At 41.6% G+C, this 136,968-nt stretch overlaps 3 protein-coding genes across 4 annotated transcripts; 2 read left to right on the forward strand and 1 right to left on the reverse strand.

The window, feature by feature from the left end:
- Window positions 1–20,472: 20,472 nt before the first annotated feature.
- On the forward strand, window positions 20,473–84,541 carry MORC4 (MORC family CW-type zinc finger 4). Of its 2 annotated transcripts, none has more exons than XM_039464143.2 (17): window positions 20,473–20,849; window positions 20,968–21,040; window positions 27,618–27,750; window positions 34,493–34,710; window positions 35,456–35,603; window positions 38,901–39,033; window positions 39,357–39,485; window positions 42,354–42,473; window positions 43,831–43,931; window positions 52,513–52,611; window positions 55,998–56,126; window positions 57,452–57,520; window positions 57,974–58,028; window positions 59,392–59,567; window positions 70,980–71,667; window positions 71,959–72,242; window positions 72,549–84,541. In XM_039464143.2, exons 1-17 carry the CDS (start codon window positions 20,748–20,750, stop codon window positions 72,700–72,702), a joined length of 2,811 nt encoding a protein of 936 aa, XP_039320077.1. In that variant the 5' UTR covers window positions 20,473–20,747; the 3' UTR covers window positions 72,703–84,541. The 2 variants fall into 2 exon arrangements, with proteins under 2 accessions (XP_039320077.1, XP_039320078.1); XM_039464144.2 differs by having other exon boundaries at window positions 71,959–72,204.
- Window positions 83,077–93,743, reverse strand: CLDN2 (claudin 2). Its single transcript, XM_003935885.4, has 2 exons — window positions 93,644–93,743; window positions 83,077–85,942 (listed from the first exon to the last, which is right to left on the reverse strand). Exon 2 carries the CDS (start codon window positions 85,763–85,765, stop codon window positions 85,070–85,072), a length of 696 nt encoding a protein of 231 aa, XP_003935934.1. The 5' UTR covers window positions 85,766–85,942; window positions 93,644–93,743; the 3' UTR covers window positions 83,077–85,069.
- Window positions 93,744–110,827: 17,084 nt separating this feature from the next.
- RIPPLY1 (ripply transcriptional repressor 1) lies at window positions 110,828–115,232 on the forward strand. The gene is made up of 5 exons (XM_074392137.1): window positions 110,828–111,430; window positions 111,531–112,243; window positions 113,165–113,240; window positions 113,843–113,907; window positions 114,477–115,232. The coding sequence occupies exons 2-5, from the start codon at window positions 112,089–112,091 to the stop codon at window positions 114,625–114,627; spliced, it is 447 nt and encodes a 148-aa protein (XP_074248238.1). The 5' UTR covers window positions 110,828–111,430; window positions 111,531–112,088; the 3' UTR covers window positions 114,628–115,232.
- Window positions 115,233–136,968: the final 21,736 nt, after the last annotated feature.

Genomic DNA, 136,968 nt, shown 5'->3' on the forward strand with positions numbered 1-136,968 from the left:
CTCCAAATCTGGCCCACTCTGGCGGGAGCAGCTGTGGTTCAGATGGCCCCAGTGGCCTCAAATACTTTTCCTACCACTATGGAGGGCACAAGCCATAAGCCTTGGTGATGTCAATATGGAGTTAATTCTGCAGGTCCACAGAATGAAAGAGCTATGGAGGTGTGACTCCCTCACCAAGATTTTAGAGAATGTATTGGAAAGCCTGGGTGCCCAGGCAGAAACCTGACCCAGGAGTGGAGCTACCACCAAGAGTCTCCCATTGAGTCAATGTCTAGTGGAGCTGCAGGGGTGGGGCTTCTGTCTGGACTCTAGAATGGTAAAACGGCCGGGCGCGGTGGCTCATGCCTGTAATCCCAGCACTTTGGGAGGCCAAGGCGGGTGGATCACGAGGTCAAGAGATCGAGACCATCCTGGTCAACATGGTGAAACCCCGTCTCTACTAAAAATACAAAAAATCAGCTGGGCATGGTGGCGCGTGCCTGTAATCCCAGCTACTCAGGAGGCTGAGGCAGGAGAATTGCCTGAACCCAGGAGGCGGAGGTTGCGGTGAGCCGAGATTGCGCCATTGCACTCCAGCCTGGGTAACAAGAGCGAAATTCCGTCTCAAAAAAAAAAAAAAAAAAATGGTAAAACAACTGGCAACATACCATCTCGGCTTGGAAAAGTTGCTGGCATTATATCTCAACCCTGAAAGAGTGGCCATATGGGCTGTGTCCAGCAAAGCCATGGGAGGCGGGCATCCTGAGGCCTTGGAAGTCTACCCCTCAGGATGTGGAACACGGAGTCAAAGGAGATTATTTGGAGTTTTAAGGTTTAATGTCTGCCTTGCTGGATTTTGGACTGGTGTGGGTCCTGTTACCCCTTTCCTGTGGCCAATTTCTCCCCGTGGGAAATTGGCATGTTTACCTAGTGCCCTTACAACCATGGAATCTTGGAAGTAAATAACTTTTTTAAAATTTTGCAGGCTCGCAGCTGGAAGGAACTTAATTTGAGTCTCAGATAAGACTGAACTTTTGAGTCAATGCTAAAACTAGTTAAGACTTTTGGGATTCTTGGGATAAAGTGATTGTATGTTGCTTGTGAGAAGAACTTGAGTTTTGTGGGGCCAGGGGAAGAATGCTAGGTTTCAGATGTTTGTCCTCTCTAAACCTCTTGTTGAAATCTGATCCCTAATGTGGCAATGTTGAGAGGTAGAGTGTGTTAGTCCATTCTCACACTGCTGTAAAGAAATACTCAATAGTGGGTAATTTATAAAGAAAGCGGTTTAATTGGCTCATGGTTTTGCAGGTTGTACAGGAAGCATGACGGCTTCTTGGTAGGCCTCAGGAAGCTTTCAATCATGGTGGAAGGTGAAGGAGAAGCAGTCATGTGGTATACAGCCACAGCAGTTGGAAGAGAGAGAGGGGGAAGTGCTACATGTTTTTAAACAACCAGATCTCCTGAGAATTCACTCATTATTATGAGAACAGCACTAGGGGGATGATGTTACACCATTAGAAACTGCTTCCATGATCCAATCACCTTCCCCAGGCCCCACCTCCAACACTGAGAGTTACAACTGAAAGTGAGATTTGAGGGGGACACAGACCCAAACCACATCATAGGGCCTTGTAGGAGTTGTTTAGGTCATGGGAATGATCCCTCATGAATAGATTAGTGCCTTGGGATGGGGCTAGTGACCAAGTTCTGGCTCTATTCCTTCCCTCAAGAGCTGCTTGTTAAAAAGAGCCTGGCACCTGGGCGTGATGGTGGGTGCCTGTAATCCCAGCTACTGGGGAGACTGAGATGAGAGAATCCCTTGAACCCAGGAGGTGGAGATTGCGGTAAGCAGAAATCGTGCCATTGCACGACAATCTGGGTGACAGAGTGAGACTCCATTTCAAAAAAATAAAGCCTGGCACTTGCCCGCCATCTTGCTTCCTCTCTTACCATATGATCTCTCTGCATAAACCAACTTCCCCTTCTTTCCCTCATGAGTTGAAGCAGCCTGAGGCTCTCACCAGATGCACATAAACTTCTTTGCTTTACGAACTACCCAGTCTCAGGTATTCTGTTACAGTGAAACTGAACAGACTAAGAGAAAACCTAATCACAAAGGTGATGGTATTAAGTCGTGGGGCCTTTGGGAGGTGATTAGGTCATAAGGGTAGAGCTGTCATGAATGAGATTGGTACCCTTATAAAGAGGCCTGCGGGAGGTTGTAAGTCCCTTTGCCTTTCCACCATGTGAGGACACATAGAAGGTACCATCTATGAGGAGCAGGTTGGCACCAGATGCTCAATTTACTAGTGCCCTGATCTTAGACTACCCAGCCTATAGAACTGTGAGAAATAAATTCCTTTTGTTTATAAATTACCCACTCTAAAGTATTTTTGTTAATGCAGCCCAAACAAACTAAGACACACATGTATACAGAGACAAACACAGAGATATGTGCACTACAGTTGGGGACATACTCAGGCCCAGTACAATACCTTCATATAAACACACACAAATATACATAGATACATGCAGACCCACACACACACACACACATACACATATATACACATGTATATACATATAAACGCATACACACATATATGCTCATATACATACACATACATGGAGGGGCCACTCTCAGGCCCAGTGAGGACACCAGCCAGTCATAAAGAGACTGTATGAGTTTGATGCTATTTAGACAAGGATTCCAAATCATTCACCATGACATCATGGAGGTCAAGTGATCATTTTAAAGGACATCTGGTCCATATTGCTGGCTCCTATATAATCCCATCACCTCAAAAGCGAATTGAACTCTTTCACATACAAGAGAATAATCAGGTCTGCTACCGTTTCTGGAAAGGTTACTTTGTTCCAGGTAATTTTCCAAGTATTTTACATTTATCACCTCATTTTATTCTCACCACAACCCAGTGAGAGGGGCCATAAACACCACACTATGCTGCCTTTCTCCTTAACACAACACACGTGGCCTTCCCTCCGTTTGGTTTCCAAAATACTTTCATATACACTACTTCAAGTTGATTTTGAGTCCTGAAATAACACTGTGAACTAGGAAGGTCTGGCATGTAATTCCCCCTTCACAGCTGAGAGTCACATAGGTTAAGAAACTTTCTTAAGACTGTAACAACTAAGAAATATAAGCCAGATCTTAACCTTCCTTTTGCATACTCCAGTTCCAGTACTTTGTACATTTATTCTTTTGTTCATTTATCATACATGTATGTTCCTTAGCACTTTCCAGAGACTGTACAAACTACTATGAAAACAAAGCTAAAATAAGACACAGCCTTGACATTGAAATAATTGGCATTGCAGAGGGGAAGAAAGACCAGTAAAGATATGTATCATAATATCATTTGCAGGAAGCTGGAGAGAGACTTGGATAAACTGGGTAGAATAATTGGTTCTTCGGAGGGAGACAGCATCAATGGAGACCATTCACCGCAGGTCACTGAAAGGCCATGCTTTGTCCATGCTGAGGAATATTTACCTTTCTGTGTGCAGTAGATGGTAGTGAGATGGTTTCTCAAAAACTGTGAAGTCAGTCACGTTCGATGTTGGAAATAGCTGCTCCGTGATGTAAAGAAAAATTAGCACTGAGACAAAGGATCTTTCAGCAACACAATTTTTACTTAAAGAAAGGAGCGAGAGACCCCTCCAAAAGGGTGGGGTGGGGGACGATAGTTAAGTCCTGCCTTAGAAAAAGAAAGGCAAAAGGTGGCCAAGACTGCTCCGGAGGAGCCCCAGTAAAGGCCCCCTCAGGCGGCTGCAGCAGTGCCTGTGGCTGGGTCAGCCGCCCGTTGGGGTGGGGCCCAGGGAGGCGGCGGTCACAGGCGCACAGGGGCGAGGCTGCTCTGAGCGGCAGTGCGCGGGACGGTGCCAGGGCCGGGAGTAAGCAGTAGCGCAAGTGTCACTAGAAGTGGCGAGTGACCTGATGGTGGCAGCGGCGGGAGAGACCAGAAAGCAGCAGCAGCAGTAGCAAGGTGGTCCAAGACCGGGCCCCGCAACCTTGTGGGGCAAACAGGTGTGGGACCTGCGCCAGCAGAGAAGAAAACCAGCAGCACCAGCAGTGCAGCCCAAGGCAAGTCCTGCTCCACCCAGCAAAATATTAAAAAGTAAGAAAGAAAAAGTGTATGAAAAGATGGTAAGACAAAGTGTATGTAAAAGAGAGAGAGAGACAGGAGGTAAAACTGAAGAGATATGAAGTAGTGTAAACAGAAAAGAAAGAGAAGCTTTTAAAAAAATTTAGGCAGAACAACTAAGCAAAAACATGTTTAAAAAGTTTAAAAAGGAATATTAAAAAGTAAAAGAGGAGGGAATTGTGGGAAGTAGAAAAGTTCGTTTTTAAACTTTCCTTTCTTGTTAAAGAATGAGTGTGCTAATAACTTTGTTATTAGGCCTTTGTTAAGCCCTATCCTCTGTAGCTGTTAAACACGCCATGCTTACAGGCACGTAGTACATTCCATGTCCTTGTACTTTAACCAAGATATCTGTGCTGGACGTGCTCACAGGCATGTCCCAGCTCTCCATTGCTTTAACCTATTTGGAAAAATTTTAAGTTGATAGCCAATCGGGTTTTAGTTTAGATTGTGAGGTCTGGTTCCAGCCAACAGAAATCAGACACAGCAGTAAAGACGACCCCAAATGCGTAAGGAATAAATTTATCTGTTTTCCTTTGTTCATTGTAATCTCGTGGCACGATGGCTAGCAAGGGTACCCTTCCTGCAGTGCAGGAAGTAAAAATTGTGTTGCTAAAAAATCCTTTGTCTCAGTGCTATTTTTTTTTTTTTTTTTTTTTTTTTCTGCACGGAGCATCTGTTTCCAACATTCATCTGCCTTTTCCTTAGGCGAGCTGTGAAAGGCAGTAGTCATTAATTGAAGTACAATTTCTAAGCCAATGCAATATCAGTTCATCAATTATTTAGGGACTGATAGGATTTTTGTTACAGATAGCTAAATTATGATAAGCAAGAAACGACATAACCAAACGTGTCCCTTAAAACTTGTTATGTGGTTTCCTAGTTATTTTAGAAAGTAAGTTGCAAGTAAGAAAATTCTAGCTCTAACAAAGTCAAATGTTACCATTCATATGGGGTCTTATGCTGATTTTATTTTTCCTTTAAATTCTTAGATGTCTTATACATTTTTGTTTCTTTTTATTATGGAAATTTTCAGCATGCCCAAGGGTACAGAGAATAGTATAATCCATATCCATCACCTAGTTTCAAAAATTACAACATTTTACTAATCTTGTCTCACCATCTTCTTCATACAGCCACACCTTTTTCTCTTGAGTATTTTAAAGCAACTGTGGTCTTATTTTAGAGAAAGGTGTGAAGCGGTGTAAAGTTAGAATGAGAAAGTACATGTACTTCTAAACCTCACGAGTCTTTAGCCCTAATTAAATTGCCACTGTGATTTTCAAAAACATCATTTCAGTTTTAGTGAAATCTTTTCTGATGGCAACACACAGCTCAGCTAGAGAAGGTGTCTTCTGGCCCTTCTCCCTTTAAGAGAGTTCTGCCAGAACAAACAAAGTGGACAAGTTTTTTGACTGAACACTTCAGATAAGCACAAAGCACAACAAAGAAATAGGTAAATAAAGGTTTTGGCTAAACATAATGGATACCATTGTTGTCATTGTTCTGGAAGTTTGGTATATTTGGGTTTTAGGATTACATGACTGTCCTCCCTGTCATTGGAGCTATGATTTCACTTGTCTTCTTGTTCTCTGTTTTCAGGAGAGCTACCTCTTAGTTGGTGGGCTTAAGATGTCCTGGAATTCACTATAATGATTACAAGGTGAAAATTTGTGAGTACCTTTTTGGAATACAGTTGTTAGGCAACACTATCACCAGCATTAGAAGTGGGATATGCTTTCCAATTTAGAGGCTTTTATTCCCAAAGATATAAGCTTCACCGTTTCTTTTACCATAGAAACAACTTGAATATGAATTAAAGGGGAATAATAAAGTAAATCGGAGTGCATCTATATAAAGTGGAATGTTATAAAAGCATGGTTTATAAAAATTACTTATTACATTGCATGATAAAAGCAATATAGGAAATTATATGTCTAGGATGAGCTCAACTATGTAAAAAGTGCATGGGAAGAAAACTGGAAGGTAGTATGTCAAAAGCTTAGCAGTGGTTGCTTCTGAGTGGTAGGGTTATGAGTAATTCTTCTTCTGTTTCTTTTTATACTTTTCTTTCTTTTCACAATTTTCTACAGCAAGCTTGTAATTTCTTGTATAATCAGAAAAACATTTTTTCTAAATGAAAGGTACAAGCAAGTCTTATAATCCCAGTGCCTAGAAGATCAGCAATCTGTTTTGAATGTTTCCAAGGCAGTGAACCAGGCAAGAGTAAGAAGGATGATTTCAGAGTCCCCAGGGGAGACTTGTGTAGTTATTTCCTAGGAAACCAGAAGTTTTAGCCACTCAAAACACATGTAAGTGTTTTTGGTGTGAATCAAAACCTTCCATTAGACATAATTGCAACAGCAGCTGTTACACAACCTGTTTAAACTATTTTTGGTGTGAACCAAAATTTTAACAACGTAGAAACTCTTGTTAACTATTTCATGATTACATGGGTGTAAAACTCATCAACTGCTGTCCAGGTATAGCTCCCTTAATACAGAGAGAATTCCTGATGCTGTGGTGGACCTGGCAGAGAAGGCTTAGCCAAGAATCAAGACAGGTCTCCTGAAATCTTCTTTTCCTTTTATATTTTTTTCTTGTAAAAGAAAAAAAGACAATTTCAAACGGCTTTTAAAATTTGCTGGATTTTATAAAAAGTTACAGTAATTCATGTCCATTGTAATAAAAATAACAAAAGGATAAAAATAAAGTCATAATCTTTTAATTTCTTCTGGTTCCACTCACTTAAGGAAAGCAATGTGAATTTGATATGTATTCTAACACAGTTTTCTCTGTACTATGTGCAAATACACACACACACACACACACACACAAATAGAGAATTCCTTTTCCCCTTTTTTAAATTACAAAAATGGAGTGATATTTTGTGATCAAACTTATCCGATCATAGAATTGCCTTGAGTAGTTGTTAAAATACAGATTCCTGGCTGGGCATGGTGGCTCATGCCTGTAATCCCAGCACTTAGGGAGGCTGAAGCGGGTGGATCACCTGAGATCAGGAGTTTGCAACCAGTCTGGCCAACATGGTGAAATGCTGTCTCCACTAAAAATATAAAAATTAGCCAGGCATGGCGGTGGGCTCCTGTAATCCCAGCTACTCAGGAGGCCGAGGCAGGAGAATCGCTTGAACCCAGGAGGCAGAGATTGCAGTGAGATGAGGTTGCACCACTGCACTCCAGCCTGGGCAACAAGAGAAAAACTCCATCTCAAAAACAAAACAAAACAACAAAAAAACAAAATCTTGATTTCTTGGCCCCACCATATGCTTACTGAATCTATTTTCAAAGGAGAAATTGAGCGAGTCCTATAACCAGAAGAGTTTGATAAGTGCTCCTAAATATATTATTCTGTAGTTTTCTTCTAACAATATACCATGGTTCCTTTCAGGTTAATGCCTATACATCAAAGTCATTATCTTTTTTTTTTTTTTTCTGTAGAGACGGAGCTCTCATCATTTTGCCTAGGCTGGTCTTGAACTTCTGAGGTCAAGTGTTCCACCAGCCTCAGCCTCCCAAAGTGCTGGGACTACAGTCATGTGCTACCATGTTCAGCCAAAGTCATTATCTTTTGGTAGATAATAGGGAAAGGTTAACAGATTCACTTACAAAAAAAATGAATTGTTTTGCAAATGAAACTGAACAAAGAGTCAAAAGGCTAATAGAAAATATCCCTGCCACATACAATAACATTCCTAATATACAAAGAGATTTTATAAGTTGAGAAGTAAAAGAAAAACTGGTACTGTTGCAGTAGGAAGCACTCTGAGATGGTGTTAACGAACGTAATGATTCATTAAAAAGAAAACTTTGGTTCAACACCTACTGACGAGAGAGAAAGGAAGCAGGAGTAGATGGAAGGAGAAGTCGATCTGTGATGCAAGCCCAAAGGACAGTCTCACCAGGTGCTGCGGCTCATGCCTGTAATCCCAGCACTTTGGGAGGCCACGGCGGGCAGATTGCCTGAGATCAGGAGTTCAAGACCAGCCTGCCCAACATGGAGAAACTCCGTCTCTAGTAAAAATACAAAATTAGTTGGGCGTGGTGGTGCATGCCTGCAATCCCAGCTACTTAGGAGTCTGAGGCAGGAGATTCGCTTGAACCCAGGAGGTGGATGTTGCAGCGAGCTACAATCGCACTCATTGCACTCTAGCCTGGGCAACAAGAGCGAAATTCTGTCTCAAAAAAAAAAAAAAAAAAAAAAAGAAAAGAAAAAAAGACAGTCTCAGCTAGAGTGGCCTTTATCTGTCTCACCTTGTTTCAAGGTCATCATGAGTGAGACTGTAATGTGGCTACCATTCATTTTTGGCTTGCAGCCATGCACCATGGAAATCCATCCATGAACCAACTGCAGGCATTTTCTCCTTTGTCAGCTGGTCATGAGGGATGCCCCCATATATCATAAGTGTGACCTTAGGAAGAGATACTGGTGAAATCGTGGTGGATGACATGGGAGACTAGGCCACCTGCTTATTTGGCTGCTTGCATCCTTTGGTCCTGCTTGTGCCGGATTTATCACTTCCTTATAATAGCTTATTGCTAGGTCCATTTCACTTTAGGATTTGGTGCATTTGATGAAACTCAGCTCATGATGAGCAGTTGTGGCCACATGTTTACATAATGTCCCATCATCAGGTTGCCACATTTATACCAGGACCCAAAAGCATATCAGAGGATTTTTTTTTCCAAGACATGTAATTGTCCTCTGAAGATGGCATGGCCTTGTAGATTGCATTGTGATTATCCCATGTGGTTTACAATAAATTCCACATAGCATCTTCTCCCACCACTACTACCTTTAATACCACAAGGTATTCTGGTCATAAGGCCCAAGAAGCACAGCTGCTTACACTGAAGTATAGATCTGCTGCAGAGCACTTCTTTGAGTCCCAGTGTATGGGTCAGAGCAGTATCAGCAAGTGAGAAATATACTGCTTCCAGAACTCAATGAGGCCTTCCAGGTGTTGCACTTTTCTTCCTGTTGTGAGTGATGCAAGGTGCAATAATTTGTTTTTTATCACGGATGGGATTGCTCCATATGCCCCTAAACAACAGCAACTTCAAAAAAATATGTTTATGTGCCTGGCGCTTCAATCTTCATAGGGTTTATCTCCCATGTTGTGAGTGAGTGTGCATTGTGAAGGCCACCAGTGTGCAAGCTACTTCTTGCTCATCTGATCTGTTTAGCATGATCCCTATGATATGGTGAATCCAGGTGACGTTCTGTGGGATTTTGAGATATTCAGATCTCTTCTGTATTATGGCAGAGGGCCAGAGCCATGTAGCAAAATGACTAATAAATATTCTTGTCTGTTCCATTTGAAGGAGAACTTTTCTGACCTTTTTTCTCAAATAGTATGAAAAAGAACACATTTGCCTAATTAATGGCTGCATACCTTACACCAGAGGCTATGTCAATCTGCTTAGGAAAATATTCCACATTTAGCACAGTGGCAGAAATTAGGACCACTATTTAGTTGAGTTTACAGTACTCTGTAATTTTCCAAGTTTTTTTTTTTCTAGGGGTCAGATTAGTAAATTAAGAGTAGCTATAATAAGATCTAACAGCTCTGCATACTTAGATCTTTAAGAATGATGCTAATTTCCATACCTAACTGACAAATACAATATTATTTTGCCAATATTTTATTATGGAAAATTTTCAAACTTACAAAAAATTGAAATAACTATACACGGAACATCTATATAGACATCAACTAGATGCGAAAATTTCTAGTTTATATTTGCTTTATCACAAATTTTTCCATTCTTCTATCCATCCAACAGTCCATCTAATTTTCTGATGCATTTCAAAGTTGCACACATGAGGAAACTTACCTTGAAACACTTTAGTCTGCATATTATTGGAGATCATTGTTTACATTTCTTAGGTAAAAATATTCACACAATGAATCATGCAAATTTTGAGTGTACCATTTGATGACTTTGGCAAATGCGTATAATCTATGTATCATGCCATTTAAATGTTCCTTACCCCCACCAACACACACACACACACACACACACACACACACACGCACATGGGATAAGCCCACCCTGGATGAGCTAACAAGCTACACATCTAATCCCTTGTGCATAGCCTTCTTCCTTTTGAACACTGCACACCCAGAGAACATATCTCCTTGACTCACTGCAGAAGCCTGTGAGTGGCCAGCTGGCACCAAGAGGTAGGGCTCCAAGGGACAGCAGCTTGTAGTGAGCTAACAGAACCCCTGCCTGGTCCGCAGCTCCCTTCTCCCTACCATAGATCTCCCTGCCTGTCTTGTGATCCCTCATGGTAGCTGGGACTTCCCTTTCCATCCCCCTGAGATGCTCTGAGATCCTTGTCAGGTAAGAACCAAGAGGCAGGCAGCCCAGATTTGTCAAGATGAAGAAACAGAAACCACTGAGCCCACATGCTCTGTGCCGAGCCAAGACCTATGTCCCGGGGCAGGTCCACTCGAGCCCCTGAGGAGATTCCAGGAAGAGAAAGAAAGGGAGAGTTCCTTTTAAATAAACAAAACTCAAGCAGGAGAGTAGCTTTCTTTAGGAAGGCCTTATGCTTAGCGTTGAGCTGGACAGTGGTGTGGAGCCCCAGGGGCTCACCTTGGCCTTTGTGATAGTTTCCTGCCAACTGGGAAAAGGGAAGGGGCACAAGCAGACCTGGTTGGGGTGCAAGGGCGCTGAGAGGGAGGTGAAGGAGACTCTAGCACTTTGCTCTTGGCATCTGCCTCAGACTGGCAGATACACAGGGTGAGCTCTGACCTCTCCCCCAGCAAGCCTTTAACCTCTGTTTTCAGGGCATATCTCTTTGCCCACTTGGCTCTCATGCAGCCATCACTCTGGCAGGGGAGGGAAGTCCTTTACCAGGCCCCACTTTCAGACCTTAGGCCTGAGCCCCTGGCCCTGCTCTGCCCTCCCAGGCTTCACCCACAGAGCTCTCTGAAGGCCCCAGTGTCTCCTATCCATGCCCGCAGCTGCCCTGCCATGTCCCACTCCTCTCCTTCCTCAGCGAGAGCTCCTTACCTGAATCATGCCCAAGCCCCATCCCCTGTCTCCTTCTCTGTAAAAAGACCTGAGTGATTGAACTCACTGGATCCGTTTAGATCTCTAACTTATTTGCCAGCTGGGGAGTAGATCTCCCCACTTCTGTCTCTTATCTTCTTTATTTTCTGAAATTCCTGAGTCTTCACAGCTGGAACTGAAATCAGAGCTGTAAAACACACCATGCCAGTGGCTGTCATGAAACTGGTTTAAATCTCTGTTCAAAATGCTTGTTTATATTATAGTTTAAGTGTTCTGTTTTGTGTGCCAAGGCTTTTACCAGTAGCAACAAGCCATTGGAGAAATAAGTATCAAGTACAAACCAAGTTGGACCAGCCAGAGGTCCCATTCAAAACGAATGGTTGGAACAGACAAATCTAAAGAGAAGAGTGGAAAGGGAGTTTCTGCTAATTGGGAAGCATGACTTTCTAGATCCTCTCATCAGCATGTCTTTGTCTTACTTTTTATCTCCTGTGTAGTAAAGAGGAAGTAGCCAGAGAATGGGAAGGTTTTAAAGGCCTTTTTTAAGAGACAGAGTCTCACTCTGTTGCCCAGGGTGGAGTGCAGTGGTGATCACGGCTCACTGCAGCCTCGAACTCCTGGGCTCAAGTGATCCTCCCACCACAGCCTCTGGAGTAGCTGGGACAACAGGTGCACACCACCACACTCAGAAATTTTTCTTTTTATTACAAACAAGGATGTCTCACTATGCTGCTCAGGCTACTCTCAAACTCCTGGCATCAAATGATCCAACTGCCTTGGCCTTCTACACAGCATCTGGCCGAAAAAGCAAATTAAGTTAAATTCATTTGTAAAGTCTAGGCCAGTAGTTCTCAAACTTGAGCCTTATCAGAATCACCTGTAGTAAGTCTGGGGTGGGGCCTGAGAATTTGTGTTTCTAACATCTTCCCAGGTGGTGCTGATGCTGTAGGTCTGGGCCCCCCCACTTTGAGAGCCACTGCTTTAGGGGCTATGCAGAGTAGACCTGAAGGTCAGGGGTCTCTGGTCTTGCCAGGCCTTGTGCAGAGGTGGGGACTATACCATGTGACCTGGAGAAGATTTTAGTTCTAGGAGGTGGGGCTATGGTCCTGAGGCTCCTACAGTTGTCAAAGAGCATGGGCCACCCCAAGGCCTCCTGGCAAAAGCTCAAGCTCTTCTGGAGTTCTCCAGCTTCTGCTGTCATGCCTCCCTCTTCCTGGGTGGGGAGAGGGTGGTGGAGGGAACCCCAGAACACGTGGCCCAAGATGAGCCCCAAACCCTAGAGCAGTGGTCGTTTTCAAACCCCAGCGAGCATCACAATCACCCGCGGTAACACGCAGATTACCAGGCCCATTCCCAGAGTTTCTGATCACAGGTCTGGGGTGATGGTGGCTGAGAATGTACATTTTTAACAAGTTCCCAGGTGATGTTGGCTGATGTTTCTTGGCAAAGGAAATTAAAAGGTATCTATGTTCTCATGTTCTTATAACTAGAGCCGAGAGGCCTTGGACACTGACAGTCGCAGACCAGGGAGCAGTCTGAACATAGACTGGGAATTCATCTGGTGCCAGACTAAGAATTCAGAATGACTTGATTTTTCTTGAGTGAAGGATTGGCAAGAAAGGTGCCAAGTTACATACAGCATTTATTCTTCTAAAATATTTTTGAAACTAATCATTGGGTCATGATTTTTGGGTTCAGCCATTTCAATAAAGGGAAGAGGGAAGAGAACTCACATTTATTGAGCTCTACTAAGCTTTGTGTTAGGCACTTCACCTACATTATCTCATTGGGCTCTCAAATCGACCATACAAAGAGGAGGAAATAGGCTCAGAGAGCTTCAGTGACCTGCCTAATGACACACAGCTTAGGAGAGCTGGAGTTGGATTCCAACTGAGGTCTGGCTCCAAACACTTTCCACTATACCCTGTTCATGAATGGATAAAAGACACATCTTTATTGAAAGAGCAGAGAAAAGGAGAGGAGAGCATGATGGAAACAGTGTTCATGGTGCAGAATAACTAACGAGGAAGGAGGCTGTAGGCATGCATTGGGCTAGATTGTAGAGGGCCTTGCAAGTCACTTCAGGAATTTGGACTGTGTCATAGTCAATGAGGAGCCACTGCAAACTTTAGGATGGGGTGTGATGTCAAACTGGGGATAGCTTAATAGGAAGGGGGTGTTGGTGGAGCAGCGGGGATGGCTGGTGGATTCATAGAGCCCTGGAACTGGAAGGGATACTAGAGTTCATCCGTGTCACTTAACTTACAGGTGACAAACTGGGACCAAGAGAGGGGAAGCAATTCGCTGAACTGAATGCCATGGGGCACTCCCCACCTCCATCCCTCCCCTTTAGCACTGAAGCATCATTTCCCAGCTGTAAGGTGCACCAGTGGCTGATAGCGCACAGCTGTGTGCCTCTCTGGGAATGGCCCTTGACTAAAGAAAGCCGCCATGTCTAAGGTCGTGTATCCTTCCAAGGTGGTGGCCTGCATGCCATGATTGCTTGATGGAGGAGTATAAATGCCTAGCCTGTTGTCATAATTCAGGAGAACTCTGAGCTTTTCCTGGGATCGGCTGAGGCCTTTGTTGTGGCTGCATCCCTGTCCCACTTCCTCCTCTGTCCAGTTCTGCTTTTTGCACTCCCCACAGGTGTTGATCCTAACAGTGCTCCCCAATAAACCTCCTACCCATGAAACTCTGTCTCAGAACCTACTTTCCTGACAACATGGCCTGTGACACTTCCCCAAGGTCACAGGCCATTCCAGTGGAGGAATCTGGACAGGAACCCCTATCTTGTGACTCAATTTTTCTACCACACCTGTCTGATCTTCCACCCTGGTAAGTCCTAGGCTCTTTCTCCATCACACCCATCCAGGAACTTGGGACAAGTGACCTTGGACAACAGGTCAAAAAGTGTTAGGAGAAACACCCCCCCCCCTTCCACATGCTGGAATGCTCTGCATGGTAACGCTTACATACATGTATCAAACAATTGGAGCTACTTGTTACAAGGCGAACCCACCAGGAGTAAATTCCACGTGCCTGTGCAGTTCCTCCAGGGATCCTCCACAAGTGATGGGAGTCTAGCTAAGGGAACTCAGCCTGGCATAGGAGAAGGGACAGCTTGAAATAAAAACAGTAATACAGACAGCTCAGTGCTTCAGACCCAAGTCACTGGATCGGGGGAGTAGAGGCTGACCTTGAGGTCCAAAGCTCTGCCCCAAGGTAGAGGCATGCTATGGATTCTCAGAGGGCTCTGCCACAACCCGCTGAAGCATTTCCCTGCTCTTCATTTTGCAGAAAACCCAGGCTTTCAAAACGAGCCCCCATGCTGAGCCAACTGACAACTGACGGTGTTCTGTTCATTGGGATCCTCCCTTACAGATGTGCCAGCTGCTGCTGGAACCTTGTTTGGTGGTGAAGCATGAGGAACTTTGCATTATGGCCTTTTCAGGGCTCCATGGAGCCACAGCGATAGGATTTGTATGCTGCTTCTGTTTATTGCTCTGCAGCGGCAGCAGTGCCTTGAGGAGGCCAAGCCCTGGAGTTTCAGCAGCCGCCTTGGTGCCTCAGAATTGCCTCTGTCATGGGGAGCCGGAGAGGAGCTGAGAGTGGGGCTCTGACCTCACTTGCCAATCAGGAGGGTAAAAAGCTTTTTTTAAAAAACACCAAATCACACAAATATAATAGTAAACACACTGATACATCATGCCCAACAGCAAGCAAGACAGATAGGCCATGCAAGGACATCTTTTAGAAGGCAGTAAGTGGGCATTTCTAGAGGTACAGAGTCTTGAGTCAAACAAGACTGAGGGCTGAGGAAAGGTTTCAACATGTTGTGCTATGCTTAGGGAGGCAGAAATGGCAGTGGGCCACTCCTCAAAGAAGGCTATGAATGCTCAATCCAAACATAAGGGTTCTGGTTTAAACTTCTCCAGAATAGACACCTGTTATACCTGCCCAACTATTTTCCCCTAGGGAGGCCCTGTTCTATTTACCATTTCCATAACTGTACTTCAGTCTCCTCTGGCTGCTCCTCCAGTCTTGCCACTCATTATGATCATGCTCCTACCTGACTTTAGATGGTGAAATCAGGCATAGGGTCTCTATCATTTCAGAGCCCTGCTACAATGAGGGTAGTTATAAGGGTCTCTCTACCATCAAGCCTAACCTACAGAGGAGAGCCACCGGTGAATTTCTCAGTGGTGCTGGTGCTCCTCTTGCTAGCACATTCCTTATTGCCTTGATAAATGGTGGATCCTGGGTTTTTCTGTTTGACTTTTCCAGGCTTCTTTGGTGTATCCACTACAGTAGGCTCACTTCTGAATCTTTACATCCTTTCTTCTACTATTGTCTCAGCAATGCTGGCATTTCATCCGCACTTAGTGTGGGTCATCACTTTTTCTGTACTTGAAGGAGTCATCTAATTGTGAGATCGTACTATCTCATGTGGTCCTTGCCAGAGTGTTAAATCCTATATTGCAGAGTAGTGCTCCAAAATTGATAAACTGCTTGTTATCCCACCTTGTAGTATAGCTCTCTTGATCAAGCAGTCTCAGAATTCAATTCCATGTGAACCCTTCCAGTTCCTGCCGATCCATGCTGGGTGTCTTACAGCTTCTTGAGGTACAATCACTCTTCTCCCTGATCAGGCCTCACATGTCCATGCTGTGCCTTAGCCCTTGTTATAGGTCTAGTGGCCAGGAGGGGAGGGGAGAGCATATGTTGTCTTGTTGAGGAGAGCTTTGCATGTCTGCAAGCAAAGGAATGGGTTGGGCATGGGGACTACCAAGAGGGAAATTGTACCAATTCTATGGGCTCAGCTAGTTCAGGGAAATTTAAGGATTCAATATTTTGGTAGCATCAATCTAGATACCCCCAAACCATGTGTCAGGGTCTGATTCTGTCCCTGGCAGCATCCTGATTTTGACATAGCAAATGTGTCTCTATTTCTCCATTGGGAGTTTAATCATTTTTAGAGCTCAATAATCACTAAATTCCATTGGTTCTTTTTGTTGTTGTCTTGTTTTGTTTCAGAGTCAGGGGCTTGCCGTGTTGCACAGGTTGGGGTACAGTGGCATGATCATAGCCCACTGCAGCCTTGAACTCCTGGGCTCAAACAATCCTCCCACCTTGGCCTTTCACTGATCTTATAGCTACTACTTCCTCCATATTTCTCAAACATGAAACATCACAGCAGATTATATGTTCCCTTTTACGGGTATACCATCCCAATTCATCACCTGGTGGAAGTTTTAACAATAACAGGACTGCTGCCTTATGGGAGGGGGAAATCTGTGCTCCATCCACTTGGTGTTATGGTCCTCACTGCCAACTGATTAGTAAGTGATCTAGCTCCCAAGTATCATCCTAATGCTCTGGTCTCTCTTCTTATCGTATAAATCTTTCATCTTTTACCAAATATCATCTTAGTCCCAACTTTCTTGGATCACTCCTAATTTGAAGTGTTGCAGTTTGAGTTTCCCAGGAGGCAGATTCCAAGAAAGAGCTTTGTATGCAGGATGCTTATTAAGAGGTATTCTTAGATTAGGATCTGTGTAATGAAGTAGATGTGGGCAGAGGGGAACACTGAGCTATAATGCAGGCTCAACGGCAGAGAGCCAATCCCACAGAAAGATCTGGAGATAGAACGACCCTTCCCAATTGTCCCAAATTGGGGTGAGACAGTCAGGTTTTTATACCCCCTCTTTAGTCAGTTACTGTAAGCTGCCACAGAAAAGTTTGTGTCCTTGGGTAAGGCAGAGATTACCTGAAGCAATCCCTGAAGGGCTAACAGCTGAAGGCAGTCTGTCAACATTTCTCCCAGCAGCTCAGTCAACAAGTCTTTTATTGAAATGGAAAGTGGGCTGACACATCACAGCATTCATCACATGCACTGCCTCTTTACATTAAAAATTGTCAATTAAAAGTAAAGCGCTAAGAATTTATCATGCCCTTCCTATACAAATTGTATTTCAGATTAACCAAATAGTCATGGTTGATGAGGGTAAATTCTATACAGAAGGATCCAGTTAATAAATTAGAAGAAATTATGAGATTAGACTATCATAATTTTGCAATCCTAATAAAATATTTTTTCAGGTAATGAAACCATAAAGTAAAAGGTTGGTGGGGAAAATTTGTAGTGGAAGCTTCAGGCTGCCTCCATCTGAAGTCACTGATGAATCTGAACATCTCTAAGTGTTGCACAGTATGTATTCTCTCATGTGATGCAATGGGAACTATACAGGACCATCTATGAGCATTCCTACTTATAGAAAACATTGTACTAGACTCTAAGTCTCTAGAGACAATTTATGGTTTATAGCTAAGTAACACTTTTTCCTATACGAAGAGGAGCAAGTGAAGTAACATGAAGAAGCAAACAGAAAAATGAAAATGTAGGGCATTCAACAGTCCAACTGTCTTTGTTTCTTCAACAGCTCAAGGGGTTGGACATGATGGCTCAGAAGGGGTTGGGCACAAGTGTACCACTTTGGGAGGCCGAGGTGGGAGAATCACTTGAGTCCAGGAGTTTGAGAGCAGCCTGGGCAACATGGGGAGATCCCATCTCTAAAAAAAGGAAAAAAAAAAATCAATAGCATGAATCAAAAAAGAAGAGGGGAGACTTTTAGATTAAAATGGATTTAGGACACATAACCACGTGCAATGCATGCACTTGGAGTCTAGATTTAAATAAACCAACTGTAAGCAGACATTTTTGAGACAATTGGGGGAAATCAGAATATGGACTGGGCCAAGCAAAGTGGCTCTCACCTGTAATCCCAGCACTTTGTGAGGCCAAATTGGGTGGATTGCATGAGCCCAGGGACTTGAGACCAGCCGAGGCAAAGTCGCAAAACCCTGTCTTTACAAAATACAAAAAGTAAAAAAATTACCTCAATGTGATGGTGAATGCCTGTAGTCCCAGCTACTCAGGAGGCTGAGTTGGGAGGATTGCTTGAGCCCAGGAGGTCAAGGCTGCAGTGAGCCAAGATGGTACCACTGTACTACAGTCTGGGTGACAGAGCGAGACCCTATTTCAAAAAAAAAAAAAAAAAAAAAAAGCTGGGTATTATTATATGATAAAGAATTATTAGACATTTTGTTTGGTATAAAAGTAGCATGGTGGTTTTGTTTGTTAGAAAATATCCATGTTTTTAAAGAATCCTGAAGTATATAGAATAAAATGGCATGATGTTTGAGATTTGCTCTAAAATGTTTACAAAAATGAAACAAAAAGAAAAAAAAAAAAAAGATGAAAAGGACGTAGAAAACAAGTCCCTTAGTCAGATCTGGCTGCTGTTAACAAAGTACCATAGACTAGATGGCGTATTAAAAGCAGATGGCCAGGTTCTTGTAGGGTCTCTCTTAGTTGCAGAATTCCGATTTTTTCTTATGTCCTTGTGGAAGAAAGAGGGTGAGAGAGCTCTCTGGGGTCCTTTTTATGAGGCGCTAATCCCATCATGAAGGTTCCGCCCTCATGACCTAATTACTTGGCGAAGGCCCCAGTTCCTAATCTTAATACCTAATACCATCGCATTGGGGGTTAGGATTTCAACATATGAATTTGGGGGGCAACAAATGTGCAGTCCATTGCAGCAGATGTGGCAGTCTTGATAATTATGGCATCTGAGTAATAAGTACATGGAATTCATTATATTGTTTCCTGTATTTTTGTGTATTTTAAAAAATTGAAGATAACTAAAAAACAGACAAATGTAAAGCACCCAATGCGGGTAAAAAATGATGCCCAAAGGACATAAAAAGACATTTATAGAAGAGGAGAGGCAAATGCATACTAAACATTTGAAAGGATATTCACCCTCACTGGTAGTCAGGAAAATGCACATTAAGACAATAAGGAGATACTAGTTTTTATTCAAAAGACTGCCACAAAGTTAAAAGATTGGGACCATCTAGTGCTATGAACATGGAAAAATACCTGATTGGTGCTGAGAAGGCAAGTATCTTACAGTATGTAGTGGCTCACGCCTGTAATCCCAGCACTTTGGGAGGCCGAGGCGGGTGGATCACGAGGTCAGGAGATCGAGACCATCCTGGTCAACATGGTGAAACCCCGTCTCTACTAAAAATACAAAAAATTAGCTGGGCATGGTGGCGCGTGCCTGTAATCCCAGCTACTCGGGAGGCTGAGGCAGGAGAATTGTCTGAACCCAGGAGGGGGAGATTGCGGTGAGCCGAGATCACGCCATTGCACTCCAGCCTGGGTAACAAGAGCAAAATTCCGTCTAAAAAAAAAAAAAATAAAAAGTGTACATGCTATTACATCCAGCAATCTCATCTTTTGGAATTCATTTTCATTCTATAGAGATAACAGTACCAGAAATTAATGATCTGTACATGAGTGTGTGAAGGAGCATTTTTTGTATTGTCAAAATTTAAAAAGGAGGACAACCTAAATTACCATACAGGAATGGTCAAATAAATTATGGCTTATTCATGCCAGAGAATGTTACATATATTTTTTAAAGAATATATTTTTTCTATAATCAATGTATATTTATAGCATATTAGAAAATACAGATATGAAAAAAGGGAAAATTGTCTAGTTCCAAACCCAGAAATATCATCTTGGTATATATTGAGTGGTTTTCAGTGTGTGTGTTTGTGTGCAGATGTATATGTACATACGCCCACATATATACTTGTTTTTCCAATAAAAAAGGTATCATGCGTTCCACAATGTTGCAACTTCTTGTTTTTTAAAATTCCTTCACGGATGTTTTTCTACATCAACACCTACTCATCTACAAACATGGTCTTTAGGAACTGCATGGTATGTCATTTTATGCATACTTCATAATTTGACCAATGCCCTACTTGGCAGTATTTAAGTGAATCCAATTTCTCCTTTTAGAAACACCGTCCCTGCATGCTAGCAAGACTTTGGAGACAGTTTGCAAATTGCCTTACAGAAAGTTCTGGGTGCTTCTGGAGGCATTTGAGGCAGAGTAGACAGAATGTTTTCCCATCAGGCGAGCTTGCTATCTTCCCAGATAGCAGCATTGTAGTCTTTAGAACTTGAAAGACTTGTCTTATCTTGCCTGTTAGTCATGCAGCCTAAGCGGGACTAGGTTCCAGAAATCCCATACATGCTCTCCCTCCTCTTGCTTCATTCCCGCTCCTCCCCACGCGCCCCCCCCCCAACCCCGTAACCGCCCACCCCCCGAGCTTTCCCGCTCGGCTGCCTGGCCTATGGCAAACGCCAAGAATTCATTAGGGGCGGGGATCAAGGAGCGGCTGTCAGGAGGTCGCCATATTTCTGTACGGTCCTGAGGCAGCCTGGGCAGTCGCCGGGTCGGGAGAGGTGCTGACAGGGCGGAGCCGCCGCCTGGCTCAGCCGGCCTCACCCCTCCCGCCCGGGACAGGTGGCTGGAGCGCGCCCCGCCTTTCGCCAGCTGCGAGTGGGAGCGAGGGAGGGCCGGTCCGGGACGGTCGCCTCCAGCTGCGAGTGCGAGTGAGCGAGGGCTAGTCCTGGACCACCGGGCCAGGGGTCCGGCGGCAGCAGACAAGTACCGTGGCGGCCAAAAAAATGTTCCTGTGCCGAGGGGCCCCCGCCGGCCCTGGCGCACCGGGCTGCGGAGTGGCCCGGCCCGGCGGCGGCCCGCAGGCCTTCGGGATACGCCTGAGCACGGTAGGTCGGGGGCCCGAGGGGGCGGACGCGCGCGCGGGTCCCTGGGCTGCGGGAGGCGCGCGGGGAGGGCACGTCGGGCCGAGGCCTCACACGGGATGGGACCTTCTCTCGCCCCCAGATGAGCCCCCGCTACCTCCAGAGCAACTCCAGCAGCCACACGCGACCCTTCAGTGCCATCGCGGAGCTGCTAGGTGAGTGGCGAGTGCGGGCCTGGCCATGTTCGCCCGAGGCAGTGGTGCCAGCGTGGTGCCGCGGACGCGAGGGGAATGCGCAGAGCCGCGCGGGGCGGGCGGGGACTGGGGTGGGGGGCCTCGGACCCGGCCCGGGCTCCACGGGCGGAGGAGGGGGATGGCTCTCTCGCCAAGGAGGAGGTTCCGCTCATAAAACGGAGGAAATGAGGTGTGTCCGAAGCGTTAGAAAAGCGTGGTTTTTCTCTCTGGCTCGTGATGTATTGGGCACTTTAGGATAGCTTAGTTATTAATCAAAAGGAGATGCATAAAAATCTCGGGCCCCGAGGCCACTGGGCTCTGCAGGGGCTGGCGACGGGCGGAGGATGTCCAGCTAGCGAAGGGCCGTTCTGGAGGACCGAGGCGGGTCCTGGGGAAAGGTCTGGAAAGCGGAATTCCTTAACTTTTGAGACAAGAAACTTAGGAATGATGGGACATCTCTTAAGAGATGACACGAGTGCATTTGGCTCCCAGCTACTGCGGAGGGCTGGGTCCGTGGTCCACGAGCGCCCTCACACCGCTGGAATGAATATTCAGGACTTAACCTCTCGCTCCACCGGTGTTTGCTTTTAAAGCGTTTTCAGTTGATCCCGTCAAGCCGAGTACACCAATTTTTGCAGTAGTGTGCTACTGTGTGGAAAGCAAAGAAGAAAGGCACAAAACTCAGCAGCATACAGAGCGAATTATACATGCTTTGAAAATCGAAAAAGGAAGAAGTATTTATGGGCGAGGTCGCACGGAACACTCTTGACAGTGTTTTCAAAGCTCCCCAAACGAACCCCAGCCTCTACTTAAGCAATTGCTGTGGCCAAGCCATGAGAGTTATCTTGGGTAAGAAGTCAGTGGGTAGCAGGAAATAGAAGACTTATTTAGAAGGGTGATAAGAATAACTTCGATGATTAGTTTAACCAGCACACGGAATGCTTTACAGTATGTATAATTTAATTAGAAGGTTTTGAAAGGCAAAAAGTGGAATTGATACGTTTGGAACCCTAGAGCAGAGGGACTCTATCTTTGAGGTTTGGTACTGTGCCTTGGGGCTGTGCACTGAACCTCTGCAGAATGGAATACAATCTAAGTTAAGTATGTAATTTACAAGAAAGACTTAAAAAGGAGCAAAAAGTAAGGATTTACATCGTGGGGTATGGGAAACGGAAATGTCTTGTTCTGTCGTGGTTGGCACGGTGCAGAACGTGACACACCTGTGCTGTGCTGTTTACTCTACCTTCCAGGTGATTTAATAAGCTTTCAATTTGTAATTTGGAATATGTGTGATTTTGGCCATAAGCATTACCTTAAGGAACCTAGTTGGGATCTAAGACATCCAGTTTGAGTTCAAGTATGTGTATGTATTATGCATACGCATATACAAACACAGATTTTAAGACCAAATCACTACTATTTGTAAAAATAATAGGGCAAAGAGAGAGCAAAATGTTAACTGGCAATCCAAAGATGTCATTTTAGGTTTTTCTTTAATCATTTTCCTCCACTTAGACATTAATTTTCTAGTGAATAATTCATTTGGTAAATATTTATTGAGCACCCACTGTGCGCAAAGCCACTGTGGTAGGCACAAAAATGAATACAACACAAATTCACTCTTCTAGTAGGGGAGATAAAACATGTACAGAAGGTTTATGCTTTGTATAACAACAAAATAGAAAGTGATACATAAGCAGAGATAAAAACAAGTGCCGTGGGAGTTCAGAGGAAGGAGGAAAGGCTTCCAGTTTATCAGGAAGAGGAAGATTAGGAAAGGCTTTGTGGGGGAGGTGACATTTGAGCTGAGATTTGAAGGATTGGGACATGTGGATATGGTGGGGCGGGGGGGCGGGGGGGGGAACGCGGGGAGGCATTCCAGGCAAAAGGAACAACTGCTTGAACAAAGACATGAAGAATATTGAGTGGAGTTTAGAGAATGGGGTTCACAAATAGTAAAAAACTATAGGTACTTAAAAAGTTTACAAACAGCTTTCACAAATAACTTTTTAACATTACCCTTTGAAGTAAACATTATTATTTATTTTCATCCTGCAGGTAAAGTAAAAGAGGTTCAGAAAATTTAATTGACTTTTTCAAGGTTGCATGTATACTAAGTAGCAGATCCAGGACTCAAACACAGGTCTTTTTACTCCAGATACCAAGTAGTGATGGAAAAGGTCATCTGGGATCAGAATGTGACTGGGAGGCTCCAGTATTTGGCTTTTTAGCCTGAAGTTTTCTGAGCAGGGGAATGTGATGATCAGAGCTGTGCTTCAGGAAAGTGATTCTTGCAGAAGTGTATAAAATTGAAAGAGAGATACGGATTTGAAAAAGAGATAGATATTTATATTACTACTTAGGAGGTTATTTCAATAATCCAGATGAGAGTAAATAAATTTGGTAAGAGACTGACAATGGAAATAGAGTAATTAGGCTATGTGAGAGTCTAGTGATATATAGGGTAAAGGAGAGGGAGGGATAAGAAAATGACTGAAATTTCAAATTTGTGGTCTCTTCAGTGTTTACCTTGTGTGTGTGTTTATAACAAAGGAAGGATAGGCTTCTGACAAAAGGTGATGAGCTTACTTTAGGCAAGAATACTTTTAGATAGGCCAGGATTTCTGTAGGACACTAGCTCTACCCTTGGCAGTCTTGCAGGTAACCACCTGAAGGCCATCCTCCTGGAACAGGGGAGATGGGAGCCCTGTGATGCTATGAAACAGAAAAGGATAAGAGGCTTGAGAAGCACTACCTCAAAGCTGTCTACCACTTGCCATCCTGTCTCTCCTGAGAGGCTGTCATGGAATTCATGGAATAGTTTCTCATTGCCTCCCTGATTCTGATGAAATATGAGAGGAAGGGGAAGATAGAGATGGGGTCCTCCCACAAAGGGATAGCATGAGCCAGGTTAGGAGAGAGAAATGTCCTTGTGATCTGGTAGCACATGGGATTGTGTGGCCAGGTTAGGGAACGAAGACACTCCAGGATCTGATAGTACATTTCTCACCTAAGTGGTGGGCAGGGGGAGAGGAGTAAGGGTTCTCTCATTGTGCTACCTGTTTATAGGCTGGATGGGCCCGGTTAGGGGAGAAGATAGGTTTTCTGGGATCCAATAGCATATGCCATATATTGGTAAATTTTTGGAGGTTTAAGCAGCAACAAGTAGTATTGAAACCAGCCTCCAGATCGGTGCCTTGTTATCATATGTTCATTTATTGAGGCTAGTCTTGTTATTACTGTAATTTCATTTGCTGAGACCGAGTGAAAGGCCATGTAAAACTGAAAGTAAGTACAAAACTGTGCTTGCTGGTGCCGCTGTACTGATCTCTTTCCCTACTGCTCCAGCTGACACTAGCCTCTTCCATGTCCCCTCCCCCTTGTATTCCACGAGCTTCCAGCCAAGGAGATAAAATGTCGGGCTGCTCCTGGCAGCTACCTTGTAACGTCTGAAGTGCCTGTGTTAAAACTATTTGGTGTGTTCCTGTTAAAAAAAAAAAAAAAAAAAAAAAAAAAAAAAGGACCTAGTAAGGTTTGGGCAAAACTTGCAGTAAAGAGGAAAAGAATTTGGGTGATTTTGTGAGAGGTCTTCAAGCTGATTTGCTGAATGCACCATTGGATAAACATGGAATTGCAATTGGTACATGCTGTATGTTTGAATGGTGAATGTTCACAAAGTGTTAGAAAAAAAAATTCCTCTATGTCCAAAGTTTTCAGTGTATAAATGATGTCCAGTTGATTGACAAGTTGTATCATCATTTGCAGTGCCTTTGGTTGTCTGCCAGCAGGAGTGTCTGATTCATATCAACACAATTCATGGCCTGCTTGCCAAGTAAAGGTTCCTGAAACAGCGTAGGCAGCTATATAATGCTGAATCCGTTAGTTAAAATTACTGCTGCCTTTTACAAAGGAAAGAACTCCATTTCTGATAAAGCTGGCATTACACGACAGACTTGTAAATCCTGCCAAAAGTTAGCCCACTTGTTTTACCACATTATATGGACCCTAGGTCCTACCTGGCTCTTAAAGATTGACTGCATCATCCATCAGCAGAAGAATGGATAAAGAAAATGTGGCATATAGACACAGTAGAATACTATTCAGTCATAAAAAGAAGGAACATGGATAAACTTGAAGGACATTGTGTTAAATATGCCAGGCACAGAAGGCAAACTATGTGGAATGTTCTCACTTCTATATAGAAACTAAAAAAGTACTAAGTAGCAGATCCAGGACTTAAACACAGGTCTTTTTACTGGAAATACCAACTAGGGATGAGGTTAAAAAGGTTGGGCCGGGCGCGGTGGCTCACGCCTGTAATCCCAGCACTTTGGGAGGCCGAGGCGGGTGGATCACGAGGTCAAGAGATCGAGACCATCCTGGTCAACATGGTGAAACCCCGTCTCTACTAAAAATACAAAACATTAGCTGGACATGGTGGCGCGTGCCTGTAATCCCAGCTACTCAGGAGGCTGAGGCAGGAGAATTGCCTGAACCCAGGAGGCGGAGGTTGCGGTGAGCCGAGATTGTGCCATTGCACTCCAGCCTGGGTAACAAGAGCGAAACTCCGTCTGAAAAAAAAAAAAAAAAAAAAAAAATGTTATCTGGGATCAGTGTGTGACTGGGAAGCTCCAGTATTTGGCTTTTTAGCCAGAAGTTTTCTGAGCAGAGGAATGTCATGATTAGAGCTGTGCTTCAGGAAAGTTAATCTTGCAGAAGTGTATACAATTGAAAGAGATATATATGGATTTATAAGACTAGAAGAATGGAATAGTAGTTACTAAAAGCTGGGAAAGGGGGGAGGAGGATAGCTAGAGGTTGGTTAATGGATGCAAAATTACAACTAAGGAGAAATAAGTTCTAGTGTTTTATAGCACTGTAGGACGGCTATAATTAATAACAATTAACCGTATATTTTCAAATAGCTAGAATAGATTTTGAATGTTCCCAAAAAAGAAATGATAAGTGTTTGAGGTCATGAATATGCTAATTATCCTGATTTGGTCATTACACATTATATAAGTGTATCAAAACATTCCATTGTATTCTATAAATATGTACAACTATTATATGAATAAAAATAATAACAAAGTGGCTGCTACTTATATAAAATAAACTTTCCCTTGGGGCCTTAAGATTGACTATACCAGACCTCTTAACCCCCTTCCGTGCTATTGGTGATGCTGTACTGCTCTTAAGACTTTTTTGGTTACAGTCAGTGACAATTTTATCAATGACTGGTAATACCATTATGGTCCTTGAAATTTATCTGTGTTTTGTTTTATTTGATGGACAGTCCACATTATCCAAGTGGCTATAACTGATATTGTTAATTGTATTATAAAAATGGGTGTTTTGCATATGTGTAATACTTCTCTTGATTGTAAGGGGTGTTATCTGGTGAAGAAATGACATGATTTTATCAGTAGTAATGATATGATTTGATCAGTAGTAATGGAATGAGTATGTGGTCAGGACCTAACCTGGATGTTTCAGCTTAGCTATGTGGTATCACTAAATCAGTATGGGATTCGAGGGAAAGGGAAGAGGGTGGAAGGGAAGGACTCTGTCTTGCTCAAAGAGCTTAGTAGACATAGGAACGATTAAGAAATCTATTCAACAGATTGTACAAACTGCCCCTCAATTGCAGCCTGCGAGCCACATTTGTCAGTGATTGACAATTATGTAAACTGGTACCTGTGGCAAAAAGACATGGCAACTAGACAGTGGCACTCATTGGGGTTATGGACATGACACAATTGTTCGGCTATGGAAATATTTGATGTCTTTGGAGACTTAACCCATTGTGAAGACATAATTCAGGAGGAATTGTGAACCTGTGTATTTTTTCTACTTTAATTCCATGTTCTCCATTTCCTAAGGGTGGACAGCCTTACCTTTAAAATTATTACAAAATACCTAAGCAAAAATCACTCCTTCTCTCTAAGTATGCTTGCTACTATCACTAAGATCTAGGCAGGCAATTAAGGCTTTTGATTTTAAACTCTTAACTCTTTCAGTGCCTCTTAGGCTATAAACAGGAATGGCAGTACTGTCTGTGTTCTTTAATAGAGGAGGTGATGTAAGAACGAAGAAAATAAAATGATCACCAATAAACTGTAATGTGTGTAACATGCATCATCGTTTACCAAAATTGCTCCTTCAGCTTTTCTCCATAGTCACTGTTTACTGTATGTGTACATAAACAGTAAAGGGACTAAAAGGCAAGAAATAATCAGACAAAAATGGAGCAAAATGCTTTGTATATGGGAGTGTTATTAATACTTTTTCCAAAGACTCTGAAGTTTGAAGGTGGAAAGGCAGATTGCAGATTAGTCATGTGAAATCTGGAAATCAGCTTTAGAACTAAATCTGCCATTATCTCTGTTGTTCTCTGTAATTTAGTAAGTACACTACCATTAATGCTCCCTGATACCTTTTGGGACATCCAAAAGAGGGAAACAAAGGGTATTTTCTATGTCTTGGAGTCACTGAACTAGAGATTTTAATAGAATATTGGAAAAGGGGATCTAATATCACAGATTTCTACCTTTTGCAGATAATGCTGTAGATCCAGATGTATCCGCCAGGACGGTCTTTATAGATGTTGAGGAGGTCAAGAATAAATCTTGTTTGACATTTACCGATGATGGATGTGGGATGACCCCTCATAAACTACACCGAATGCTCAGGTAAAAATGTCTTCATTGTCTTTTTCTTGTGTTAAGTTCATGAACCCTATTTAAGGCTTCATAATTTTCATTAATATTTTGCTTTCCTTTTGTTAATTCAACAAATATTTATTAAGCATCTCTTATGTGCCAGGGCTCTGATTGTGAAACAAATACTGTTCCTGTCCTCACAGAGCTTTCAGCCTAGCTGGCAATTCAGACAATTAAATGCGTAATCAATAAAAAGCTGTAAGCATAATGGTAAGAAGGTACAGAATGCTTGAGACAAATCATCGGAGGAACCCAATCTGATCCTAGAGGTTAGGAAAAGTCTCCTGGAAGAAATGATATTTAAGCTGAGATCCAAGGGTGAATACAGTTTAACCGAGTAAAGGGACAGGGAGCAAGGGATGACAGTTTAAGCAAAGAGAACAGCAATGTAAAGACCCAGAGGTCTTCACTTGTTTGAGACCATCTCCAATTTATATTAACCTAAACTCACTCTTAAACCAGAAATATTGGAGTTGGGATGATTTATGGATTAGAACCATGAAGGTGGCTGGTTATAATCAAACTCTGTGCAAGATAAATGGAAGGCATTCAGGCACATACTCTTTAAAGGTTTTGCAATAGAATCACAAACTTAGGAAATTCTCTTTTCTAACTGTTGAAGCTGGTGCTAGATTTCTGTTGCCACTCCCAGTTTACTTAATCACTTTAAAAATTTGTAGTTGAGAACATAAGTTTGTACTATATCATCTTCACATACCACTCAGTGGAAGATGAGTGTTTCTTCAACTCCTCCCTTCTCTCTTCCTTTTTAGCAAATCAGGTTGATTATTCTCCCTGTGGCTTCCTGAACTAGAGTGTGCAAAGCACTAGTAACAATAGAGGAGCGCTGTGGAGGAAGGAAGGAGCTCTGAACTATAAAAATGGAAAACAAATTCATGTGATTGTAGTTACTCTTGTCGGTATTCTAAATCAATTACTCTGTTTGTAGGGAAATCCCTTTGATCCATCAAAGAAACAAAAATGAAATTTGGGCGAAGTACATGGTTGCGCTTTACCACTCAACAGTCTGTATACCTTGTGTCTCAGATCCTCCTAATTAGAAGACTATTTGAGGAAAACCTCTAAAAGTGAAACAAGAATTGTGACCAGTATGTTAGTGAAAGTAGAGAGTTGGCCCAATCCTTCAGCTTATGACATCAGTTTTATATTCTGAAGTTAATATTATATATTAAGAAAAATACAATTTTAGATGGGACAAAACCAAAGCATTTATATATTCAATTCTATGTATACTAGTTGGTTGTTTTTCCTCTAAAAATTACTTATCTTCTTTTTTTTTGAGACAGCCTCACTCCATCACCCAGGCTGCAGTACAGTGGTATGATCTTGGCTCACTGTACCTTTGGCCTCCTGTGTTCAAATGATCCTCATGCCTCAGCTTCTTGAGTCGCTGGGGTTACAGGCATGTACCACCACACCTGGCTAATTTTATTTTTTGTCTTTTTAGTAGAGATGGGGTTTTGCCACATTGTCCAGGCTAGTCTCTAACTCCTGACATCAAGTGATCCACCCACCTCAGCCTCCTAGAGCGCTGGGATCATAGACATGAACAACCGCACCCATCCAAAATTGCTCATTTTCTTAGTTACTCCTTCCCATCATACCTCATCCCATTGACATGGTTGTTGAATAGTGGGCCCAGCAAATCTGATCTTCCATTTTATTTTTGGAGCTACATCTGTGAAAGTTGGTTATAGTTATAAGGTGGGAGGAGGAGAATGGTTTCAAAATAATTGCACAATTTTTGTTGCAGATTCATTCATTTATTCATTCAACAAGTTCTTATCGAGCACCTGTGAGCAAGGCACTGGAGATAAAGTGGTGAATCAGATAGACATGATTCTTGGCTGACAGCTTAGTGAGAAAGAACAAAATTGACTAGTAATATAACTGAATAGGCTGTTCCACCCAGTGGTAGGTAAGTGCTATGAAGGAAGAGCACAGTTTCTTTGAGAGCAGATAACATAACAGGGCTTTTTTTTTTTTTTTTTTTTTTTTTTTTTTTTTTTGACAGAGTCTGGCTCTTTTGCCCAGGCTGGAGTGCAGTGGTGCAATCGTGGCTCACTGCAACCTCCGCCTCCTGGGTTCCAGCAATTCTCCTGCCTCAGTCTCCTGAATAGCTGGGATTATAGGCAGGAACCATCATGTCTGGCTAATTTTTGTATTTTTAGTAGAGACGGCGTTTCACCACGTTGGCCAGGCTGGTCTTGATCTCCTGACTTGAAGTGATCCACCTGTCTTGGCCTCCATCACACCTGGCAAGGATACTGTTTATTTAAAAGAGATCATTTAAGGCCAAGCATGGTGGCTCATGCCTGTAATTCTAGCACTTCCAAAGGTCAAGACAGGCACGGATCGCTGGAGTCCAGGAGTTCGAGACCTGCCTTGGCAACATAGGACAGCTGCCCCCTTGCAAAAAATACAAAAATTAGGTGAACATTTTGGCATACACCTGTAGTCCCTGCTACTCGGGAGGCTGAGGTGAGAGGATCCCTTGAATCCAGGAGGCAGAGGTTGCAGTGAGCTGAGATGGTGCCATTGCACTCCAGCCTGGGCAAAAGATGGAGACCTTGTCTCAAAAATAAATAAATAAGTAAAAATAAAAGAGATCCTTTAGTCCAATTCTAACTTCTAGTGAAGGGTTTTACTTATTATAATTTCTTTTTTTTTTTTTTTTTTTTTTTTTGAGACGGAGTTTCACTCTTGTTACCCAGGCTGGAATGCAATGGCGCCATCTCGGCTCACCACAACCTCCACCTCCTGTGTTCAGGCAATTCTCCCACCTCAGCCTCCTGAGTAGCTGGGATTACAGGCACGTGCCACCATGCCCAGCTAATTTTTTGTATTTTTAGTAGAGACGGGGTTTCACCGTGTTGACCAGGATGGTCTCGATCTCTTGACCTTGTGATCCACCCGCCTCGGCCTCCCAAAGTGCTGGGATTACAGGTGTGAGCCACCGTGCCCGGCCAGTAATTTCTTTTTAAATAATCAAATTTTAGAAGTAGCTTTGAAAATTATTAGGTATATGATATTTTCTGTTTTTTATTTGAAGGCATATTACTTTTGTATTTGGAAAAAAAAAGAAGCAATTATGCAAAATTATTAAGCCTACTGAAGCTCTGTTTGGCCTCTAACGTTTGTTGTTACCCTGTCCGCACTTTCCAACTCTTTTTGCAATTCTATTTTCAGACTGATAAAATAGTTGTGTAACTGTAGCAACAGTTTCTTCCATAAACACAGAATTGCATGAAAATAAAATTAAAAAGGAAAAACCTATTATGAAATTCCTTTGGGCTGGATGTGGTGGCTCACACCTGTAATACCAGCACTTTGGGAGGCCAAAGTGGGTGGATCATGAGGTCAGGAGGTCGAGACCATCCTGGCTAACATGATGAAACCCGGTCTCTAATAAAAATACAGAAAATTTGCCGGGCATGGTGGCATGCCCCTGTAGTCCCAGCTACTCAGGAGGCTAAGCCAGGAGAATCACTTGAACCTGGGAGGTGGAGTCTGCAGTCAGCCGAGATCGTACCACTGTACTCCATCCTAGGCAACAGCCAGACTCCGTCTCAAAAAAAAAAAAAAAAAAAAAAAATTCCTTTAAGTACCGTAACTGATTATCTTTAGCTTCTGGGGATAGTGTGTGGGTCAGTTAGTCTGTATATTCAGCTACCTTTTCTCAGCAAGGTGGAAAACCTCTTTCAGAGTTCAAAGGCTATAAACAGCCACAGAACTACAGAAGATATTTGCTACCTGTGCTCAGTAGTGTGCTTCCTAGCAGGTGTATTCTTCTAAAACAGTAGCTGGAAAATAACAGTCTGCTTAGCAGTCTCTGATTCTTTTATATTGCATATTAAATCACCAATATAACTAGGAAATAGCAGTGCCTGCCCTTATGTACCCATGGATTTTGCTAAGGTTTGTTTCATTGGTCATAGTACCTATTTATTTATTTATTACTTTTCTTAACTTTTATGTTAGGTTTGGAGATATAGGTGAAGGTTTGTTATATAGGTAAACACATATCATGGCAGAGTTCCAATTTGAATTCACCTGTCTGGATTCTGGATTCTTGACATTTTAAGATACTGCAGAGCAAACTGCTGTACTTTTGGATTCCACTAAAAGTGGAATTGGTATTCAAGCCACCTTGATGTGTAAACAGTGTTGTCTCTTACATGAGAGGATAGAGCAGGACTGACTTAGCAAATAGAAACCACCTAAGCCAAGTTAGTCAGCTCTGTGGAAAATTATTACTGAACTATAGCAAACTATCAAATTTCTTCCTACAATTCTATTATTAAGTGTGGTGAGGGCTTTTATATTAGGTAGTTATTTGATTGGTACCTGGCATTCATTCTGCCAATTTGCATTTAAATAGAATGCCTAACATGGGAACTTAGGTGGAATAAAAGAGCATACAGGAGGAGTTAAGTGAAACATAGTAACAACAAAAATCCAGAGTTTACAGCTCCTCTCTTCTCATTATTCTTATCCTTTTCCATTCTGGTTCTAGCCTTGCACTACTATTTATCTTCTCAATCTTGTATCAACATTTGGTCTCCCCAAATTAACACAGAGAGGGTTCATACTTACAAAGGGAAAAAGAGGTAATAAATTCTAGAAGAGGCTAAAAAAGTTAAGGGAGTCATAAACTCCCTATTTTCACCACTTTCCCTTGATCACCTAAGTGAAGATTTTGTGGTATAAGAGAAAGTCCAGTTAACCAAGCAAATTGATTTGAAGTGGTGGGTGACATTACTATTTATGAAGAGCCCTGAGTTTTAGGTGTGACCTTAGGTCTGAATTAGGAGTAGGGGATAGAACGTGACAACTATCAGAATGACTTTTAGCATTAGTTTAAAATTAGTGTATGAATACTGCTTTGTATGTAATGTATTTTGGATACAGTGTATAATTTAATCCCCATGACAAACCTATTTTTTAAAAAAGCCAATTCTTCCACAAGAAGAATGGGAATGGCTGAATCTTACTATTATAAGTTTGTATCTTGGAATACTAAGGCCTACAGGCAATAGAAACTGAATGTTCTTTTTTTTTTTTTTCCCCCCCCAGAGGACTACTGCCATGAAAATTACCTTTTTCTGTCACTAGATTTATTTGTGGGATAAACATAGCTCCTATAAAGTATCTACTCTAGAATGACTTTAGGATGACATATGATATTATTGTATAATGCTTTGAAATAGAAAATTAAAAGGTGGTCCCCTTTCTTAGTGAGTAAACATAAAACCACACCCTTCAGGAAGCCGAAATCAGATATCTTAGCTCTCCATGCTCAAAAGAATAAAATTGTTAAAAATCAGGCTGCTTAGTCGTGGTCTGCTCAGAGTATCTATTTTATTGGTGTTGAGAAGTACCTAATCTGTATTAGACTGTAAACTCTGAAGGCAAGAATCATGTCTCTTTTATTAGAAATTATGTCTTTAGTGGTTAGCTCAATGCATGGCACATAGTAGGTACTTAGTTTAAGTATTTATTGAATGAGTGGTACACAACATTGTAAAATTAGTCAATCTGGAGAGAAACAATCCTTTTTAGTGTGATTTTTTCTTTTACTGATATCTAATATTTTATATATTTATGGGGTACATGTGAATACTTTATACATGCATAGAATGTATAATGATCTAGTGAGGGCGTTTGGGGTTTCCATCACTTTCAGAATGTATCTATATGTTGGTAACATTGGAAGTCCTCTTTTCTAGCTACTTTGAAATATATGATGTATATTTGAAATATATGATGTATATTAACTGTAAGTTAGAAGAAATTCTCTTCATTTCTCCTTCTCATCCTGAGAAATAATCCTTAAAATTAGTTTTATTGATGGTGAGGGAAGATATTAAAGGAAGATAATCATTTAATTTTTAATTTTTAAGGTTCTATTATTTTGGTGTGTACCTGAAAGGAAAACACAAGAAAGGGAAAGGTTCTGCTTTTAAATTAAGCTGATCAAAAGGGGCTACAGAGATTGTTGAGGTGCCTAAGTGAAAGGTCCTTAACAGAGCAAGAGAGACTATACTGCAGCTGTTTGCTGATATTCAGAGGCAGAACTACCTATTTTTATCCCTTGGCTACATTCCAGTGAACTGTCCCAGCAGATGGAACAGAGGGTAAGAATTGGAAGGGTTATCCTTTGAGTGGAGAGTTGATATTGTCAAGATACATGATCCCTGACTTTCAGATTTCTAGAGGATGATATAAACAGGTTAGGAGATACATAATCTAGTACCTCTGACCAATGACACTATGTGTAACTTTTGTTACCTTCTCTAGGTAACTACCCTTTTCACCTTACCCTAACTTTACTTCTATAGCAGTCAGAGCTGTTTTATGTAGACAAGAAAGGCAGCTGCCCAAGGCCTTCTCCAGCTATGTTAGCTGGTGAAAAGGGGCCCTGTTTTACATTTATAAAGTGTGACTCTAAAGTAATGGAGCGATGTATGTACACACAAACCACACAGGAAAATTAGCCCATTACCCCATAGAAATTTCCTGTGTATTTAACTTAATAATTTTGCCAATAAACACCAAAAGGAATTAAAAAGGAGGGACCGTTTACCAGTGTTCTTTATTTGTAGGCCATTCTGCCTGTCACCTGTCTTAGGATGCTTTTTATCTTTCTGATTTATTTTTTCTGATGTGTTCTTTTCTTGTGTAATTGCAGCTTTGGCTTTACAGATAAAGTAATAAAGAAGAGCCAGTGTCCCATTGGGGTCTTTGGTAATGGTTTCAAGTCAGGCTCCATGCGGCTAGGAAAAGACGCCCTTGTCTTCACCAAGAATGGGGGTACTCTCACTGTTGGACTTCTATCACAGACCTATCTGGAATGTGTCCAGGCCCAGGCAGTTATTGTACCAATTGTTCCTTTCAACCAGCAAAACAATATCCTTTGTGGAAATGGAGAATGATGGTTAAAAATTAGTCTAATCTGAGTGTTTTGACAGGAACCTCTTCAGGTCAAATCTAACTATCAGAAGTTTTTAAAGAGGTATTCAAATGTCTTAAATTTAACAGGGATTTTTCTCTATTAAATATTTTAAAAATATGTGGACCATTGACAGAAACTTAGAAATGTTTTTGCTATATTGAAATTGTCATTGTTATGCAGTTTGATCTATATAGTATGTCTCTGCTCTGCCACCACCCCATGGTAAAGTTTCCCAGACCTTCCTTTTTTTTTTTTTTTTCGTAAGGATAGCTACATTTGCACTGATACTCCTAGAAACATACTATTTATCACCTTATATAATAGCAGAATAGTTCATTTCCCTGTATCTGTACTGCTGTTCCTTCTGTTAGACACCTGGTTGTCTTGACTGGAACAGTATAGCGATAAGGTTTTAACATATTGCTTCCAAAGAAGTTTAAAAAAGTCAGCCTTTGATCTTTTCTTTTAAATTTAAGACTTTGTTTACATTATATCTTTGAAGCTATATTCTGCGGGGGCAACTGATCTTGGAGTTATGTCTCTGCAGCCTTTCTCCATTTTTCACCTTTCCTCTTTATATAGCAGTAATATGCATGCTTTATGTCTATAGTTTTGTCTAAACATGCAACCCAAAGGGCAGATTTCCTTCTCAGTAGCATCCTAAGATATTAAGTTTTCTTTGACTCTATTTGGTTTTACAAAAAATGGTGATTACTGAAGATTCATTGCCCAGCCTAGAAGCCATCTTGAACTATTCCATTTTCAACAGTGAAAATGACCTGCTGGCCCAGTTTGATGCCATCCCAGGCAAAAAAGGCACTCGTGTTCTCATTTGGAACATCCGCAGGTACAGTATTCCAAGGGTGATATATTCTAATAAACAAAGGTAGTATGATGAAACACATTTTTATTTAATTTTAACTTGTTAAATTTATATAAAAAGACAGGAGATCATTATGTTACCCAGGCTGGTCTCAAACACCTGGCTTCAAGCGATATTCCCTCCTCAGCCTCCCGAATTATTGGGATTACAGATGTGAGCCACGGTGCCTGGCCTAGCACATTTTAACAACTCTTTTTAGAGAAGCAAAGTAGATAAATTTGGTATACATTTCTATCCCATTGCATACTTGTATGCAATTTTGTCTTAGAAAAACAGAGTTCTGTTTGAGATAGTGGTTCTTGTTGGTAAAATGTGGCATGTTTAAGGTGGAAATACACATATCCTGAAGCTATTGCCACAGATAATTAAGACAGTTTAACATATTCTGAGTTCCTCAGAATCCTTTATAAATATCTATTTCATATTCATGGACCTTTTTTTTGAGACAGAGTCTCTGTTGCTCAGGCTGGAGTGCAGTGGCACAAACTCGGCTCACTGTAACCTTCACTTCCAGGGTTCAGGTGATTCTTGTGTCTTGGCTCAAGCGATTCTCATGCCTCAGCCTCTCGAGTAGCTGGGATTACAGATGTGCACCATGTCTGGCAAAGTTTTATATTTTTTGTCGAGATGGGGTTTTGCCATGTTGGCCAGGCTGGTCTTGTCTTCCTGAACTCAAGTGATCCACTCACCTCGGCCTCCCAAAGTGCTAGGATTACTGGTGTGAGTCACCATGCTTGGCCAATAGGCACTGTCGTAAGTTTGGCAGTTGATAGTTATTTTGCCTAATAGACAATGACAATGAAGTATGAGAAAGAATAAGATCTTTAAAAAATAAGGACTTCTGTATTAGTGCTTTCAGTGGATTAGAAGTAGAAAAATCTGGCCAGGCATGGTGGCTCACACCTGTAATTCCAGTACTTTGGGAGGCCAAGGCAGAAGGATCACTTGAGGCCAGGAGTTTGAGACCAGCCTGGGCAACAAGGTGAGACCCTGTCTCCTTAAAAAAAAAAAAAAAAAAAAGTAGTAGAAAAATCTTTGAAGCAGAGAATATGAACTATAATCAGACTAGGTTAAGATCATGTCTTCAAAATTAATAAAACAATCTAGAAATACTCTATGGTATTTCATTTGTTTAATCTTAGCATGCCTAATGGAATACATTTAATAGTGGATTAACACCTAAACACTAAAAACAAAACAAAACAAAACAAAAAAAACTCCTAAAAACCTCTAATATAAAATAGAGGTATGACTGATACGTTTAATAGAAAAAATTATCATATATGTTTATTCATCCTTTTCTCCTTAGGTGAAGTATTTTTTCTCATTTTTTACCTGGGTATAACAAATAAAACTATGCTGGTTTATATAGAGAGTACTGTACTTAACAATTAAAAAGAAAATAAGTGTGACTGTCAAATTGGTAATTGTGTCCTACTGAGAAAGCCTCAAGTAATATAATTTGTATTACAAAGAATTTTTGAGGTATTTCCAGTGATTTACATATCTTAAACAGAACTTTTTCTTTGTACATCATTTCCCAATTATGTATATGGTACTAGGTGTTATACAGGTTGACTTTCCCTAATCCAAAAATCTAAAATCTAAAATTCTACAAAATCTAAAACACTTTGAGCACAGACATGACAACTCAAAGGAAATGATCATTGGAGCATTTCGGATTTTGTATTTTTAGATTGGAATGCTCAACCACTAAGTATAATGCAAATATTTCAAAATCCAAAAGGATCCAAAACACTTCTGGTCCCAAGCATTTCAGTTAAGGGATACTCAAAATGTATAAATAAAGGATTACATGGTCAAATAAACTTGGGAAAAGCTGGCTAAATGTTTACCATGCTGCTCTACTGTAGGACTTCTCAGAGTCCTAGAGTTCTTTCATATGCTAATGTGCATTGAAAATATGTAAAAGAGCAATATAGTATGCAGTATTTCCCAATCAATTTTTACAAAGTATTTCTTCAGGTTGGGTGGTGGCTCACACCTCTAATCCCAGCCCTTGGGAGGCTGAGATGGGAGAATTGCTTGAGCCTAGAAGTTGGAGGCCACAGTGAGCTATGATCATGCCACTGCACTCCAGCCTGGGCAATACAGCAAGACCCTGTCTCTCAAAAAATGTTTCTACAGACCTTTTTTCCTTAGATGGGGAAGGTAAGGGACGAGGAGGACAGAGAATCTCCTCAGGGCATATGCATTGGGGTTGGGTGGGGTAGTGAGAAGCAGGATTATTCTGGAAAATCCATAATATGTTACTGTACATTGACATGGGCATGATACAGACAAAAGATCATTATGACTCTGGTGCAGCCCTGTAAAAGGAGCTACATTTTCAACACAGCAACTCTGAGCTTACAGAGCCTGAGGTATGAAGCAGAGTTATCACTAGAGCTCGCGATGACTCTGAAGGCTAAGAATTGTTTTTCTATTTTATTTGGCCATACAACTTTTATGTATTTATTTCTTCTTAGGAGTATCTTGAGAGACTACTGTTCCACCGAACAAACTTTGGGAACTATTGTTTTGATATAAATGTTTTCTCTAAAACCTGTCATTTGAGTTTTTTTCCAGGAATAAAAATGGGTCTTAACCTTTTTTCCCTGGCAGTGGTTAGTGATACAGCTCAGGGTCTTGGAATGGATCACAACTAAGTGGCCCCAAAAGATTATGGGAAGAAGGAAGGTCTTTATGAAAGGAAGTACCATTATGTTTAAATGATAATTATATAAATGGTATCCTAGAGGACTAGTAAATATATGCTGTTTTTATAACAGTCTTTTTTTCCTTTTAAGAAATAGGATTTGATCTGGAGAGATCTTAATCTCTTATTAGTCTGAAGTTAGTAGAACTAGGTTTTGATTCATTCAGTTGGGGAAAATGATGTTGAGTGACTTACTAACAATACCCAGAAAGCTTCTGTCTATTTTAAGATCCCACTTTTGAGGATAGCTGGCATCCATTTGATTTATCAGATCATAGACATTCCATATTCTTTTTATTTCCTTATGAATGTGGCATCATCACCTCTATGAAAGAGTAGATTTGTTTAGAATAGGAATACCCTTAAGTATTGTGTGATCCTCTACCAAGTAGTTTGTAGTTCCTTTGTACTGGTAGTCAGGGAAAGAAACAGATACTTGAATTTTGGCTCGTATTATTTCTTTTCTCTTGGGTTTCTAGTGCATTTTTTTTTGTCCTTTGGAGCCAGTTTTTGTTAGATTGGTACTTGTCTCTTTCCCCCAGAAATAAAGATGGAAAGTCTGAGTTGGACTTTGATACAGATCAATATGACATCCTGGTATCAGACTTTCACACAGAAGAAAAAGTGACTGGCGATGTTACCTCTGAGCTGCCAGAAACAGAATATTCTTTAAGGGTAAGTCAGATGGTTTTTCAGCAATGAGAGGTAAGATTTCCAATAACCTGAAAATATTGTAGAACAAGATACTCTTTTAGTTATACAATGATGACAACCTTCCAGCCTGTTCTAGTATACCTTTTTCTTGTCTCCATTGAGACAGTTTAGATAATATAGTCAGCAGTACTTTAGTGTGATAGTTTACATAGTGTAATAAGGTGTAGAAACTGAGCCAAAGCTTTGCCCAGCATAGATATCAGTTGGTAGCAGTATTTTATGGAGATGTCAGCAGAATTCGCAATATCACATAATAACTTTCCCTTCACTGTTCTGTTCCATAGGCGTTTTGTGGTATTCTGTACATGAAGCCACGGATGAAAATTTTTCTGCGTCAAAAGAAGGTGACTACCCAGATGATTGCCAAGAGCCTGGCCAATGTAGAATATGATACATATAAACCTGCCTTCACAGTATCCTTACAACTACACAACTACCTGAAGTTGACCTTTTAATGTCAGGATTAAGTTTTCAGATTGACACAGAAAAACAAAAACTTTCCCTTTCCAATTCAAAAATATTTGCCATAGTACACATTCTATTACAGTGTACTCTGAGGAAATCTTTCTTAAATGCCAATCTGTGTACCACTTTTATCAGAAATCACCTGGAAACTTCTGAAAATAGAATCAGGACTTTGGAGATTCTGTTTCAGTAGAGTCTGAAACTTTTTTTTTTTTAATAAGAAATATTTATTTATTTAAAAATCCTCAGCTGATTCTGATGAGCAGCCAGGTTTGAGTATCTCTGCTGTAGGGAATAATCCACATCATTTGGTTTCTACTCGGATTTTGATATATATTAAATTGACTGAAATAAGCACAATACTGACTAGAACTTTTTAATCTTTTAGATATACTGCAATTTTTTGTTGTAAGAGGTCCAGACTTACATTGATTGAAGTTAGGAAGGTGGAAATTAAAGGTTGGTTTTCTAGAGTGAAATAAGTCTTCTTAGGTTTGACATAAATTCCTCGTTCTTCTCATAATAGTAGCCACTCAGAGGAGCCATTACTTGTTTTCACTTCTACCTCTCCTCCACACTGCACTGAGAATGGATTTCAGAGACTAGAAAACATCTTAAGATGAACTGTGGATATTAGGTACAACTTTGTTGATGGCTTTTGGGGCAAAAAGGCTAAGAACTTGCAAGGTTATGAAAAATTGTTCTTTTAATCTATTTTCTACTAACTAAGCACCACTCTTGGCCCAAGAAACATGTTCACCCTCTGCTTTGTCAAAGGCATTATCTAGCATGCCTTGTCTTTCCTTGACCCAAAATGAAAAGTCATTGTTCTCTCTTTTCTCATTTTTGGGAACACATATCTTGGCTACTAGGAAGGTTTTCTTAAAGTGCTAAACAAATCCAATTTAATAAAGCCAGAACTAGCATTGTTTGCTTCTATAGGTGAATTAGTTATAATCTCACCAGATGTAGACTAGAATGTTAGTGCTATAGGTTTAACAGAACCAGCCTAAAGAAGTGCTTTCCAACTACTGTTTTAGGATATAACACATACTTGTCTCCAGCTTCTTTCTTTTGTGGATTTCTATCACGGAAACTTCTATGCATGTGTTCCATATATTACCTCAACTCTTTTCAGCCTCCCTTGCCATAAATCAGATTACCTTCCAATATTATAGTTTGGACTAAACAGGTTTACTGTAGGCATGAGTAAAATGAAAGACCTAATCTAATTTACTCCAAGGTCACTGAGGAGCAAGATCATTGATACTAACTTAGTTACTTCTCAATTATCAAAGGCAATTTCTTTCATCTTTGTTCTCTCTCCTTACACTAATTTGCTGAGTTTCCTACCCCAGTATATTCTCACTCTATAATTTGGAATTTTAAAAGTACACAACAGAAAGAAAAATTGGACAGTTTTTATCTTTACAAAGTTAATTTTGTGGCATGGGATTTCGGTTTGCTTGCTTGCAGGAGTTTTGTCTTCTTTTGTTTTTATATTAGGATAGATCTTACTTGAGGTTTTATTTGAACTGCTAGAGCAATAACATTATATATTCTGAGCCAAACATTACTGTGTTATGCACCCACTTGTGTCATGTCTTTGTGTCAAACATGACCTATTTGTTACAGGGTTTTGACACAAGTAGCTTTTCATTTAAGAGGGGGCATGGAGATCATTTTTTGAATAAGTAACAAAAATAAATTTTCATTCACCTCATTTGGACATAAAGGTTTTTTAGTATTTGTTTTAATGAAAATCTCAGTTTCTCTGTCTCTCCTTTATCTTTCTCACTTACCTTGGTTTTTAAATTAAGTAGGACTTGTTAAAAACTCATCATTATTTACCTTCTACTTATAATAATTAGTTGTCTTAGTTTCATCTATCCAAGCTTGTTAACTTCTTCCCATGAAATATATCACTACAGGACTATTCATTGTTCTTTAAAATGAATCTTTCTCACTTACTTACCTTGGTTTTTAAATTAAGTAGGGCTTGTTAAAAACTTATCATTATTCACGTTTTACTTATAATAATTAGGTAGGACTTGTTAAAAACTCATTATTCATGTTTTACTTATAATAATTAGTTGTCTTCATATCTTCTAACCAAGCTTGTTAACTTCCTCCCATGAAATGTATCACTACAAGACTATTCATTGTTCTTTAAAAATTTTGTTCTTGTTGCTTTGTTTTCATTGTGTTTGGTATTGTAAGAAGGATTTACCTTATTGGATGTAATCGTACAGATTTGTATTGGAGCATTTACAGCTCTTATCATAACCTATGAGCCCTAGCAGAAAATTGAGCAACTAGCAAAGGCTAAGAAATTTTTTGTGATTGTCAATTTTTAAATCACTGATGGTATTTTTGTATCTTTTCTTATAGTCTCTCTGTGTGTGTGTGTGTTTGTGTGATGGTTTTATAATCTGAGAATTTCCTAATCTCAAATATTTCAAGGACATAATTTTAAAAGAGCTGCATGAAGCTATATCAATGTTTATTTAATCATTTGTTGAGCATTTAAATTATTTATGTTTTTCTGCTTTTATAACAAATTGAAAAATCTCTGTAATTCCTAAAACCTGTGGGCCTCCCTGAATGTTTCTGTGGGATAAATTCTTTAAAAGAGAATTACTTGGTCAAATATTAAGAATATTCTTAAAGCTATTGCAACAGAGTTTTTAAATGCCCTCTCGAAAGGGTGTACCAATTTATGGCCCTTGGTGTTTGATGGTTTTTGCTATAATATGGTGCAAAAGTTTGTTGTGAAGCCCCTGGTATGTTTGTCTCCTTAACAATGTTCTTCTCAGAATAAGCAGGTCAGAATCACTTTTGGGTTCTCTTGCAAGAATAGTAACCAGTTTGGAATAATGATGTATCATAACAACCGACTCATAAAATCCTTTGAGAAGGTGGGGTGCCAGGTGAAGGTGAGTGGTTAATATTTGTGTCATAGGAGGCTGAAAAGAGTAGGAAGATAATTTAAAATTTGCAAAGGGGATAGGCTCATTAATGGCTTTTACTCCATCTTATGATGCTTATTGAATTCTGATCCTGGAATTATGTTACCATTGAGCTGTCTTGTGTTGAAAAACTCTTTCTACCTCTCATTCTTCAGATGTTAATCAACCCAACAACTTTACTGAACGCATTTTCTAAGTAGCTGTTAATAATAAGAGTCAGAATTAGAATACCAGCACGTTTACCGTGGCGTCAGCTTATTTGTGTTTTAGGTAACTCTTTCCATTTTCTTGGGGAGACAATAAGGCATAGTGGAAGGCACATAAAATATGGTGGTTGAAGACCAGGATTTGGGTCCTGAATTTTCCATTTACCTTGGATAAATTGTTTAACTTATCTGAGGCTCAATTTCCTGACCTGTAAAATGGAAATAACAATAATAAGCATACCTGCTTTGCCTGCCTCTCAGCTTACAGGGTTGAGAGACTTAAATGGGTAAAATTATGTGAAAATATTTTTTAAACCACCCTATACAAATTTTACCATCATCTTTAATGTCTACAAGTATCCCTTTTATTCCTATTTTACAGATAAGTTTGCTAAAGCACAAAGAATGATGAACTGCTTCATCATAGTGAGACAGTTATATAAAGCCCAGGATAGCTCATTTTCAGCCTATTTTGTTTTTCCTTGTTATAGCATCTTTAGACAACTCACGTTTGTGTGCCAATCTAATTATGCCTTGACTCAGTTTCTTCCATTAAAGGATTAGAAAATGATGTAAACCTAAAAACCCTTGTGTCAACTTGTAATTAATAATTGCTGTAAGTGTGATTCTCTTTAGTAGTTGTTAGGTGGCCTATGTATGTGGAAAAAATGTTTGTTTTAATATAGGATCACATAGCACCCTTAAAATTGTTTTCAGATGAATATTTATTTCAGTTCCTTAGAACAGTAGTATATAAACTTGGTTTTTTAGCACGGTAATTCTTTATTCAAATGCAGTCTTATGGCAGTCCTGGAATATAAAGCAGATACAAGTGGAGGGAGTGTGGTGAAGTAGAGATGGCTGCTAATTCTAGAAGACTGCTAGGGAATCTATGGATCATATTTTGAAAATCTCTGCCCTAGAAATGTTCAGAATTTCCAGTTCAGTTTAATGCTAGCAGTCTGTTGGTATATATTCAAAGTGTTTCTCTAGATCTTGATGGTCTTTTCTTGCCCATGAATGTTATGTAACCTTTCTATTATTGTTTGGAATCAAAAGGAAATGCCTCTAGGCAGCCAACAGTAATGTAAGTGTTGAAATTAATATTTTCTTCTAAGCCAACTCGTGGAGAAGGTGTAGGAGTAATTGGAGTCATTGAGTGCAATTTCCTAAAACCTGCCTACAACAAACAAGACTTTGAGTATACCAAGGAGTACCGGTGAGTCAATCCTAACCTGAGGTGCTTCCATTAGTTTGTTCAGATATGATTCTACTCTCCAAAGCCTCTAAAACCATCTCTAAAAACCAGCTAAATAAGTTAACTGAGAATTACTTCAAATTTGTTTTCCAAGATTAGAGGTAAAATGATTTCATTTTAAAATTAAAGTTTGCTGAATGGCATATAGAGTCTCATTGAGATAAACCTTACCTTTAGAAATTATACATATACACCATGGAGTATTACGCAGCCATCTAAAACGATGAGTTCGTGTCCTTTGTAGGGACATGGATGAACCTGGAAACCATCATTCTCAGCAAACTGACACAAGAGCAGAAAATCCAACGCTGCATGTTCTCACTCATAGGCGGGTGTTGAACAATGAGAACACATGGACACAGGGAGGGGAGCACTACACACTGGGGTCTGTTGGGGAGAAATGGGGGAGGGACAGAGAGGGTGGGGAGGTGGGAAGAGACAGCATGGGGAGAAATGACAGATACAGGTGAGGGGACAGAAGGCAGCAAACCACACTGCCATGTGTGTACCTATGCAACAATCTTGCATATTCTTCACATGTACCCCAAAACCTAAAATGCAGTTAAAAAAAAAAAAGAAAAGATAGTTTCCAGTGAGGTTATTACAATTAGCTCTGCTATGGACATTCTTTATATGTCTTTTGGTATACATAAACAATGATGCCTGTTTGGAATTATACTTAGGACTGGAGATGCAAAGTTATATGACATGCAGACGTACAACACTATTAAATGGCACCAAACAATTTTCCAAAAAAAAAAAAAAAAGAAAGAAATTATGCAAAGAGCATAGGAGTAATTTGGTAAAAGATGTCTGGTGAAATGAAAAGCTTTGGAATTGATCTTAATGGAAACAGATGAGTGGATCTGAAATTACGGATTACACTGGGGAAAAAAGGCAGTTTGAAGTTCGTTCCAAAAAATTTTCTTGAAGACAGTGAACAGATTTAGAGGAAAGTGATAGAACAGCGGGAAAGACATGTGCTTTCATTAAAGCAGCTAGATTTAATAGGGCAGGCAAACAGGTAAGAATCAGAAAGGAACCTGACATTATGGCTGAACCAGTAGGGATATTTTTAGAAGACAAAGGAGTTTTTAAAGCTAGGTTAGAATAGTTTATTTTAAAAATGTCAAGAGGGAGATGGGTCTTTATTTCATTAAGTATTATGAGATAGCTTTTATGTGCCAGGTACTAGGGATGAAAAATAAGACTCTTTGACACCTATGAACAAGTATATATGCAAATAAGAAACTTAAATACTTACAAAATAATTACTTTAATAAGGGATATGTGCAAAGGGGGGAGAACTTTATGCTTGAGAGAGTCAAGGAAGGCTTCACAAGCAGATTATATTTGAGCTTAAATATGAAGGAAAGGTTAGAATTTTCTGGATGGACAATAGAGGAAGGACATTTTAACCAGAGGGAAGTATCTGCAAGGGCACAAAAGGGTAAGGGGTATTCTGGGAGTATGGAGAAAGAAGGCATGAGGACATTTGCTGTCATTTTCCTTGAAGTCTCAGTAGCAAATATTTTTCTTAGAGTGGGAGAAAAGAAATTTCCCAAATCTCTTTTGTTTTGTGCCCAAACTGTAATAAAGTTAAGTCTTGTACCTTAATTTGTCTTGAACCACGAGAATTTTAGGTTTAGTGTTTGACAGAGGCAGCTATTAGAATGGCAACTCCAAATTAATTTCAGGGTAATTGGTTCCTGGTTACTTGGGGTACTCAGTGGTTATGACAACTACCTGTCCTCAGTCTAAGTAAAATGGTCATTTCAATATAAATCTGGCCCATAATGGAAATCTTTGACCAGGACTTGACTGACTCTTAAGAGTGAAAGCTTGGGAAAGACATCAGTTTGACAAAAGTCTCCAAGCCAAGTTATTATGTTTCACTTGAGTGAAGAGAATAGTGAATTGCTGATGACCACCTAAATAATTAAGAGTTGTGAAACTCAAATGTTTGATATTAAAAATTATTTAACATATTTCTATATCATCTTTGCCACCAACCCCCTAAATCTACCTTTTAAGTTTTACAGGCATTAGACTTTTGGTTTTTGATGTCGAGTTCTGGTATGATGAGGTGATTGCAGTAGATTCAGAGAGAGAGAGTCTATAGACAGTAGATTTATTCAGTTGAACACACAGGATTTCTGACTTAACATATGCTACATACTTTATTAAAAACAGAGAACTAGTATACTATTCTTCTTACAGTCTTTTGAGGATAACAAATTTGCATAACTCTTATGCCAGTTCTTCTTGTGCCAGTTCTCTTGTGCCAACTCTTGTACCATTGCCCTTTTTTATCCAATCTATTTTACATAAAATGAAAAGGTATTTAAATTAAAAACATAGGAATTTAAGAGAGGGATTAGAGAAGATTGCTATAGCAAACTCATCCTGTGAGTATTACAGATAACAAAATCTGCAGATGATAAGAGATACCAGCCATCATACTTCTGGAATGTCTACAAATAAATCATCTGTAATATCACTTTTAACAGTTATGGATGTGATTTCAGCTGCAACTATCAGGGCTCAAACTTAGAACATTTTAAAGTGAATTTCAGTTTAAGAAATGTAGTCAATACATATTAATTGAACACCACTGGTATATAACACAGTGGCTGGGCTTTGTGGAATTTTCCAGAGAAATTCACGACATGGTTGCTTGCTGTCTTTAAGGAGCTTACAGTCATTTGTATCAACAGATTGTAACATATATGAAGTAATTTGGAGAGCAATACAGTGGCTCTTTGATCAGTCAAAACCTAAGTGGTATGTTATGGGGGAAATGCCCTGATAGAGTAGATGGGGAAGGTTTTGGATAGAAAGTGTGATTTGAGATGTGCCTTACATGATTAAGATGTGGAAGAGACTAAAGGAATTCTAGGATGAAATTGTAGCATGAGCTAAGGTAGTGACAGGAACTGAGAATGGTAAGAATATGGGGAGTGGAGATAATGGGATATAACCAGAGTGAAGGCAAGCCAAGTTAAATGGGTAGAGTTGGGCCATATTCTGGAGGAGCAGTTGGCAAACTTTTTCTGAAAAGGTCCAGAAAAGTTCACAACTACTTAATTTTGAGTATGAAAGCAGCCATAGACCCTAAGTAAAGGAATGAGCATGGTTGTGTCTAATACAGTTTTGTTTACAAAAACAGGCAGTGGGCTGGATTTGGCTCCAGTTTGCTGACTCCTGTCCTAGAACCATCATTCCTAAACTACATGCTAAGCTACCCATAATGAATTCATAGGAGAGCCATGAAACATTTTACATTTTTGAGGGAAATACAGTGATACTCAACTTCTGTCTATAAACCACAGAAATTATGCTCTATTGCTGTCATAACAAATTACCACATAACTTAGTGGTTGAAAACAATATTAATTTACTGTCTTAGTGGTCTGTAGGTTAGATGTACACAGATCTCCCTGGGCTATAATCAAGGTGTTGGCAGGGCTGCATTCCTTTCTGGAGACTCTAGGAAAGAATCCATTTTCCTGCCCTTTCCAGCTTATGGAGGTTGCCAGCATTCCTTGCCCATGGCCCTTTTCTTTCAGCTTCAAAGCTAGCAGCGATAGGTTGAGTCCCCATATTGCATCACTCTCATGACTTTGCTTCTGTCATCACATCTTCTCTGATTCTAACTCTGCTGCCACACTCTTCTACTTTTAAGTTTCCTTGTGATTGCATTGGATAATTCAGGATATTCTTCCTATCTTAAGGTCAACTGATGAGTATCCTTAATTCCCACTTGCTGTGTAAACATTATGTCTATCACAGTCTGCCCTTTGTCCCCTCAGATTCCACTTACATCTAATATGCAAAATATGTTCACCTCATCCCAACGTTTCCAAAATTTTCCACCCAAACAGCATCAGTGCAGAGTCAAAAATTTCATGTAAATGTCATCTGCTCACAAGTCTCAAATCTCATTATCGAAATCACGTAAGAGTGACACTCTGAGTATGGTACATCTTGGGGTAAAATTCCTCTACATCTGTGGATATGTATTTTCTCTTGTATTTTGCTGTTAAAATACAATGGTAAAACAAGCATAGGATACTAATTATATATATTATTGTTCTAATGGGGGAGAAACTAAAAGGAAAAAAGGAGTCACAAGTCCTAGGCATTTTCAAAATCTAGCCCGGCTAATGCATTACAAATTATTTATGATTTTTGACAACACAATGTACAAAGATGTAATTTTGTGATATCAACAACTGAAAGGAATGGTGATAGAACTTTTAAAGGAGCAGAACTTTTGTAAGGAATTGAAGTTAAGGTGGTATAAATCCAAATTAGAGTGTCATAACTTAAAGATGTTAAATATATTCCCATGAAAACCACAAAGAAAATAACTATAGAATATACACAAAAGGAAATGAGAAAGGAATTCAAATGTTTCACTACAAAAAACAAATATCACCCAAACACAAAAGACAGAACTGTATGAAATGAAGGGCAAAGAAAGCTACAAGGGACACAGAAAACAAACAGCAAAATGACAGAAATTAGTCTCTCCTTAACAGTAATTACTTTAAATGTAAATGGATTAAATCCAGATTCACAAAGATATGATGTAATGAAAAAGGAAGTAGCAGATGGTACCTGGAAGTGGGGTGCTGCTATCGGAAGTGGCTTTGGAATCGGCAATTGGCAGAGGCTGCAAAAATTTTGAGAAGCTTAGAAAAAACCTAGATTACCTTGAACTAACATTAGCAGAAATATGGATGTTAAATAATTTCACTGGTGATGGTTCAGAAAGAGTGAAAAATATGGTAGAGAAAACACAAATTGCCTTAGAGAATACCCAAATCATTGTAAACAGACTATTGGTAGAAATATGGATGTTAAAGGCATTGCTAGTGAAGGCTCAGAAGGAACTGACAAACTTGTTATTCGAAAACTTGAGAGAAGTTGATCCTTGTTATACAGTGGCAGAAAGCTTAGCAAAACTGTCCTACAGTTATGTGGAAAACAGAACTTGTTAATGATGAAATTGGAAATTTAGCTGAGAAGATCTTCAAGAAAAGTGTTAAGGATGTGGCCTGGTGTCTTCTTGCTGCTTAAGAAAAATGCAAGAGGAAAGGGACAAACTGAAGAATAAACTGTTAAACAAAAAGAAACCAGAACTCAATGATTTCGGAAATTCTCAGTCCATCCAGATTGCAAAAGACGCTAAAATTTAGAGATTCACTGTCAGGAAAATATGCTCTAGAGAAATACTGAGGCTGGGGCTGGACAATCTTTTGTTAATATCTCAGAAATATTGAAAGATCAGAGCATTCAGTCACACAAAATACTCTTTGAAAAGATAAAGCATGTGGCTCACAGATCTCCATAGCCATCTCAGCTGAAGCCAAGTATAGATACAGGATTCCCTAGGAAAGACCTGCCAAGAGCCTCTTCTTGGATGACATGAATATCCATGAGACCCATAATCTTAAGAATGGCACACTAGCATTAAAACTAGCTTGAATTTCTTTTAAAGAAATGGAGAAAAGCCTATTGGACCCTTAAAATTCTACAGTCAGGAAACAGACTGATGTAGAAAACAAAATGTGAAGTTACAAAACAAAGTTACAATAATATTAGCTTTCAGAATCATAATTTTTTTCTTTTTTTTCTTTCTTTTCTTTTCTTTTCTTTTCTTTCTTTCTTTTTTTTTTTTTTTTTTTTTGAGACAGACTTTTGCTCTTGTTGCTCAGGCTAGAGTGCAATGGCTCCATCTTGGCTCACTACAACTTCCCCTTCCTGGTTCAAGCAAGATTTTCCTGCCTCAGCCTCCCATGTAGCTGGCATTACAGGCATGTGCCACCATGCCCAGCTAATTTTGCATTTTTAGTAGAGACAGTGTTTTACCATGTTGATCAGGCTAGTCTCGAACTCCTGACCTCAGATGTTCCACCTGCCTCGGCCTCCCAAAGTGGTGGCTCATGCTTGGTCAATTTTTTTTTCTTGTAAATGTATTCTCTTAGGTTATGTAGAAAACAAAAAATGGAATTTACAAACTGCAAGGATTCCTTGAATGTAATAATACTGTTTCTCTCTTGCTGCTTTTAAGATTCTCTCTTTGTCTTTGGCTTTCACAGTTTGATTATAATGGGTCTGGGTCTGGGTCTCTCTGAGTTCATCCTACTTGGAATTCAGCTTGGATGCTTATATTTGTGTCTTTTAGCAAATTTGGGAAGTTTCTGGCAATTATTTATTCAAATATTCTTTCTGTTCCTTTCTCTTTTCTCTTTTTCAGACTCTGTTAATACATATATGTTGGACCACTAATGGTGTCCTTTGGGTCCCTTAGTTTTTGTTTACTTTTCTTCAATCTATTCTTTCTGCTCTTTATACTTGATAATTTTCATTTTTTGTCTTCAAGTTCACGGCTTCTTTTTTCTGTCTGATCAAATCTGACTTTGAATTCCTACAGTGGATTTTTCATTTCAGCTTTTAGACTTTTCAGCACCAGACTTTCTTTTGGATTTTTATGTTTAATCTCTTTATTGATTTTCTATTTTGCTTATGCATTGTTTTCTTGACTTTCTGCTCATCTTCCTATAGATTTTTTAGTATCTTTATGACCGTTCTAAAATCTTTGTAAAGTTGATCTATCGTCAGTTCTTTTTCAGGGGTGGTTTCTATTTTTTTTCCTTTGAATGAAATGGGCCACCCTGTCTTGTTTCTTTGTATGCCTTGTGACTTTTTGTTGCAAACTGGATATTTGAATCTAATAATGTGATAACTGTGGAAATAAAACTCTCCTTTCCTTTGTTGTTGGTGGTGGTGGTGGTTGTTTTTGTAGGCTTTCTCTGTGCCAAAGATTAACCTGAGAGGTAAATTTAAGGTCTTTTCATTTCTTTTCTCAGCTTGTGTTTTTTTCTGGGCATTCACGGTGGCTTTCTAATTTTCCCCATAGGTGCAAATGCTTTTGAATGTCATTGTCTTTATGTCTGGCTCACTAAAGGGGGAAAAGAGAAATAGAGAAGGAAGAGAAGATGCCAGGACTTTGAATCCTGTGGATGTCACTTCAACCGGAGAAGAGGGTTGAAACAGTGGGGGAGGTTCAACAACAATGGCCTCTTGCCTTTTTGTTTTCACTTCTGTGATCAGAAGCAGCAGGCAGTGATAAGAGGATAGATTTGCAATATTTAGAGGAAAGTGTCCTTTTTGCCCACACTGGCTCCTACAAGTTGCTCTTGGAACACATGCAGGGTTGTTTGCCATAGGGCTAGGAGTGGGGGATGGGTAGCTATTACTGAGGTAAGAACTGAAATTGACCAAAATTAACCAGAGTTTACCATCCAAACCTTCCCCTGGAAGTTGCAACCCTTCCGTAGACTCCAGAGTTTCAAAATCGTTAAATCAGGCAGCTTCTGCTACTGTAGTTGTTGTATATGTAAGGAGACAGCTTCCACGTGCTTCTTATTCTGCCGTCTTCCCATAAGCCCATCTAATTTACTTCTCCTTAAAGTAGATTTTAAGTAGAATTTTAAGAGGAAATGAGCAATAGTTCTTCAACTGTGACTTGAGGGAAGGATATAAACATAGAGTAGGTTGAAGGGGAATAAGAATTTGTAGGGGAGCTCATATATGATTGCTTTAATCTTTTCTGTGTAGTGAGAATGTAATTTAATATGAATAAGATGGAGATAAGGAAGAGTTTCTCTTAAGAAGAGAAGAGCTCTGCAAAATCCTTGGGGAATGATCCAGGGGGTAAAGATATTTTAAAAATTCTGAATTCTAATTGTGCAGTTTTCCAGTTGTGTATAGCTCTACATTAAGTTGGAATCTTGGGTTGCGGAATTAAATAGGAATTAGTAATTCAAAAGTTGGACGTTTTTAAAAGTAAAATTTAGGATTTGATTTTTACAAATTACATTTTTTTCTGACCCTGAGTCTACTGTTGTTCATTGGGAAAAAAAATAAAGAGCAAGCACTGGAACTCAGATACAGCCTCCAGTAATGGCTGTGTAGTAGAATGTTGAAGAGTGCTTGTTCATGGGCGCCATAATGCTATGATCAGCATTTGGATGAAGAGGAACTATACAGACATACTAGAGTTAATGTTTGATTGATTTATAATAGATAGGGCACAGTATTTGATCCTTTGACTTTTACCTTGTTCTAAATTATCTACCTGTGGTCATACGACAATCAAATAACTCCCCATCAACTTATCGATATTTGGCTCTGCCCTATGTCTGCAGTTTGGTTCTCTGTCTCTAATGTCAAGTTACCCACCCACTCCCTGATTCAGCAAGCCCTGAAAATTTGTAGAGCTCTGCTTTTTAGCACTTGTGACCATTTCACCTTTACAACTAAAGTGACTGTTCAGCATTACGACTTTTGTTATTTTGACACGTAGCTTGCAAAGGCAATGGATTCCCATCTTGGTTTCTTAAAGTGTAGATGTTCAAAAGTATGTCAAATGCTCTAAATTATTGGCGTCTGTTAAATGGGAACTTTTCAAAGATCAAAGAATTGTTCAGCAAGTGCTGAACTTTGACATACTTCTTTCATTTTCTTTCAGGTTAACAATAAATGCCCTTGCCCAGAAGCTCAATGCTTACTGGAAGGAGAAAACATCTCAAGATAATTTTGAGACCTCACCTGTAGCCAGGCCAATACCGTAAGTAATAGATATAGAATATGAATGTATTAGGGGTAATATCCATAGATCAAATTGAAGTAACAAGGGTAAGATGGTGTTTTTCACATCTGGAAGTTTAATTGACTAAAAATAGGAACTCACAGGTACTAATTGCTTCATTCTCTAAACCTCTTCATTCTGGTTGAACACGTTTACACTCTGGGTCATAAACGTGAAGAGTTTAGTACTATCAATTTGAAACAGGTAGTGTGATATAGTAGAAGAGGATGGCAATTTAAATCAAACATTCCTGGGTTGAAAATCCAGATGTGCTTTTTAATAGTTGGGTGAGCTTGGGTAAGTAAGTTACTTCACCTCTCTGAATATATTAAATTAGATGACATAACATTTTTAGCACAGTGACTGGCATATAGTAGGTGTTCAGACATGTTAGCAAACTTACCTTTTCTTTACTGGTAGTGAATATTGCTGGGACTGTACCAGTACTTCAGAGTAGAAATAGAGAACCCCATAGGTTAAAGAAAAAGTAGAATTTATTGACTCTAAGACAGACAAGTCAGATAAGGAGTGTAATACAGAGGATCGAATGTGTAGCAACACATACACCATCAGTTACACCACCAACAAGACAAACATTAGAGTGGTAGAATGTTTTGGAGTAGGCACCTGTTTTTTTAATGGAAATTATTAGGCAAATGTATGATATAAAATTTTATTTCAAATGCAACCTAATGGCTCTATGTATATCACCCTCTTCTTATTCTGAAGATCTTAGCTCATGGCCATCCTCCATAGTTTTCAACGTACAAACTAAGATGAGATGCCATTTTTTGCCTTTCAAATTAGCAGAGATTAATGCAGTGAAACAGACATTTACATACTGCTAGAGAGTGTATGCGCTGGAAGCAGAATTGTAATAATGGCAATTATTTATTGAATGCTTATATGTCGGGCACTGTTCTAGGTTCTTTCCATCCAGTGATATACTTAATCATCACAACAACCCTATCTGTTAGATATTATTATTATTTCTTTACAGATGTAGAGACTGATACACCAAGAACTTAAGTCCCTTGCCTAAGGTTAGACAAGCAGCAAGTAATAGAGCTTAGGATTGAATATAGGTAATCAGGTTTCCCAAACCTAAGTTATTAACTGCTACTCTCGGAGGGACGCGATGAGGGGAATGTAGTACAGCCTCCTCAACTACCTGTTTACTGAAAGGATGAGCTAAAAGCCTCTTCTATCTGCCTGGATTGAAGGATCTACCATGATCTGCATGGAGCCCAAAACAGAGGGTTGCTTCCTCTAAGCATGCCTATCCCCGAGAGAGTAATACTGGCGTTCTGCCAGAGACTCTCCTGTGCATATGCATGTAGACCCAAAGCTAATATGACCTTTCTTCTCTCCTCCCACTACTGCTGAAGCTGCTTTTTGCTGGCTCTGGCTCTAAAACAGTGGCTGTCTTGAAATATATAGACACCAGAGGTCAGGCCTGAGCTTAGAGCTTAGAGGTTGCAAGGCTAGAACAGCCTGGAGCTAGGAGGTAGGAAGCTGTAGGTCCAAAAATGTGTACAAACTTTCTTTGTTCAAACAGGGTTTTAAAAAAGAAGAGGGCAGGCCATGCACGATGGATTATGCCTGTAATCCCAGCAGTTTGGGAGGCTGAGGCGGGCAAATCACGAGGTCAGGAGATCATGAGCATTCTGGCTAACATGGTGAAACCCGGTCTCTACTAAAGTACAAAAAATTAGCTGGGTGTGGTGGTGTGTGCCTGTAGTCCCAGCTACTCAGGAGGCTGAGGCAGGGGAATTGCTTGAATCCAGGAGGCAGAGGTTGCAACGAGCAGAAATTGGACCACTGCACTCCAGCCTGGCGGCAGAGCAAGACTTTGTCTCAAAAAAATAAAAAATAAAAGAAGAGGGCATTGTATTTCAGTGGTAGACTTATGAGTGCCTTTTATTTTCTTCTGTATATCTTTCTGTATTTTCTAGTTTTTTAGTAATGAGCTTATATTACTTTTATATTTAGAAAAAAGCACAATTGAAAGCCAGGTGCAGTGGCTCACACCTGTAATCCCAGCACTTTGGGAGGCTGAGGCAGGCAGATTGCTTGATCTCAGGAGTTCGAGACCAGCCTGGGCAACATGGTGAAACCCTGTCTCTAAAACCCTATCTCTACCAAAAGTACAAGACTTAGCCAAGTGTGGTGGCTCGTGCCTGTAGTCCCAGCTACCTGGGAGGCTGAGGTGGGAGGATTGCTTGAGCCTAGAAGGAGGAGGTTGCAATGAACCAAAATTGCAACACTGTACTCCAGCCTTGGCAGCAGAGAGAGACCCTGTCTTAAAAAAAAGAAAGAAAGAAAAAAAGAAAAAAGCACAATTTAAGATGATAAGGAAATTATTGAACGAAGACATAAAAGGACCACACCAGTCTATTGAACTATCTAGTATAAGAGCAGTATAAATATAACATACATAAAACTCAGGCTAAATTACATGTTAGTGAAATTGGCTGAGGTGCCCCTCTTCTTGCTTTGTGTGTCTTTTCTCTTGCCTTCTCCATTCTCACTCCAGCCTATCTTTTACATCTTACGTACTGAGTACTTCTGTCATATAAGGGCCACCTTCTTTCTCAGAGAAACACATTCTCTCTAAAGTGTAGGTAACTGAGGGGAATGGGAGTGGATATACATTTTAAGAGTTGATCTCTGGAAGAGTTTTATCTTAATAATTTAATCCCATTGTTGTCTGGAGCCACCATTTCTAGATATGAAGTTTAATCACATTTATATTACTTTTTAAGATTTACTTTAGGAATATTAACCTAGTAAAATTTTGATTGAAGTATTATAAGCAAAGGTTTTTTGAGGGAAATAAAAAGGAATAGGGAGTCTCTGCAGGGAAATTGGGGAGATGTGTTAATGGCAATGCTTCCATGACTCTCATAAATGCATTTTAAGTCTGTTACATGATCGGACAGAGGCAGACAAAATGTTTCTGTGGGTTTTATTTCTTGGTAATATAGTAATAAACAAATTTTCAAGTTAATACATTTTAGAGTTAAAATTACCCTGTTTTTTTGCTTAGAACAAAGATACCAGGATAAATATTATTAATTTTTTTTCCGTAGCTTTTGGGGTACAAGTGGTTTTTGGTTATAGGGTATTATTGACCTCCATAAATAATAATAGTTCACCATGTTAATACTTGTAACTTGCTATAGTTCTATCATTTTATCTGTGAAGTTAAAAATAGATACATTTTGGGCACCGAGATGATAACATTCCTAACACATTTCATATATAATATTAGATTATTTCTGTTTTAGGCTGCACCTTTCTAATGTAAGAGAAAGCACGGAGCTAAGATATACATAGTCACACTTCCATTTTTGTTCATTCAGGAAGGTCCCTGACCAGACATGGGTTCAGTGTGATGAGTGTCTTAAATGGAGGAAGCTTCCTGGCAAGATTGATCCATCCATGTTACCTGCAAGATGGTTTTGTTATTATAATTCTCATCCAAAGTACAGGTAAGGTTCCAGGACTCAATCTTATGCTCAAAATAACTCCTGATCTATCTCTATAGTCTAAACATTTTTCATGTCAGGTTCACACCCTTCAGCCTGGGACTCAAGGCCCTGTGCTACCTGACCCTACCTTACCTATCTAGTCTTACATTTCATTGTATTTTAACACAGACTCTATACTTGAGCCAGGCTTGTGGCTTCACTATTCCCTACACATGAAATGCTTACTCTCACTTCCATGACTTTGATAGTGTCATTCTTCTTGCTTGCAGTGACTGTCTGCATTCCATCTTTCTATCTTAATCACATCCATCTGGAGAGCAAGTCTTTTGTGTGATGCTTTTCCTGTTGACCATAGTTTACAGTGATTTTACTCTGACTTCCTCTGGTATTTGATTGTTGACATTTGTTCACATATGGTTTTGTACTTTTTGGATGTTTTTAATGTATGTATGTTTTGGCTCTTCAAGAGATTGTACACTCCTCGAGAACAAGGGCTTACATTTCAGGTCAAGTCGATGATTTTCTTTATATGCTTCATATTCAGAATCAATGTTATGCAGTAGTACCTGTACCTATTGTATATTCAGCGCTGTTTGTGTGTTTGTCTTCCTAATATACCATATGTTCCTTGCAGCATCCAACATCTAAGTAGTGTCTGGCATATCTGTGAGCATTAACTTTAATTTAAAAGTTTTTAAAAATTTGACTCAGTAGTTACATAGATTCATAATAATAAGTCAGTGTGCTTCAATTCAGCTATGACTTTCTGAAAGTTCATTTTGCAGGATAAATACTGATTACTGATAGAAAGAAAGGTGCTAAAATGGGTAAAAATATCTGAAATTGAAGAAGTGAAATGAACAAAGATTAGGTCTATAAATATAAGCATTTCCTCAGTCTCTAGATATGCCTAAATATCTTTCCATGGAGAGTAAATGAGATTGTGTAATTAGAATATGGAACTGAGTACTTAGAAGTCTCGTATTTGAATACTTTATCTTTTAGTACTGGATACATAATCGTCCAGGCCACTTTACCCCTTTATAAACTGGGTATAATATAGTTGCCAATTACTGTTAAGTTTTGTTTGTTTGTTTCTAGGATTACTTTTGACAACTGAATGCATTTTCTAGTACTTCCTTTCAGTTTTTACTCTTAAAGTTCTCTTTCTCATGCCTTAAGTATAACAAGGTTTTATAATTTGAATGAGGTCTGAACTTTATAATGTTACAGGGTTGTTAACCTGCATAGTTGTAAGGAAAGTAAAAGGTAAAAGTGAAGGGCACATTTTGCTTCCAAAGGATGATTTCTTCTCTATACTGCAGGAGGTGCTCTGTTCCAGAGGAACAAGAACTCAATGATGAAGACCTGTATTTGAGCAAAGCTAAGAAACAGTTGAGTATACATGAGATGGTGTTCTCTGTCATTCTGTCATAGGGTAGAGGAGCCTGACACTTCCTAATAGGACAGGGGAGTTTTGAGAAGAGAGGAATATTTTTGGTTCTTAAAAAATAGTTTCCCCCCTCACCTCACTGCTCTCCCAGTTCTTTATTCCTCCTAACCATCTCTTGAATGTCTCAACTAGTGATTGTCTTTAATCTCTCTCTCTCTCCTCTCTCTCTCTCTCTCTCTCTCTCTCTCTGTCTCTCTGTCTCTCTCTCTTTTTCATGGGGCACTTGAAATCTCACTTCAGTAGTCTAGTTCAGAAAGGCACCCTCAGTTACTCAGTGAGACTCACACTGTTTGTAATTTGGAAGGAACGTTATAACCTAAATCTACAATTAACAGTCCATTTCAAACTGAGAAGTTTCATGAGTGAACTAAATAGCACTTTTGTCTTCTCCTAGAGAGCAAACTGTTGAGGAGAAGAAGAAGATGCCTATGGAAAATGAGAACCACCAGGTGAGAGGCAGTGCACATCCTTATCTTTCTCACATGACATTTTCCCCAGCAGAGGCTATAAGTTAAAGGAAGCAGCAATCTTGAAAGCTGCATAGAAATAAACCATTTCTTCTGGTGGTCTTCTTTTCATTGGATCTTTTGGTTTTGCTTTGCTCTGCTGTCACTGATGTTTAGATCACCAAAAATAGAAGACTCAAATCATTTATTTGCCAAATTTGGATTCAGTACTGACTCTGGACAGTGTGAATGTCACATTCAGTGTCACAGAATATTCAGCGTTGTGTTCCATCCTCATATAGGCTTCTCCTGTTAAATGTCTGGTTTTCCTGTCTCTTTTCTTCCAGGATTCAGGGGTGATTGCTTCCTCCTTCCTCTTGGGAAGAAAGGGTGGTTCTTTGTACTCCTTCCTGATCCCTGCTTTCAGGCTGGCTGGCTTTATAAAGACTCTGCTGTTTTGAATTTTCAGGAGCACTGTCTCTCGGACATGGTTGCCCAGCTCCGGACGCTGAAGGGTGCAATAAGGTTGGCCGTCCTTTCAGGGACACTCCTTTCCTGACAGCCACCATAGCACCCATATATCTTCCCCTCCCAACCTTGCCTTTCTGCATGATTTCCCTCTTGACCCTCTTTCCCAGAGAGATCTGCTAGTCGCATGTTAGATTCACCTTCCAACCACTCAATCAGGGTAGGTCAGACTGGTGAGGATAGAGGCAATTTAATACTAATTCTTCTTCTGATATCCTGCCAAGACCCAGGCATATGAATAATCAGGTTTCATACCCTAATGTCTTGGTTTAATAGTCTGTTGTAGAGATTGGGAGATTTCCTAGGACTGCCCTGTTCTCATTCAGTTTACCTCCCCTATATATTCCCTCACCGTAATCATTCATACTATTTTCATGAGCTGGCTCTCCCACAAGATCCAGATGCATGTCCGTGTGTATGTACTGTGAATATATGTTAGTCTGTCGCATGCATTTCTCCCAAACTGGCATAGACACTTGCCGCAGTGCATTTTCCCACCGTCCCTACCCTCATCACACATCTCAGAGGAGTGAAAACTCAGCCTTAAACTGAGTCACAAAAGAGAATTAGACAATGATTAGGGGGTCTGGGTTTATGTTGGGGGTGGGATAATTCTAGGAGCCAATAAGTAAGTTGGGGGAGGTCTGTTTGGTGTCCAGCTGATAAGGTTGATAACTGAATATGCCTAGTGTACATTATGGCGCACTGTTTGTTTTGTGTAGAAGATGGTTTCTTTTTATTTGGCCAAGCATTCTTTCCTAGCATCAAAAGGATTGACTCATCCTTTGGCATTTGGTTTGAATTTGGGATTTTTACAAATCGTTTCTTTCTTTTCTAGGTATTCAGTAATCCACCAAAGAACCTTACTGTTCAAGAAATGGCTGGATTGAATAACAAGAGCACTGGATATGAGGGAATTCGTAGCCCTAGTGTGCTTCCATCTGGTGGAGAAGAAAGCAGATCACCTTCTCTTCAACTTAAGCCTCTGGATACCAGTGTTTTTCAGTATTCCAGGTAACTAAAAAGCCTGATTTCTTATCAATAATAAACCTTAGGGTCTGTTTTCCTCTAGAGTAAGTTGATATGTGTTACCCTGTTTCTGTTTTTTTCTAAGCCGTAGCATGGAATTCAGAAGTAGAAACACAATTTTAAGTTGATATTATAGTATGTTACATGTATCTTCAGTTTTTCAGTGTTATAACTGCTGTGTCAAGGATATAATTTTGAGGTGATCATTTGCTGATACTCATTTTATGTACCATGTATTCACGTTATATTGGGAATTCTGCAAGTGTAATAATAGACAATATTTAAAAAGTATAAAATACTATACAAATAAGGTAATGTTATATCAATAAGCATTGCTCCTTTTCTTCAGTGTGTGGATATTGAAGTTTTCTGGGGCCTCATAGGCCTAGCATATGTTGGCCACATATAAAAATAACTATTAGGTATTTGTGCCATTAGGTAAGCCTTATCATTTGTTGTTTCCTAGAATAAATTAGTATAAGTTTAGTCTTGGACTTTTCCTTGTTCATCTTCTAGCACCTCATCAGTGTTATTTTGTGTCTTCATAACAAGGAGTATAACTTCTTTTTCTTACATATCAGGAGTATCTGAAACACTGAAGGAATAAGACTGCCCCTATACTGCCATGGGACTGAACTCAGTACTCCTAATTATGAATCCTTGCTTTCTCCTCTTTATTCTGCTTCTCACTTTTGCAGGGCCAAGCCATATAGGGCAGCCACAGAGTTGCTCTCTAATAATAGAAATGTCTGTGTTCATCAGTCATGTGACTATTATATGGTGGGATGTGAACATTTTAGTGACTTTTCAGTTTGGTTATCTTCTTAACATATTGTAGAATAGTCAGTGGAATACATAATAAGATAAAGTGACTTCTGGTTGGTTGGTTTTTCTCAGTGTTTCTGAGTTCGAAACCAGCCTGAACAACATAGCGAAATCTTGTCTCTCAAAACAACAACAACAACAACAACAAAAACAAAAACATAGCAATGCCTTGGAATATAGTAGGTACTCAATAAGTAATGGTTGAATCTGAGTCATACTTAAGAAGCAATTTCTAAGATTGAATTTTGTAGTAGTGGGATAAGAAATAGATTCCAGCCTTAGTCTCAGGAGCTTGAACCTAATTATACTGTTTCCATGTATACTTTTCCTACGCCCATTTTAGGTTGGGAGGAGTGCACTGTAAATGTTAAGTGTTTTTGAAGCACATTATTACCTTTCTACCCTGGTCTTCTGGAGATGATCATATATCACCATTGCTGCTGGAGTGTCAGGTGTCTTTGCTTTTGAAGACTATCCTTTCCCTACGATGACCACTTTTCCTTTTTTTTGACTGTTTCTTTTGTAACTCTGTAGTGTTTTTGGTAACCTCAAGGGGATTACAAACGCTGATTTATATAGTTATTTTATGAATGCAGTACAATAGAACTTCCATTGGGTGGCATACTTCATCAATCTTTATTGGAATTTTTTTATGAGTCTTTATGGATTGCTATATCGAGAGTGAGGTTTTGGTTGTAGAGGACAGATAAAGTGCTTTGACCATTTATGTGTAATTTTAACTTAATGAGAATGAAATTATTTCAAGAGAAAGAGATACATAAGAGGTATGCGATAGTTGCTCTTGCTAATGTCATATGTGTTACATAAGTTCAGGAAATGATGATTGTGCCATTTCAAGCTACACTTTTAGGGAGAATCACATTGATTGATTGGGCTGAGACTACCTTTTTATGGGGGAAAATAGAGGTACTCAAGAGTCTATAAAATATACAGGATTTCTGATAAAACATTAAAGTTTAATCAAGAGTTCCAAAGGTCTTCTGCTATTATCAACATAGGAAGCTGATAAGGGTCCTTGGTTCATGTAGTTCAGCTTACTAACTCTAGATAGACTAAAGCATATGCTATCCAAGAAAACTTTTAAGTTCTAGTGGGGTAGTTTAGCAGGGGCTCCACAAGTGTCTCTGGAAACTGCTTTGTAAGTCCCACAAATCTAGCAAGGGAAGGAGAGGACCTGCAACAAAGGGTAGGTTTCACCAGTATGTAAGCAGGTATACTCTTTTAGGGGAAGACAGCATATTTCTGTTAAAGGGAATAATCCCTTCCTACTTGTTTATTCTACATGTATAGTCGTGTGCCACATAATACCTTGGTCAATAACAGACCACATATACAACAATGGTCCCATTAACTTATAATGCTACATTTTTACTGTCCCTTTTGTATATTTAGATATATTTGATATGCAGATACTTACAAGTTTGTAACCTAGGAGCAATAGGCTATATGCCACATAGCCTAGGTGTATAGTAGGCTATATACCATCTGGGTTTGTTCAAGGACACTCAATGATGTTTGTACAACGAGGAAATCACCTAACAAAGCATTTCTCAGAATGTATGCCCATCATTTAGTAATGCATGATTGTATCTGAGTGTCTACTGTATGACAGGCTCTGTTCTAGGGTACTGATAAGATCAAAGATGGAGGTTTGAGTAGTCAAAGTTTGTTATGTAAGTATCTCCAGTACTTACATATAAAATACATATAAGTTTTCTTATGAGCGATACAAAATAAGATTTAAAGTGGCTGGGCGCGGTGGCTCACACCTCTTATCCCAGCACTTTGGCAGGCCGAGGAGGAGGATTGCTTGAGCCCAGGAGTTCGAGACCAGCCTGGGCAACGTAGTGAGACCTCATCTATACAAATAATAATAATAAAAAAATACCTGGGTGTGATGACATATGCCTGTGGTCCCAGGTACCCAAGAGACTGAGGTGGGGAGGATCACTTGAACCTAGGCTGCAGTGAGCCAGCTGTGATCATGCCACTGTACTCCAGTCTGGGTAACAGAGCAAGACCTTGTCTCAAAGAAAAAGAAAGATCTAAAGTAACCATAAGCATCTGATTGAAGGCAATAATTAGTGGCTGTAATTTATTTAGGTCAGGCATCCCCAAACTTTTTACACAGGGGGCCAGTTCACTGTCCCTCAGACCGTTGGAGGGCCGCCACATACTGTGCTCCTCTCACTGACCACCAATGAAAGAGGTGCCCCTTCCTGAAGTGCGGCGGGGGACCGGATAAATGGCCTCAGGGGGCCGCAGTTTGGGGACGCCTGATTTAGATATTTAGATTTGAGTAAGCTATATGTCAGATGCTAATCAGTTCATATTTTAAAAGGATAACAAATTCTGGATTGCACTGTAATGGTGGAAGGAGAGGAGTAGACAAATTCTAATGTGTCTAAAGGAATACTTGAAATAACAAGCAAGGGGTAGAAATAGAACAATTTTGCAAATGAATGAGATTGATTCAGGGGCTAGTATTAACCTTTAAAAATATTATCTGGGGAAGCAACTTCCAGAATGGAGAAATGAGGAGCACAGTGGACTCTCACCAAGAAATAACTGTTTAACTTGAAAAATGTATTTTAAAAAATCAAAGTTTCTGGATATTTTCCTAGGGGAACACAGCAAAGGGAGAAATATTCAAGAAATCTACTAAATCTTAGGAAGAACAGCAAGAGTCAGTGGCATTTGAACCACAATCTGTCCCACTTCAAGCTCTGTTTTATGAAAACTCAAGGGAATTCTAATCCAGGTGGCTGTGGTCTAGAAGATGGGGGCTCCCTCTTCCCCTGGCTCCTTGTCTAGAGCTATGGTTTTACCTGGGAGGGTTAGGCCTTTGGCTTTTCTCATTTCCTCTCCAGTTCTGTTTTGTAGAAGCTCTGTTCCAGGCAGACCCACGAAGACTGGGTTTCTCTTCTCCCAGCCTTCTCTTATCCCACAACGCTCTCACTTATAGGGTGGAAGCACTCACCAAGGAACAGTAAGTTAATAATACTATGCCCCTGTTGTTCCTACCCGAGCTTGCTCATAGGTCAGAAGTCTATACTGGAAGAAGTAAGCCAAAAATTACCCCAGCACCCATTCATAAAGAAGGGATTTTACTCTGGCAGAAGTTATGTTACTGTCTTTGTCTCTAGTTCTTGCACACTGTTCCAGAGATTCTGTTTAAAGAGAAAGGCAGGCCTTAAGGATGAAGAACTCCACAGCTATACCTAAAGGAACTGACTTTATGTGGAACAAAACACGAAGAATTCTGTGACTAAGGGGCATTGTCAAAAATAATGGAGATCTTGGTGGAGACCAATTATGAGGGCAATTATAACTCCATGACAAGTTTCAGTAGGCAAAATATGCAAGCAGTCATAAGTTTGGTAACAGAGAGAATCAGGAAAATACAGTCAAGAGCTCTCTTGGGATCATAGTCAGTCCTGGGTGTCAGAAAGGCTGTGTATGAGTACTGGGCTACACCCACTCAGAAGCAATCAGAGCAGGACCTAAGGTGAACCTGAAAGCAGTCCTCAAGCCAAACACAGATGAAACAGCAAAGAAGAGGAGCCTTACTTGCACTAGAGGTTTAAACACAACCTCTAACTAACTACTGGCTGAAAAATATTACTCTGACCCAGGGGCATCACTTGGGAACCAGGCCTAAAAATGAAATCACATACATCCCTAGCAATTTGGGAGACTAGGTACATGCTCAAGTCTATGGTGCCTCTGGGATGATTGAAGAGGGAAAATCTAAGCTATTAGTACTTGGCTGAATGTGGGGCAGAAGCATATACTTCTTGAACTTTGGTAGTAACCTCTAAGTCTCACACAGGTCCAGTGGAAGAGAGTAAAAGTCTAACTGGCTGAAGGGACATAAGCATAACCTTTATCTAATAAGTGACCTGTGCCAAACCAGGTATGAACCCTAGGTTGCAGGTAAAAGATTAAAATCAAGAAAAAAAATCTGAACAACTACATCAGAGGCTGCATGCTACAGGGGAAATGGACTGCATGGAGTCGGTTCAGCCAAGTCATTAAATAAATAACCAAGCAAACAGCAATACCAGTGTCACAGGGAAGGGGAGCTCAGTGTCCAGAATTGCTATACTATATTATTTAAAATGTCCGGTTGTCAACAAAAATTGTGAAACATGCGGAGAAACAGGCAAGTGTAACCTCTACAGGGAGCAGGGGGTTGAGAGGAACAGCAATAGAAACTACTCTTGAAGAGATTCAGATGTTGGATTTATCGGACAAATACATCAATGCAGTTGTTATAAATATGTTCAAAGAATTAAAGGAGACCATGTCTAAAGAATTAAAGAAAGTAGAGAATATCAATAAAGGGACAGAACTTATAAAACTAATCAAATGGAAATTCTGAAGGTGAAAAGTATAATAACTGATATGAAAAAATTTTTTAAAGGGACTCAACAGCACATTAGAGTTTGAAGAAGAAAGAATTAAAAAACTTGAAGATAGATCAGTTATAGATTATGCAATCTGAAGAAAAGTGGAAAAGAAAAATGAACAGAGCAGAGAAATGTAGGATGCCATTAAATGCACCAACATACGCATCATAGGGGTGCAAGAAGAATAGAGAGAAAATGAAGTAGAAAAAATATTCCAAGAAATCATGGCTAAAAACTTCCCAAAGTTTATGAAAAACATTAATCTATACATCTAAGAAGCTCAGCAAACTCAAAATAGGATAAACATAGAGATTCATAGCCAGACACATCATAGTGAAAATATTGAAAGCCAAAGGCAAAGAGAAAATGATTCATCATGTACAAGAGAACCCCAAGAAGATTAAAGTTGATGACTTCTCTTGAAAAAAAAAAAAGGGAACAAGAAGGCTACGTGATGACATATTCAAAATACGGAATGAAAGACTGTCAGTCAGGTATCTTAAATACAATAAAATTATCTTTAGGAAATGAAGGTGAACTGAATACACTGCCAGATAAACAAAAGCTAAAGGAATTTGTTGCCAGCAGATCTGCCTAACAAGAAATATTAAAGAGAGTTCTTTAGGATGAAAGCAAGTGATACCAGGCAGTAATCTGAATTCACATGAAAAACCAAAGAGTGCTTGTAAAAGTAACTGTGTAGTTAATTATAAAGCATAATACAATAGCATATTTCTTCCTCTTTCTATTAACTTATTTAAATGATAACATAAAGCAATACTTATTTGTATATAATTGCATATATATTGATTTAATATTGTGCTTATATACAAATGTAAAATATTTTACAAGAACAGCACAAAGGAGGTGGGTGGGTACAAAGTTATATTGGAGTAATGAAATGATGCCAGATAGTAACTCAGATCTACAGTCTGAAATGACAATTAAAAAATGGAAAATAAAAAGGTTAATGAAACAAACTCTGTAAGTATGTACTTGCTCTGCTTTCTTCTCTTGCCATCCTTAGAAGATGTAACATTGCATAAAGTAATAATTATAACAATGTATTATTAGATTTGTGAACGTTATACTTGAAAATGCATGATATAAAAAGAGGAACAGGAAAGGTTGGACAAAGGAACAAAGAAGGCATGATACGTATAGAAAATTTAAAAAACCAAATAGCATATATATAAATTCTACCTTATCAGTAACATCAAATGTGACTGCATTAAACAATCCAATCAAAAGACAGATAGCAGATTGTACTTTTAAAAAGTATGTAGGAAACACACTTAGATACAAAGATACAGATAGGTTGAAAGTAAAAGGATAGAAAAAGATTTACCATGCAAACATGGTTATACTAGTATCAGACAAAATAGACTTTTAAATACAAAATGCTACTAGATATAGCGAGGGACATTTCATAATGATAAAGTCCATCAGGAAGATGTAATAACTATACTCACATGTGGACCTAACTACAGAGCTCCAGAAATGCGCAAAGCAAAACCAGACAGAATCGTAGAGACAAATAGACAATTCAACAATAATAGTTCAAGACTTCAATACCCTGCTTTCAGTAATGGACACAACAACTAGGAATAAGATCATCAAGGAAATAGAAGACTTCAAGAACATTCTGAACTGACTAGACCTGACATACATAGAGAAAACTTCACTCAACAACAACACAGTATATATTTTTCTCAAATGCACGTGAAATATTCTCCAGGATAGATAGACCGTATGTTAGGCCGTAAAATATACCTCAGTGAATTTAAAAAGAATACAAAGGATGTTCTTCAATCACAATATAATTAAATTAGAAATTACATTAGAAATCAACAATCTAAGGAAATTTGGAAAATACACAAATATATGGAAATTAAATGACACATCTTAATTTCGAAAACAAATGGAAAAAATCACAATGGAAATTAAAAAATATATCGAAAAGATGAAAATTAAAATATATGAAAACTGTGGGGTGAAGCTAAAGAAGTACTGAGAAAGAAAATTATATTTTTAGATGCTTATATTACAATTGAAGAAAGAAGCTCAGCATGGTGGCTCATGCCTGTAATTCCAGCACTTTGGGAGGCTGAGGCTGGAGGATCATTTGAGCCCAGCAGTTCAAGACCAGCCTGGGTAACATAGGAAGACCCTGTCTCTACAGAAAATACAAAAATTAGCTGAGCTTGGTGGTGTATGCCTGTAGTTTCGGCGACTTGGAAGGCCGAGATGAGAGGATCGCTTGCTGGTATACATGCAAAATGTTGCAGCTGCTGTGGAAAACATTTCAGTAGTTTCACAAAATGTTAAACAGAAAGCTGTATGACTCAGTAATGCCACCCCTACGTTTATACCCAAGAAAACTAAAAACATATATCTATACAAAAACTTGTATACTAATGTTCACAGCAGTGTCATTCGTGGTAGGTAAAAAAGTGGACGCAATTTAAATAAACATCAGCTGATGAATGGATATAAAATGTGGCCTGTTCATACAATGGACTATTATGTAGGTATAAAAAGGAATGAAATACTGATTATGTGCTACAACATGGACGAACCTTGAAAACATGTTAAGTGAAAGAAGCAAGTTAAAAAAGACCATATGTTTTATCATTCCATTTAAGTGAAAGAAGCAAGTTTAAAAAGACCATATGTTTTATTATTCCATTTATATTAAATGCTTAGAATAGGCAAATCTATAGAGACAGAAAGTAGATTAGCGGCCTAGTGGGGGTATGGGGAGTGTCTGCTGATGTGTAGGAGGTTTCTTGTGGGATGGTGTATATTTTCGCAACTTAGATTGTGGTGATGGTTACACAATTCTGAGAATACTAAAATTGTGGAATTGTACACCTTAAATAAGTGGATTTATAGATTTTTGTCTCAGTAAATATGTTGAAAAATACATCATCTGGAAGGAGTACATACACACTCTTACAGGGCTGTGATTTTTGGTCCTTATTCTTGCCTATAGCAGTTCCTTAAACATAGTAGGAAACATTTATGAAATGAGTGAGTAAAAAATGAAATATATTAATTTGAATGTATAATTCTCTGTCTTGGTTAGTGAAACAGTACAAAACTGATAGTGGTTAATTACAGAAGCCTCTCAGAAGGCATTTTGAAGGAGCAGAAACATGGTGTATGTCAGAAAATGTAAAACACTTAAAGGAGAAAACCCAAAATGCACCATAAATTGCATAAATGCACATAATGAGGAATATGACAAAAAGCAGAAACAAAATAAGAGGGAACTGTGTAGTTGAAGAATTTCTGGTATGTAAAACCCCTAATTAATCTCTACTCAATGAGTGAATACAAGTCTGGCATGAGAATTGATTCCTAGAAGGACTTGCCAGACTTTCTGGAGAAGTATAGAACCAATAAGTAAAATCTGGTTATTTTCCCTCATTCACATAATAGTTCCTTTTTTGATTGCCTCTTATGTGAAAGTTTTGTTCCCTCATTTCCATCTGGCATGGTTAATTAAACTCCCTTCTGTGTAGGAACTTATACTTTTGTACTTCCGTAAGGTACCTAGGAGAGACATAAACACACACGCACACACTCCCACTCCCTTTCACACGGTAGGAAGTGATGCATTTTTATAAGAGAATGCTTCAAGTGCTATAGGAATTCAGAAGTAGCGTTTGAGCCAGATTTACACATGCACTGTTGGGGAGAAGAAGGACACTCGTCAGAAGGAGCAGCATGAGGAATCACAGGGCATCCAGTTTGACTGATGTTAGTGAAGGGAGTAATGAGAGAGAAAGCTAGGGCCCAGTTATGTCCCAGCTCTGGTATTTACTAGGCACCTTGAGAAAGTTACTTTACTTCTTCCTGATCATCCCCTTAAAACAATGGAGAAAATAATCCCACCTGCTTCATGTTTATGGGGAGAATTAGATGAGACAATACACATTAAGCACTTCTTACATGGTCTGGTACAGAGTAAGTGCTCAGTAAATGTTTCCTACGTTTTGGTATGGAAAAGCTTTGATACTGAGCTAAGACATATAAGCTTTTATGTCGTGGGGAGCAATAGATAAAGATTTTGAATAGAGGAGTAGCATAATCAGAGCAGTGCTTTAGGAAGATTAGCTTGGTACAGTGATCTGGAGGTAAGAGAAGGGAGACTGGAGACAGGAGGAAGCCATTGCAGTCCAGGAAAGGTAGCGAGAGCTTGAACTTGAAGATTGATAATGTCTAAAACTACTATATAAATATTACTGAAGTTTGGTGCTGTTATAACACAAATAGGAAACATAGGGAAAAGGAGCAGGTTTGAAGGTGAAAGTAAAAGGTTGGTTTTATGCATACTGAATTTGAGATACCAGTGGGACCTCCAGGAAGACATGTGTGACAGGGAATTGGAAATTCAGTCCTTGGTCAGGGTTTGGCAGAATATGGGAATTGTTGCCCAGAGGTTGTAGCCAAGAGGTTGTATAAGACTGCAAAAGAGAAGAAACACAGGGTTAGAAGAGAAGACAGTTAAAGACAGAACCCTTAGAGGTGGGAAAATGAAGAGAAGGCAAATAATCTGACTATAATAGCTTTGTACAAGGTTGGTTGTTGCTATATAGTATTATACACCTTTCCTTTGTACCTGCCAGCTGATTGTTTTACTGTCTTCTTCAGTACCACAGCTGAATGGACCATCATAGTAGTCCTTATACATGTTCAAAGATGGATATATTTGTCCTTACATAGGTCCTAAGTCTTTTTTTGCTTTTACCTAAGGCTAACATGACAAGATCTATTAAGATGGCACATCGGCCGGGCGCGGTGGCTCAAGCTTGTAATCCCAGCACTTTGGGAGGCCGAGGCGGGTGGATCACGAGGTCGAGAGATCGAGACCATCCTGGTCAACATGGTGAAACCCCGTCTCTACTAAAAATACAAAAAAAAATTAGCTGGGCATGGTGGCACGTGCCTGTAATCCCAGCTACTCAGGAGGCTGAGGCAGGAGAATTGCCTGAACCCAGGAGGCGGAGGTTGCGGTGAGCCGAGATCGCGCCATTGCACTCCAGCCTGGGTAACAAGAGCGAAAACTCCGTCTCAAAAAAAAAAAAAAAAAAAAAAGATGGCACATCAGTTGTATTTCTGAAGAACATACGGGCATTATAAGAAGGCACAGTTTGGTTTATCTTACAGATATTCTCAGAAAGTACAGAAAAATATGGCCAGCCTTGAGGTACTATGAGGTGGCAGATCATATGCCTGATGCTTTCTCATTAAATATTTGAAAGTTGATTTGATCTTGAAATGTCTTGGTTATCCAGAGAGAGGGCTGAATAGTTTTAAGGATAAAAATGGGGTTCCCATGTGATTAAAAATTGCCTATGCATTTCTCTAGTGCCAGTCGTTTTGTTAGTTCTTTTAACCCCTAGGGCATACAGCAGCCAGAAGTGGAAGATGATTTGAGGCCATCATCATGAGCTTTCCTGCAGAACTCAGGGAGTGTCTGCTTGTGCTTGAGTATGGGAGTTCTTTGTCACAAGGGGGAAATGACTTGAATTGGCTGATTCACTTTCTTTGTTTCAGAAAGTCCCCTGCGATTCAATTAACTTTTACAAGTGAATAATGGGCAATAGCCACAATCCAGTGGGCTGTGTAAAGAATTGTGTGGTTCTGCTGCAATATAAAAATGTGCATAAGTCTTTGATACTAGAAGGCTTTTGCGTCACTGTAAAATTAATCAGTTGGCACTATTCTCTGCATACTCTGCTAAGCTTTTTATGGCCTTTGCATTCCATTCTTGTATTAGGAGATTTGGGGTATATGTTTTTTCTTTGTCTTCCTTCTTGACTTGCATATTCAGGACACTTCTAAGTCAGACCGGTCGCAATCTTATTTTTAGAATTCTTAACCAAGGTCAACCTAATCCTGTTATATCCAGATGCTGCCTATTCACATCTTCAACTTCACCTCTTCCTTAATACCAATTGCACTAGTGAAGGGTTGAGGATTGCAGGTAAAGTATCCCTGACCTGAAGGTGTCTGTGAGTAATGTTTAGAGCCCGTTTGAATATGGCAAGTTTGAGTTGGGGCTCCATAGGATCAGAACATACTTAACCTGTACTGCGACAGCTTACAATTTAATTTCCTCTTCTTGCAGTAAGCACAAATGGATCGTAGGTGAGGAACCAGTGGAGAAACGAAGAAGGCTCCAGAATGAGATGACAACACCTGTTCTAGATTATTCCATGCCTGCTCCTTACAGGAGGGTAGAGGCAGCTGTTGCCTACCCAGAAGGAGAGAACAATGACAAATCGAGTTCTGAGAGAAGTACACCACCATACCTTTTCCCAGAATACCCAGAAGCAAGCAAGAATACAGGTCAAAACAGAGATATTTCAATTCTGTATCCAGGGGCCCAAGACCAACGTCAGGGGTCCCTGCTTCCTGAAGAATTAGAAGATCAGATGCCAAGATTGGTGGCAGAAGAATCTAACAGAGGTAGCACGAGCATAAACAAAGAAGAAGTGAACAAAGGACCTTTTGTAGCTGTTGTTGGTGTTGCCAAAGGTGTTAGAGATTCAGGAGCTCCCATTCAGCTGATCCCTTTTAACAGAGAGGAGCTTGCCGAGAGACGAAAAGCAACTGAATCCTGGAACCCAGGGCCTTATTCTGTGGCCTCTGCTGCAATCCCGGCTGCAGCCACTGGGGAGAAAGGAAGAGGCTATGAGGAGAGTGAAGGTTGTAATACACCAAAGATAAAGAACCAGAGAGAGCTGGAAGAATTGAAGAGAACCACAGAAAAATTGGAACGTGTTTTGGCTGAAAGGAATTTGTTCCAGCAAAAGGTTAGGGTAATACCTTACCACTAGGAATAACAGATCATTGTAACCAAGGGACCAGGACGTTGGTGCCCTGATGATTTCATGTTCTGAGGCCTTTAAACAAAATATACCCTTGAACTGTTCTGTGATGTGTTTAAGATAGAGTAACTGTAGTAGGCTTCCTGCCCATTTCATGGTATTGAAGAGGTCCATAAGTAGAAGAATATGTATAGTGGAATCACAGGGTGATCATATGAGTAAGTTTTTGGCACATTCTTTTGTGGGGTCATTGAATTTCTGTTTCTTGGACTGCAGGTGGAGGAGCTGGAACAGGAGAGGAATCACTGGCAGTCTGAATTCAAGAAAGTCCAACATGAATTGGTGATCTACAGTACCCAGGATGCGGAAGGCTTGTACTGGAGCAAGAAACACATGGGTTATCGCCAAGCTGAATTCCAGATTCTGAAAGCTGAGCTGGAAAGAACCAAAGAGGAAAAGCAAGAGTTGAAAGATAAACTGAGGGAGACAGAGACACACCTGGAAATGCTGCAGAAGGCTCAGGTCTCCTACCGGACCCCAGAGGGAGATGACCTAGAAAGGTTAATTACTAGGGTTTAGTTATCAGTTTGTGAGTGCTAATGGGAAGCATCCCTTAGGACCCCCAGTTACTGGCCATAGACAAGGCAAGAAGCCTTAATTCACAGGCCACCAAGAATTGGGTAATTACTTCTTAGAAAGCTGCAGCCAGTCTCCCTGTGCTTGGTGGCATTGTGCTTTCTTCTTTCTAGCTAATGAAAATGTAACTGTTGAGAAATGTGGCTCCATTTGGAAGGGGGCTTCATTTTATTCTGTTGGTTAATGACTTCATGTCATCTCTTCTCCTGCCCCCTCACTCCATCATACAGGGCTTTGGCAAAGCTTACACGGCTCCGTATCCACGTCAGCTATCTCCTTACTTCTGTCCTCCCTCACTTGGACCTTCGTGAGATCGGGTATGATTCAGAACAAGTGGATGGGATCCTGTACACGGTGTTGGAGGCAAATCACATACTGGATTGAGCACCAGACTGTATACCCTTCTCTTGTCTTCTGTCTGTTCTCTTTTCCCGCCCTTCCCCACATCTCTCTCTTTCTCTCTCTTACCTTTATGCCTTATATAGAGAATCTCTGTGTAAATCCTGGCTCATAACAAGTCTGCTTCTTATCAGTTTTGGTGTGGAGAAAGAGGCCAGTTTAAATAGGCTTTCAAGTCTTGGAATAGAAAAGCAATAGTCACCAAGGTCGGTGACCTGAAAGCTTTAATTTTCATGACCTGGATACGTGGTCTATTTTATATCTTTTCTGAAATCATTTGTATGCATGAAGGTTAAATCAATCAGCAGATACTGGGTACCAGCTGTTTTTAGGTAAGCTAACACGTATAACTCATGTTTGCAGCCTTCGAAGGTGTAACAATCTAGTTCGAGATGTAAGACATACATCACATTATACACAGAGGTGTATGATATGTACGACTGAGTGGCACAGATGTAACAGTGAAGATCTGAGGGAGGAAGTTCAAGGAAGGCACCACACCAGAAATGGGACCTAAATTAAGGCTTAAAAAATGAGCCTGGCCACACTGTCAATGAGTGATCTTTAGGTGTTAGGACTATGGCTGACATTTTTCTTCTTCCTATCTTCTTGCCTTTTTCAAATTTTCTATATTAAACTTGTTATTCTTCCTCCGTTGGAAAAAAATAAATTGTTTTTAAAAAGATCAAGTAGGCTCGAATTTGAATATCAAATGAGGGTTTATGTGAAAATATCAGGTAATGTTACATTTCTAATTTATATTAAATTTAGCATTACCTCTGGAAGAAGAACAGCATAAACAAAGGCATAGAAAAATTCAGAATGTGAAAAATGTGTTTGATAGGAATGGTGGGTTATTGTAAAGGGAGCTAAGATTGTATCATGATCCACTCACCCGCTTTGGTATTCACATTTTAAGAAGGGATTCTTGAAAAACAGCAAACCTACAAGGTTTAAATTTAAAAATATATTTATCGTCAAATGAATGGAATTTCAGGCAGTTGGGGAAGTATTTTAGAGTGCAATCTTATCTGATGTCCCTTGGAACTTTTCAGGCTAATGCTGAGTGAGGGGTATACTAACAGAAATAGTAAAACATATTCTCTTGTAAAAGGAGACATTGTATTCATTTTTTATTGTGTTTATATAGCACATACTCTTCAAAGAATTCAAGGTATTTTTCAAAAGACATTGAACAATGAACACATAAAAGTATACCAACAGTAAAAAGTAGGAAGTAGAGAAGAAACAATCAAAGGAAGTTGGGATCAAGCAGTGGCAAAAGGATTAGCTAGTCCAGAGGAAATGTCTTGGATATTTGTTCTGTTTCTCCTCCATAGTTACTTCAGAACACTTTTCCAAATTAATTTTCCCTCCTTTGAAAGGGGGTCTATTGTAGACACCCCAGTGGGACTGCAGGGAATGAGGGGAGGCCAGATCTTGGCTTCGTCATTAGAATGAGTACTTAAAGATATCCCCTGGCCCCTTGCCCTCCACCTCACCCCAGCTCTAGCTTGCCATATGATGAATTTTCATGTTAGACATTTGGATTATGACAGTCAAGGACGCAGTTGTCTAAATGTAAATAGTGCTGAGGGAAGAGGAGCATGCTCAGCCATGCTTTCAGTGAGATGTATTCATCAGATGGGGGCTGTGAGCATGTGAGACTTGGCACAGAAAAGAGTGCGGATGAGAGTCTGCTGCAGGAAGAAAATTCAGACCATTGAAGGCTCTGCCTGTGTGTTTGTTGGGTGAGCAAGGGATCAGAGTAGGAAGGTGGGTAGGCAGTGAGGCTTTAAAGGGAAGAAGGTAGGAAATTTGAACTCATCTTTTCTAGTGTTTACTTTTAGCCCATTCCCTGGTTTGTGGTCCTGAGCCCACACTCCTTTTTCCAGCACCACTCTCTGTGTGAGTCCATTCACTTCAATACCAGAGTTACCTCGTTTTACCTATTTACTACGAAGCCATGCCAGCAAGAGATTTGCTTGATAGTGTTAAATCCCACTGTGGAAAGATTGCAAAGTATCTCCCAGCCTTACCAGAGGTTATGATCTAGTGTGGTTATGATCTCAATGTCTTCTCAAAAGACATTGAGAAGGAAAAAGCAGATGCTTCCTCCTGGCTTTCCTGTTAGGTTAACATAAGCATAGTTCCCCTTTGAAATGTCTCCCAAATTTGCCCTTTAGCTTTCCATTACCATGATCAACGTTTAGGTTATTACTAAAATAACTTATTACTTCATCCCTTGATGATCTAAATAAATTCTTAAATGGCCTCCCTTGCCTCCTGTTCTCCCTCCCCAATCCACCATACTCAGTGTTACCAAATTTTGTTTTTTAACAACTTCATCAGGTCAGGCCTCTGCTCAAAGACTTGCTAGTGTTCCCAATTGCCCACCAAGTACAATACAGATTCCCAAGGATGGTGCTCAAAGCCCTTTGTGATCTGGCTTCAATCACCCTTTCTGCAGTCATCTTGTAACATTCCAGATACAAGCCACATTCCATCTAAACTGAATGATTTTCCAGTTTCTGAACATGCCTTTGCATCTCCACCTGTGCGATTTTATTCCCTTTGCCTGGAATGTTTTCCCTCATCATCTTTCCTTTGGCTCAAATGCCAACTTTTTCCTGCAAACTTCTCTGATTAACCCAGCTAGACACAAAATTTCTCTGTAAACATTTAAGTTTTGTATTATTTATAAGGCTTTTTATCACAAACATCCTTGTCCTGTGCCTACTTGACGTTTACACTTACATGCCTCATTAAAAATAAACAGCGATACACCCTGGGGCTGTTCCCCTTCTCTAAGTTTACCTCATCTTAGAAAATGGCACCCCTACTCATCCAGTTGCATAAGCTAGAAACCTGAAAGTCATCCTTAATTTTCCTCTTCTCTCACTCCCCTCATCCAGCCAGTCAACAAGTCTATCAGTTCTACCTCCAAAGTATGCCTTCACTCTCCTCAATTTTACTACAGCTACCTTAGTCCAAACTGCCATGATCTCCCATGGGATACTATAACTCCTAGCTGGAGTCTTTGCTTCTACTCTTGTTCCTACAATTGTCTATAGACGGAATGATTTTTTTTTTTTTTTAAATAAGTAATAGATCATGTGATTCCCCCACTTGAAACTTTTAAATGACTTCTTATTGGCACTTAGAATAAAATCCAAACTGCTTACAGTATCCTACAAGGCCCCTGCCTACTTGTACTTCGTCTCTTGCCACCTCTTTTCAGATATGACTTGCCCCCTGGCTCACTGTAGTCTTCCTATGGGCACATGTCAAGCTTTACTTACTTCAGAGACTTTACCCTGCTCTTCCCTCTCCCCAAGCATACTTTCCCCATACTGCTCCCTCCGCTAGAATGCTCTCATCTCCAGTGTTGGCATATAGCTGGCTAGTCTCCAGCCTTCAGGTCTTGGTGTGTCACTTCCTCAGACAAGCATTCCCTGGCAGCCTTTTGTCTCCATCTGCCCTATTATGCTATCACTGTTTCCTGTTTTCCTGAATTCATAGCACCTCACAATTTATCATGATGTATTTGGTCATTTGTTTTCACTCAACAAATATTTATTGGGTACTGACTGTGCCATGTGATATACAGTGGGGAACACAACACACATGCTCCCCATCTGCGTCCCTCACTAGTAAATTCCATGAGGGAAAGGGCTATGCCTGTTTTTGCCAACCACTGTATCCTAGAGCTTATCATGGTACCTGGGATCTAGGAGGTAATTAGTTAATGATGGGAACTGTGTTTTGTTCATATCTTTATCTCCCCAAGGGGCCTAAAACAGTGCCTTGTTCATAGAAGAAGTTGCATAAATACAGAATGAGTGAGGTAGATGATAATCCTGGACATTCAACTTGGAAAATGAAAGACTGAGATAATAAGTGCTATAGGTTATAAGGGGCAATCGGTTTGAGCTAAAGTGGCCTAGTGTTTCTCTCTAGCTGATCTTTGGTATGGATAGATAGAAAGGCTACCAAAGGAGAACAGGTATTATGGGTATGCTTTACTACAAACATTCTCAATCTTACCAAAAGGAGGCTCCCTGGCATGCAATTTTTAAATACTATAGAACATAACCAGGAGATGTCTGGAGAGACCAGATCTTGAGAATGAGAACTAAAAGGAGGAAGAAAGCATTCTGCAGAGACATCTGTTCACTTTTTCCAAGAGTGGTGATAGTTTGCATCAAGAGAAGAAAGGAGCTATCCTCAAGAAAGAACAGACAGAAGAAGTCTCTAGGAAACAAGTTCTGGGCCCCAGGTGGTCGATCCGTGTTTGTTGGATGAACTAATGGGCACCTGGTTGAGGCTTAGACCAGGCACCTTGTGGCCCCAGGGAACAGGAACATTTGCTTACCCAGGTTTAGCGATTACAAATTATCTGGGCTAACAATTCAGAGACAGAGGCTTAATTGCAAGTGCTTCATTCCCAGACGCAGTCTTCTGATAGAATGTCTTTCAGATTCTGTATATGAATTCAAACCCTTTTCTATAGTACTATATTAGGAGTGAAGCACAGAGGTCTACTCAGGAATGCTGGGTGTGATCCCAGGCTAAGTAACGTTTAATGTCCTCCAAAGAATGACTTAGCTTTGTGAAAAGGACATCTTATATTATAACTCGGGACTTATATTAGGCAAAGGGGTACATTCAGGAACAATACTTTCTGAATCAAAATTTAGAGCACATGTTTGGATAATAAATTAGATAATTGAAAGAAGAGCTGACTTAGTCTTGTGTATATGAAAGCTTTAGTTACCAAGTGAGACATAAATGGCATTTTCTTTTCTAATTGCATTTTAGGTTTTGGGGTACATGTGAAGAGCATGCAAGATTGTTGCGTAGGTACACACATGGCAGTGTGGTTTGCTGCCTTCCTAATAGGAAATAAAATCTTCCAGAAGAAATTTGTTTTATTACTTGCCCCCATCACTAAGCCCAAAGTTTTGATGTGAATCACCAGAAATTCCCAACCCAATTTTAGATAAAATTGTGCAAATGTTGGGTGCTTTCAGCATACCAAGCACCTTCCATATATCTGTCCATTGTGCCCTCGAGCAGGCAAGATGACTATAGATAGAGGCTCAGGAAAGTGTTCTAGAAGGTCTGTTCTTCCAGATAGGCCCTGGAAACCTGGCAGGATTGGAAAGCTGAAGATGTGTGGGGAGGGTTTTGCAAGTATAGGGAAGAGTAAGCAAAATCATAAGACTGGGTGGGGAGTGAATACAGAAATATCAAGAGGGTTCCAGAGAGTGGATTGTTCAATGTGAAGCAGTAAGGAACAGAATCAACCAAGGGCTGGGAAATGCTGGCAAGAGGGCCTATGCTAAACCTGCTTTATGAATTAGGATGAAGTAGCTGTTCAAATCTCTCCAGTTGTCCCCAAATTTGGGATGTTAACTGCAGTGTGTAGTTACCTTGGACTGATCTCTTTAGCAGTGAGACCTGATTAATCATGGATCTGTTCCAATCCATATGGTCACAGATCTGGATGAAAGCCACCATTATCCCTTCCCTCTCCAGCTTCTCAGGTCTGCCTTTCCCCAGGCTTCCCACATTTTACAAGTAGAAATCCACCCAAGGTCTTCAAGTTATTTCAGCTTTGGTGAAGAATCTTGAGGAGTTTTGGCCTGGGAAAGACCATTCCCTTGATAACATGGATTCAGATCTGTGGCAGAAAATACACTTCATTGTCTGCCCCCTTTCTCCAAAGACACACATTTTGGTGCATCTTTGACCCTACCTTTAGGTCACCAATCTACTTATTCATTACCCGTTTGTTAGCACCTACTGTGTGCCATGAACACTCTGAGAGGCAGCTCTCATCCACATTTTACAGATGAGGAAACTGAGCTGTAGAAAATTGAAGTGGCTTTCCCAAAGCCACCCAACTAGAGTGCAGAGGCAAAATTCAAACCCAGATTTGTCTGACTCCAGAGGCCAAACTCACTGCTTATTACACCATACTGCCTATCTTGAAAATGATTAGTCTTGTCTTCTTCCTTTTAATAGGAAAATGCTAAAGCGAGCCCACACGAACAGGAATTTCCAAGGAAGACAGTTTCACAATCCCACACAATGTTTAACTGCCCTCATGATGAGGAAATTGTTCACTTATGTAACGAATATCCCTCCAAACAACGTGGAAATTCATTTACGCTTGACTGGGTTTTTCACTCACGGATGTCACTTGGCAGCTTTCCTGATACCCAAACAGCCATCAGGATCCTATTCTTACACTCCAGGAGGTCTTGGACTTGCTGGCCTCTGCCCATGGGTGTTCTCACTGGCTGCTTTGAATCCCCTTCTCTAGACAGTGCTGAGTTGGACAAGTCTCTTGGGGAGTGAGAAAGTGACACTTGAGAACATACTGGTTTATTATTACACACAGAGAAGTAAAATTAACCTCTGGAATTGCCAACAGGAGCACGGCACCACCTTTCTCATCCTGTCTGCCTTTTCCTTGATTTCCACCTTGCCTCTATTTTTAAGCTATTGAATCGTTTTGGTAACGGGTGGATTACTCAGGGAAGTCCCCTGCTCCCTCAAATTCCAATGTTCATTGTCTCTGAATTTTGGTTTGATTTTTTAAATCCACTGAACTCATCTTTTCTGGCTCCTTTTAGGCTGAACTGAGAAACTAGTTCAAATGCTGGTGTTAATGCCTGATCTGTGGCTGAATGCGTTTCTTTTCCCAGCCAATATATTTGCTTTTTAACCAAGGTGTTCAGTGCCTTTAAGCCAATGGAGTCGAGTCTTCACAGTATCATCAGATATCCCTTTGTGGGGGGATCCATCCTCTTGTGTTCCATTGGGCAATTCCAGACATAAATATAGGTGAAGAGGCTGCAAAGAGCATCTCCTCTGTAATTCTTGTTTAACTGGCCTTTCTTCTGAGCAGCCCTTGGTTGAATATCACAGACTCTGAAAGCACTGGTGGAGAATAGGAGCTACCACTCAAATGCTGGCTTGTCCACCACACTACTCGTACTCATTTGGCATCTCATTTCACATCCCATTAACCCCCGTAGTATCTTTTTTAAAGCATGTGAGCATTCTTAGTGTTATCTCCACAAGGTCATGAGAATTTTCAAACAGAAAGTTCTTCCAAGCCCCCAAGGAAGTGACCTGTGAAGCAGTGAAGCAGTGAGGTTGTCATTCTGGAGGAATGGGACGTCAGGGAAGACAGGAAAGCAGCAGCTCTCTCCTGAAATGGATCTGATGATGCTTCCTTGCATGGTGTCTTCCTGCTTTATCTAGCCCTAAGACATTTCTGCTTGTCTTTGGGGGTGAGGAAGCCCAGAGCAGGGAATTTAAGTGACAGTTAGTGAGAACTTCTTGAGCTACAATTCCCAGGAAACTGGTGGGCTGTGGGAGGGAGGAAGTGGTCAGATTATAGCCCCTGCATCACTGTGCCTGATGACAGCCTGTTAATATTTTATCAGTGATTACATCGCAGCATATAGTGAGCCACCACTTAGGGCAGAAGAGAGAGATAACCTGTTAGACTTCCTGTTTGAGATTCTTTTCCCTCTTGAGATAACAGAACTTCTCATCAAAGCTGGGAGCCGCTTGGGCAGGGAGACCAGTGTGGGTGAAGGCCAGGCTTCAGCCAGCTGAGGAGAAGCACATACACTTCCCGGCCTGGGCCTCTGTGTTCCAGAGTGGGCTGCCGCAGGCACAAAAGAATCCCCTGCCCATGGCCCCAGGGCTGAATGGGAGGGAACAGGTGGCCTTGCAAGGCCTCATCACCTTCCTTTAGCACTAGGCCTACTCTTGCATGTCCCCCTTCTCCCACGCTTGCCTTTCTTCTCTGGTCCAGAGCCGAAAGGTCCCTTGCTACCTGAATGGGCACTGCCTCTGCTGCCCCCAGCAAGTTCCAGAGTCTTGTGCAAGGGAAGGAGTTGAGGGAGGAAATCCCGAGCCCCAGGGTCACTCCTTTTAGAGCCACATAAGGGTCCTGTGAGGTAAACTCAGAAGGATTCTGGATTGGCTGCACACATGTCCCTGCTACCTTCTTAGCACTGCCTCTCCACCCGAGTCTTCAATTTCCCAGAGTCCTTCCGTTGAAAGAAGCAATTTCAATCATCTGTTCCCTACAAACTCATGTAGTGCCAGGCCCTCATTTCATATAGCCTGGAATTTAAGGAGACTTATAAGACTATTTTCTTAGCCCTTGACAGCCCTATCTTACGTCACTTTTGTTCTGTCTTTCACAGGACAGCCCATATGCTGCCTTGTACCACAGTTAGGTATGCATGTCTTATCTCCTCTAGATGAGCTGTAAGCTTCTGCAGGGCACAAACTTTATCTTGTTTACTCTCATCACCCTCAAAGCCCTTTGCACATTTCCTGACAGAGTGAGAGTCCAGTGAATGTGGGCTGGCCGACAGATGGCTGTTTGAATGGCTGCACAAAGGTCTCCCTGAAAGTTGGAGCTTGCCTTTCCACTAAGAAGCCAGTTTCAGTCCTCCTTCCCCTACTAATGATCACATAGCAGTGGGTCACTAGGGCTCCAAGGGGGAAGAAAATATGAGTCACGTTATTATCAGAGGAACAAGAGAGGGCAGAAACATCTCTCCTTGTGCAAGGGTCAGAGCCGGAGCATAAACACGGTGGCCTTCACTATCCCCTGGGTCTGTGGCTAATCTAAATTACTTTATGGGGGAAGGCAATGGGGTGAACTGAAAAGTGTTTGCCCTGAACCCAGGAGTCAGGAATATTTCTAGGAAACTAGAGCAAAGCCTTTCTTGCTCAATCAGCTGGAGGGAACAGTTGCTCTTTGTTAGGTCTTCCCTGGCTTTTCTAGTTGAGGATGAACTTCTAACTCCTTCCACTGAAACTTCCCAGATTAACAAAGGTAGGAGGACCCCCAGGCCAGCCTTCTTCTAAGATAAAGGGAAGCTCTTTGCTCTGTGTCCAACAAAGGTGCTTATATTCCAGTGGCAGACAGGAACACCAAGCCTACAGGAGTTTGAAGAGCACATGTCCTCATACACCTTCTGAGATCAGAATCCTGGGCCCACGTTGCTGTGCGAAGTTTCTAAACTTAACATTCAGACTCTGACACTGTGACTTGAGTGATTTTACTCACATTTCTGGGCCTCCATTTTGTTTCTTGTAAAAGACTGGCTTCACTGGGGTATGGGAGAATCCAGTGAAATCAGTGGATCTGCAAATGCTTTGGCAGCCAGATGGTGGGTCATCAGAGCCCATACCAGACTGCTGTCCACTCAGCATAGCAGAGCCAGCAAGGTGGCTCTGTCTTCCAACCTCCAGTGGCCAGCCCCCAATCAAGGGTTCTGGGGTTCTTGGTGCCAGACCAGAGACATGACTTGTTAAGCTTTTGTCTAGAGAGCCCTCTCTCTCTCCCCTTATTCCTGCCTGCTGCCATTCCCTCTAAATGGACTTGGATGCTGACATTCTAGCCTCTGCACCAAAGAATGATCACTTCAGAGGTGGAAGGGTAGTGTCTGATACAACAGGCTATGTGCTGAGGACCTCTAGATCCAGGGGATAGTTAAGCTGAATCAGGTAGGGCCCCATTATTGTCAGCGTTGCCACAGTGAACACCCTTATGAATGGGGCTTTGTTAATTCCTAGTGAGGGTAGAACAGGGACAAATCATTTGCCTCCCAAACTGCCACACCTTCGGAGTTAGGGGAATCGAAACTGAGGTATTGTGTTTTACTCAGTGTAAGCCTCGTATCCCCCTGGTGGGACAGCTAGCTGGGCCCAGGATGGCCAGCATGGCAAGAGGGGGCAGTTTCAGGTAGTACACTTGATGATTTCCCAGATGGCCCTCATGGGCAACCAGAAGAGCCTATGTGTTCTTCTTGTTACCTGGCTCACTGTGAATTATTTCCTCAGGCAGCTTGGGGACATCTGCAAGGCTCTTCTATTGGCTGTGAATAGTGTGGGATCAGCAGGGTCCTAGTTTGGGAGTCAGGAGACTGAGGGAACTAACACCATCTGTTTGGCCCTGGGAAAATCTATTTACTTGTGTGGGCCTTAGTTTCCCTGTCTGCCAAATGCAGATGATCAGATCCATTTCATCTTCCTCATGACAGTTGTTCAGAGAATGAAAGGAATAAATACATCATCGTTTAGCAAATAACTGAAAACAATTGTTATGAAAAGGAAAGAGCCCTGGGCAAGTTCAAGAGGTTGGAGTTGCCTTGGGGAGGAGGTTATGCTTTGTAATTATTTCTAGTAAAGTCTAGAATTATTTATCCACCCTGTGAAAAGAAATGCCAGTTTCCACCCTCCCCTCCCCTTAGCCGAAATCCCTCCAGTTTCACTTGCCCGTTCTGGGCCCCTTTTAATCAATAAGACAGTTACTCAATCAACAAGTGTTTATTGATCACCTACTGTGTGCCACTGTTACAAATAGTCTGGGGGAAACAGAGAGGTCTAGGATATAGCCCTCACCCACCAAACAGTTTACAGTGTATTTGTGAGATTGGACACACAGACACAAATAATGATCCATGAAAAATTGTGAATGCTAAGCATCAGTAAGCAATTTACACATTGAGGGTTGGGAGAGGGTGGAGTAGGAGAGGGATGGAGTGATCAGAGCAGGCTCAATGAAGGAGGTGATGCTGAGCAAGTTCTCCAAGTCTGAGTAGGACTTGGCTACGGGGCAAAGACCTTCCAGTTTGGGAGAGCAGCTGGAATATAGGCAAGAAAGTGGACATGTGAAAAGCATGTTACAGACAACATATGGGCCCTCTCTGCTGACACTTGGGTTCGAGGAGGTGTGCTAGAGTTTTTCAGTAGTCGGTCATGCTGAGACTGGTGAGGGAAAAAGTCTTTGGTATATGACCTCCCACTCCCACTCCAGGGGAAAGGGAACATTTTCAGACCTTAGAGGTGGAACTGTCTTCCTGGGAACCATTCTCCACTCTCCCACCTCAGCTGCAATCCCAGGCAGCAGTGCAGCTATCACTCAGATCATGGATACAACATGGTGGGCATGGATATGCCATGCTGGAGCCCTTGGATGCCCTCTAGCCACTCTGGAACATCTTCTGATGGACAGTGGGGGAATCTGAAGGGGTTTGCCTGGTGCTGTAGTATTTCAGAGGCTCTGTAGTGCTCTGTGGGTGGACCCTGGGGGGCCTGATCTCAGTTGAGCTGATTTTCCATTATGCCTGAAGACATTCTAGGGGGCTGCCTCTTGCTGGCACAGTAGAAACACCCACTGGAGCCACCATACACATCCACACGGCTTCTTAGACACTAAGGTTCTTACTCTTTCTTGGCTAGCATCAAGGAATGGTATCTTCCTCAGTAGATACACTGCTCCACACTGTGTGTGCACTGATCCATAGATCCCACACTGTCATCCCCCAGCCAAAGGCAATCTCTAGAAAAACTGGTTCACTGTTTCTAAGGAAACCATTGTCTATAGCCCTTAGCCTTGTGGTTTAGGCAGGAAGCCAGGTCAGGTTCCCCAGAGGGAGGCAGGGGCTTCAGTGAAGTTGTGATCACAGCTTCTGAGGCAGTTCCTCAGTGGAGTCAGAGTCTGCTGCCACCTGAGCTTTCCACCAGATCTTTTTTCCTTTCCTTGAACTTTCTTCAAGCCACAAGCTCAATCCTCTGACCACAAATATAAGGGAATTCTGGAAAGTACCCTGGGAAATGGGTTCTGCTTTATTTTATTTTATTTTTTTTTTTAATGTCCCAGGCTGCCTTCCCATCCTCCCATCCTATATCCTGCTTTCTGTTCCCTGGATACCGTGGGATGGCTTTATTTCAGTTCATGCACCATTAGTCTGGACACTGTGGAGTCATAACAAGAGTGGGATGGAGGTTTCAGGGCCAGCCTGTTTCTTTGGAGGGAGGCTGGATAAGTAGGTTAGAACAATGTCCATAAACGCCACCGCTTCTCCTTCCCATCCCCAGCAATGAGCTAAGAGCCAATTCAGCCAGAGAGAGGGTCTTTGATCATAGAGGTTCAGTCTGTGAGATGTGATTAGTGGGTGTGGGGATGGAGTCCCAGGTAAACCAAAGGGCAAAGGGATCATCTGGGGCCTGGCTCAAAGTAGGGGAATGGGGTTTCAAGTTGAGGGCTGGGGACTCAGGGAAGGGTGGCGGCAAGGTGAGGAAAACAGAAAGGTTGGCATGGCGAGCATCTTTGGCAATTCAACTTGCATGCTGTTACACTAGCCCCCATTTCTGCCTTTGCTCAATCCAATGCCCAAAGTCAGTTTGTCCTCAGCAGCACCTTCTGACGATCCAGTGGTCATGTCCCTCACCTGTGGTTCTCGGGGTGCTGTCCACTGTTTTTCACAGACCCAGCCACCCCCCATCTCTGGCCCCCGGTTCTTCACACATACCCTGTCAGGCTGTAGGAATTGAACTCACTCTTGACTTTGGGAGGTTGTTGACCAGGTCTTGGAGAACTCCTCGTGGCAAGAGGTTGGGCTTGGTAGGCATCATAGGAGTTGGAGCGATTTCTCTGGGATAAGCAGGAAAAGCAGATGATGACTCCAGCTATCAGGGAGAACAGGGAAGAAATAATGCCCAGGTAAAGAGCCTCTCCAATCTCAAATTTCATGCTGTCAGGCACCAGTGGTGAATAGAAGTCCCGCAGGATCCCATGAAGATTCCAAGCAACAGGAATGAAGCCCAGGAGGCCTCCAAGGATGAAAAAGACTCCACCTGCTACTGCCACTCTGTCTTTGGCTTGGGATTCCTGGCAGAAGACCGTGCATCTCATGCCCACCACAGAGATAATGCAGGCCAAGGAGGAGATTGCACTGGATGTCACCATCATGGCCTGGGCAGCCTGGATGTCGGTGGGCAAGCCCAGAAGTGTGCTATAGATGTCACACTGGGTGATGCCTGTGCTGTGTGTGGCACACTCCATCCAGAGGCCCTTGGAAAAGCCGACTGCTGTCACAATGCTGGCACCGACATAGGAACTTGTTCTCCAGCTGGGGAGCAGCATGGCGACCAGTGTGCCCAAAAGCCCCAGAAGGCCTAGGATGTAGCCCACAAGTTGGAGGCCAAGAGAGGCCATGGCTGACCTCACCGTAGAACCGTCTTCAGGGACTGCTCCCTTGTCTTCAGACTGAAACTCTTGCTCCTGGATGCCTCTAATCCCTCATTTCAGAGTCTCTCTGCCAGGTCGACTTCTCTCCTCCTTACAAGTGTCTGTGGGTGGCCACAAGCAGGCTCAAGAAGGCATGTAGAAGACCTAAAAAAAATCCATAAACCTGATTAAATATTGACCAGAAGCTTATGAGAAACCAGAAAATGCTGGATGCCTTTTGACCTTTGTTATCTTTAAAAATAACACATGAGAAAGGAAAAAAAAAAAAAAACTTTGAATGTGGAGCCAAAATGTCATCACCTCCTGCGTAGGCACATGCCTTAGGTTGGCATCTCGACAAAGCCAGGAGCCAGACAGGTGGCTGCCTTCCGGGAAGGTGATGATGGCAGTGGCGGTTGTGGTGACTGTGTTAACTCAAATGCTAGTCTCCACGGCCTGCTGTTTAATACGTTGCCAAGCAACAGTGCCATAGGGCCGCTCAATTGCAGACTGAGGCCAAACTGCAGATTGCATCAGGAGGAACAGATTCTAGAATCTAGCCTTGGACTCCGGCTTGTTAGAGGCCTCTTGAATCTCCAGGCTAGTGGCCTAGCCCTGAATTCCCCTGCCCATGGTGAAAATCTTCTCCAGGGCAGATGAGGGTAGGCAGTAAAGCCTTCTATCCATAGTCTGAGAATTCAGATCCTCCCAGCCATGCCCAAATCCCCCTCTGTAGCCTAGCCTAAGGCCTTCTGCATGTGTGACATGCCCAGACATTTCCTGTCCAGTCTCCTAATAGATGCCCCCATCATTAGCCTCTTGGGTGATGAGGGAGCACTCCAGAGCAAGGGTTCTAGGACTGAGAGGGAGCCCTGAAATTCTCTGGGCAATCTGTTAGGGGCACAAGGGTCTGCCACAGAGGAAAGGGAAGCTGTTCTAGAATATAGGGCTTTGCATGAGGCAGGCATCTGAGTCAATGCTCTGGAATCTCAGAGCCTTATAGGATTTTGCAGCATTCAAGGATCCCCCAGTGTTGCCAAGATTCAGGACACTAAGGGTCAAGGCCACACCTCCCCATTCTCTACAAGACCCTCTGACCCACTAATTTTTCTTTCTTTTTGAGACAGGTTCTCACTTTGTCACCCAGGCTGGAGTGCTGTGGCATGATCTTGGTTCATTGTAGCCTCGACCTCCTGGGCTCAAGTGATCTTCCTGCCTCAGCCCTCCAAGTAGCTGGGACTACAGGTGCACAGCACCACGCCTGGCTAATTTTGTGTGTGTGTGCATTTTTTGTAGAGACGGGGTTTTGCCATGTGGCCCATGCTGGTCTTGAATTCGGGCGCGTAAGCAATTCGCCTGCCTCAGCCTTCCAAAGTGCTAAGATTACAGGCATGAACCACCATGCCCAGCCTAACCCACAAATTTTTCAGCCCACCACAATCTGGCTATTGCATTTTAGCCTTCTTCAAGGTTTCTCTTTTTCTATTCATCTCTTAAATGTGAATATTCTTCAGAAGCCCATCCTTTTCTCAATTAACATTCTGTCCATGAGCAAACTCATCTGCCCCCATAACTTAATCTACTACCCATCCACTGGCTCTCCCAAATGTGAATTTCCAGTATAGACCCTTCTGAGCTTCAAGACTGGCAGAACAATCACCTAGTCAGTATATCCACAGGGAAATCTCATAGACATCTCGAATTTGACACGTCTGAAAGAGAAGTCATCACCTCCCCCATGCAGCTTTCCCCAGACAGTTCTTCTCTGGGTTCTCTGTGGCCGCTGAATGATACTTTTATCCATCCCCTTGTGCCAGACCAAGATCTGGAAAGTGATCTGTGGCACCTTTCTTGTACTTATCTCCTGCATCCTTTAGTCGCTATGTCCCACCAGTTCTACCTTATGCATATACCTCAAATCCATGGTTCCTCTCCATCTCCATTGCTACTTCCCTAGTTCAGAGTTACAGCATTATTTCCTTTTTTTTTTTTGGACAGAGTTTTGCTCTTGTTGCCCAGTCTGGAGTGCAGTGGCATGATCTTGGCTCACTGCAACCTCCACCTCCCAGGCTCAAGCAATTCTCATACCTCAACCTCCCGAGTAGCTGAAGCTACAGGCCCACCACAATCCGCCACCATATCCAGCTAATTCTGTATTTTTAGTAGAGACAGGGTTTCACCATGTTTGGTCAGGCGGATCTCAAACTCCTGACCACAAGTGATCTGCCTGCTTTGGCCTCCCAAAGTGCTGGGATTACAGGTGTAAGCCACTGTGCTTGGCCTCATCATTCTCTTTCACCTGGACTATAGCAACAGCTTTGTAATTGGTCTTTCTCCCAATTCATTCTCCACATTATTGCCAAGGTGATCTTTCAATACATTAATCTGATCAAGTCACTATTCTACATAAAACATTCCAGTGGCTCCCTATTTCTAAAGGGTGACGTCCAAACTTGCTTGTATTCCATGACCTCTCAAGCTTTATCTCTTGCCATTTCTATCCTCATAGTCTATACTGTTGTGGAACTAAATTACTTCTAGTTCTTCAATCATGCCATGTGGTCTTTTGCTCCCAAAGAGAAATAGAACAGAATGTTCCATGCAGAGTCCCACGTATTCTTCTTCCTCTGTTTAGTGCCTTCTCATCTTTCAGGATTCAGCACAGATGTCTCTTACTGTAGCTTGGGTCAGGTAACCCTCATGTCTATTCTTACAGTATCTTGTGTTTACTTCCATCATAGTAATAATAATAATAATAATAATAATGGCAACACATGTGTAGTGTTTCTTATGGAACCATTATAAGCACTTTATACATGCTAACTTATTTAATCATCGCAAGTTTTTTTTTTTTTTATGGTAGGCACTAATAATCCTTATTGTACAGATGCAGAAACAGGCAAAAATAGTATATTTTGCATTATGTTGCAATTTCCTGTTTAAACCCTATCCTTCCCTATTAGCCTGTGAGCTACTTGAGGGCAAGACTGCATCTTATTTATCTCTGTATCTCATGTGCCTTACACACTGCTTTACCCAGAGCAGCAATTTAAAAATTTTCTTCTTCCTCTTCTTCTTCTCCTTCTTCCTTCTTCTTTCTTTCTTTCTGCCTTCCCTCCCTCCCTCTCTCTCTCCTTCTCCTTCTTCTTTTTTCTTTCTCCTTCTTCTTCAATGGACTCTCACTCCATCACCCAGGCTGAAGTACAGTGGCATGGCAACCTCTGCCTCATGGGTTCAAGTGATTCTCCTGCTTCAGTCTCCTGAGTAGCTGGGCTTACAGGCATTCACCACCATGCCTGGCTAACTTTTGTTAGGCATGTGTCACCATGCTTGGCTTTTTTTTTTTTTTTTTTTTTTTGTATTTTTACTAGAAATGGGGTTTCACTGTGTTAGCCAGGATGGTCTTGATCTCCTGACCTCACGGTCTGCCCACCTCGGCCTCCCAAAGTGCTGGGATTACAGGCATGAACCACCATGTCCAGCCCAAAAACTATCTTCTGAATAAATGAATGAAGTTGGTAAAGAGATTTGAGGGGCTCCATATGACTACAATATGGGGTCTTTCCAAATGAGTCAACAACGCCTCAGTGTAAGGGTCATTGAAGTGCTGCCCAATGTTGGAAAAGACGACTGAGAGAGGGATGTGGGATCAGATGAAGAAAGAGGTAAAGGGAGAGAGAAAGACAGAGAGCAGAGCTTCACTGTCTTTATGTCTTTCATTTTATATATATATATATTTATATATATATAAATATAGTGAAGTGAAATAAATATATATATAAATATATATAAAATAGAGAAATAGCTTCACTATTTTTATATATTTATATATAAATATATTTATTTATATTTATTTATATATTTATATTTATATTTATTTATATATATTTATATTTATATATAAATATATAAAAATAGTGAAGCTATTTCTCTATTTTATAACTTCTATATTTATATTCACATTATATATAATGTATATATTATATATATATATTTATATATGCATTTGTGGAATATTTTGTCTCTTCAACCAAATTCTAAACAACTTGAGGGTGAAAAAATATATATTAAATGTCTATCATGCTTCTACAGCATTGGGCACATGATTGATAGTCAATATGATTCATCAGCATTGGAAACACCAGTGCCAGTGTTGATGCAAAGCAATGCAGAGCAAGAGCCAATAAATATTTGATGAGTTGAGATGGAGACGTAGTTTGAATCTCACCTTTGTCACTCATCTGTGGTGTCAAGAAAGCAAGTCATTTTTGCCATTGGCTTTCTTATTGCTGACCTTGGCACAATTGTACCTGTCCTGATCATGACTGTGCATCTCATTGTGGCCTTCAATGCTGCTTGGAAATCCTGCTTCTCCCTGGTAAACACCCCCCTGATGACTACTTCAAATATTTACTTCTACTTTTTGAGCTCCCTACCCTACCTCCTCCTGATGCAGTTATTACTTCTATCTTGATCATTCTCTTTGCAGCCAAGATCCTTAAGCCATTCATTATTGATGCCTCCATTTCTTCACCTTCCCACTCACTCCTCTGCCCTCTGCAGTCTGGCTTCTGCCATTAGCCCTCCACTGAAAATATTCTCACCAAAGTTGTCAACTCTTTTCTTGTTCCAAAATTCAGTGATTATATCTCTGTCATTTCACCTTGTCTCTCTCCTACATAAAACTATCTTCTCCCTTGTTTTCTGTAGCACCACTCCATTTTACCTACTTCTCAAAATGATTCTTCTAGTTTTCCTTTGTAAGTTCCTCTTCTGCTCACTCTTAAAGAAGTCTAACTATCCATCTCTGTCCCTCTATACCCCTCAGGTTTCATTTTGACTTGTAGATGGCTCTTCTTATTCTTTGCATTCTCCATGGGTGATCTCATCCACTCTGTCTCCTATCAGTGACTCCTGAATTCATACCTCTGCCACAGAGTTCTCTCCTGAACTCAAGATTTGTGTAGTTAACTGTACTTGGATTTGCCCTACCTGAATGTTTTCATGGCCTCAAATTCAACATCTGCAAAGCTGGAATCATCTTCCCTTTTCTCTCCCCATCCTTAAAATGCTCCTCATGGAGTGTTTCTTACCTCAGTGGGGCATCACCCCACAGTTAATAACCCAAGCCAGTCATCCTTGCTTTTCACCTCTTGTCGACATATAAATAATAATAATGTACCATCAGGTCTGCCTTCAAAAATAGATCGTGATTCCATCTACTTCTTTCTGTGGCCACTGCCCAAACCATAGTTCAAATTATGCAATCATCATTTCTTGTTCATTAGGAAATCTCATAGACACCTCAAATTGGTCTCTCTAATTACGCTTCTACCCCAATCCGGCAATAATGAGTTACCCATCCAGTAGTCAAAGATCTTTGTAAAGTTGAATTCAAACTGTGACTGTCTTGTCACCCTTTGCCAAGCTTAAAAATCTGCAGGTGCTCTTAAGTGTTTCAGAATGAAGTTCAAACTTTGCCAGCCCAGGAAACAAGGAAAGCCCTCCATTATTTCACCCCTGCTTTTCTTCACAGTCTCATCTCACACCATTGACCTTCAACCTCATGCTTTATGCTCCTATACATACACATATGATCCAGCCAAACCTAAGTACCTGGATTTCTCTGACTTTGCCTTTCTCTCTGTCTCCAGGCCCTTAAGCATGCGATTATACCATCCACCATTTGCTTGGATAATTGCAAGTCATCCTTCAGGATTCATCCTTGCCTTGAAACCATCTTTGGGCCCTCCCTGCTGCTTACCCAGGCTGGGTTCAATACTTTTCCTTTCTTCTGCCTGTTTGTATCTGAGATTTTAGTGAGAGTTGATGAGATATCTTGAGGTTTTCAAGGGGAAGATCTACTGCTTGGCAAAGGAGCAGCTCCTGCTTCAGCCTTCCTGGGATGGCAGCAGAAGAGCCAAGCTTGAGTTGCCCAAGGAAATCAACAGTGTCCCCAAGAGGAAAGCCTCTCCCCAGAGCCTGTCATAAGTAGCAGTAAGTAGGCAAGTATTTTGGGATGAGGGAGAAGGCAGAGTCAAGAAAATGCCATTATTGAGGCTTGGAATCTCTAGAGTCTGACTTGGCATAGCAGCATAGCTGAATAGGATGAAGAACAAATTATTGGAGCTTATTCGAATGTTAGAAATGGCCCCATGGGGGAGGTTAGGGGATGGTTCAGCTTTCTGCCGGAGTTAAGAAGACCAGTTAAATGGCAAGTGGTTGGGTGGTGAGCCAGGCTGGATTCAGCCAGGTTTTTGTTTGTCTGATGAGCAGTAGAGGTGAAGGCAGACAGGGTTTAAAGGGTCCTAGAGTCAGAATCAAAAGATCTAGCTTCTTCTTGTGTCAGTTCTGGAACCTGTTGAGGAAGTCCCGTAGCTTATCTAGGCCCTAGTTTGTCATCTCCAAGATTTTGAGTCTCAAATAAAGCCATGGGGACAGGAAGCTACTCTGACAAATATGGAAGGCTGAAGAGCTGTTATTAGAAGCAGGCAGCTTTAATGGAAACCTCTCTTAGAGGGATTCTCCTAGAAGCCAAATGCCGGCTGCTCTGGAGGCACAGAGAACTCCAGGCCTTGGCAACTGAATTTGTCTTCTGGGCATGTGGCCAACATACTCCATGGCCCAAGAACTGGGCAAGAAAATTTCACTTAGGATCCTTACCTAATCTTCCCTAGTGGGGAGATTGGAGCTGCAGAAGAGGATTAGGAGGGTCAAGACTGACCACAGCTCCTGACTTAACCCCTTCTCACCTGGGCACTTTCTCTGCTATTCTCCCCATCTCTTGCTCCAAGAGTCTTGTGCATGGTACTCCTTCTTGGCGGTACCCTCCTAAGACTACATGGGACAGGACACTAGGGGCTCCCAGGCTCAAGGAAGGAACTGATGTGGCCTTCTGGGGGTGATGGTAACCACCAGAGCCCTTTTCTGTCAGTCAGCCTCATTTCTCCATCCCTTGATCTCACTGCCCCTCATAAGAATCTGAGACACTTGCCCCCTTCTCTTAACCTCACTCCCAGCTGCCAAGGGCACTAGTAGGTGGCAAAGCCATTCTCCTGAGGCCCTACTTTCTCGAAAGTTTGTCCTTAGAGCAGTTCATCTTTCCTTCTGCATCAATTGATTGTTGGCAGTTGAGAGAATTGCATCTGGATTGAGAGATTTTCTAAATTGTTTGAAAAAGAAGTTTATTTTTCTCCTGATCATCAAAGAAAAGCATTCTTACTTTAGAAAACTGGAAAACACAGAAAGGCAGAATTTAGAAAACAAAAATAACCTACCATCTCCCTAGCCAGAAGTGCTGTGAATGTTTTGGTTCCAACTTCATTTTCAAAGAGGGCACTTAAAGAGAGTAATGCCTCAGTCCAAAGAAGGAATTTCTAATGACACACTTGCAGATGAGTTGGGGAGAGTCAGTGAAGGGCTTCATGGGGAAACTTTATGACCTCACTCAGGAACCCACCTTCTGTTACCTCCCTGAGCCTTCGTGCCAAGGAGGGCACTGGAGCTGGCAGAAGAGAGTGCCCCTCCTCAGCCCCCTACACTTAGGCAGAGAGGTAAACTGTGGCTCCCTCTCTCCAATTTTTATCCCAGTCCTTTTAACCCCCCAAAAGCAGAAAATATCTGATTTGGAGAGTGCTTGCCCTGGTCCTGAAGTTGTAAAGACTAGAACCTTTGTGATAGCTTTGAGGAAACAAATACCATCACCCCAAATGCCACTGGAATTTCACCTCCCATACCCTTCACTCAGAAACCCAAGGTGGCCCAGCCTGACTCCACCATGGGGTGAATGGATAGTGACTAGGAAGGAAGAGTGCCCATCTCAGTGAATTTAAAAGGCAGCAATTATATCAGGATGGAGATACTTACAGGGCAGTTCTTTGCAGAGCCTTGGAGGGGGCGATGCCCCTGGAGAGGGAGAAAGGGATCCTGAGGGAGGGGAGCGAAGTGCAAGCGACCACGGGCTGAGGTGATAAAGGATTTCTAATCATTAACCACAGCTTTGCAAAATCCATCTGCAAATCTGAGCCGTGGGTCGGAGACTTATTACAGATCAGAATTAAACCCCTGGAGGCTGGGAAAGATTGAGGTACTTTAAAAAAAAAAAAAAAGGTTTGGTGGGTTTTGTGTGTATTTTTTTTCCTGTCAAAAACTCCACTCCAGCTGGGCTTTTGTGTGGTGACCTCTGTGAACCCAGGAGAGGCCTTGTGGGGAGGGGGATTTGGCCCAAGAAGGAATTCAGAACATTCCAGCTTTGAGGGTGGTGGGAGGAGGGGGCTCTGTCCTTCCAATTAGGTGTCCCTGGCTAGCAGCCCTGAAGCCCAGCAGGGAGTAAGCCGCATAAACACAGCCCTGGTGAGCCAGGGCCCAAGCAGCCCTGCACGGCCTGCAGCCCCACAGATTTTGCTACTCAGCTTGATTCTCTGGCAAGTCCTCAGCCCTACCCCACCCCTCAGGTTGATCCCAAGGCTCAAGGGCAAACATGGGTACTGTAGGTTCAGACTTCGAGTTCAAAGAGCAGGTCCCCCAAGGTGGAACTGAGGAGACCAGCATAAGGGCAGGGCTCCCCTTTTAACAGCACTTGGCAGTGCCATGCAATATGCCATTTAAGCCTCTCAAAAGTGCTGTGGAGGCCAGGCACAGTGGCTTACGCCTATAATCCCAGCACTTTGGGAGACTGAGGTGGGTGGATCACCTGAGGTCAGGAGTTCGAGAACAGCCTGGGCAACATAGTGAAGCCCTTTCCCTACTAAAAATACAAAAATTAGCTGGGCGTGGTGGTGTACACCTGTAGTGCCAGCTACTCAGGAGGCTGAGGCAGGAGAATTGCTTGAACCTGGGACTTGGAGGTTGCAGTGAGCCAAGATCGTGCCACTGCATCCCAGCCTGGGTGACAGAGTGAGACTCCGTCTCAAAAAACAAACAAAAAAAACAACAAAAACAAAATGTGCTGTGGAGTAGAGTACAGTGACTGGGTTTCCTCTCCCAAAGCAAAAAAAAAAAAAAAAAAAAAAGCTTTCTTGTTTTTTCTAAGTAGAAAAATACTAGATGCTATTGAAAAGAATTCAGACAATGAACTGTAAAGAAGAAAATAGAGGTCCTCATGCCACTAGCCAGACATAATCATTGCTAACATTTTTATGTATTGTAGAAGATATCAATAGGATTTGTTTTATAAAATTGAATCACATTATACCTACAATTTATGTAACCTTCCATCATTTGTAAATAATATATCATGGGCCTACTTCCAAGTCAATTAAAACACAGAACTACATCATTCTGTCATGGCTGCACTGCATTCTATCATATAAAAATACGATTTATTTAATCATTAACTACATTTTGTTATTTTCATTTTTGACTACTATAACTTAGCATCATCTTTGTGTATAATACTGACAAAGTCTTAGGAATAGAATTGCTAGGTGAAAGAGTGTGCATGCATTAAAGGTCAAGACAACATATTGCAAAGTAGGACGGCCATTAGTATTTCCAGATGAGGAAACCTAGGCCCAATGAGATGAAAAGAGTTGCCCAACATTCCAATTGAGCAGTAATAGTTAGACCTGGAATCTAGGTCTGCAGATGTCTAGCTTGGCAAAGTTTGCAGTGTATCACACTCCCTCCCTCCCAAGGATTCCCATGTATGAATGATAAGGCTAGTGGCCACTGTTCATTGAACACTTTTTAGGTACCAGGCACTGTGCTGAGGTGTTTCCTATCCATAGTCTCACTGAACTAGTACAGAACAGAGCAAGGCCTGGGTACCAAACGTGGCCACCTCTAGAGCTTAGCTCGTAATCATTATGCTTGACTCTCTTTATTAAGTCGTCATCAAAGCAAACAGTTGGATTTGTTGCCTATGGTGATCTCAGTGAAGCAAACCAAAATTTGTCCTCCTTCCCAAGGCAGCCCATCCCTATCTTGCAGGTACAAATGGGGCACTGATGCCCTGGCAGTGTTCCTGAGCAAGGGTCTCTCCAGGGCGCTCTCTCTTGGCAGGCTGGGAGAGGCTAAAAGGGCAGCCATGCCCGAGCTCAGGCCTGGGGAGTCTTTGAGCATGAAAACAAGCAAGGCTGAAGGGGTGGGAGGGATACCAGGCTAATTCTCTAACCAACTATGTGACCTCAGGCAAGTCTCGCCATTTTCTTTTTCCAGGCTTCACCCAGCCAAATTCCCGAGGCTGGGTGAATGAATGTGAATGCATTTTGACAAGTAGAAAATGCTGTTTGAATGCAGAATATTAGAATTTGTAGTAGAGGGGCACCTTATCAGTTCATAGTGACTGTGCAATTGAGAATAGGAAAAGGCAGAATCTTAGGGGCAGGTGCCAGGGCGGATGAGGAGACTGTGTTGGCAGGATGTGGTTTCCAGATTGGCAATCATTCAAGGACTGGGTTCTAACACTGTGTTTCCTTCAGGTCGGCATTGTCAGATCCTGGTGGAATCATGCCAAAGATTATGATTCCTCAGTATTGAGCCTGGAAGGTTCTTTAGCAATCCTTCTGCCAAGACCCCTGCTGAGATCCAAAGAGCTTAGATGGGTGCGGTAATGGAGAGGGGGCTGAAAGAACAGGAAAGAAAAGCAGCATTTAGTTCAGGAGACAAGTGAGTGGGGAGAGAACAAAGGGAGAGAAATAAGGGTATGGGAAGAGGTGAGTTTGGGAGAGAGAAAAGGGGTCTTTGAGGAAGAAAATCTGAGAGCTCTGTAGAAAGCAAGGTCTTGAAGGAGAGGGAGGATATGGTGCTATGAAAAGAGGAATCTAGAAGGAGAAATAAGAGAGATTCTAAGGAAGAGGGTGCGGGAATGGGAGGACTCTGGGAGAAGGAGTTAGGGTCTAGGGCAAAGAGAGGCTTAGAGACATTTCACCCTCACTATTCCACTAATAGAAGTTCTTGTCACAGTTACCAATGACCACATGTCACCAAATCCAATGGCCACTTTTTAGTTCTTAATTTCCATGACCTCTATGCACTATTCAATGCCCTTTATAACCTGGTTCTTCTTGAAATGTTTTCTCCTCTTGGCCTGTGTGATAACCACACTCCCCTGGTTTCCCTCTTATCTTTCTGTGTACTTCTTCATTGGTTCCTCCACCTCTGCCGGACCCTTAAATATGGGCTCTTCTCAGGAGCCTGAACTAAGTCTTCATTCCTCACTCTGCACTCCGACTCTGGGAAGTCTGATTTATTCTCTGTTGTTTCAGTTATCCTCGATCATGTGACAACTTCCAGATCATAATTTTCAGCCCAGACTCACCTGAGCTTCATGCCTCTATAGACTGGCATCTCCATTTGGATAGCTGAAAGGTGTCTCAAATGCAACATGTCCAGGGTCTTGCTCTGTTGCCTGGATTGGAATGCAGTGGCATGATCACAGCTCACAGTAACCTTGAACTCCTGGATTGAAGCAATCGTCCTGCCTCAGCCTTCAATTAGCTGAGACTACAAGCATGTGCCACCATGCCCAGCTAATTTATATATATATATATATATATATATATATATATATATATATATATTTATTTATTTATAGAGGTGGTATCACACTATATTGCACAGGCTAGTCTCAAACTCCTGGGCTCAAGCCATCCTTCTGCTTCAGCCCCACGAAATGCTGGGATTATAGGTGTGAGCCACTATGCCCAAAATTGTATCCTTGATTTCCCTTTGAACTGAAACCAGTCCTCTCTTAGTCTTCTCTCTTTGAAAAAGCCAACTGTTTAAGCCAGAAACCTCAGAGTTAGCCTTAATTCCATTATTTTCTCTCTGACCCTCATTGCATCTGAACTGTAAGTCTTTCCCATTCTACCTCCAAAATTTAGCTCTTTCGTCCATCTGCTGGTTTCCACTTACACTCTCCGTAGCATCATCGCTCACCAGGATGCAGTAATACCCTTCTGATTTTCCTACTTTTCCTTTTGGCTTTCTGCAGTCCATTCTCTACCTAGTACTATGATTTGGCTCCTACCTAGCTCTCCAAACTGGTTTCATACTAGTCTCCTCACTCCCTACTCTCCCAACTGGCTTCCTTTCAGTTTCTCAAGCCTACCATGGTCTGCCTCCCCTTTAGGCCTTTACAAGTCCCGTTCCTTCTGCCTGGAGCTCTTTCTGGACCCTGATCCTACCCCACCTTCAGATGGTTTTGTCTAGAAAACTCCTTATTCTTTACGGCTCAGCTTAGGTGTTATTTCCCTGATTCCTGGGGCCTCTTAGTTGGATGTCCCTCCTCTGTGCTGCTACAGCATCTCGTTATCCCCCATCAATTGCCTTGGGCTGTATTTGTTGTTGCTGCTCCTACATAGGAGGGTTTGACTTTCTTTTTATTTTTTATTTTCTTAATTTAATTTTTATTTTAGGTCCAGGGGTATATGTGCAGGTTTGTTATACAGGTAAACATGTGTCATGGGGGTTTGTTGTGCAGATTGGGTTTGGCTTTCAATTGTTATTTTCATCACTATTCTAGTCTAGTTTACAGTAGGTGCACCATTGAATTGATAGAATCAGACTGAGAAGAGATTGTGGTAAGAAGGGAAATAGTAGATGGTTTGAGAGGCAGTGGATAAGCAGATCTAGGAGGAGAAATGTTGAGCAAGTGCTTCCTAAGCACTAATGCACAGACTGAAGAAGAAAGGAAAATAGTGGTGGAGGATCACCAATAGGAGGAAACTAAGGCCAATGTAACAAGATTTGTATATTATTTAAAGCTTATTCAATTTAAAAGACTATTTGTAATTTCAAACTTATTCTTTGAATACTTGGTATTAAGGTTTCTTTTGTAAAATAAGAGGTGATAGTATTTTCCAATGCCCTTAATTACAAAATTAAAAGTTTGGCAAACATATGTTGATTTCCCCGCCATTTAAAAAAATTTTGTAATGGCACTGGTCCACAAAATCCCAAATCAAGGAGAGCTCTGGGACCACTTTACACTCTTATTTAGGAAATGACCTAAATGTCTTTCAACTAGTGAATGAATAAACTGGTACATCTGTGTAATGGAATACTACCTCACAATCAAAAGGAATGTACTATTGATACACACAGCTACATGGGTGAAGCTCAGATGTATTATGCTGAATGAAAGAAGCCAGACGCAAAAAGCTGCTGAACGTTCTGTTCTATTTATATGACATTATTGAAATGACACTACGTTAGGGATGGAGAAGAGATTAATGGTTGCCAGGGGCTGGGGTGGTGGAAGGGGTTGACTACAATGGTGTGGCATAAGGGAATTATTTGGGAGGTTGAAACTCTAATCGTTGTTACATAACTCTATGCGTTTGTCAACATTTATGGAGCTGCACGTCGGAAGGAGTGAATTTTATATATCTCTCCACATTTTGTCATTCAGAAACTTAAAAATATATCTATGCAAATTTAAAAATAAATGAAAAATGTTAGTTAACAAATTATTGAGGACTCCAAAGGACTTTTATTTGTCTAACCTCCAAAGGGTTATATCTGTTGACATTGAACATATTTGAAATTAAAACTTACATTTTAACTATTTATGTATTACTTTAAAATGAGAATTATAAACCTATTACATGATGGCATAAATAATATATATTTATGACAAATAATTATAGTTTTCAAAAGCATGGCAAGAAAGTGGCATTATAGTCAGTTTTTGCAAATCTCTTTAACGTCTGGCTGAGCACAGGACAGCTCGATTCTCATATCTGCTCTTGTACTCCGGCTGTTGCAGTATGTGATTTTTGGTTGAAGCGTGTGAAGAAAATCCATCTCCACAAAGATAGGGAGGTAGAGAAGGTGAGTAGTTAATAGTCTTTTTAGGCAGAATTCTAAGAATGATATCCAAATGACTCTCACCTGCCTATAAATTCCCTCTCTTTTGAGAGTGTTTCTGATGAGGTATCACTCCCATGTTTGTGTTAGTCATAAGGCAAAGGGAAATTGTCAAGGCTGTACTCATCTAATCATGGGAGTCCTTTAAAAGAGGGTTTTTGGCTAGGTGCAGTGGCTCACACCTGGAATCCTAGCACTTTGGGAGGCGGAGGTGGGCAGATCGCCTGAGCTCAGGAGTTTGAGACTCCCCTGGGCAACATGGCAAAACTCATCTCTACTAAAAATGCAAAGATTAGCTGGGTATGGTGGTGCGTGCCTGTAATCCCAGCTATTCTGGAGGCTGAGGCAGGAGAATCACTTGAGCCCTGGAGGTGGAGGTTGCAGTCAGCCAAGATTGCACCACTGCACTCCATCGTGGGCCACAGAGTGAAACCCTGTCTCAAAAAAATAAAGTTTTCTAGTGGTGGAAGAGGAAATGGGAAGTCAGAGAGATGCCAACTGTGAGAAGTACTTGACTATGCCATTGATGGTTTCCTAATGAAGAGCTGCATAAGGAGTATAGGTAGCCTCTAGGAGCCATGAGCAGCCTCTGGATGACAGCCAGCAAGTCAAGGGGGCCTCAGACCCACACCCTGAAGTACCTGGATTCTGCTAACAACCTGAGCTTGGAAGGGAACTTTTTCCCAGAGCCTCCAGGTAAGAGTGTAGCTCAGCTGACCACTTCACCTCAGCCTTGTGAGACCCTAAGCAGGGAACTCAGGTGAACACACCTGGACTTCTGACCTATATAACTGCAAGATGATAAATGGGTATTGTACTAAATTGTTAAGTTTGTGGTGATTTGTTATGGCAGCAATAGAAAACTAATAAATGGTGTGGGGATTCTTCTTGATAACTACACCTAAGCATCACATGTGGTAGTTTCTTAATGTTTCTTTGCAATGTTGAATCTGAAACCAAACTTTATCAGTGAACCTTTTGAACTCTGTTTCATTAAAATCTACTGGTTGGCCAGGCAACCTGGCTTACACCTGTAATCCCAGCACTTTGGGAGGCTGAGGTGGGTGGATTGCTTGAGGTCAGGAATTCAAAAATAGCCTGGCCAATATGGCAAAACCCTGTCTGTACAAAAAATACAAAAAAAAATAGCCAGGTGTGGTGGTGTACGCCTGTAATCTCAGCTACTTGGGAGGCTGAAGCACAAAAATTGCTTGAACCCAGGAGGTCAAGGTTGCAGTGAGCCAAGATCACGCCACTGTGCTCCAGCCTGGGCAACAGAGTGAGATTCTGTCTCAAAAAAAAAAAAAAAAAAATCCATTGCACTTTGAATGGATCTGTTATCCATGCATGATTTTGTAACATCATGCAGGAGTCATCTGGAAAATATTAGTCTACCCAGTTATGCAAATCTTACCATTGTTGACTCACTTTTTGATTGTGTAATATTAAAAAATCACATTCATCAATATCCCCACTAATTTTGTCAGAAAGCTCTTTAAGATATTGGGAAGCTCTCAAGTTCACAGTGGCTGATACAGATTTTCAAAAATTGTGCTTTTTACTTGAAAGCTTAAATGTTATCATTGAGAACAAATAGTATCAGTTGTTATTTTTTTTCTAGGTGACAGGATAATTCTGTCCATTTTAAACAATATACTGGCCAGGCACCCAAGTTTGAATAACCGCAATTTGTATGTCTATCATTCAAGTGAAACAAAAAGTACTCCCCAGCACTTTGGGAGGCTGAGGCAGATGGAATGCTTGAGCCCAGGAGTTTGAGACCAGCCTAGGGAACATAGTGACACTGTGTCTCTATTAAAAAAAGAAAATTAGCTGGGCATGATGGCACAACCTATAGCACCAGCTACTTGGGAGGCTGAGGTAGGAAGATTTCTTGAGGCTGGGAGATCAAGGCTGCAGTGAGCCATGATGGCACCACTGCACTCCAGCCTGTGTAACAGAGCCAGACCCCGCCTATAAAAAACAAAAGTTCCCCAAAAATTGGCTAGTTTAGCTTGCAAGTCAATTGTACAAGTGCTTTTCCCCCTGACAACAATTGCACTTCAGTGTGCAGTAGAAATGCTTTATATATTTATATATCTTTCCTATTTGTCACACACATGATTACAAACACATATTCAAAAGGTTGATATTGAATAAAAATTAGTAACTTTTTGGGCAAAGGATATGAACAGACACCTCTCAAAAGAAGATTTTTTTATTCGGCCAAAAAGCATATGAAAAAAAGCTCATCATCACTGGTCATTAGAGAAATGCAAATCAAAGCCACAAAGAGATATCATCTCATACCAGTTAGAATGGCAATCACTAAAAAGTCAGGAAGCAACAGATGCTGGAGAGGATGTGAAAAAATCGGAATGCTTTTATACTGTTGGTGAGAGTGTAAATTAGTTCAACCATTGTGGAAGACAGTGTGGCGATTCCTCAAGGATCTAGAGCCAGAAATACCATTTGACCCAGCAATCCCATTACTGGGTACATACCCAAAGGATTACAAATCATTCTACTATAAGACACATGCACATGTATGTTTAGTGCAGTACTGTTCACAATAGCAGAGACTTGGAACCAGCCCTAATGTCCATCAAAGACAGACTGGATAAAGAAAATGTGGCACCTAAACACTATGGACTACTATGCAGCCATAAAAAAGGATGAGTTCATGTCCTTTGCAGGGACATGGATAAAGATGAAAACCAACATTCTTAGCAAACTAACACAGGAACAGAAAAACAAACACCACATGTTTTCACTCATAAGCGGGAGTTGAACAGTGAGAACACATGGACACAGGGAGGGGAACATCACACACCAGGGCCTGTTGGGGGTTGGGGCTAGGGGAGGGACAGCATTAGGAGAAATACCTCATGTAGATGATGGGTTGATGGGTGCAGCAAACTGCCATGGCATGTGTATACCTATGTAACAAACCTGTACATTCTGCACATGTATCCCAGAACTTAAAGTAAAATTTACAAATGTTAATAACTTTTGCTGTTTCATTGAAACATTCTTGAATGAACCTTAAATGTATTCTACCAGGAATACATTGATAATGAAGAACATTAATACAATGTAGTGTCACTACCTTGATCCATGGTAAGTCGCCAGCACTTTTACCCACCACTGCTTTTTCTCCCTCAGTGCAAATGTCAACATAGCAAAAAAGGCAAATTATGTCTTAGTACTATCATGAAACTAGATAGTTTTTTGTTTGCTTGTTTGTTTTTAGATACAGGGTCTCACTCTATCACCCAGGCTGGGGGGCAGTCCTAGCTCACTATAGCCTTGAAGTTCTAGGCTCAAGTGATCCTCCCATCTCAACCTCCTGAGTAGCTAGGATAACAGGTGTGCACCACCATGCCAAGTTAATTTTTATTACTTTTATTTTTGTAGAGACAGGGTCTCATATGTTTCCCAGGCTGGTCTGCAACTCCTGGCTTCAAATGATCCTACTGCCTCAGACTCCCAAAATGCTGGGATTACAGGTGTGAGCCACCATGCCCGTCCCCATGAAAGCAGTTTTGACTGAACCTCCTGAATCTTAAGGGCTCCCTGGGTCTTTGAACCACATTTTTTTGGCTGCTGATCTAGGCTAAGGCTGGAAGGGGAGGGAAGAGGCCTGGGGAAGAGTGGAGATGAAATTTTAATTATGCTTAGAAATGCCCTGTCAGTAGAGGAGGTAGCTGGGCATGAAGAGGCGGAGAGGATTCCAAAGGACTTCTGCTATTGCTGTGCCGCATCCTCCTCCTGACCTGCCTTGTTCATGAGCTGTCCCAGCCAAGTCAACAGTGACCCTCTATAACTACTCTTATCCTGGGATCTTGGGTGCTCTGTCTTACAAGGCCCCAATAGGAACAAAGAATCCTACCCTGGCCCATGCACCTGTCATGGCTGTCTGCCACCCTACCTTGGAGCCCCAAGGCTTCTTGCTAGACTAAATGTATTAGTCTTCTCAGAACAACTACCTGTGTCAACACTATTCCATTTGCATGAAATGAACGCCTTCCATGTTCCCAGCCCTGTGTCAGGTGCTGATGGGAGGGAGGAGACGAGACTAAGCCACAGAACCTCGATAGAGAGGCTTGATTCCTCTCAGAAAAACTGCCTGGAAAGAGGGCTGACACCCCTACATGGGGGAAAAGCTCAAATGAGGGAGGCAGATGTTAGTGTGGCTCGGAGGCTTCCTTAAGTCAGTGCGGATTCAAGGAGGACCTGGAAGGGAGAGCAGAATTTGTGTCATGGGGAAGACAGAAGGTGTTTTAGGCTTGGCAGGGCTTGGGGGTAGGGATGGTCATGTGCAGGGACACTGTAGTAACAAGCCTGCCGGAGGGAAGGGGGAGAGCAGGGTGGAGTCAGAGGTGAGGCTTGAAGGTATACGGAAAATGTATGAACGCCTCACTTATTCCCATCATTCATGAGCTACCATTGCAGGTGTCCGAGCAGGATGGAAGCTATGTTCTCGGAAGCCAAAACTGGCCCAGTGTGCAAAAACACCTGCAAGTGTGTAGGATAGAAAGCAAATACCAGCTTCCATACAGAATTTCATTTCGTCCTCACTGCAGTCCTAGGAGATGGGTACTATTGTTTCCATTTCCAGGAAACTGAGGCGCAGAGATTGGTTCACTTACCCAACATCACCTGTGTGGTAAAGGATGGAGGAAGGCTTCCAACCTCGGCCTGCTTCTAAAGCCTGGGCTCGGAATAGCTACAATGTATGCGATGATGGAGGGGCAAAAGGAACAATCATAACAGTCACCATTTACTGAGTGCTAAGTGCATGTCAGGTTTTAAGCAAAATTCATGCACTATTTCTTTTGATCTTCACTGCAACTCTGTGAAGTAGGAACCGTTATTCTTCCCCCGCATGCAAGTATAGCCATAGGGCCCAAACTTTTTTCCACTTTAAGATTGACTGCAGAAGTACAGGCATTAGACAAGAAGGGCCTGAGTTAGAGTGGTAGCCAGACTTTTCAATAGCTCCTTGAGCCTGGATAAATTGCTTGATCTTTCATGCCTCAGTTTTCTGCTTACCTTTATGTTTTTCTTCTTCTTCTTTTTTTTTTTTTTTTGAAATGGAGTCTCACTCTGTCACCCAGGCAGTAGTGTATTTGTGCTATCTTATTTCACTGCAACTTCTGCCTCCCACGGTTCAAGTGATTCTCATGCCTCAGCCTCTCAAGTAGCTGGGATTACGGGTGCTGCAAGCCACCACACCTGGCTAATTTTTGTGGTTTTAGTAGAGACAGGGTTTCGAACTCCTGACTTCAGGTGATCCACCCGCCTCAGGCAGACTACCCAAAGTGTTAGTATTACAGGCATGAGCCACTGCGCCCGGCCTCTCCTCACCTTTAAATGGCAGCAATAACAGTAACGACCTCAAAAGATTTTTGTGGTGTCAATAATAAAGCACTTAGCAAGGTGCCTGGCACACAGTAAGCGCTCAATAGATGTGAGCTATTTTTCTTGTGATTGTTTCTGTTAGTTTCTCAAGATCCACCTCCTAGGCAGGTAGCTGCCACTACTTCCTAGTATCTGTTGCTTACTTAGCCAGGATCATCAGGACACCAAGACTAAAAGGAGGAGAAGCAAGACCACACTACTGAGAATTCAGCATCGCTTCATGTTCCCAAGGTCTCAGGCGAGGCTGGGAAAGGGGGCTCTCTCAGAGAAGAGGGACTGAAGAGGCTGGCCCAGGGAGCCAGGAGAGGAGTTGGCTGGAAGGACAGGAGCAGAAGGGAAGGAGCCCGGCTGGGAGTGATGTTCCCAAACACCTCCCTCCTGCCTGCCTTTTTCCTCACAGTTTTGTTTTTCTAGACTTCTGCAGTCCAAATGAAGAGCAAATGGGGAGCCGTGAGAGGTTCTGCCAAGAGAGCCCGCACCACATGGGCCACAGCCCTGGCTCAAATGGTGGACCAAGCGGCAGAGGGTGTAGGAAGAGTGCTGACCCGGCAACAAACTGTTCTCCAGAGGGGACCCCCCTTCCCAGGAACCCAGGGGATTGCATACAAGAGTTGGCACATTTGGGACATTTGGACTTGAGGGCAGAGGCCCCAGGCACCATTTGCTATTTATGATTTGGAGGCAGGCCCGAGTTAGGGAGAGAAACTTCTTCTCTGCTTCTTTTTCAGAGCAGGCCCCTGTCTTACTTCAGGCCTCCACCCAGCACCCTCACTGGATGTTTAGGCCTCCTGCCCTCAACCCCAAGGGCCCCAGCTTGCAAGGCAAGAGGCCAGAGGGAAAGAGGAAGAGCTCCTTTTCAGAGATGAGCACAGAACCGCAGAACTTGTTGCTGGAGCTTTCAACCCGGCATTCAACATTCTCCTCCCTCTGTTCCTGCTGGCAAAGACCCTCGCTGTTCCTGAGACAGCCCACTCTCCCCACTGCTTCCCAGTGGCAGGGCAGGGCTGGGCAGTGGTTAGGAGCACAGAGACTCCCCGAGTTCAAATCCCAATCTTATTACTTTTAGCTTTGTGACCTTGGGTAAATTACCCAGTCTCATCTTTAAAATGCAGTTTTTAATGGTATCTTCCTCACTGGGTTGTTTGTGAGACTTCGATTAATTCACACAGAGTGCTTAGAACAATGCCTGGCATATAAATGTTTAACAAATGTTCTCTACTCTTATGATCCACCTCTGTGCCACTTTTCTCTGCCAGAATTACATTTCCAGCTTCTCTCTGCCTCCTTAAACTCAGTCCAGCTCAATCTCCTCCTCCTCCATGAAATCTTTGGGCAGTATCCAGTCTCCTGACCTCTGTTACGTGTGGCAACGAGACCAGAGCCATTTTGAGAGCAAAGGACTATGACGTGAACTGCACTAACTAAATGAATCACAGAATAACATCTGCACTAATCGCCTTAGTGCTATCAAACTTTCTGACTGTGAGCCACAGTAAGAAATATATTTTACAGCATGGACCAGTCTACGCATTTGGTATCACTGTGTACATTTGATACACAATGCATTTGTATATAAACGTTGTATAGAATATGAAAAAATAAAATGAGCTGGGTGTGTTGGCACACACATTTTGTCCCAGTTACTTGGGAAGCTGAGGTGGAAGGACTGCTTGAGTCCAGGAGGTCGAGGCTGCAGTGAGCTGTGATCATGCCACTGCATTCCATCCTGGGCAACAGAGTGAGACTGCGTCTGAAAAAAAAAAAGGAAGAAAGAAAGACGAAAGAAAGAAAGAAAGAAGAGAAAGAAAGGGAATAAAGAAAAAGAAAAAAATACACTGTCCCAAGAATAACCCTGAGTCTTTCCTCCAAAGGCCCCAAACCCTGAAAAGATTACAGGTGAATGGGGTGTTTGTGGGACAGAGACAGAATCAAGGGAGGCTGCAGTGGATGGTGTGTGGAAACAGAAGACCAGAGAGCAGGCTGAGCTCAGATGTCAAAGGGCGTCAACTGCCACACAAAAGAGTCTGGACATTTTCTATAGACACTGGAATTTTCTAAGCAGAGGAAGACAATACTTGGCTATGTGTTTTGGAAAGATCTCTGGGACAGCTGTGAGGAGAATGGACTGGAAAGGCTAACCCACAGAGAGGGAAAACCATGAGGAAGCTCTGTTGAGCATCCAGGTGAGAGAGAACAGATAAGGCCATAATTCAAGAAACACCTGGAAGAGTGGAGAACATGGCGGAGACAAAAGTCAGAAATGGTGAAGACTGAAATCAGCAGCGGAAGATTTGAGCTTGGGTAGCTGGGTCAATATGATGCTGGTTTCCAAGGTAGGTACAGAGGAAATTTGTCCAGGGACAAAACAGTTTTGGAATAAGTTTGAGATACCCATTGGGAAAATTTCACTGGGAAACATAATTCTCATTCTTCCGCTTATTCAATAAACATTTATGGGACTGATGTAAACTAACGTTTTATTTTGCCAAAGTAGAAACATTAAAGAAATAAAGTAATTTCTATCATTACCATCATTTCAAATAACATTTACTACCAAAAATTAGGAAGAGCATACTCTCAGAATGAAGGACAGCCCTTTATAATTTTTTTTTTTTTTTTTTTGAGACAGAGTCTCACTCTGTGGCCTAGGCTGTATAGTGCAGTGGTGCAATCACGGCTCACTGCAATCTCTGCCTCCTGGGTTCAAGCAATTCTCCTGCCTCAGCCTCCCAAGTAGCTGGGATTACAGGTGTGTGACACCATGCCTGGCTAATGTTTGCATTTTTAGTAGAGACGGGTTTTTGCCATGTTGGCCAGGCTGGTCTTCAACTCCTGACCTCAAATCATGTGCCCACCTCAGCTTCCCAAAGTGCTGGGATTTCAGGTGTGAGCCACGGCTCCAGGCCTAGTTCTTTATAACTGAATAAATTTATTTATCGAAAAACTTTCCTAGTAAAGTTTTTCTCATTTTGCCACGAAAACATTGCTGTATAACATCAGCCTGGGCTGTGGACTGTAACTGGAGAACCACTGATTCGAGGAATGGGCAGAGGAAGACAGGCCAGCAAAAGAGACCATGAGGCATGATTCCAGAGGCAGGAGGAAAACCAGGAAAGTGTGATCATGGAGGCCAAAAGACAGGAGAGTTTCAGAAATGAGGACTTGGCGCCAATTTGCAGTTGGCTGAGGTGTGAATGGGAAGGCGGGAAAACTGGAAGTCTAGCATGTAGACTACTTTCAACAAATTTGAAAGTGAGAGGAAAGAAAAAAGAGAGGAAAACTGGAAGTCTAGCATGTAGACTACTTTCAACAAATTTGAAAGTGAGAGAAAGAAAAAAGAGAGGAAAGGAGAGGGAGAGAGCAAGCAAGAGAACACACAGTGGAGGGGGAGTTCTTGTTTTTTGGGGGATAACAGAGACAAGCATTTTGTAATCAGAAGAGAAAGAGCTGATAGAGGGAAGCTGAACTTTCCTGAAGACAAGAAGCATAACAAATGGTTGGAGGAAGGGCCCAGGAAGGAGGTGGATGAGGCCAAGGCCCAGGCAGAGGGATTAGCTTTTAACTAGAGGGGCACCTTGTCCCCTGAGAAGAGAGGGCTGGAGGGGAAGGAAGTTGGAAAGGCAGGCCAAGTTTGAGGGGGGAGTGGGGCAGAGAGCACTGAGGTAATTCACGCTTGAAGGCCTCTGTTTTCTCAAGGAAGTAGAAGGAGAGGTTATTCCGTGCAGAGAGAGGGGAGGAGCAGGAACACGGTAAGGAGCTGAAGGAAGTTTGGAATGTGGCCAAACTGAATGTGGAGGCTGGAGCTGGGGCCTTGACGAGGGAACATGCTCAAGGATGACTGAGGGGCGCCAGCGGGGCAGCTGAAGTTGAGTCTACCTTCTCCCTGTGGGTCTTGTCTCCCTCACTAAGCTTGAGGCAGAGTCCACGGCACTTTCCTTTCCCGTCCGTCCCCTTGCTAGGCAATGCTCGCCCAGTTTGGCCCAGAGGAGTCACCCAGTACTCTCAGAAAGGTCTAGGAAAGCGATCACTGGCAAAACCCAGAAGCGCTATAGGACTGTTACGGGGAACAGAGGTAAGATCTTAACTGTTCTGATAGGAAGTTCTCCATCTTGGTTGATCCAGACCTTTTCTGCTACCCTGCTGACCAGTTTAATCCTGTTTCGTGTTAAGTGAAAAGGAGAACAGCCAGCTTTTGCCCAGCAACACTTGCAGGCCTTAAATCTTACAGGCCAGGAAAAAGCCAACAAGAGGAGCCAGCGGCTTCACGTCCCACAAGCTAAAGGAGGCCGAGGCAATTCCTAGGAGGTAGCAAGACAGAACCATTGCATAGGAAGGACAAAGCCGTGGAAACAGGACTGAAGGCTCCCCGGGCTCCAGGAGAGCATGCTGGGAGCTGCGTGTAAGCAGAACCCTGAGGACTGCTGCTCAGGGGAGTGAAGGGACTGGACAGCTCCTAATGTGAAGGGGGTGACTGAAGGAACACGAGCTGAAGGTGGGAGGTGGCATGATGGGTGGCATGGTTGGGTGTGGTCGGGCGTGAGCCCCGAGCTCAGGAGGAATATATGCCTCTGAATCCTCTCCTTCCTTCCTTCTGCCTATTCTCAGAGGCCACTTAGAGGTGGAAAAGATCCTAGAGTATGACAACAAGTGCTGTGCTGCTTTCTCCTTCGCACGCCGTCTCCTCCTTTCACCAACGATGCAGTCAGTACAAGCAAACGCTCAGCTCAGGAAGGTAAACTTAGCAAGAACTCTCAGAGACTGATAGGTGCTCCAGCTCCCCGACAACCCTCTCTTTCCCCACGAGATTTCCCTCTTCAGGACCCAGGATCCAGCTTGCACTTAGAAAATTCAGGGACAGAGAGCGCACTCCAGTCCGAGGCAGCACGTTCCACTGAACTCATTTCACCTCATATAATAAACCTCTTTTTATTGAGGGCTGGGACTGTGCCAGGCCCTTGGGTTAGGTGGTGACTGAGCCGTTAGAAAGTTTTCCTTTGATTGAGCCAAAATGTGTCTCTCTGTAGCTTCCAGCTATGGGCCTCAGCCCTGCCCTTTGAAGTCACCCAGAACAAGTGTAATCTCATTGCAGTCTAATCCTCAGATACTTGAAAATATCTATCATTTCCCTCAGCTTTCTGTCCTCTACAGATAAACATTTCTTTCTTGGTTTATTTTTACTTTTAGTGCCTTTCCTTTATATTACTCCAATAATATCAGTTCATTGTGGAACTTTTTAGAAAATTCAGAAAAACATAAAGTAAAAATCCATCCTACTGTTACTCCCAGAAATGACAACCCTAGCACTGTTTCTAATCACCAGTCTTATTTCTTCTCTGCACGCTGTCCATTCTACGCTTCTTTCTTATCAAATGGGATCATCTTGTAAGTAGGATTTTAGATGCTTATTTTGTTTTCACTCACCGTATTGAAAAATACGGTAACTTTTCCCTCATTCTTCTACCATGCCAATTTTAATATGAAATTCTGTAACTGCCCAATGATTTATCTAAGCAGCTTTAAAAAGTGAGACATTTAGGTTGTTTTCAATTTTCCTTTGCTGAAAAGAACACAGTGGGACTAGAATTGGAAGTGGGGTGAAGATGGGGGCTAAGGATGTTTAGCTTCTTGAACATCCAAGAAGCTAAATCTGTGCTGGGGCTGGACACTGAGGTCAGAAGGAATATTTTTGAGATCTCTGAGGCATAAGGTCCCTGCCAGTAGGTGAACAGAGAAACAAGGAGCCCTTAAATTAGTCATGTTATTTTACCATCTGATTTTTTTTTTCATTTTCTGTGTTATAAAAATTATGCTTCCCAGAACATGATTGTGAGCACCTGCTTGATATTCAGCTGCAAGGATTTGGCCTAATTAATGTTACTGGTTTCCTATTATTGGATGCGGAGGTTGTTTCTAATTTTTGACCATTACAAACCAGACTGTGATAAACATCCAAGAAGCTAAATCTGTGCTGGGGCTGGACACTGAGGTCAGAAGGAGTATTTTTCGAGACCTCTGAAGCATAAGGTCCCTGCCAGTAGTTGTAACTAGAAGCTTTCTGGCAAAGGTCCAGACGGCTGGCTAAGGCCAAGGAGTCGCTCTGGGCTTGCCCGGGTTCAGTACCCATTCATGTAGCCCCCATCAAAGAGCGCTCAGGCTGGCAGGGTCCTATGGGACCACTGGGCCAGCATGCTTCTCTCTCCCGTGAGGGAACTGAGGCCTGGGGCTGGGGCTTGTCCTTCAGCACCTCTGCAATCAGGGAGAACTTTGCCTCTCCCCAGCACCCTGGTTCTTGAACTGGAAGCTGAGCTCTGAGGTTTGGAATCTGACCCAGAGGTCCTGTGAAGTCCTGTCTGCTCTCTTTCACTAGACCACCTACTGTTGCGGCTGGAGGGGACACTTTGGCAAATGAACTGCTCGGTAAGGGTCTGGCTGAGGGGCACTGAGCGAACACTTGAGGTTGACCCTTCAGGCAACGGGGCTTGCTGTACCCAGAACACCTTTTTTGTCCCTAACCCAGATGATGTGCTTAATGGCAGTCACCCTATATTCAGATCCACCTGGCAAGTCTATCTGAGGTTAAGCTGAAATAACAAGTGAGTACCTCATTCTCCTTAAAGGGGTCAGCTGTCTCTTCTTGCCAGGAACTGGTTTTGTTAAAGGCCTGTCTCTTCACCCGTCTGTGCCTGACAGCTCTGTGGTTTCAGAGTGCTAATGAGCTCCTCTCCTTCCCGTCTCAGGCCTTGCTACTGCCTGGGGAATTCACACAAATGGTGTGCGATTTGCCTCTTCTGTGTTTCCCTTTCTGACTTGGAGGCCAAGCAAATCCCTCACCTCCCACCGACACCATGTTTATTCAACTGGGAGAGATTTCACACCCAGGAACCCAGCTCTCCCTCCCTGAGCCCCTTCCCTAAATCCTCGTCCCACTCTCAAGTCCTCCCAACCCTGTTCTCCCGGAATAATGTATAAGACCAGGCAGGGCTTATAAAAGGGTCTCCCAGGAAAGGCCCAAAGAGTGCAGAAGGTTCTGGGAAATAGAAGACCCCACAGCCCGACTGGCTTTGGTCACCTAAGAATGGACTCTCCTGCCTGTGCTGCTTCCGCCACCCCTGTTCCAGCGCTGGCCCTGGCCCTTGCTCCGGCCCCAGCACAAGCCCCGCTGGCACTCCCTGGCCTGTTAAGCGCGTCTCCTCTTCTCTCCTCTGGACAAGAAGTAGACGGGAGTGAGAGGTAAGTGGAGCTTGGCCTTTGGCAACCTGAACTTAGGCTTGAGGGCTTCCTGAGAAAGGAAGAAAACCGAGACGTCCAGGGCATCCTGTTCTCTGTAAGGGGGAAAAGCAATGGCCTCAGAGCTCTCCCTTCACATCTCTAGCTGCAATATCTCATCCGGCTTTTCACCTCACTCATCCCGCTGGGTGGGAAGAGGGGACTTGGGGGCAGTGGGTATTGCCAAAGCCGAAGGCCAAGCAGCCAGGTCCCCATAGGCCAGGTGGGTGAGTCCCCTGAGGGGGATGAAGAGACTGCCAGGAAACCTGGGCTTAACAAAATCTAGACTGTGGGGGTGGGGAGTGTGGGGAAGGAGGACCAAAGTCTAAAGAGGCCCTTGACTGGGAGATTGCCTGTTACCCGACCATGCCATCAGAGTTTCCATTTGCTTTTTTCCTACCTCTGCAAGTCCAGTGGGGACGCATTGGGCCCAGGAATATTTCTGGTCCTCTTCCTCAGCCCAGGAAGATGGTTAGACTCTGAGCTCTACTTCTTGGAGCAGGAAGTAGAAGGCAAGATATTTTCCACCTAACCCCCATTCATTTCTCCAAACATTCAGCCTTCAACAAACATTTACTGAAACAGCTACTGTGTACCAGACATTGTGCTAGGGATTGAGGAATCAGATACGATTGAACGTGTCTTTGAGCTTAAGAAGCCCAAAGACAAGTAAATGGACAATTCCACAACAGCATGATAAGAGAAATAATAACATTTCTGAAGCCGAGAGGAGGGGCATCTGTCCTGGCCCGGGCTCAGGAGCCTTAGGAAAGGCTTCCTGGAGCAGATGGCACCTGAGCCAAGCTTTTGGGAGGCCTCTTGTTATCTCAGGGAGCCCACATTTCAGTCTCTTCCTCTACCGATTGATCTCTCCTCTTGTCCCAGAGGAGCTTGTCTCTGGAGGCCCTGGCTGTCCTCCACAAATGACTCCCTAAGGCAGATGAGGAAGCTGGTGGATTTGGTGAGTTTGAGCCCTTGTGATGCATGTTCACATGCAGCCACACGCATTCACACTGACCATGTCACTTCCCAGAGATGCCCCTGACCTCAGTCCTGGGCTGTAGATCCGAGATAGCATCCTCACAGTTTTGCCAACATTTGATTCCAACAGAGAGCAGATCCAAGTTTTCTGTGGCAATTGGAAGATGAGGAGGCCATGGTTCAGCGTGGGCCAGGGATCTGAGCAGGCCCCACAGCCACTGTGAGGCAGTGCTGGTGCCCGAGGCCTGGTCTCCTGGCACCTCGCTCCAGTGCTCTCCCACCCACAACCATCTCCCTGAATCTTTGCTGCTCCAGTAGAACTCTGTCCCCTGGACAGCCTCCAAACAGGTGTTGGAACAGAGGCAAGGAAGCAAACAACCCCCAGGATTCTGTTTACCTGTTTTTCAAACAGAACCAAGAGAGATCCCTTGTTGAGGGGTGGGTGTAGGGGGTTGCTGGGTCCCAGAGATGTCTAAGGTCTTTTCTAGATCATCTTACCTGCAGCTTTCTGACCTCTGGTACAGAGGAGGAAGTTGTCTAGCCATGTACTTTGAACCACATGCTAGCTCTTGCTTTGGACAGGCTGCCAGTGGGACAACAGCTGCTGAGGTCACCAAGGCTGAATCCAAGTTCCATCACCCTGTCAGGTAAGCTTCTGGCATCAAGCTCCAAACTTGACATAGATCCATTAGCTCTTTGCGTCTTCACAAAAGTCTTGTGAAGCAGGAGGAGGGAGGGACTGCTGGTTTATGATCGCTGTTTCATAGAAGAGAAAACTGGAGCCCAGAGAGTTTAAGGGACTTGGCCAAGGCTGTCTTTCCTGGAGGCAATGTCAATGACACCCAAGAATGATCCCCCATGGATGGGTCAGTGAAATAATCCTCAGTGGAAGTAGATGGGGGCCACAGGGCTGGAAAAATTCTTGGCTAGAAGCCTCCTGGGGTAGATAGCGGGTGTGGTCAGAGCCACAATTGACAGATGCTGTGGCTGGGTCCCCCACCCACCACTACAGGCCCACCACTACTTCCTGTGTGGGGCCATTTTGTAACAATGCAGAAGGTTCTGTTACAAAGCTCTCTTTCTTCCTTTCCCTCTGACCTCATTGTTGAAGCCAAGAGAAGGGGTTTAGGGGCTAGCTTCTTTCTTGGCCCTACTGGCCCTTCTGCACATATGAGACCTGTCTAAGTTAGGGACCATGTTTCTTCTCTGTCCACAGGCTCTTCTGGCCTAAATCTTACTCCTTCGATTATCTGTACAGTGCTGGGGAGACTTTATTGCAGAACTTTCCTATCCAGGCAACCATCAACCTATATGAGGACTCAGACAGCGAAGATGAAGAAGAGGATGAAGAGGAGGAGGAGAAGTAGGAGGCTGATGAAAAGGAGCCAGAAGGGTGTGTGAGGGTACCAGGGTTCATATCTTACAGCGCCATAGCTCATTTCTCTTCCTCACCCCTGGCCTATCCAAATGGAGGCAGCCAGAGTCTGATTGGGGTTGTTTGTCAGGCAAGTTTCCACAGACTTCAATTAGCCAGGGGTATTAGTCCAGCAGGTAGAGATTTCTGGACTGAAAATTGGGTCCTCTGGCTGCCCAGCTCACCACAGCTTACCTGACTGCCTTGTGAGCCCAGACTTCTGGCATCTCATTGTCTGGGCTGCTGTTGCGTTGACAATGGGAGCGTTCTAGGAGCTCTAGAAAAAGGAAGGCTTGCCGAAGCCCCAGGAAGCAGAGCAGGACAGGGCACGTCCTTGTGGAGGGAAGTCGTTACTCCTCAGGCCCTTTGACTCCCCAGCCTTCCCAGGTGGCCTGACTTCTGGCAGATCCATGCAAGGTTGGGGTGCCTTTTTGATGAGTCCTACAGGAAGGGAAGGGGGCGTGTAGAGAATCGGCTTGCTCTGGAGATGCCCCCCATTTTGCCTGCTATCCATTAAAGTCTGTATGTTGGCATGAGATGAATCAGTCGAAAAATAAACTTGATGGTGTTTTTCTTTTTCTTGGAACTGTGCTGATTTCTTAACTGAACTCTGCCCATGTTGTGAAGCCATGGGCAGAGGGTCAGAGACCAGTTCATTGCTGTCCCTACCTGAGGTCAGTTGATAAGTTTTTCTTCACGGGGATGTAGGGCTGGGGACCCAGCATGGGGCCAGGCGTCTTCCATCAATTTGTGAAATCCAACTTGATTGAACTTCAAGAACATCTTGGAAAGGGAACAAAAATAGCTCCCAAAAGCCAGCTTGAAAGTTGGGAGTAGGGATGGAGGTTACAGGGCAAAAGTAACAGGTACAGCCTCATTTGAGTCTCAGAGATGGCTGTGTGCATGTGGGGAGGAGGGCTACCAGGTCCTAGCAATTTTCCCCCCTCAATTCCCTTTGTATTTACCACAGCTCAGACCCTCATGCTTACTCCTGCTTCAATTATTCTTTGACTATTTTTTTCGCCTCCAGTTGTCCCTTTGCAATTCATCTTCCACACTGACCACCAAACAAGACCACATCATACCTTTGCCAACACTGCTAAACTTATCTTTTTCTTTTTGTCACAGATTCCCTTGAGAACCTGTGGCTTCTCTACTCAGAAAAATATATATGTTCACAGCACACACACACACACACGTGTGCGTGTGCACACACACACACACACACACACACAGTGGTATATCTTCACAAATCAAGTCCTTAACTTGGTATTCTAGGCCTTTCAGTTGTCTGAGTTTCGCTTGTCTCTTGAGACTCATCTCCCAACTCTTGAAGTTTACACTGCCTCTCCTCGAATGTGGTATGGTTTCTAACACTCTGTGTCCTTAACCCTGTCTGGAATGCCTTTCCACTTTTGCATGCCTCGTAAACCCTCATTCATCCAACAGGACCAGCTGAGATACCCCTGCTGCAGGAAGCCTCCCCAGACCCCTCAGGCACCAGGTTGGGAGCCCCCACTCATCCAGAGCCTCCCCTATCATAGCATGTACCTTCTTTCCTGTACAATAACCTGGGACTGCGTTTGCTGTTCCCATATGATTTCATGGTACACAACACTGCCCGGCACAAAGGAGGTGCTCAGAAAATGTTGAAAGAGAAAATATTCTCAAGTCTTCCTTAAGTAGCTCTTGGTGGAACCACCATTGGCTCCCAACTTGCTAGCTTCTGGGTTTAGCTACAAAGGGGAGAGGGTAATGTCATCTCATTCAGGAGCAAAACGATGACCATCCTTCTTTTCCTCCTCCCTCAACATGCTCTGAGCCCTAGCTGGGACTTCCCTACATTGGACGCAACTTTGAGTAGACCACCAAACTCACACACTGGTGCCATCTATTGGTCAAAATTTAACCTTGTTCCTTAATTAAGGCTTCCAGGCAGTTGACCTTTGACTACATTAATTCTTTTAGTCCATTCTGTTTCTGTTTGTAAGTGGAGTCTACCATGTGCTAGCAGTATGACCTTGGGCCGATTCCTTATCCGCTCTGAGTCTCAGTCTCCTCGTTTGTAAAATGAGGCTAATAATATTTCCTCTTGGAGCTATCGTAAGGATTAAATGAGATAATATATGTAAACTACTTAGCATGGCCCCTGGCACATAGTACAAGTACTTAACAAATGGAAGTTGTCATAGTAGTGGTAGTCTTAGTAGCTGCTATTACTGATTTTATAAAGGAAATGATCTTATAGGCCAGAGTCAGCTAATGATGATTTACTTAACTAATAACTGATTTGTCAGTTACCACCACTTGATCGTCTTGGCACCATTTGATGGTTTACCGGTAAAAGCATCTTTGGAGTGTTTATTCCAAAATGAATTTTAAAAACTGCAAACAATAATAATATTAATAATAAATGGAAAACAGAGGCCAAGTGTGACTCCCTGGACTGCTGTCTACATTCAAATGGTAGCCCACAGTTTTTGGCTCCCTTTTTCCAAGGCCAGAGGTTTATAAACGTATTTTTTGTGCTTTCGTAGGAAAACCTTTCTTTTGAATTGAATGCAGAAGCCCAATATATAAATCAAATTAAAATAGAGCCACCCTGGTGGAAGCCATGGCGGGGGGGAGCCCAGAATTCCTACCCTGGTGTCTTCTCTCTGGTAAAGTAACTGTCTCCACCCCCCTTTCTGTGATGTACTTTCAGGGATCCCCAGATTGTGGGAAGCATAATTTGGAAACCACTGTTCCAAGGGTTAAACCAGGATTGATTTGAAGTAGAAGGGAGATTAATTAGTACTTTACAATGCCCAGTGTTCTGTTTAAAATCCTTGTTTTAGGTCGTAAGCACCCAGCATTTCATAGCTCAAAAATTGCTCGAATCCTTATACCATAGGTTATAGGGATTTAAAATCCTTGGAATCCCAATATCCTTGGTTTTAAGGTATTATATAGCATAGAATTACAAATCCCTAAATCCTGGGGATTTAAAGACCCTAAAACCCTTGGAGCAGTAATTCTAAACTCAGAATGGGCTCTTCTCATTTCCCAACCTCCCTCCCACCGCCCCCGCACACGTGCTGTTGTTTACTGGGCAGACATTTTGTCTCATTGTCTTCTGAGTCCCATGTCCTGAAATGGCTTCCAATCCTCCTCCCCATGTGTGGTTGCTAAGTGATTGGAATTCACTGTTCTGACTGATCAGAGCTCACTAGGAGTTACTTTGTTATAGGTGTTTCCAATCCTTGTAACAACTTCAATTCAAGTGCACAAACTCAGGAGAAAAATCTCTGTGCAAAACTCTAGAGTCCTTCCTCCAGCCCCACCAAGCTGTCCCGTCCTAGTGTGCCAGCACTTCCCCATCCTAACACTGATTTCCTCTTATTTCTCCCAACTTGTAGCAGCAGTGAGAGGACACATCTGTTGAGGTGAGGCTGCATTTGAGCTCGGCCTTGAAGGATGGGCATGAGTAATAACGGAGGGAGAAAACTTTCCAGAAAGAGGCAGCACTATGAAGTCCTTCATTAAACAATATTTATTGAGCACTTACTATGTGCCAGCCCTTAATGTTGCCATGATTAAGAGCAGGGGCTTTGGAAGCAGATGTACCTGGGTTCAAATGCCTTATCTGCTGCATGCTGGCTCAATTCATGGGCCCACTTCCCTCAAGTGTCAAGGTCAGCTCTCTGCTCTTAACCCTTTCACTACAACCTCTGTAGTTCTTTATTGTATCACACCTCTGCCCCACACAGCACATGCTCATTAAAATAGTTGCCTATTCTCCTTTGTCTCTGGGCACGGAAAGCCCTCTGTGTACCCAGTGGGTGTTACAAACCCCCACCTCTCACCCCCTCCCCAGTCCCCTGTTGTAAAATGGTGGCCAATCACCCCCCAAACAAAGTTGTTAGGGGACCTGAATCCACTGTTTTGTCCTGTCGGGAACGTGGTGTTGATTCGTGTGTTTTAGGTTTATCCCCCAGCTGGCAAGCCTCGTGACAACCTCCACGGAAACACAGAAACCCAGATAGAGAAAGCCGACAAAGAATGAGTGCTCTGACTGTGGGTGCCACAGCACTTGCTACTGACGTTACACCCATCACCTCGTTTGGTACTATAGTCACAACAGTCCTAGAGATAGGTCTGATTGTTATCCCCACTTATGAATGAAAAACCTAAGAGTTAGCTGAGTTTCTGTGCCTGGGTGTGTACGCCTGCATGGAAGATGCTACAAGCCTTGTCAGCCGTGATTTAAGTCAAAAATACAGGAACCATCACCAGGCCATGACAGGTAGAACAGTGAAGTAAGGTCACCAGTTTACAACAGGAGACTGGAGAGGAAAAGAGCTGAAGTGTCTGCCCACTAAGAGCCATACAGGCACAGTGCAGGGTGGGTGGGTAGGAGGTGGTGACAGCCACGGTGGGGTGATAGGGGCTTTCCCCGTCCAGAGGAGACTAGACAACAGGATACCTAGGAGGATAAGAGTTAGAACAGCTGATAATTTTGGAATTCTTATTACAAAACTTACATCGATGAACTCCTTTAATATAACAACTCTGAAGGATAGATACAGTTGGGTAAACTGAGGCTTCGAGTGTTTTTTATTTTATTTATTTATTTTTTTAAAAAAACTTGTCCCAAATCACATGGTTGGTAAACTGTGGCACCTTCTAAATGTCAGGCTTTTTACGCATTTTACCTCATTCAATCCTTATGGCAACCCGAAAACTCAAGCACTATTATTTTTCTTGTTTTATGGATGAGGAAACTGAGGTTCAGAGAGGTTAAGGAATCTTAAGCTCACTCAATTAATAAATGACCGACCCAAGATTTGAGACATAACAGCGATTGCTCCAGGTTACATTAACGGTAAGTGGCAGAACCAGGGCTCAGCGCCGCCTGACTCCAGAGCCCTGTGCTTTCAGGAGGTGGAATCAACAGGGTTTGCTGAAGGATTAAACCTGTGGGAGGGCAAGGGAGAAAAGGTTTAAGTTTTGGCTGCAGGGAAGTGAGTCAGAGGATATGAAGAGCTCTGGGCCAGGGGCCAGGAAAAACTGAGGGCCTCTGAAAGGTGTCACTGAGGGAGGAATGTTTGGGGACCTCCTGCCTGGCAGTGGCAGGCTCTCACAGCACCTGGGCTGTGGGCACAGGGTTACAAGAGGTGAGGGGGAATGAGGGAATTCTGTTCGTGCCCCCTCACTGCTGCACTGCCTCAGAGTGGAATGGGCCCTGGCTGGGCAAGCCTCACTCTGGGTGAAAAGTGGGAGGAACGACCAATTGCCGAGCTCTCCTGCGCTTTCCCAGGCACTGTGCTTGGCACCACACACACTTGATCCTGAACTGGGTTGTGGTGACGGGGGGTATCCTCATGTTTACAGATAAACTGGGACTTGGCTGGGCACAGTGGCTCAAACCTGTAATCCCAACATTTTGGGAGGCTAAGGCAGGCGGATCACAGGGTCAGGAGTTCAAGATCAGCCTACCAACATGGTGAAACCCTGTCTCTACTAAAAAAAAAAAAACAAAACAACAAAAATTAGCTGGGCATGGTGGCATGCACGTGTAATCCCAGCTACTCAGGAGGCTGAGGCAGGAGAGTCACTTGAGCCCAGGAGGCAAAGGTTGCAATGAGCCGAGATCGTGCCATTACACTCGTGCCTGGGCAACAGAGCAAGACTCCATCTCGGGGAGGGGGGGCGGGGGGGAAAGAAAAAAAGAAACTGGGACTCAGAGAAGCGAAGTGACCTGTTAGTGGCACAAGCAGTAAGTGAGAATCTGGGGCTGAACAGGACAGTGTGGCCTCAGAGTCCTGGCTCTTAACTATTAGGCTCCTCCTTCCCTCCTTATTCCTCCGGAGAAGCCCTGAAAGCTCCTTAGGGCAGGCAGCTCACCTGGCCTCCTGCAGCCCACAGGAAAAAGAAGTTTGTAAACTGCCACACAAAGGCATTGCTATCCTCATTACTGGGTATACCTTGAGGACCAAGTGTGAATTGAAAGAGGTTGAGGGAGAGACCACGAAGCAGCTGGAGTCAGGCTCTGGGTTCTTCTAGAAGTCTTCCACCCAAGGGAGACAACAGCGGCCTCCAACGTCCGCAGCGAGTTCACTCGTGTTCGCTAAAAGCAAGGCAGGCAGCGCCCTCTACTGGCTGAGCTCTAAACCTACAGCACTAGGCCCAGGATGAGGGGGCTCATCCACCCAGAGGATTCTATGGCCAGCACTGTTTTGTGGCTGGTGGTTATGGAGACAGACTCTTGAGCTAAAACTAAACTTGGGTTCAAATATTGGCTCGACTCCTTGTTAGCTAAGTGACCATGAGAAAATGTCTCTAAGCCTTAGTTTCTTCATCTACATAATAGGAATGATAATAATACCATTTTCACAGGGTTAATGTGAAAATTAAATGAGAACATATGTAAGGGGCTGGCAGAGTGCTTGGCACATTATAGGTGTGATAGAGACATACATATATACTTATATATACATGTACACACACTACTATATATAGTGCATAGGTGTATATATGAATGTATACACATTATTAATTGTTCTTTTTTTGACACAGGCTTTCATAATAGTCATCACCATTTTGACTTCCCTTGCCTTTCCCATCGATAGGGTTCGACTGTGTCCCCACCCAAATCTCAAATTGAATTGTAGTTCCCATAATCCCCACATGTCATGGGAGGGATCTGGTAGGAGGTAATTGAATCATGGGGCAGTTACCTCATGCTACTGTTCTCGTGATAGTGAGTTTTCAGGGGAGCTAATGGCTTTATAAAGGGCCTTTCCCTCATTTTCTTGGCACTTCTCCTTGCTGCTGCCATGTGAGCAAAGACTTGTTTGCTTCTCTTTCCACCATGATCATAAGTTTCCTGAGCCCTCCCCATCCCTGCAGAACTGTGAGTCAATTAAAACTCTTTCCAGGCCAGGTGTGGTGGCTTATGCCTGTAATCCCAGCACTTGGGGAGGCCAAGATGGATGGATCACCTGAGGTCAGGAGTTCGAGACGAGCATGGCAAATATGGCGAAACACCGTCTCTACTAAAAATATATTTTAACAAAAAATTAGCTGGGTGTGGTGGCAGGCGCCAGTAATCCCAGCTACTGGGGAGGCTGAGGCAGAATTTGTTGAACCGGGGAGGTGGAGGTTGCAGTGAGCCAAGATTATGCCACTGCACTCCAGCTTGGGAAATAAGAGTGAGACTCCATCTCAAAAAACAAACAAACAAACAAACAAACAAACAAAATCCTCTTTCCTTTATAAATTACCCAGTCCTGGGTACATCTCTATTAGCAGCATGAAAACAGATGAATACACTAGCTCTACTAGGCCCCAGTGCTCCAAGGGAAGTACTGTCAACACACTCCCCTGAAGATTATGGGCAAGACATAGGCTAAGGTACTTGCTTTTATCCATGTACACTTTCAAGAATCTTGGACTACATATCTTTGTCCTTCAATATTCTGGGAATGTTAATAAGCTTGTTTTACACAGGTGCTAGGCTCTGTGTTTCAAAGCAACTTGATCTCTGTGATCTCATTTGAATCTCTTAATACTCCCAGTACTCTCGTTTTTTTGTTTTTGTTTTTGTTTTTTTGTTTTTTCATTTTGTTTTAGAGACATGGTCTCACTGTCACCACCCAGGCTGGAGTGTAGTGGTGCAATCGTAGCTCACTGCAGCCTCAAACTCCTGGGCTCAAGCAATACTTCCACCTCAGCCTCCTGAGTAACTAAGACTACAGGCGTGTGCCATCATGCCCAGCTGATTTATTTATTTATTTATATTTTTATTTTTTGAGACAGGGGTCTCATTTTGTTATCCAGGCTGGTCTTGAACTCCTAGGCTCAAGCAATCCTTCTACTTCAGTCTTCCAAATATGATTATAGACATGAGCCACTGTGGCTCATTTTTTTAATGAGGAAATTGAAGATGATGAGAAAGGAAATGACTTGCTCAAGGTTGCACAGCAAGTCAGAGCAGGAGTCAGGACTGACATTCAGAATCTTGATGTTGAGTCCAGTGCTTTCTATCAACCCTGGTAATCGTCCAGGGCCTTGAGCTCTAACTAAATATGAAGCACCTGTAACCCAGGACACAGTTTACTTTGGAAGGCCACACCACTACACTTTGACACCAATTTCTCGCTTCTACTGAAGCCAAGGTTGTATCTCCAGAAAACTAACAAACTATGATTCTTCACCTAAAAGAAGTGGCACCATGTTGCCAGGAGTGGTGACCCAAGATAGCCACATCTCCAAAACATGCCAAGAATACAATTAAATATTACATGATGGATTTGCAGAGAGGTGAACATTATCTTCTCAGCCAAGCTGCATGCACTGCTGAGGAATTAGCCGCTGTCCTGTACTCACAGCCAGCTTGACTTAGCCACTCATTTCGTGTTGGGCATAACCATCAGGGTCTCAGAAGGGCAGCCTTGTCCCTAGTCAGCACAAAGATTGGGAAGTGTTGATGTGTGTCTTCAGCATGGGTCCTGATGGCAGCATCTGTTTGCAGGCACTGAGAGAAGCAGTCCGATAATAACTCAAAGCTATCAGTGCCATTTGATATGACTCTGGGGGCAGAGAATGCAGGTTTCACTGTCAGTAGCAGTGACCATGTTTTCTCATTCTAACACACTGGTGACAAAATGAGCACTGCTGAGATAACAAATCATAGAGCCCACACACCCTCTCCTCAGCCCCCATGCGACACTGGCAAGCTTGGTTCTGTTCAGAGAGTAATCTTGTTACTTCGTTCTGAAGTGTTGTATCTCTGGGTGGCACTGAATTTCTCTTCCTGCTATCACTTGTTCTTTACTCACTCATCACCATGGCAACACGAGAGTGGGAGCCAACATTGAAATCAACCTCTCCCCAATAGACATATGTGGAACAGCAAGTGTGCTCCCTCTCTAATGTTAGGGAAGCAAAACATGTTTAACCCTCTCTCCATGCTTCAGCCTTGGTCCATGCTGGAGATAAAATACTTTCATCTGCAATTTCAGGCACCTTTGATCCTCCTGCATGGAAGTTTCTAATCTCATTGTTCTGAGGCTGATCACTGGGCCACGGCTCACCAGTGAGCCTGGTCATCACAGTGAAAAGAATCATACATGTCTGTGACTAGATAGTCAGTTTTACTTGCTGCTGGTTGATTAGGTCAGGCCAAATTTGTTCTGAAGACTTTAGCTTCTCAGAGTCAGAGTGAAGGGAGTAGCTTAAGCTGCATTTTCCAATCCATTTTTTTTTTTTTTTTTTTTTTGAGACGGAGTTTCACTCTTGTTACCCAGGCTGGAGTGCAATGGCGCGATCTCGGCTCACTGCAACCTCCGCCTCCTGGGTTCAGGCAATTCTCCTGCCTCAGCCTCCTGAGTAGCCGGGATTACAGGCACGCGCCACCATGCCCAGCTGATTTTTTGTATTTTTAGTAGAGACGGGGTTTCACCATGTTGACCTGGATGGTCTCGATCTGTTGACCTCGTGATCCACCCGCCTCGGCCTCCCAAAGTGCTGGGATTACAAACTTGAGCCACCGCGCCCGGCCCCCAATCCATTTTTTAAACCAGAGAACCCTGCAACAGAAAGAGGACAGTAAGGTTACCAAGCCTATGCGGAATTCTCAGATCAAGCGTGTATTAATAAATACTTTGCTTGCTATTCTACTCCTGCTCCTTGCACATATAGTTTCCTTGGTGGGAAGTGTTGAAGAGAAGGGTAAAGGTAGGATTCGGGAATAAAAACTCTAACTCGAACCCACGACATCTAGGAAGGTTTGCCCAAGGTCAGAGTCTTGTCTCAGCTTATGGCTACACTGGGCAGAGAGGATACACATGTTCAGTTTCCTCACCTTCCACTGCTTTCTGAGGACTCTGAGAGTACATTCAATTTAAAATCAAATTTTATATTGAGCTTCCAGTATTGTGTAACTCTTTCACAGATAACAAGAAGTTATCCACCCACGTAGTGAAATTGTTAGCCTGGAAGTAGGAGCTTTGCCTTGGACTCACAGTGAAAATTTCCCCTGCTCAAACACAACCATGGAAACTTGTTTGAGTACCAAAGCATTCTTGAAAAAAATTGTTGACATTTTCCACATGTAAGAAAGGCCTGAAATAAAAGGCCATTCTTTATAAACTTAGCAGATTTCTTGAATGGATATTCGACATCTTCTGAGACAGGGGCAGTGTGGTGGGAAGGAAATGGCATCAAGCGTCGGGAGACCGATTCAGGTACTTGTTTAGTTCTGCCATTTATTAGTTGTTAGGTTCTGTAATGCCTTGGACAAGGGATTTAATTTTCTTGTCTCTAAAATGGAAACAACCTTTAGCCTGTCAAACTCACAGGCTGTTTGGGAATGAGGTTCCAGTGTATAGTTATATGACTAAGCCACTCTGAAAACTGTAAGATGTTATATAAAGTTGTATTTTAATAAGCACTGTGCAAAGAACTTCAGGATAATAGTCTGCCTTTCAAAATGCAGACACAAGCCCTATAAATTTCTGGGAGAAACCTCTGCTGATCTTGCATAAGAGTTATTCAGGTAAGTTGCTGGAGAAGCTAAACTCCATGGCTTCACTTAAAAAGGTAGTAGAAATATTTCAGTTTTTGTGTGGCCACCTTTCCTGAATACCCCATTTCCTAATCAACTTGGGGAGGTTTTCCAAGAGACTGTGTATGTGAGACTGTGAATATGGGAGCAGTAGCTTTACCTGAATTATTGGGAGTGTTGATATTTGGGGTTGCCATTGGCAATCGCTTACAAAATCTGCAGTTCATGGTATTTCTCCGTATCTAGGCTGCTTGTGCATTTGAATAACATGACCATAACATGAACATATTATTTCATTCTTTTTTTTTTTTCTTTTGAGATAGCGTCTCACTCTGTTGCCCAGGCTGGAGTACAGTGGCAGGATCTCAGCTCACTGCAGCCTCTATCTCCAGGGTGCAAGTGATTCTTATGTTTCAGCCTCCTGAGTAGCTGGGACTATAGGCATGCACCACCATGCCCGGCTAATTTTTGTATTTTTAGGAGAGACGTGGTTTCACCATGTTGGCCCCCCTGGTCTTGAACTCCTGACCTCAAGTGATCCACCTGCCTCAGCCTCCGAAAGTGCTGGGATTACAGGCATAAGCCACTGTGCCCGGCTACATATTATTTCATTCTTAAGGCACTCAGCATGTTAGGAAAATTGATTTTTTTTCTACAAACAACTTTAAGGATGCATACTATTTAACACCCCAAAAAGGCAGAGGAAAAATTTCAACTGTTTTCTCTAAAATGGTAGAAAAACTTACAAATAATCCATGAGAGAATCACTACAGGCACAAGAACACCACCAAAAATGGTAGGCAAAATCCCAAATGACCAAAATGTTTGCTGAAACATAAAAAGTAAAATGAAGATAGAGTCATGGGAATACAAATAAAATGATCAAAGGTAGAGTTTCTTTTTACTTTTAAGAAAGGGAAGGGTGAAGATACTAGTCTTTATGTAACATACACTTTTTATGGACTCTTCCCCTATTAAATACATACAAAATCTTACATAGGCTCATGAGGAGTTAGGAGAAATGAAAATTTTGCTCTTCCTATCTTAATAGAAGGTAAGAATTGTAAATGTAGATGTTTGCAGTGCTTCCTTATATCTATTTTTATGAGTCCATTAAAATTGCATATAGCTGGAGACTCCACAACTTTAACCAAATAGAAGACAATAGGATGAGACTGGGCATGGTAGCTCATGCCTGTAATCCCAGCACTCTGGGAGGCAATGGATCGCTTGAAGTCAGAAGTTCAAGACCAGCTTGGCCAACATGGTGAAAACCCCTCTCTAACAAAAATACAAAAATTAGCCGGACATGGTGGCAGGTGCCTGTAATCTCAGCTACTTGGGAGGCTGGGCAGGAGAATGCCTTGAACCCAGGAGGCAGAGGTTGCAGTGAGCCAAGATCACGCCACTGCACTCCATCCTGGGCAATAGAGTAAGATCCCATCTCAAAAGGAAAAAGAAAAAGACAGTAGGACTAAAAAAAAAGAAATAGACAGAGGATTGAATAATGAAATCTCTTTAAAGTGTTTAGTATCTAAAAGCGCAAATCTGTGGTTGTGCTAGGCTAATGACATTAGATGTGATTTTACTTTATTTCCTCTATTTTTTTTCAAATGTTCCTTAAAGGGCTTACATTGTTTTTAGACTTTTAAGTTAAGGGTTAAGGCAGTTGGAGGGAAAAAAAAAAGATATATTAACCTCAAAAGAACAGCAATAAAACTTATAGCTTAAGAGAAACAATAAAAGCCAAAGACAATAGAATGAGCTTATCAAAGCGCTGGAAAATTAAAAAATAAAAATAAAAACAAAAAGTAATCTAGAACTTGATATCCAGCAAAAATATCTTTTTAAAATTAAGGTGAATATCCTCACACATTTATGCGAAGTTAATTTTTATCAAAGATGTAAAAGCAATTCAGTGGAAAAAGACAGCCTTTTCAAAAAATGGTGCTGGAACAATTGGACAGGCAGAGGCAAAAATAAAAATAGAGCCTTGATCTAACCTCAGATCTTATACAAAAATTAACTCAAAATGGATTAAAGACAAATGTCAAATGTGAAATTATAAAACTTTTAGAGACGAAATCCATAGCACAAAATCTGTGGTATCTACTACTAGGCAAAGAGTTCTAGATGTGATTCCAGTATCATGATACTATACAAGAAAAATTGATAAATTAGACCTCATTCAAATTAAAACCTGTGCTCTGTGAAATATCCTGAGAATTAGATGGAAAGACAAGCTAGAGACCAGGAAAAAATATCTGCAAACCAAATAGCTGACAAAGGACTCACATCTGGAGTATAAAAAGAACTCTTTTTTCAACAATAAAAAAACCCAAACAATTCAATTAGAAAATTGGCAAAATACATGAACAAATATTTCTCCAGAGAGGCTATGTCCAAAGTGAATAAAACAATTCAATTAGAAAATTGGCAAAATACATGAACAAATATTTCTCCAGAGAGGTTATGTCCAAAGTGAATAAGCACATGAAAAGGTATTCAACATCATTTGCTGTATTCATTTGCTAGGGCTGCCATAACAAAATACCACAGACTGTGTGGCTTAAACAACAGAAATTTATTTGCTTACCGTTCTGGGGACTGGAAGTCCAAGATCAAGATGTCAGCAGTGTTGGTTTCATTCTGAGGCCTCTCTTGTTGGCTTTTAGATGGCTATTCTTTGTTTTTTCATGTGATTGTCTTTCTGTACATACATGCTCCTGGTATATCCATCTCTTCTTATAAGGACACCACTTATATTGGATTATTGTCCTAATCTAATGGTCTCATTTTAACTTATTAACAATTTTAAAGGCCCTGTATCAAATATGGTCACATTCTGAATTACTGGGGGTTGGGACTTTAACATTTAAATTGGGAGGGGACACAATTCATCCAATAATACATAGTAAGAACATAAAAAGATACTCAGCATCATTAGACACTGGGGAAATACAAATTTAAACGGCAGTGAAATCCCACTAGATACCCACTAGGATGGTTACAATCAAAAGACAGACAGTAACAAGTATTGGCAAGGATGTAGAGAAAATGGAAGCCTCATACACTGCTGATGGGAATGTAAAATGGTTCATCCACTTCGGAAAACAATTTAGCAGGTCTTCAAAATGTTAGACATAGAGTTACCATATGATGCAGCAATCTCACTCCTAGGTATATACCCAAGAGAAATTAAATCATGTCCACACAAAACATACCATGAATTTTCATAGCAGCAGTATTGATAATAGCAAAAAGGTGAAAACAATCCAAATGTTCAATTGTTGAATGAATATTTAGATCGTAATATATTCATACAGTGGAAAACAACTCAGCAATTAAAAGGAACAAACTGCTGATACTTGGCTACAACATGAATAGCCTGAGAAACATTATATGTAAGAGTAGCCACATGCAAAGACCAAATGTTGTATGATTCCATTTATATCAAATGTACAGAAAAGGTAAATTATCAAAGGTAGATAGTAGATTAATGGTTATCTGGGCATTGGAAACGAGGATTGAGAGCTCTCTTTGGAGTGATGGAAATGTTCTAAAATTGGAATTTGATGATGGCTATACAACTGTAAATTTACTTTAAAAATCATTGAATTTTACATTTAAAAATGGGTGGATTTGTGTTGGGCATAGCAGCTAACATCTGTAATCTCAGCACTTTGGGATCTGACACAGGAGGAGTGCATGAGGTCAGGAATTTGAGACCAGCCAGAGCAACAGAATAGACTCCATCTCTACAGAAGGTTTAAAAATTAGCTGGGCATGGTGGCATGCGCCTGTAGTCCCAGCTACTTTGGAGGCTGAGGCAAGAGGATCACTTGATTCTAGGAGTTCAAGGCTGCAGTAAGCCATGAACATGACACTGCACCCAGCCTGAGTGACAGAGTGAGACACTGTCTAAAAAAAAAAAAAAAAAAAAAAAAGATGAATTTTGTGGTACATAAATTGTATCTCCAAAAATCTACTTTTAGCCGAGCGCGGTGGCTCAAGCCTGTAATCCCAGCACTTTGGGAGGCCGAGGCGGGTGGATCACGAGGTCGAGAGATCGAGACCATCCTGGTCCACATGGTGAAATCCCATCTCTACTAAAAATACAAAAAACTAGCTGGGCATGGTGGCGCGTACCTGTAATCCCAGCTACTCAGGAGGCTGAGGCAGGAGAATTGCCTGAACCCAGGAGGCGGAGGTTGCGGGGAGCCGAGATCGCGCCATTGCACTCCAGCCTGGGTAACAAGAGCGAAACTCCGTCTCAAAAAAAAAAAAAAAAAAAAAAAAAAAAAAAATCTACTTTTAAAAGTATATAAACAGTAAATATAACATCTTATAAAATAAAACAATGTTATATACTGTATGATTTTATTTATATGAAAGCCTAGAAAAACCGAAACTACAGTGATAGAAAGCAGTTCAATGTTGCCAAGGGCCAGGGGTGGAAGGAGGAGACTGCCTCAAAGGGGCCCAAGGGAACTTTTTCAACTGATGGAAATGTTCTATATCTTGATTGGAGTGGTGGTTGTATGAGTGTATACGTTTTTCAAACTCCTCAAACTGTTTCAAATTAGTACAATTTCATTATATATGCATTATATCTCAATAAAATTTATTTTAAAAATTTTAATCAGTGAAAGATTTTAGCAGACTTCACAAAAGATGAGAAAAGATGGTCCATAAGTACATTAAATGATGTTGAACTTGATTAGCTGTTAGTGAAATGAAAATTAAAACTACAATATGAAAAACTCTGTACAGCCTCTAGAATGGTCAAAATTTAAAAAGACAAAACTTTTTAAATGCCAAGTGCTAGTGAAAATGTGGAACAACTAGAACTTACCTATACTGCTAGTACGAACACAAAATGGTACATTAATCTGAAAACAGTTTGGAAGTTCCCGGGGAAGTAAAAAAATATGTCCCATCATTTTCTTTCCTGAATATTTACCCTAAATAAATGAAAATATGTTTACGCAAAGACTTATAAGCAACTGTTCCTAACAACATTATTCATAATTGCCCAAAGCTGTGTACAACCCAAATGACAATCAAAGGGTGAATGGATATACAAACTGTGATATATTTATACTAATGGAATACTAAAAGGAATAAACTTCTGATATAGGCATGGATGATTCTCGCAAACATTATATCAGAAATGGCAGATGGAAAAACTTAGTGTATGTCTCAGTTTTTATAAATCTCTAGAAAAGATAAATCTGTGAAGACAGAAAGCAGATCAGAAGTTATCTGGAACTGGGGGTAGGTGAGGTTGACCTGGCTGGGGAACAAAGGAACTTTCATGGTGGTAGAAATAATCTATATCTTGATTGTGGTGGGGTTGTTTACACAGGTGTATAAATTTTATAAAATTTATACATTATACATTTTGTAAAAATGTAACTTTAAATGGGTTCCTTAACTATATGTAAATTATATTTCAATACAGCTTACTTTAAAAATAATTAGGAAAATGCAAATTAAAACTGCAATGAGATACTATTATACAGAATGGCTAAGATGACAAAAGATAGACAATACCAAGAGTTGATGAGGATATAAAGCTACCAGAACTCTTATTCATGTCTGATTGGAATATTAATTGGTGCAACCACTTGGAACATTGTTTAGCAGTATCTATCAAAGCTGAACATATGCATACTCCATTGACATAGTAATTTCACTTGATATTTAAATGTATGCCCCAAAGAAATGCATAAATATGGGCATCAAAAGACAAATATAAGAATGCTTACAGGCCAATTATTTTTATATACCAAAACTGGAAACAATCCAAATTTCCATCAACAGTAGAATGGATTTTAAAAACCATAATATAGCCATACAATAAAATACCACACCACAATAAAAGGGAATGAACTGCTGATATGTCACATAAATGAATCACAAAAACATAATGTTGAGTGAAAGAAGCCAACTAAAAAAAATGCATGTTGTATCATAGCTATAAGATTCCATTTGCATAATTTTTCAGGTTATTTTTAGTGGACACACAATAATTGTACATATTTATGGAATATAGTGTGATATTTAGATACATGTATACAATGTGTAATGATTAAATCAAGGTAATTAATGTATTCATTACCTCAAACATTTTTTCTTATGTGCTGAGAACATTAAAAGACATCTCTTCTAGTTATTTGAAAATATACAATAAATTATTAAATATAGTTAGTCTACAGTGATATAGAACACTAGAACTTATTCTCCTATCTAGCTATAATTTCAATATCTATTAATCAATCTCTTCCTATCCTCCCCTCTCCCTACACTTTCCAGCCTCTAGAAACCACTGTTCTCTACTTCTGTCTCAACATTTTTAGCTTCCATATGAGTGAGAACACACAATATTTCACTTTCTTTGCCTGGCTTATTTCACGTAACATAATATCCTCTAGGCTCATCCATGTTGCCATGAATGACAGGATCTCATTCTTTTTGTGATGAACAGTATTCCACTGGGTATATGTAACACATTTTCTTTAACCATTTGTCTGTTGATGGACACTTAGGTAGATTCCATATCTTCGCTATTGTGGATAATACTGAAATAAACATGGTAGTGCAGATATATCTTGGACATACTTATTTCCTTTCCTTTGAGTATACACCCAGTAGTGCTATTGCTGGATCATATGATATTCTACTTTTAGTATTTTTGAGAATCAACATGCTGATTTCCATATTGGCTAATTTATTAATTTACATTCCAACCAACAGTATATAAGAGTTCCATTTTCAGCTGGGCAAAGTGGCTCACATTTGTAATCCCAGCCCTGTGGGAGGCTGAGGCGAGCCAATCACTTGAGTCCAGGAGTTTCAGGCCAGCCTGGGTAACATGGCAAAACCCTGACTCTACTAAAAATACGAAATTAGCTAGGTGTCGTGGCATGCACCAGTAGTCTCAGCAATTTGGGAGGCTGAGTTGAGAGAATCACTTGAGTGCAGGAGGCGGAGGTTGCAGTGAGTGATCATGCCACTGCACTCCAACCTGGGCAACAGATGGAAACCCCGTTTCAAAAAAAAAAAAAAAAAGAGTTCTCTTTTTCTCCACATCCTTGGCAGCAATTTGTTGTTTTTTCGTTCTTTTAATAATAACTATTCGGACTGGGGTAAGATGATAGCTCATTGTGGTTTTGATTGGCATTTCCTTGATTTGTGATGTTAAGCATAGTTCCATGTACCTGTTGGCCAGTTTTTATGTCTTATTTTGATTATTTGAGAAATGTCTATTCACCTTATTTTCCCATTTTTAAATTGCATCATTAGAGTTTTTTTTTTTTTTTTTTTTTTTTTTTGGCTGTTTGATGTGCTTAAGTTCCTTGTGCATTCTGGATATCGATGCCTTGCTGGATGAATAGTTTGAAAACATTTTCTCCCATTCTGCAGGTTATCTTTTCACTTTGTTGATTATTTCCTTTGCTGTGCAGAAGATTTCTAGTTTGGTACAGTCTCATTGGGTCTATTTTATGATTTTGTTGCTTGTGCTTTTGAGGTCTTATCCATAAAAATCATTGGTCAAACCAAAGTCCTGAAATGTTTTTCTTATTGTAGTTTCATATTTCTTGTGTCTTACATTTAAGTCTCTAGTCCAGGCGTCCCCAAACTTTTTACACAGGGGGCCAGTTCACCGTCCCTCAGACCGTTGGAGGGCCGCCACATTCTGTGCTCCTCTCACTGACCACCAATGAAAGAGGTGCCCCTTCCTGAAGTGCGGCAAGGGGCCAGATAAATGGCCTCAGGGGGCCGCATGCGGCCCGCGGGCCATAGTTTGGGGACACCTGCTCTAGTCCATTTGAGTTAATCTTTTTATATGGTGGGAGGGAGTCTAGTTTCATTCTTCTGCATATTGATATCCAGTTTTCCCAGCACCATTAATTAAAGAGACTATCCTTTCCCCAATGCATGTTCTCAGTACTTTTGCTGAAAATGAGTTCACTGTAGGTGTGTGGATTTATTTCTGTGTTCTCTATTTTGTTCCATTGGTCCATATGTCTTTCTTTTTGTGCCAGTACTATGCTGCATTGGCCACTATAGCTTTGTAGTATATATTTTGAAGTCAGGTAGTGTGATGCCTCCAGCTTTATATTCTTTTTTGCTCAGGACTTTGACTATTCAGGGTCTTTATTGGTCTCACAAATTTTGGGATTATTTTTTATATTTTTGTGAAGACTGTCATTAGTATTTTGATGGGGATTGCATTGAATCTGTAGATTACTTGGTGTAAAATATGGTAATTTTAGCAATATTAATTCTTCTAATCCATGAGTATGAGATGTCATTCCATTTTTATGTTCTCTTCAATCTCTTCCATCTGTCTTTTACAGTTTTCATTACAGAGATCTTTCCTCTACTTTGTTAAATGTATTCCTAGACATTATATTTTTAATAGCTGTTGTTAATGAGATTGATTTCTTGATTTATTTTTCAAGTAGTTTATTATTGGTGTATGAAAATGCTACTGATTTTTGTATGTTGATTTTGATTCCTGCAAGTTTATCAAATTTATCAGTTATAAGATTTTTTTGGGTGGAGTTTTTAGGTTTTTTCTATATATAAGATTATGTCATTTGAAAACAATTTGACTTCCTCCTTTTTGCTATTTTTTTGTCTTTTTGATAGTAGTCATTCTAACTGGGGTGAGGTGACATTTGATTGTGGTTTTGATTTGCATTTCCCTGATGAAAATGGTGAGCATTTTTTTCATATATCTGTTGGCCATGTCTCCTGAGAAATGTCTATTCAGGTTGTTTGCCTATTTTTCAATTGGATTGCTTCTTTTTTTGCTATTGAGCTGTTTGACTTCCTTGTATATTCTGGATATTAGCTCCATGTCAGATGCATAGTTGACAAATACTTTCTCCCAGTCTGTAAGTTGTCTCTTTACTCTGCTATTTCCTTTCCCACACAGAAGCTTTTTAATTTGATGTAATCCCATTTGTCTATTTTTTATTTTGTCATCTGTGCTTTTGAGGTCTTATCAAAAAATAAATCCTTGCCCAAACCAATGTCATGAAACATTTTCCCTATGTTTTCTTCTAGTCATTTTATCATCTCTGGTCTTATATTTAAGTCTTTAATCCATTTTGACTCATTTTTCTGTGTATAGTTAGAGATAGAGGTCTAGTTTCATTCTTCTGCATGAAGGAAGAGCTAGGAAGCTAGGAAATGCAGGTAGGAGCTAGGAAATACATTTGCTTGTGGCTATCTAGTTTTTTCCAGTACCATTTATTGAAGACTATCCTTTCCTCAATGTATGTTCTTGGTGTCTTTGTTGAAAATCAGTTGGCTAAAAATACATAAATTTATTTCTGTGTTCTTTATTCTGTTTTATTGGTCTATGTGTCTGTTTCTGTGCCAGTACCATGTTGTTTTGGTTACTATAGCTTTGTAGTATACTTTGAAGTCAGGTAGTCTGACGCCTCCAGCTTTGTTACTATTGCTCAGGATTACTTTGGCTATTTGTGGTCTTTTGTGGTTACATATGAATTTTAAGACTTTTTTCCTATTTCCGTGAAGAATGTCATTATTTTTTTTCATAGGAATTGCATTGAATCTGTAGATCATTTTGCATAGTGATCTAGAGATTACTACCATTTTAACAGTATTATTTGTATATGGACATTTTAACAATATTATTTGTAGGTCTCCTTAATTTCTTAGTTCATGCTGCCATTGACAGGAACTTGCTAATTTCTTTTTTTCTTTTCTTTTTTTTTTTGAGACAGAGTTTCGCTCTTGTTGCCCAGGCTGGAGTGAAATGGCGCGATCTCGGCTCACCGCGACCTCCACCTCCTGGGTTCAGGCAATTCTCCTGCCTCAGCCTCCTAAGTAGCTGGGATTACAGGCACGCGCCACCACGCCCAGCTAGTTTTTTGTATTTTTAGTAGAGACGGGGTTTCACCATGTGGACCAGGATGGTCTCGATCTCTCGACGTGATCCACCCACCTCAGCCTCCCAAAGTGCTGGGATTATAGGCTTGAGCCACCGTGCCCGGCGGAACTTGCTAATTTCAATGAGAATAATGGGAACCCAGAATGGCAGAGACCAGGTCGTAGAAGTTAACGACTAGAGATGGGGTGAGCATGGTGAGTATGATAGGAGCACAGCCAGAGAAGTGATCAAATGTTTTGACCTGAAGAGATGTTTGGTAGTGGCTAATTTTTCTTCAGGTTTCTTAGTTTAAAATAAATGATAACCTACTACTTCCTACTTGATTTGTATAGCCAAAATATTTCCAGTCTGGTGAACGAAGACCTAATTTGAGTCATCGTGATGAAGATTTAAGGTCTTTCACCCAATTTGCAGACCTGAGTCAGTTTACACACTCAGAGGCTCCTGAATGAAAACCAGGTACCCTTAAGGAGGGATTTTGCAATACCATGAACATGTGTTGTAAATGTTCTTTCTAGGAAGAGGAGCATGTGGCCATTTACCAGGGTAATTATGCAATGGGCAAATGACTTGGACTTTCAGAGATTATTTGACACTGACTCTGAGTTCCCATTCATTCCTGGGAGAGATTAAAGGGGGTTAGAACACAATGGTCACCTAGTGGTTAGAGGCAGGGCTTATGGAGACAAGATATACAGTTTTACCTTGAATCCATTTGCAATAGATCTAGTGTCTCTGCAAATAAATATCTATTTCTTAGTTCATGAATGCATAACTTGAAATAGCCACAATCAGCAACTGACAGCTATACCACATTTGCTCCCTGACTAGTGTATAAGAACTTTTTTTATGGTAGAAAGGGTCAAGTAGAATTAGTTGGGTCTGTCAATAACACATCCCTAGGGAAATCACAGAGATGACTGTATACCAAAGATTTGAAGAACACGTGTGTGTATCATACCCACTTTTAACTTGCCTGTTTGGACTATGCAGAAAGTAGAGAGGTCTTAGACAATGATAGTCAATTATCAGAATTTAATCATTCATCTCAAACAGGATTTTTAAAAAGCTAGATAAATCATAGGAAACTGTAGAACACTAGAAAGACCAAGTAGAATTAGGAGCTAGGAAATACATTTGCTTGATGCTTCTGGGATAGGAGAAATATGTAGTTCTGATGACAGAAATGGAAACTGCAGCATAAGGTGAGAGATAGGTTAAAATCTGCTTCTTTTGATGGTTATATACCTATGAATATAGTTACTGGAATAATTTGTCTTGCCTTTAGGGATCCAGAACTACAGGGCCCTGGGGCACATGCATCAGTTTTATAGCTCTCCCCTTGAGTGTGTGCAGGACCTGTGATTTGCCTTTAACCAACAGAACATGGTGAAGGGGATGGGATGTCTCAGCTGTAATTATGTTATATTATACAAGACACTGTCTTGCTAGCAAATTTGCTCTACAGACGTTCCTTGCTGGCTTGATAAAGTAAGTGGCCATTTTGGGGGAAGCCAATGTGGCAAGGAACTGTCCATAGAAGCTAAGGGAAGCTGCTAGGAACTGAGTGAAGCCTCTAGAAGCTGTGGGTGACTGCCAACTGACTACCTCTTACTTTAAAGCCAAAGAAAAGGATTCCAGGTGATAACATCAAAAAAAGAAAAAGACTTTATTGAATTATTTGGCTCACAGAACAACTAATAAGCTCCCTCCAAAAGATGGGAGTAAAGTCTGGGCATTCAAAAGCACTCTAAATCCTTCCTCAGAACTAGAATGTTAATGTGAAGATGCTGCTGCTGTCACCAGAATGT

The sequence above is a fragment of the Saimiri boliviensis genome, chromosome X, assembly GCF_048565385.1.
Source record: "Saimiri boliviensis isolate mSaiBol1 chromosome X, mSaiBol1.pri, whole genome shotgun sequence".
Lineage (NCBI taxonomy): Eukaryota > Metazoa > Chordata > Mammalia > Primates > Cebidae > Saimiri > Saimiri boliviensis.

What these genes read in the sequence shown, in the direction of transcription:
- MORC4 (XM_039464143.2), top strand. Translation starts at nt 20,748, where the DNA reads ATGTTCCTGTGCCGAGGGGCCCCCGCCGGCCCTGGCGCACCGGGCTGC. An exon ending in AGGTGGGGTGCCAGGTGAAG is followed by an intron (nt 42,474 to 43,830) that starts GTGAGTGGTTAA and finishes TTTTCTTCTAAG; the next exon opens with CCAACTCGTGGAGAAGGTGT. An exon ending in TTGAGCAAAGCTAAGAAACA is followed by an intron (nt 57,521 to 57,973) that starts GTTGAGTATACA and finishes GTCTTCTCCTAG; the next exon opens with AGAGCAAACTGTTGAGGAGA.
- CLDN2 (XM_003935885.4), bottom strand. Translation starts at nt 85,765, where the DNA reads ATGGCCTCTCTTGGCCTCCAACTTGTGGGCTACATCCTAGGCCTTCTG.
- RIPPLY1 (XM_074392137.1), top strand. Translation starts at nt 112,089, where the DNA reads ATGGACTCTCCTGCCTGTGCTGCTTCCGCCACCCCTGTTCCAGCGCTG. An exon ending in TGAGGAAGCTGGTGGATTTG is followed by an intron (nt 113,241 to 113,842) that starts GTGAGTTTGAGC and finishes TGCTTTGGACAG; the next exon opens with GCTGCCAGTGGGACAACAGC. An exon ending in AAGTTCCATCACCCTGTCAG is followed by an intron (nt 113,908 to 114,476) that starts GTAAGCTTCTGG and finishes CTCTGTCCACAG; the next exon opens with GCTCTTCTGGCCTAAATCTT.